Source organism: Strix uralensis, chromosome 12 (genome assembly GCF_047716275.1).
Source record: "Strix uralensis isolate ZFMK-TIS-50842 chromosome 12, bStrUra1, whole genome shotgun sequence".
NCBI lineage: Eukaryota > Metazoa > Chordata > Aves > Strigiformes > Strigidae > Strix > Strix uralensis.
Genome location: NC_133983.1, coordinates 9779978 through 9924156, shown reverse-complemented (window position 1 = coordinate 9924156; position 144179 = coordinate 9779978). Strand labels below are relative to the sequence as shown.

Sequence of the window (144179 nt, the reverse complement as noted above, 5' to 3'; positions counted from 1 at the left end):
ATATCTACAACTATCCCTCTAAGAATCAGAAATTAACTAGAATATTATTGATATATTTGTGTACATACCTCTGAGTCTTGCTCTAGCCTGGAACTCAATCACCAGTTACTGAAGGCTGAAGAGCCCATCGTCAGTGCACAAAAGGAGTACTGTGAAACACAAAGTGAAACCTGGAAATGGAACATAAGACCACATTGAGGAAGTAGAATTTAACACATGAAATTTATTTAATATGTTGGGTAGCTTCTCAGAAAAGACACTATTACTTAATCCTTACTCTTTTTTCATTCTTCATACTGTTCTTCATTCTTCGTATGTGCATAGATTCTGTTTACGAAAATGGTAATGGACAGGATAATTGTTTTCTACTTAGTGACATTAATATAAATTCTACCCAAATAAAATTTGAATAGAACATCAAAGCTTACTTCACATATAGGGGAATATCTAGCTTGACATTTATCAGAAGCATGCTAAAGGAGCAGATTCATATTAAACAAAATCATTCCGGTGTGTATACATCTCATGCAAGATCTGTGAGTGACTTCTCATTAAATTAATGACTGAGAGATGTTTTATGTGTTTATAAACAACTGGACACTGCATAAAGAATCTGAATCTTTTAAAAAGAACCAGCATTCAAACAGTCAGCAACACACACTGGAATGAATCTAACAAGGATTCTAAAAATTTGTAATACGCATGTAAAAATTTCAATGGGTCTCAGTCCTTTTTTAGAGAGTGATCAACAGAATAAATTGTATTGATAAAGGTATAAAACAACAAAAAAAAATCTAATAATTCTAGATTGCAATTTCCAGTAAAACTAATCCTTTGTTTAAATAGCCTGGAAATGCCCTGACCATATTTAAGTTCATCTGCTGATATCTTATGACAATGCACTTAACAAAGACCAAGATGTTCCAGATTTTAATAAATCTAAAATCCTAGTGAGATCCGAGTGTTAGCTGCTTTATCTTCACTCGGGCTATACACTGTTCCATTTTAAAAAACTTCTTTCAATGATTTTCTCTACTAAAATATTTTTTGAAGAGGAAAAGAAAGAAGCAATCTGCATTTTTAGCTTATAAATCTTTTGGAAGTTTATTAAGTTTTATTTTTTGAAAAATACATTCTTTAATGTAGCACATTTGTCACATTTCAGTAAAGTTAAAGCAGGGATATTTAGCTGAAACACAATAACTCAGTTTGATACTATTCACCTTAGCTTTGAATGAAAGGAGGAGAACCGTTTCGCCACTTCTTGAACAATTCACTTACAGGAGCTGCAATACAAATTTCTTTGTAGGACTAGATGTGGTCATTTTTGTGCTAGCATCAGCCAATATTAGGCATGTTTTAGCACAATAACCAGACAAAAGAACCTTTGTGTTAGTTATTTCATAGGAACATTTTGTCAAATATACTTATTCATATGCAGAATGCTTGCTTTTGCTAAATGCTGCTGTATGGCAAGTACTCCTTCCAGTTTTGTAGCAGTTATTGAATGACTAACAAACTGTGATAAATTATATGCACTTACTAAGAATGATGAGTAGCTTTTAGATCTTCGTACAAAACTGTATTGATACTCCATTTTTCCCTTCTCATCCTTGACAAAACAAAATGTCAATAAAAAGAAATGCAAACCCCAAATGTTGTTCCATGAAAAAGTAGTTATAAATCCATTCCCCTCCTCCCCCCCTTTTTTCCCCTGAATTGAACTAGGAGGGCAGAATTTTTATAGATTAAAAAGTCATTTGTCATCTGTGAAATGAACCTTCAAGCTATACAGAAAATGAGTATGGGATGATGTAATAGAGATCTGCAAATATGAGAGTGAAATTAAGAGGATAGGTAGGATTTAAGTGGTTGGTGTGTAATATGATAACTGGGATGCCCAAGATGAAGCAAACTGAGCCAAGGGTGATGGTTCTTCATACCATATGCAGTAAATCTGTAGAAATTACTCTGGATACTTTACATGCTTTCCAAGGTAGACTGGACAAGCTCACGAAGAGGAAATCTATTGAGGAGTACTAAATATTCAGAAACTACAATTAGTTTGGGAATCATGTAACATGGCATTTAAATAGTTAAATTCAATCCCACTAGACTGGACAAGCTCACGAAGAGGAAATCTACTGAGGAGTACTAAATATTCAGAAACTACAATTAGTTTGGGAATCATGTAACATGGCATTTAAATAGTTAAATTCAATCCCACTATCTGTGTCATTAACAGAAATGTTAAAATAATATTGGTCCCAGATAAAGACTTGTAAGTTTTTCTTGCCATGGGAGAAGTGAAGTAGATTAAGTAGAAGTATGGTTCTGCCTGTCCACTGAGGCTGCAGGAATTTCAGAGTCCAGGATTGTTTGGGGGTAAAGGAGGAGTCAGGTCAAGCTAGTATAAGAGTTCAAAAGAAAACAGCTGTCAGTGAAGACAACTAGCTTAAACCTTTGCTTAAGTTGTTCTGGAATGATCAGTGGGCAGAACCCACACAGGTGATGCAACTAGTAAATATTTGCTCTTATTTACAAAATAATTAGTTAGCTTGATTTAAATAAAAAGAACTTTTTTTTTTTATGATTTACCTTTCAAAACAGTTGGGCACTTAGACATTTATACATCAGCTGATCTTCAGACATATTGCTCATTTTCTATTTCTAAAAAGAATGTGGTGTCCCTCTGACACTTATTTGCATATATTGTTTGAAGAATTATTGCTATTTTATAAAGATACATATACACAATTTATACCCCAATATTCATAAGTGAAAGAAAAAACCTTCTATTTACCTCCTGTAGTTGATGCGTTACCAACAGTATTGTTTTTTTTGCCTTTAAGGTCCTCTTTTATGCATTGTTCAAAAATCTGCTTTGCAAATGTGCATTAACTGCTGCTAGGGAAAAGCATTTTTCAAAGTATTCTACAAAATGGCTATTGCTTACGCAAACTGCTACACATTCACTAAAATTCTGCATGTTGTTCTTGATCTGTTTCAGCTGAATCACATGAGTTTTCTTTTAGTTTTCAAAATGGGTAAGTCAAGGTAGACACCTCTATCATCTATCTAAGACAAAGAGGGAACTATCAGAGGACAGACACCTGAACAAAACAGGATTATAGAAGATAGTTCTGCATTCATAATTACAATTGATCCATGATTTACATTGATTATAAGGCTGTGTTCTTAATCAGATGAGGATTTATTTATGTAACATAGTTTTAGTCTTCAATGGAGCAAAACCATTAAATCATACACAAATTCTGTGAGGCTTGACTCTGTGACTTAGTCTCTTCTGCGTTGGTATTGCAGTTGCTGGCTTCCACACGTTCATAAAAGAGCACTGTCACCTGTTTCTTGATCTTTAATAATTTTGGTAAATTATGGTTAAAAAAAAAATATTTCCTCACAGAGATGGGCATAACCTGATAGATATGTCCCTGAACCTTAAGGGAATTTGTAGAAAATTTAGTCCTCAATTTCATGTCTTTGTTACTTCAGCTATCGCATCTTTTAAGTCCAGAAGTTACTGAAATGAAAATTTTTAACAGAACAAGACTTACCTCTTCACTGCAGTGAATTCTGAAAAAAGGGGCTGTCTAAAGTTACTAAAGGACTATTTTAACAGGAGTCAAAAAAAAAGATAGTGTGGAATCTTGTGTATAGTAGTAACATATTTAAAATTAGTTCAAAGCATTCTACAAGATGGCTATTGCTCAGGCAAACTGCTACATATTTACTAAAATTCTGCATGTTGTTTTTGACCTGTTTTAGCTGAATCACATGAGTTTTCTTTTTGTTTTCAAAATGGGTAAGTCAATCAGTACTTTTCAGAGATGTTCACCAGGTGGTAAAAGGGTCAGAAACAAATTGGGTAGAAAGGTTGTTTGTGATTTCAGGTGTCTCCGAAATTTAACATTTTTCTGGCTACAGTACAGCATTTGATCCCAAATCTTTCTGAAGAGTTTAATCCTGTCTTTCCCAAATCTGAAATAAGAATCACAGTTATCAACTGCTTAACCACAATGTACACCTGAAGAAATTAATGTATGATCTTCAGTGGGGAGGGGTATAAATTTGTAAAACTTCTGTTTAAATATATCCTTCTGACAGCTACGTCTCTAGCCAAGGAAGAGAAAAAGACCTTTCTCAGAACAGGTCAGGTCAGTGAATAACTGATCTATTATAAGCTGGCATAAAGATGTCTCCACTTCTGAAGTTTAGAAGTGGGTCATTCTCATTCCAAGACTTTTGAAAGAGGAGGATGAAATCTTAAGGGGAACAACGTGACCGTGTAACAGGGTACTCTGATTGCATCACTTTCGTGACTGATCACATTAGCATTTGCTCTGATTATTAGTAACATCTATATAATTTGAAATGCATGCCGCTGGAGTAGTTGAATTAGCTTAATCAGTTATAGTATCATTTTCTACGGTAAAATTTTTCATCTGCATTTTGAATCCCTAAATGCAGATCAGGAATCAGTCACTTTAAAAAAAATTATAACTAACTTCAAAACATTTGAGAATGTTTGTTCTTGCATTCCTGATCAGAAGAAAAAAAGGCAAAATTCAGTAGTTAACTCACCATTTGGAAATAACTGACTTAAACATTCAGTAACAGATGCTTAGCAGTTAGAGTATATAGCTTCACTCACTTCAGTTTACCCCTGCTGAGATACTGGCCCTTGTTAATGGACCACAAATGACTCACAGACAGTAACCACACTGAAATGGCAGAATACCTTCATTCTCCTGAACCTGCTAAGGAGAGTTTCTTGTTATAGAGACACTCAGTGAACCTCTCCATATTTCATTGTTTTACCGTCTTAATTTCTTAATCTGATAGGATGTGATGTAACTTTATTGACCAGAGTGTAAGAAAAATATTAAAAGATGGTAAAACTTCTAGCTCTTTGTATGCAGTATTACCTCCAAAAGGTAGATACTGAATAGTGTATTTGAGGCTCTGAGAGGCAAAGCCACCAATATAAGGAAAATATATCACAAAGATAACGTGTGCTTAGGAAAAAACACGCAAATACACAAAAGGCATGTTGAGTCCGAAGGCCTACTAACATGGCAAGATGCCTGACAAGCTAGAATCAGTTATATCTAAAACAGACTTTGGTACAATTGAACATGTGCTGCTGTGCAGAATTTTTGAGAAACTTAAGTGTATTAAAGAAATCCTGGGATGCAAAGTGAGTGACTATGTTTAAAGCCTTTTCTTCTGGGTAACAGTTTTTAGAGTTAATTGTATTAATAAACTTGCTGTAGTAAGATTGCTCCTACAATACAGTTTTTGGGTTTTCTTCACTTAAAAAATTATAAGCACTTTAAAATCTAGTCTTTCTCCTTTATTCTTTCTCCCTTTTTCTTAAATGGCAGTGTAATTGCTTACGTTTTAGTATGAATTGTAATACTTACTTCAGTCATCTCCATGAGGAAGAATTTCCATACCTGGCTCCAGGCTGCAATACATTGACTGCATAATTGTATCTGAAAGTAAGAGTTCAGCATTTCTTATTTTTCATTGTCTGAATAAAATCTCATGCATTCTATTAATTGTGGCATCTGTCCTCTGAAACAGTGCTTTGAACCATACAGATATACAACTAAAATTGAGTCCTTCATCTCTCTCTCATGTTTTCTCTCTGTAAAATTGCAGCTGTTTCATGCTGTGAGACCTGTGGTATTCTTTTTAGTTCTTATGATATTTTTTTATGAGAAGAAATAAATTGTTGCGCTTTCTAGCTTGCATTTTAGCCAAGAAGCACTGGATCTATTTGAAATTTTGAGCACTTACAAACCAACAGTTATAGACTTGACATAAGATTTTATTGAGTATGTACAATGCACAGGACTTTCTCCTGTAATAGGCCAGTTTGCCTTAAGAGCCAGGGTACAAATTTGCCAGGTTGATTATCTGCCTGTTCCATTGTACTTTCACAGACATGGTTAACTTTGCTAGTTATCTTAAGCCAATATGGGTATGGTAGCCCATTCTATAAATTCCCCTTTATTTTGTTGCATATGGCATGATAGAATTTTATTCCAAGGTTAATCCCTCTCTGCTACTTTCTATCATATTTTAACTTTCTAAGTACATATATTTGAATATTGTGTTCTCTCTGTATATACTAGCTCTGCTTTATGAATGAATAACTTAAACATGAGAAAATTGTTAATACCATCCTTTCCTGCATATTCCCCATTATATATTGTTCTTTATCATTCCACTGAGTATTCAGCACACCATCCCCTTTCAGTGTAAGTCTTCACATTCACAAGCAAATACAAATTAATACGGACTGATCTTGTGACCAAAATTTTGAGGCATTGTATTTACTCTTTAAGAACCATACATTCAATACTTGCTATCTTCCTATAATTTAAGAGAAGTCAATTCCAACAACACTGAGTTGCTCCTTAACATTTCAAGATTGATGCTTATTAGGGAAATTGGAGTGAGTTTAGAAAACTGCATGAAAAGTTATTTGGAGAGTAAGAGAATAATTTATGAGAAAAGATTAAGCAAGTTAAATATGCATGCCTTAGTTAAAGAAACACCTATGTCATTCATAAAGGTCTACAGATATTTAGCAGATATAAACAGCAAAGAGAGTGCGAGTGGAATTATTAAGGGACTGTTAGTCATCTGACTAGAATAAGGAAATGAAGTGTTTTTCTTCAAATGTTATCTGAAAATCAGAGGAAAATTAATGATATAAAAAATTAAATCTTTGGGCCAGCACATGTAACCTTTAGCATGCTCTGAAATCAGGGTCATGAAATGAAAATAAGTCTCTGAAGAATCATGGTGGTTTGAGACTCCTATCACATTTCATTATCATGGATTTTAAGACAGAGTTTTGATTTTTAAATGGTTGAAATTATGAGTATGATTAGTTTTAAGTGCTTGGAACATTTGAATTGGATGTGAGTCAAGTACTAGATAACATGTTAGGAAAAACACGCATTGGGAAAGCATTAGCATAAATGAGTTTGGTGGTTTGGGATTTTTTTGGTGTGGTGTGTTGTTTTTTTTTTTTTTTTTTTTTACTCTAGGAGTAAAATTGTAAAAAGCCCCCAGTGATTTAGAAAACTAAATTCAGAGAAATGAAGCTGTGAAGAGAAATCTGTAGTACCTGAATCTTCAGATCTCTTACTATTGGCTTTTCATATAGTAGGAGATTCTTTTTTACTGATGCAGAAGACTTCTGTTCCTCTGGTGTGGAGCACAAAAATCCTACTCTCTTGAGATAATTTCTGGTATTTTGTGCTCTTTGCCTCTTATTAGGAGAGAGAACTCAGAAGAGAAATTTATAAAGATCCTTCCAGATAAAATGTTTTAGAAACTACAATAATGCATATTGTTTCTGTGAAGTCCTGATATTGGAAAGAAAACCACAATTACAATTGTGTTTGCTACTTTGAAATCACAATTTTCTACACCTTAGGTAGTTGTTGCAAAAGCTATTTCCCAATAGTACGTTATAGTCAATTTAATGCATGTTAAAATCTCGTTCTTTATTTGCATACACTTATTAGTTACTGAAATTGCTGCTTGTTGAAATTCAGTTGTGAATTTAGCCATCTTCGTCTGTAATCAAGCTGTAAAAATCTTGTTAAAACATTTCCTTAATACTAAAGTATCTGACAAAAAATTAACATAAGTGGAGATAATTGAACATGAATGTTATAAAGTAGAAATGTTACAAACCATGGGCTACACTTTTTAAAGTGATATTTGTTAGCTCTTTTTATGTTTATTTTTTCAAGCATATATGCTTCCATGTTCCCTACTGAATATTTATTTATTCCCATGGCTTCTAATACATTTTATTTCTTATTACAGTATTCTGTTGTTCATTAAGAACATTAGTCAAGGTTCCCTTTTTATACTCATCACTGTATGCTAGTAAACAAACATGGAAAAAAGTTTTTTAAAAACTTGTTTAGTGAAAGAGCTCCATGTTAATAACTGCTTGATTAGTAGTATATATATGATATATTAGATAAGAAGATATATGATATATTAGATAGATTTATATACTCTGCAAACATACAGAAAAAGTAGAACTTCTGAAATATGAAGCGATTCTTTGCTCATGAAGTTCTTCATGTGTTCCAGAAATTTCTTAGGATTTAACCCTGCATCATATTTTTAACTGAAGGGACTGTCTAAATAATTGAAGTAACTGGCTACAATGGCTTTTCTGACCCAGATGACTTTGTTGTTCAGAACCTTATCGACATCATCTTTGTTGTCTTCCTAAGAATGGCTGACATAGGATTAATTGGTTTGACAGACATGTGGGCATTTAATAAATAGTCTGGCAAATAATCATGTTCAAATCATACGATACAGCCTGTCTTTTAATACTGTGCAAAGTTCTGAGGTATGGAATAGGATTCTTTTGGTTTAGCTGATGTGGTCATTGTGGAGCTTTAGAAATGCTGCAAAGTACATGTAAATGCTTAGGTGAGCAAAAGAATATTTGATTAACAAAACCTGTTAGTGCCTCCTTTTTTGATAAAAAGTGAAGGGGATATATTCCTATTAAATAACAGAGGATTTCTGTTCTGCTGCAAGAAGCTTTATAAATTATTAATAAATAAAATGTGTTCTTTAAATGAAAAAATGTAAGCATGAGAGTATAGCTTAATATCTTAAGAATTGTTTTTTTCTCCTACATAAAACTTTTGCAGTGATGTGAAGCTGAAGAATTATTTTCTTCTGACCACTGTACCTGAGATCTGGCCCACATCTTTTCTTCAAATTACCCACTTCAAAGTGGATGTGAAGAAGTGGATGTAAGTGGAAATCTGTTGGTTTACTCCTTACAGAATTGTCCCTAGTTGCAGTAGCTGAGTAGTAGCACTTTATTAAACGTTGTTCACTTTAGTATGAAAAGGCCATTTATTTCTTGGAAGGACATTTTTATTTAGATTCTTTGAGTTGTTGTAGGGAGGAATAGATCCATGAAATGATTGGGAAGGAGAGCAATCACTGAACCCTGGGAAATTCAGGTACTGAAATTTTGTTTCTGGCAGGTGAGGCATGCCATGGCTTTGCCTTTTCTTGCTTATTAATCAATGACACTGGCTGATGGTATCAAGCAACCAAGTCATGTTTGATACACAAGTTCTCTTTCCAAGGCAACACCAGGGAGTTATCTCTACAAATGATGCATATATTTTTGTGTGATGTTTTTATCTGGTTGTAAGCTGGTGGTAAGCACAATCATTCTTCTAAAACCTATAATGTCCAGTCATTAGGAGCAAATTTGCTATTCTTACTTGGCGAAATAGTTGTAGACAAAAGCATTAATTTTCAAGCAGAAATACTGGGGTAAAGTTTAGAGAAGAGTTCCTGTGGCACCATAAGCAACTAGTTGAATAGGAGTTATTCTTGATTTCATTATTACTATGCATACAGAATGTTTGAGAGTAACTTGAATAAAAATGTTAAATGTCTTTTATAAAAGAATCACATGAAAACATATATAAGTACAATAAACATTAAATGTTTTATTTTTAATAAATTCAGAAAAAAGTTTTTAGAAGTTATATGTAGTAGAATGTTTACTAATCTTCTATTTTCTAAATTTCTTGAGTTATATTTCCTTGAACTTGAGCACTTTTCAAATCAGTATTAACTCATCAAAAAAATGGAATGTAAACCCTCTACTTAGTTGCCTGTTGCTACAGATTTCTATAGCACATAATATTTGAGTGCCTTTTGAAGAGCCAGACATCAGATACTGTAGCAATATGAGGGAAAAGTACTACTAGAGTCCTTGTGAAAACTGTGCTTTAACATTAAAAATTACTTTTAATTTCCACAGAGATGACATAGAGACAGAGATACTCTCAGCACCTGCTTTCCACCATTTGATGTAGACTTAAGGAAACACTGAAATTAAGTGAGATTGACAGTAGGGCCTTTGGATCCATTTGAATACATTGCGGCTTTTTATATCTATTTAGTTATGGTGATATGATGTGATGTAAAGGAGGCAGGCTGAGAGATGCACCATTTCTTTGTGGAGGACAAGTATTTAGTGTTCATATAGTTGAGGAAATTGGAGTCTACACAATCTTCTGTAGTCTCTGTGTTGTGTTCTCTGTTCATGCATGAGAGGAAATGGACGTATGGATAAGAGAAAGTTCTGTGGAGCAAATAGGTTTCTATTTAGTGGTTTGAGGTTATGTTAATTGGTCAGATTCTAAGAGCATGAAAATACACAAAATTAACTCAATTTTCATGTGAGGCTCACAGTTTCCTATAACAGTTCTGCAAATACACCTGTAGAAAAATGAAGGCAAATGATTGAAAAATGAACAGACACTGGAGGACATGTTAGGACAACATTTCCCATTGTGCTGTTACATACTCATTGCAGGTGTGATATATTCATCTCACTGTTGCATAAACAAATCCTGAATTGTAGCTGAGGATAACATTCATCTACACACAAAAATGATTGATAGTATATTAATATTAATTCCTGGACCACATAGTTTACCTTTCCAAAAAGAAACTGTATTTTAAATGTTTAAAATATTTTCATTTTAAGTATTTATGTAGTAATAAAGTATAATAAGAATATTAGTAAAAGTATTCATAAATATGAAGTAGAACTTAGAAGTATTAAAGCAGCAAATATAATGCTAACTAAATGTGTTATGATAGCCACCAAAAGTCTCATCCTTTGGCATTTCCATACTACTTTGCCCAAGGAAGCCTTTTTCAGGCCCAACACTTTGCAAGCTGTACTTTCTAAAGGTGTTGAAATCTGTAGATAAATAAGTAAATGTCTCTGATTTAGAAAGTGAAATATTTGATGGAATTTTTTCCAATCCCCAAAATTTGTAAGACAGTTGTGTAGGAGACTGCTTAAGTAATAAAATTCATCTTCTTGCACTGTCAATTGGTCTATTTGAAGACATCTTTAGAAATAACATACAGAGCACATTTCCACAGGGCAACATCTCATGAAACAAATTTATTATGCAAAATGACTTCTCTAGGAAAATATTAAAATGAAGCATTAATTGAGAATTTGTTTCATGAGGACAGACAGTCTTAATTTTTGAGCTAAATGTAAACCACAGGGGAATAGGATGAAATCATTGTTTTTTTGAGCCCCTGGAGTGAAGTCACAGAGTGCTAATGTTAAGTTGAAATGAATGTCAGCTTCTAGCACTAGAAACTGAAGTTTCATGGGGTTGTTAATACCAAATGTAAAACTCACTCATTTTGTTTCACAGAGCTTTGGACTTGATACTGTAAAATTCTGAGCATTCTGACCCCACCCCATGGTGCTATGAACATGAATTTAAGGTTATAGATAAATTTTACAGCATTCTTAAGTATTCATGCCAATCATAAGCAGGACATTTGGATCAGATTCAATTTACACAAAAATCAGATTCTGCTGGCTTTTGGTTAGGACCATACCTTAATTTGACTGCCGAGACATGCAGATTGAAGAATTCTGAGAATAATTTTTCACAGCCTTTTTCATTTTATGGGTAGTGACTAGATCTTCTTGCATAACGTTTAAGGAGGGATGCAGCAAACCTTTTTTATTTTTACTTTTATGTTTGTTTTTCTGTATATTATACACAAATCCTACTTGTCCTTTTCTTCTATGTGTTAAATACGTTATGTTCCTCCCACCTTTTTTAATTTTATTTTTTTCTGAGAATCATGTACAAAGTCAAACAATGGGAACAGCACAAAACTCTCTGCAGCTAGGAGCTATGTCTATATCCTTTCATCATTAAGGGTGAAAGCCAAGAATATGTAGCAGATAAGAACAGCCTTGCCTCATCCATTGGATTAACAGCCAACCCAAGGGAAAACAGAACATATTATGTATTCACCAAGTTCATTTTATGGTTGTCCAACTGACCTTACAAATGTTAACTGTAGAAAATTGTGTGTTCTGAAGCATATAAAGATCTTTTGACATTTCTAGACAGAGATTACCATGCATTTTTTAGGAGCATGAAAGACAACCTAGGTACACCACGTACTAATTAATGATAAGGTAAGGTCACATTCATGGGCTAATAATGAAGCCCTCCTTTCCAGTGAATGCTGTCTGCACTGTTTCTGAGCCAAAGGAGAATCCGCTTCTTAAAGAAAACTGGCATTTGCTACACATAACCAGTATCCTCCTCATACTGCTACCAGCCATGCACAGAGTATTAGGGCATTTGTTCATGTTACCTTTCAGCAATGCTGAAATGTCATATTCTGTGAGTTTAACTCAGTTCAGGTTGGGGCTAAACATTATCTTGACAACATGTTGACCCAGTTAAAGAAACTAATTAAAGTAAGACACTATTTCATAATAATGTAGCTAGTGAAATTTCAACTGTCCTCTGTGTTTCTGCATTTCATTTTTCAGTTACAAACAGATGTGACTTCCTTTGCTTTGATGTGGATAGGAATAATTGTTTTTAAACTGGGTTCATATTTCTGAAGAACAGGACTTTTATTTATTTGTCCATCTGCATCACGTGGTTCTGAATTAGTCAGTATGCCAATATTCCATTTCCAGAGTTTCTTATCCCTGTTCAGATTTTTGTTTGGAGCAAAAATTTGAAAAGCTTATAATTAGCTTTAACAAGTTTTAAGTAACTATTTAAACCTCGTGGCAAACTCCCTGGGATTTTTCCAGTCATGACAGAATGCTATCATTGGAGATAAACATGGAAAGTGTTCCAACTGAATATATGTATGTGTGTGTATATATATCTGTGTATCTTTGCATGTATTGGGGAAGTAGAAATCACAGTGATGGGAACATTTTTAGAGGGCCAGTAAATAAGGCCAGCTTCAAAGCAGCATTGATATTGAGTAACAGTACACTTTGCCAGAGTGTAGTTCTTAATCACTGTCTATTATTATTAACACACGTTCAAAGTATTACTCCTTACTCTTGTAAACTAGCTGAGTGTAAAAAAACCCCGTGGACCTGATACTGTATGGTTAGCACTGATGGCTCTAGTCCTTGATGGTTTTAGTCACAGAAATCAAGGCGATCAGAGTTGAGAGCTCTTCAACATGGAAAGCTGGAACTGAAGGAGATTTTTTTTTTCCCCTGGAGTCTTTCCTCTGTCTTTAGTGTTTTATGCTTCTCACACCATCCTGTCGTAGTTATTTTTATTCTGGGGTCCTGGCATTCTGGCTTTTGCCAGGCATGTTTCTCGCTTATTCTGCAGGATTACTCTGGTTTTATAAGACACTTTCTGCTTTTTCTGCAGGATAGTTTTGCTTTTCCTTGGACATCTTTCCTGCCTGCTCTATGTGCTTTGCCTTTTGTTCAGATTTTACTGCTTGCAGATGTTTTTCTCTACCCCGTTTGTGCAGATGTACCACAAATCTCTGTATGCTCCTTTGCAATATATGTATACATACATATAAATATATATGTATATGCTTAGCTGTGTTACAGAAATGCTTTTTGCTTGGGTTTGTTATTTGTATTGTTGGAATGTTACAAAATCCTTATGTACTCTCAGTAGTTAGGCTGTTTTAGTGTTCTTAGGTCTAGGTTTAATACAAAAAACTATTAGTTGTATCTTAGTCTGTTCCTGCTCTGGGGACGCATCAGGCCTCTGCCTTGGCTACAAAAGTCTCTCCATTATCACTTTTGTTTTCTCCCTACTTAGAACATGCCATAATGACAGTATCACAATGATAAAAATTGGAAAAGCATATAAAGGAGTGTAAAGGATGTGCTTTCATTTTGCATTTTGATCTTCAGTAAAATTACTTTTTTTTTTAAACCATGCTATAATATACTTCTCATTACCATCACAATTTTTCTTGAAAACTTGCCACTTATGGTGTCCAACTGAGAATAGAGGAGTTTAAATTTAGGAATTTTTAATTTGAGATAATTTAATCTGTGTGATTAACACTTCCAGTGATGATGTTGACCTTAGACCAATGTCTCATTGGTCTGATAAAAATGAAACTTTTGAAAAGTCTGCCTTTCTTCTGTGTTTTGTTAATATTTATGCTTTGTTATTTGATATTTACTAGACATTAAAAAAATGCCTTTTGTTTCTTCTGTGTTTTGTTAGTCTTTATACTTTGTTGTTCGATATTTACTAGACCTAAAAAAAATGCTACACCCTTTTCTCACCTTACTGCTCAGTTAGAATGTTATTTCTTGTCTCTGTTGTCTTTCTGTGTGTTTCTACACCCACTTCAGTTCCAGAAACTTCACCTCAGTGTCTGAATTGTGTAGACTTTAGTTGGAATCAGTGGGGTTTTTTTCCCACTAGTTCTTCAGAATTAAGCCCTCAGTCTTTTTATTTTGGTTACATTATCTCATTTATTTATGTGGATTTCTTCGCATGATTTTTCTGCTCAAGAGTCTTCAAACTGTAACTAGAATCAGCTTGTGTCAAAGCTGTATTTTAACAGCTAAAGTATGTATGCCTATAGGTATATGAGTGTGTACATATCTGTATATATGTACACAGACAGTTCATATTTTTATAATATATATCTATATGTGCACACACATGTATATTTACAAAACCTGCAGAATTCCTGCTGTTTCCTACTTGGTTCCTAGTGTTTATCTGTCACTATAATTCTGTTGTATCAAGTGCCATATCTTTTTTCTCTACAGAGTTTTAGATCACCTGCATATTTGATGAAGGCACAATACAGCTCTTTCCAATCTTCATAAATATTAATTATGTTAATTAAATATTAAATAAAATAGTAAATCATAATTAAAATTAAAATATTAAATATTTATTGAAAGAGATCTAATGTTGGTGACTCTTGGAGCAGATATCCAGAAATTATCTCTTAGTTAATGTTGTGCCATTTATAATTGTTATGATAATGATCCAGCAGCCAACTATGTATTTCGGACTGCTATACTCATGTTCAAGACACATCATTCTTTCTCCTTAAAATAGATTTGTTAAGCTGTATTGAAACCACTGATAAAATTTTAGCAGTAAATTTCCCATTTGGGGACGATGATTATAGTACAAGACCTGAGAAGTATGCTGATCAAAGTTGACACTTGCTCCCCAATTCAAAAGCTGCTGGCCTTGTAACTTGATCTTTCAGTAAGTAGTTTAGAACATAGTGAAGGAATGTTATACTTTAAACCTAATCATCACTGGGAGGAGGAAAAAAAAAAAAAGTATTATGGCTCTACACTTTTTCCTGATGGTGCTTTCTACTCTTGAAATTCTCACCATGGGAAAGCCAGTTTGTGCTGGACATTTGTCCTTTGGTTTGACTAGTGGATATTACATCTTTAGCATATCTGAGCTTACAACTCTTACTCTAACCTGTGTTCAGTGTTGTAAAAAGGACTACTGGTCTTTCTCTGTTTTCTACTGAAAAAATCCTGAAGGCATACCACCTGGTCTTGTATGTTCAATTAAACTGCCAGTATCTTGACTGTTCTGTTATCTTACTAAATCATCATTAAAGCTAAACTTGTAGTGTGTATTATAACATACAATATATAACATGAATTTAAAATACAACTTCACAAGTTAAAAAAAAGTAGTGATATGCTACATCTAGGTTCCTTGCATTTTGCTGCATTTTTTCTGTAACAGTATTTTCTGTATCTTCTCTGTGAAAAGCTGATTACTGGGGGAATTTGATATGTAAACCAACTGGGGTGGAAGAAATTCCTGTTTCCAAGTTTCAGCCTCCCACCCTGTCATAACTGTCAATCTGTTTTTTCTGTCGAGATCTCTCATTCATCATTTCAGTAAGGAAAAATAGCTGTTAATTGGGAGGAGAGCATTCAATACTCCAAAGATTTTAATGTTCTTCACCTTGATTTCATATTGTAGTAAGATTGCATTAGGAGAACTAGGCTCCAACAGGAAGAGTTGCAATCAGATTGAGGGAGGTGATCCTTCCCCTCTACTCAGCACTGGTGAGTGCACATCTGGAGTTCTGTGTCCTAGTTCCAGGCTCACCAGTACAAGACAGACATGGACATACTGGATTGAGTCTAGCAAATGGACAAAAAGGTTATTAAGGGTTTGGAGCATCTGACCTATGAGGAAAGGTGCTGACATTTTTGAGCCTGGAGAAGGCTTGGGGGGGATGTTATCAGTATAAATATGTATAAATACTGTATAAATAGATACTGGATGTATAAATACTTCATGGGAGGATGGAAAGATGTAGTCAGAGTCCTCATGATGATATCATGTGAAAGGAGGAGAGACAGTGGGCAAAATTGAAATAACAGATTCTGTTTAAGCAGAAAGAAAAAAGAAAAAAAAATAAACTACTGTGAGGTTGATCAAACACTGGAACAGGTTGCATAGAGGGGTTGCAGAGTCTTCATCCTTGGAGATATTAAAAACCCAAATGGATATTGCAACTTCCATTAGGTGACCCTGGTTTGAGCTGGAGGTTTGGACTAGATGGTCTCCAGGAATCCCTCCCAACCTCAACTGTTCTGTGATTATATGCTTCATAACACATATGTGATAAGAGTTGGTATAATTAATGCAAAATTGACACTAATTTACTAGAACATGTAAATTATGATAGCATGGAAAAAGTCAGGTTATTAATGCCTATACAGTTTACTTTTTTCCTCTGCTTCTGCTGCTTAATTTCGTTTGAACTGTTTATAATTTTCACATATTTAACCAATTTTCAAATGTTCAAGAACCCTGTCTTAGATTATTTTCACTAAAACAGCATTCAGAAGAAAAGTATAAAGAACTCACATAGTTCCTAGAAACATTAGAAGCATAGTGTCTGATACTAAATTCTGCCTCTTATATTTTTCTTCCAAGTTTAAAGTGATAAAGTGTAACTGAAACCTAGAAATCCAGCGTGTCTGAAACCATTTATTTTTCATGGAACATACTAGATGTCACAGGCAAATGTGAACAAAGCACTTGATACAACAGGCTGAATACCAAATACGCAATAAATAAATGTGAATTCTTTTTTGGTGAACCAGGTCTGAGACTTTCAAATATCAGAAGATATTTGAATATCCTATCCTGAGTCCTCAATATCCTGACTAAAGTATATCTTCAAAGAAATAGGTAAAATCTGCTTTTTTTTTCCTGTGTTAACGTTCATAGGACCTGGTTTTATTAGATTTTATTTATGGCCACATTTTTGTTCCCATATGAAAATTCTATTCCACTTGAAATTGTGGAGGCTGAGAGAATAATTATTAGCCTAGCACAGCTACCTGTTTGAAATAGCTGATCTAACAAAAAAATTAGGCTAAAAAGAATCAGAATATGTAAATTTCTCTTAATTTTTAAATGGTGCTTTTGTAATTTATCTGCTGTAACCATGTTTTGTCAGTTAATTTCCTATAGCCTAATATTTCCTGAAAAGCTAGCTTGCTGTTTCTTTTCTTTTTTAATGTAGCAATTAAGAATTAAAAATAATTATCCCTTTAAATTATGTCAAGATATTTGCTTTTCAACAATTGTACTGTAAATGGTTTAAAAACTGCTATAGAATTAAATGACAAAGAAAAATGGTGAAATAACTCATACTGCAAATAATAACATGCGCCACCTACTGTTGGACATTTTGATTGATATTAAAACCATATTAAACTACATTGTATAGGCTTAACCTTTAGTAATCTAGTGTAGGTATTATTTATAAATATTTATGTTGAAACAGATGAGGCTAAAGGAGAATACTCCCTGCATTTGGAGTAAAGCAGTCAGGCTTTCCATCTGTTTCTATGTGGAAACTACTTTCAAAAAATAAAATATAAATGGCACACATTCTGTGAAAAAACAACAGTTAAGTATTAAAAAGAGATCTTAATTAGTGTCTAAATTAAAAGAAAGATAAACAGAAGTCTGTTATTACACTTTGTGTTTAGAAACTATTGTCAGTAGCCAAATAGTTTGCGCACAGCTGCAGACCAAGCAAAGTGCTCAGTGAGACTGTTCTCCTCACTGGGCTACCTCTTAGAGCTATGCTCACAGATTACTCCAGAACGTGCAAGTGCACAGCAATTTAATGTTCCCTAGATTTAATTAATGGATAAGGACAAAAGCATTGCTGTCATTAATACTTGCATGCCAGAATCGAACCTAATGGGCTTTCTCTAATGCAACTGACAAGAAAATGTGGTTGTCCCTTCCTAAATAGCATATAAATAAACATTGAAAAAAACAGCTTCTTTTTTCTCCCGTTCTACATTTCCGTAATTTAGGAGAAAATAGCTTAGGTGAAAAGGAATCTACATTACATGTTTTTACTATATCAACATTAATATTTTCCAGAGATAACTAGGTACATAATAGAGATTGTTTGCCTCTCTGGTAAAAGAGGGCATAAAAGCAAAGGAATGTGGGGAGAATGAAGTGGAGTAAAATGTCAAGATTTATGCAGAGAAGTGTGGGAAATCAAGCTTCCTTTTGCTTCTATTAATTTGTAGTCCATTTTGGCACTGGTTCAGGATTGTGTTTTTTCTTCCTAACCTGAAGAATTAATCCCAAAATGGGTGATTGAATTATAGATGGAAGTAATTTTGGTAACATGACTTGCCGTCTTGGATGTTATCAGAGAAGCTGCTAACTAAATAGAAGATTCTTGACTCAACACAGTTCTGGTAAGTGTACTGTACACTTCATGATTAATCATGAAGCTGAATAGTCCAATGTATGTCCAATTTAAGAAATGGATGCATATCACAATGACTTGGTTAATGTCATATTTGTAAATCACAGAAAAATCTCAGCTATTTAATGCATAACTTATAATGCCTAATGTCCTCTCTTTTCTACATGTCCTTATTTACAACAGTGTTTTGCAAGATTCCCAGGAATTTTTGAACACTGAGAAGTATTTTAAATTTTTGTAATAGATACTGAAAAAAGTATGTACACACAGCAGTTTTACAAAGAGGCAATAAGTAAAAATAAATGTACCTATATCTGCCATGTTTTGTATATTCTCTATGATAATATAGAGAATATACCAGAGGGCCATCTGGATAAAAAGTAGAATGTAGGTGCTGTTGTGCTTAGCTAATATAATAATTTCTATGAAAAACAAGGTGGTTTTAATTTATGTACACGAGAGAAATCGGCATGAAGTAGCAGTGCTGTTGCCATGTACACATGATATGTTTCTGCTATGGAGATTTCAGAATTTCAGACAACAAAGTCAGTGGCTACCTGACCTGAATTTAGACAACCGTATTAGAGAGGAAATTGGTTCTAGTATATAATTTCCTGAAACATCCTCAGGGAGTATACAGTTATGATTACTTAGTGGCTTTAAATCAATGCAGCTGGAACAATATTTGTAATACTTGGCAGCTTAAAAATATTTTTAAACATGAAATTATGGATAACATTTTGTCTAATGGCTCCATTCAGTTTGTATCATGATCAAAACCAGTAATGAAGAGTTGCATGTTTATGTAGCATAGATTCTGCCAAATGGCAGTGTGCAGATACAATAACAAAGAATGACCAGTGCGAAAGGATTATTTCACTAATTCAGAGATAGGTAACTGCTTCTGTTCAACTTTATTTTTGAAGGTTTTTGCCTCTGGAAAATTGAATAATGTAGATAAAATTTGGTTGAATAACTGAAAGCAGAGTAGGTCATGCTTCATGTAGGGAATCATTATCCTGCAGATTTGAAAAGGATCAGGTAGGGAAACATTCTTGAGTTGATTGACCTACAGTGTGCAGTTAATATGCTATCAAGCTGTTGAAAACAGAGAAGAGTGACTAAATCCAGACCAGGCAGTCTATTCGGAATTCTTGTCTGAACGGATATGATAGAAAGTACATTATGTTGCAAAATGAAGAGAAGTAAATACAGAGGAAGAAAGAGCAAAAATACAGTGTTAGTCAAAGAGAAAAGGGAAGTAAATGATCAAGGCAAAATACAAGGATGGGCTGAACAAGTCTTAAATAAGGATTGTTAAACTTCTTCCTTGAAAGTTGTAGGTGTTCAGCAGTACCTCTGCAACCAAATGACTAGGGTAAAAGAACCTCTAGACAATAAATGTGAGTGGAGCAGTATTTGAACAAAAATACTGTAAGAGAGGCTTAAGGAATAATAATTAAAGTTAGAGGAGATTTGATACTGAAATAAGGTTACAAATCAAGAAAATACTATACTAGTAATTTATCACAGTGAATTTTATGTAAACACCACATTAACATTGCTTTAGTATTGATGCAACCCCTGTGATACTGCACTGAATTAATTGAGTTAATGAAATGGACTATGTACAAATAATAGCAATCAAAAATGTTTTTGTTATGTGACTTGAATTTGAAAATGTGATTAGATTGTGAACTTCGAAGCATTACTAAAACAAGGACAGTCTACCAAAGCATGTAAAGTCAAGGCTGCCTTACTCTGTGATGCTACCATGAAGAGCCAAACCCAGTTGTCCATCAGTAGCATAGAGGTTGTACATTACTCCCCCGCTGCCTATGAAAAATGAACTGTCCCCTAACTCATAGATAATCCCTGACTGTTAGAACAGTGCTTTGTGATTATAACTATTAGATAATAATAGTGTTATGTGATCTTATTTTTTCTGATGTTCTTTAAAAGGAACATGATTCCAGGGCTTACAGGATCTCTAGGAGCCTACCCCACAGCCAGTGGGGCTTGCTTTACATTTATCATCAAATGAGACTAGAGAAATGGTGCATTAATGGTTTCTTTTGATTGAAGCTAGATGCTAGAATTACAGTCTTTTTACTCACTTTTTGGTATCATCAAAATTAAAAGTTGTACATCTCTTTTTCTGTATTAAAAAAATCAATTTAAATGTTTTTACATACAAAAATATATTATTCAGGCATCAGAATTGCTGAATACCCCCAGTCTGAAACAGTGGAATAAGCAGGTGCTCAGAAAACAGCAGCAAAATTTGATAGTCTGTAAGAGGTGCAGCACAAGGCGCTTCTGTTTCCTATCTCTTCTTTCTCCTTTAATATTGTCTTTTCATCCTTGACTGAATATTTACTCTGTCTCTCTGCTTATTTACCCTGATGATCATTTCCCTTATTGCCTGCCAGTTTCCGTTCTTTTTTTTTTTTTTTGGGTATGTGGACTATACTGTTCTCTTGCTCTTCAGCAGCCTTCTAGCCAACTACCACTTTCAGCTTGCAAGGAACTTGCAACAGTGTTCCCTTCTATCCTGTTAAAGAAGCACTACCCCAATTACTGGAAGCAAAAGCCAGAGAGAACTTGGTTTTTATGATGAAAAGGCAAATTAGCTACATGATACAGCCAAATACCCTCTTTTGTGGTAGGACACATCAAATTGGGAAGATACAGTTCCTCAATCTATGCTGAACTCCTCCAGAGACAACACATGCAAAAATACAGAAAGATAACTTTGTTAGTATCATCCTATATCAATAGCATGAGATTGATACCTTATATCTTATAAGACAAGGTAGCAAACATAGCCTGAGAGCCCGTCTTCTAGCTGCTGTTCTTGAGCCAGGGAGATGTTCAGGTCTTCTTCCACAGTAGAGTATTAAGTAGTTGCTAAGAAGCAAAGACAAAACTCATGTTTATTCCAAAATTTAACTAATTTTGTCTACGTAATAATTTTGAAAACAGGCCTGAGGACTCTGTCCCATAGACTGTGTGAACTTCCTTTAAGGTCAAACCCCAGAATTACTCCAGAACCTTAGTATATCATTTTTAGGTTGCAGTCAGAAATTTAATTTGAAATTGGAAAAGAAAATGCTCCCTCTGGTAAGAGGAACATAAAAGTGTGATTCTGCAGCTCCTTCAAATTGTTGCTTCATTAAAACATGGACTACAAATATGATTGAGTTTGACTTGGGAGAGTATTTACTTCAATAAGCTGTGGCAGTAACTCCATTACTTACCATGCGTTTCTCTTTGGTGGCTACGTTCTTGGTTGCAGGAGAAAATTTACTCCTCTTAGTTATAAACCCATTTTTTTCCCCTTTATGAAGTTAAAAAAAAGGGCAAAGCTTGCAAAACCATAGCAAAGACGTATGAGCCTCAAACCTGGTCCATTCAGTTCTTTCATTCAATTACTTTGTACTAAGGAAACATATTTTTATCTCTTACTAGCAGTTCCCATAAAAAGGCTGATTTGGCAGTATGCAGATTAAAGAAAAAAAAATTATATTCCAGGTAGTATGACACTGTGTGCAGCAAAACTAAGTTTGAGTGAAATTCTCTTTCAGTTCCTTACAGCTGTATCCTCATCTGAGAGCATTAATCAGCACAGCTCTACTGATGGCTTTTATTTAATTTCTCATGGATATTTCCTGTCCTTCAGACATTCCTCTGAATCCTTATTATTTTTGTGGTATGCATCTGGTGTGAAAATCCTGTCCGGCTAGGCAAGATAGGCAAGAACTCTCTCTGCCCCATGCTATTCTAGCTCAAGTTTCAAATTTGAACAGTAAGTTTGAATTTCTTTTTCCGTGTCCCTTTTTTTTTTTCTTTCCCCTTTCCTTGGAGGTCTCTTACACTTTTGAATAAAAGATTAGGTCTTTAAGTTCAGTTGTTCTTGTGAGACCTGTTAGCACTTACTCCTAAAATGCATTTTACAATTGCCATGAAAGAACCCTACACATAGCTTTAGAAATTTCTGAAGGGTTTTGCACTCTTTTAGTCAGTAATGTGCTGCCAGCAATTCTGGGCATGTGTTCCATGTACTGCACTTACATAACCAACTGGTAGCTTTTTAATTAAGCTGAATGTGAAAAAACAGATTCTTTTGTGTGAAGAAAGAATGATTGAGCATATGTAATACAAAGCCTACGTTAAAAATCAGATTTTAAAATTTTCACTGCAACCTTACAGTAAGTAGGAAAAGTAAACATTAAAATAAATGAACTTTAAAGTGCAGTTCAGTTATATTATGACATTCTTTGAATAGCTTTACATAAACTTTCTTTCTAGTTATAGTATCTTAGAGATTTTTGAGGTGTTCACGATGAATGCCAAGATAGTAGGAAGCAGCAGAGTACATTCAGCACGTGGGGAAGAGGAAATATTATTGAGGAAAATAATGTAATGAACAGACAATTTATGTAGTCTGTCTTGTGCACAGGGGGTTGACCATGCCTCCATGTAATATTTCACTTCAGAAGACTGCAAAATATGGGTGTTATCATCACATGTATTGCAAAATCCTGACAATAAATCCTTTATATTATCAGTCTTGCATATTCTTTATTTGATGTCTCATACTAACTGATGTACAGAAATATACCTTGAATCAATTCAAAGCATCTTTTCATAGCATCTTTAAGCGTAAATGCTTTGTTGGATTTGGAGCCAGATGATGTGTGTGTTAAGAAAGGCTCTTCTTAAATTTTCACACAGTAGAGAGGAAAATTTGAAAAGAAAATGGGCAAACTTGGTGTTCTCTTTCATTTACAGACAAGGCAGTTGAGACTGGAGAGAAATTGTTCCTAAAGAACACCATTACATCAAACAATCTGTAAGTATAAAATAGAATCAGTATGAGAAAGGGGAAGTCTGATGACAGATTGAGTGTCATGTCTTATAAAATAGCTGCAAAAGGTGAAGCGAGGGCTTGAGAACTCTAGGGAGTGCCAGTGAGGGGGCAGAAGAGAAGTGTATGCATATCTTTTTTAGGAGAAGAGAACTGAGTTTAGAGAGGCAGATGAAACATTAATAGGCTAGGAGTTTATATTGCATAGAAATTTAAGAGAATGTTCTTGGTTTAGAACAGTGTTTTTAATATTCAGAACGTCCCACTCTGTAGGCACTATGAAGCTGTACCATTTTGCAACTGTGTTGTGAACAAATTCAAAAGGGTGCTGGGATTAACCTCTATAGAACTTTTTACAGGTTTGAAACTTCTACCACAACTCCCTGAGGAAGAAATGTATCTTCAGTATATGTAGATTGGCAGTTGCAAATATGACTTAAATCTCTTTTACTAAGTTTAAAAAAGGCAGGATCACTTCAGTCTGCCCCCAGATCATGAGCCTCTGGGAAAGGCTAATTCCATGTAAATAATTCAATTTTTATGTAGCCAGAGTCAAAACATTTGTATTAGGGGAACTTTAAGATCATAAAACTATGATCTGGAGTAGAAAGACTAAAAAAAATTAGTAGTAATAAATAAATCTATCACACGGGGATTAATGAGAGCTAGTTAAGGATCTAGCAGCTCTAAAGCCTGTAGCGCATCAAAGATTCACAGTCTTAGTTAAACCAATCAAAATGCAAAATGATTTCAAATTCCTGTGCATCTGTAAGAATAATATTTGCTATAATTGTATTTTCTGTCTTTGTATTAAATTACTTCCACTTTAAAGTAATGATAATATTTCCAAACAATAACAGTGAGTGCAAAATAATAGGAATGTACTTCAAATGAAAATAGCTATGTGTACAGCAATATATGATCTGATTCAATTGAAAGTTTTTAGTACTTTACAATGCAAATTTCCAGAAGTATAAAGTAGATTAATAAGAAGAAAGAAGCTATCAGGTTTTTTAAAGGAAAACCTAGTTAGCATATATTAAGTTATCTGTCAAATCTTCCCAGTCCTCATGTCCTAATAAATTCTGAAGCTCTTCTACAACATTTAACAGTCTTTAAGATTTCAAAGGCATTACACTGATATGAATAAGGGCAGAAGCAGTGGCCAGACAGCAGAAGGAGATCCTATTGACTCTCCAATGGGGAAAAAGTAGGGAGAACTGAGCTCTTATCTGTTGTATTTGACATCAACCAGCTGCTGAATTAGCCTGCTTGGCACTCCAGCCAAGCTGCCCTTTCTTGTGCTGTTTATTGCTTGGCTGTCTGGTGTCAAACTACCTAGATAAGGACTGAGAGGAATCCCGGACTACTTGTTAGGAGGGCATAGGCTTCTATACCTGCCTATTAAAACTCAAAGAATGATTGATCCTGGAGAAAAGAAGCTGGATTTTGATACCATTGTTTCAAGTTTGAATTTTCATTTTGGATTTTCTGTAGAATATATTTATTTTAAAATATTCAATATTTCAATTTAAATATTTTCATTTATAGTACAAATCATGACTATATGATATAAAACTTAAAATACCATGTGAGTTTCAAGTCATTAACTTAAACTATTAAACATTTTTTCCATTGGCCATAAATCCTGAGGCAAATACTTTTATATACTGTTGTATTGTAATTTCTTTGTGTAATTATTTTAAAGGTTAGGTCAAGTTAGGTTAATTTAGACAACCGTTTCATGCAGTTCCCAGCTACTGCGTTAGTATGAACTAAAATGCCTTCGTTTATATGAAAGTCAGTCTAGTGTTTGTGAAAGTTAACAGCAAGAATTGTGAGAGGCTAAAATTTCTATTTATCTATCATCTTGTTCTTCAGTACAAAAATCACTATGGTGTGGATTCCGAAGGCCTACAATTGGGAACACTATTTAGAGTGAGGTGTATATAAGATGCAAGGGAAATTATTAGATGTATTTAAAGTAGAGATTACTGGATTAAGAATCCTGAGGTTTTTTTCATTATTTTTCTGATGCACTGTATGCTTGGGGTACAGTTCTTCAGCAAATATATAATCTCAAGTCTTCATTGTGAGGTACCTTGGTCTTGGAGGAGGTGATCCTTGGATATTAACCAGTGTTCTTGGGCCCCTCTTCCCTGCAGGGCTTTATCCCATGGTACTCTACCAAGCAGATCCCTGAAGAGGCCAAAGTCTGCTCTCCCAAAGTCCAGGGTAGTGAGCTTGCTGTGTGCCTTCCTTGCTGCCCTAAGGATCTTGAACTCCACCATTTCATGGTCACTGCAGCCAAGGCTGCCCTTGAGCTTCACACTCCCCGCCAGCCCTTCCTTGTTAGTGAGAACAAGGTCCAGTATAGCATCTCTCCTCGTTGGCTCATGTTATCATCAACGCATTCCAGGAACCTCCTGAATTGCTTATGCCGTGTTGCCCCTCCAACAGATACTGGAGTGGTTGAAGTCCCCCATGAGGACCAGGGCTTGTGACCATGGGGCTGCTCCTATCTGTCTATAGAGGGCCCCATGCACTGGGTCTTCCTGGTCGGGTGGCCTGTAGCAGACCCCCACTATAACGTCTCCTGTCCCTGCCTTCCCTCTAATCCTGACCCATAAGCTCTCAGTCAGACCCTCATTCATCTTCAGGCAGAGCTCCATGCACCCCAGCTGGTAATCTTGCAGAATATCTCTTGCAAAAGATGTCTTGCAGAAGATCATTATTGCAAAATGATCAGTATGATCTTGTCAACAAGCTCAGGAAGAGCACTGCTATCCTTTCGGGCTCCAATGGACATGAAATGAATGGGACTACGTATGTGCTTAATGTGAAGAAGCTGGTTTTGTACCTTGCTGAACTGGGATCTAAAGCTGTGGCCATCTGTTCTAGTCAATGAAAATTCTATGAGGTTCAGTTGTTGTGTCAGTCCAGCTTCAGAGAGTGGAAGCAGTGGACTCTGCAGGGCAGAGATCTATTACAGGAATCACAGGTGCACTATACCATCTGGTATAGTGTTCACTGTCTTGTACACACTGATACCCATCTCCATCAGTCAGGTTTGTGCTGTATTCATACCAAAGCATTAGTACTGAAGCTGTGTGAAGTGGCACTATGCCCAGGACTACAAACTCTAGGCTTGATTTCATAAGAAGGGGATATTAAATGGAAACACAAAGAGGATATTACCCCCTTTATATGTCATTTGCAAGATCAGTACTGGAATACTAGTTATAGGCTACCCACATTTTAAGGAGGATGATATTTTATTAAAAAAAAAAATGAGAAATGGCTAATAGAGAAGCTCAAAGTTAGGTTGTCACTTGGTCATGGTGTATTAGTTGTGTTCACAGGAATGATTTTTATCATAGAGGCAACTCTCTAATCTGTTAGATACAACAGAAACCAGTCTCTGGAAATTGAGATTACAAGCAAGGTGCACATTTTAACAATGTAATCAACTATTGAAAACCAGACCTATAAAGGCATTAGATTCTCTGTTACAGTCAGTCTTTAAATCAAGACTGAATGCCTTTAAGAGATACAGTGTAACTCAGATACTGTGGACTTGGTGCAGAAGTTGCTGATGAGAGTCAGAAGCGGACAGACCATGTGGCAGTTGTCCCTTCTGAGCGTAAACCCTCTGAGTTGGAAGCACAGAATTCTCTTAATACTTAATGCTAGACTGTTTTTCTGTGTATCAGGAAATGTTCAGCTAGTCCAGAAACAAGTTCTGAAAGGCTGTTGCTCAAATGTGATCTGTTGTATTTAAGCAAAAAAACAATTCGGGGGATCAAGTACTATCTAGACATCGTAATCAGGGTGTGGCCCTGTTGTATTGCATGCTTAGTACATGCAGTAAAATATAGCCCTGGGTATTAAGAGCTGTGCAGTAGAAATTGAAAGGAATTTTAAAGCAATCATTGAGATTTTTTTGGTACAGCTCCAGAATGAGTTAAGAAACTATTTTTAATGATCAAAGGGAGTAGTCATTGGTGAGGGAGGGAAAAAATGGTAGTCTGGAGAATAAACATGATGAAATTGCTAATTCTTTTTAATGAAAAGACACAGACTGAGAAAACTCATCAACAAATGTGACAAATGTTTAACCTTTAGGTTTGGTTTATGTTCACATGCCAAACCAATATAGTTAGAGAAGCTTAAACATTTGTGAGTGTCGAACATATGTTTACAGAGTAATTATATTTAACATCAGGAAGTTCACAAAACACTTCCCATACTCCTGTGCATGTGCCCTTTTGTATTAATGTTTTCTAAATGTCATGTTGAATAGTATATTCGATTCCTGCTTCTTTCTAAGGTACCTGAGGTGGCTGTTCTAAAAGATATTTTTCTCAGCTGTAATAACTTCTTGCATTTAAATATATTGTTAATATTTTCATATATCCTGTTACCTTGCATTCTCCAGCAGGCTAACAGATTAGGGTGTTAATAAACTGCATGATTAAGCAGGTTTTTTACTGTAGCTGTACTTGTGCGTTTGAAATTGTTGCCGCTGAGATTTCCCCTCTGTACAGGATTACCTTTGTTCAAAACGTATTGTGCAAGTCAGTGATTAACAAGGAATTGGCTAACGTAGACCATTACATTATGCAATTTTGATATTGCACCTCTTTTCACCAGTGGGAAACAAACAAACAAACAAACAAAAGATGAGGAAAGTTTCTAAAACCCGAACTATGGAGAGTTCACCTGAACTCCCCATAGGGCCTGAGTGCTCAGAGCCCTTTTGCCTGGGCAGGCTTTTGCAGGACTGGGCAAAGGAACGTTACTGATCATAGTGGGCTGTGACTTTGGCTGATGCCTCCAGGTCTGTTGAAAATAGCTATATTGCAGTAAAACTGCCACAGCATTGGCGAGGTTGCAGGGCATGTCTCCGCGGGCAGCCTGCCTGGCTTGGGCTGCGCAACGGTGAGCACCAGTGGGTGCTTTGCCCTTCACTGTGCCCCAGCCCTTGGGGAAGGCTCAGACTTTGGGCCCCCGTCCTGCGGAGGAGATGTTGTACCCCGCATTGCCTCCCTCCGGGTTAGGGCTGCCCGGAGCACTGTGAATAGCTCCTGCTCTGTGCTTGGAGAAACAGGGCCCTGAACCCTTTGGCCATGAGTGCCGATGCAGGAGAGCAGACTTTTTTAAAAGCAAACAAAAAATTAATTTCACCTACTAACCATCCCATTTAACAAATGAGAGGTTTGTTAACACCCTCCGCCGTCAGGCTCTGCGGCACTTTCTGCTTTCCACAGGTCGGGTTTAGGCGGGCCTGGGTTGCGGTGCCAGCCTGACACCTGGCGGCTGAGGCAGCCCCTCGGGGGGGCCGGGCCCTGCGCGCCTCGGGCCGCAACCCGCCGCGGGCTTTGCCGTGTACGGGAGAAAAACACCGAGGGAGAAAGATGAAAAGCAAAGGCGGCCGGTGCTTCGCTGCACGAGGCTCCCGAGCCGGAGCGGCCGGGCACGCGAGGGCCCCCCGCACGGCGGGGCGGAGGCGTGCCGCCCCCCAGGAAGAGCGGGCCCGGCCCGGCGGGAGGCAGCGCGGACTGTCCCTTCCGAGCGCCCGTAGCGGGGCGGGGCCGCGCGCCGAGGCCGCCCGGTCGCGCCGGTGTGTGAGCGGCGGGCGGGGGAGCGGAGCGGGAGCGGCGCGGCCATGGCGGCCGGCAGCGCCATCCAGATCCCCAGCCGCCTCCCGCTGCTGCTCACCCATGAGGGCGTCCTGCTGCCCGGCTCGACCATGCGGACGAGCGTGGACTCGCCGCGCAACATGCAGCTGGTGCGCAGCCGGCTCCTGAAGGGCACCTCGCTGAGGAGCACCATCATCGGCGTCATCCCCAACACCAGCGACCCCACCTCCGACTGCGACGACCTGCCCTCCCTGCACAGGTGCCGCCCGGCCCGGCTCTCCCCGCGCTCTCCCCCGGCCCTCCCCCGCGGCCTCGGGCACGCGCCGCGCCCCTGCGCGCTGCTCCGAGCTGCCGCCGCCGCGCAGCGCGCTGAGCCTGGCCCTGCCGTCGCGGCCGGGCCGAGACTGCCCCGGGCCGAGCCCGCCATGTTGTCAGCGGCGCGGGGCTCGCGGGGGCGGGGACGAGGCTTTTCGGCTCCGCCGCCCCGCGGGAAGCGCTTCTCCCTCCGGAGAAACTTGTCTCGCTGCACCGGGAGGGCGCATGGTGTGGGGGGGACTGTCCGACTGACGGCTGGAGGAAAAGTTTGAAAGAGGGAGGCCAAGGTGGGAGAAGAAAATACGATCAAAGAACGCGGGGCAGGAGCATTAAGGCTGTCGCAGTTGTTAACCATAACGTTTTTCACCTGATAAGCACATAGTGACCTAGCTCACATAAAATGAAAACGACTCGTGTTTCTGTGGGACAAAGCATGAGTAAAACTAACGTGCTGTAACCCGTACTCTCAAAACTCTTATCACATCAGTGGACTTAGTAACGTTTTGCAAGAAAATAACTTCTGTTTCAAATCTGCTTAAACAGATACGTGTGATCTAAGAGGTTTGTTTGGACTGAGGCCGACATTTTCACTGAAGAACTGTAAATGACAAACACTCAATTTTCCAATGTGTACAGTTTAAGCAGAAATGTCAGTGTTCCTGTCCACAGCAAGATCCATTCAATTATTTATGAAAAAATTACATATGTTTCTAAATGGAATGACTGTATTATATTATCTTAGTTTTCCAATTAGCTCATTCATTTTCAAGTTTTAGGGTTTGGGTTTGGAATCAGTGTTACAAGGGAAATTGTACAAATTTGGTTGCCTTTTATGATAAGTATCTATGACCCAGAAGGTTCTTGCAACCTGTAGCTCAATTGCTTCTTGACAAGGGGCACACAAAACGTTGTGTGGAAGGTGATAAATAATACAAAGTTTTGATCTTTTTTTAGGATTGGCACTGCTGCCTTGGCAGTTCAGGTGGTCGGTAGCAACTGGCCCAAGCCACATTACACGTTGCTGGTTACGGGCCTCTGCCGCTTCCAGATCCTGCAGTTGCTGAAAGAGAAACCGTATCCTGTTGCTGAAGTTGAACAGTTAGATCGTCTTGAGCAGTTTACTAATCAGCATAAATCTGAGGAGGAACTTGGAGAGTTGTCAGAACAATTCTACAAGTATGCAGTGCAGGTAAATTGTTTTAATTCTTTGTGTCACATATCGATGTATTTATGTGTATATTGGGGGATTTTTTTTGTTTCCTTCCTATCTGCCCTTCTCTTTCAATGGTTCTGATATTTTTCAGTGACTAGTAGAGTTTTAGTACTTCTGCTACAAAATAAGTATTTTTGTTATAGCTTAAGGTTTCTGTGTTGGGTTGCAGGGTGTTACACAGCTTATTGCAGGATATACAACTTACTGTGTATGTTAGTGCTATGATAAGTTGATATTATTTTGTATATAGCACTACTATAAATACACTTTTGATTTTTTTTTCCCAGAATTATATATTTATAAAACTATATACAATGGATTGCTTTTTTGTGAGGGTTTTTTTGCTTTTTAAAATTATTTAAGGGAAAAGCCCCTCTGGAGCCTTGATTATAAACAGATGTCCCCAGGTATAATGAACTTGAGTTTAAAGAATGTATAGAAAAAGAGTCATTGTAGGGTTAAGATAACTGGGAAAGTTTTTAATAAGGGTGTGTGGGGAAAATAAGAGATGTGGGCATTGTAAAAAGTGCTGCAAACAATGATGATATTTTTGAACTTCCCTGAAGAAGCCCAGAGTCTTGATTGTCCCATGCTGAGTTAGTGCCTCTTCTGTGAACTTTTTATTTATTTCAGTAGCTTTTTGGCAAAGTACCTAGACATGTTTCATACTGAAAGATGCAATCCTTTTTAGGTCAGATACTGAAATAATTTAAAAAGAAGCATAGCAACCATGAATATTGTTCATTGTGTGTTCCTTACAGTTGGTTGAGATGCTGGATATGTCTGTTCCTGCAGTCGCAAAGCTGAGACGCCTTTTGGACAGTCTGCCTAGAGAAGCTTTGCCAGATATACTGACTTCCATCATCCGTACATCCAACCAAGAGAAGCTTCAGGTATTACATTCTTAAACTTTTTTGAGGGGAATTAGGTGTTTGATGGGTTTTTTATGGTTAATGACTGTTAGATAATTTTGAAATTGCTTACGCATTGCTTACAGGAATAAAGTTGTGCCAGAAGGTATTTGTGTCGCAAGTGATCATGAATACTTGTAAAAAGTTTTTGTGCTGTTTAAAATGCTTATATATCTATATGTCAGAACTCACAACTGGTAAATTAATCTATTATGGTTTCCAATGCTAACTAAATACAATGTGGACTTCCCCTTCCCATGGTAAAGATGATAAATCTGTCTTAAAATTGTGTTGAAATCTTGCTTACTTATCACAGTTGACAGATCATTATACATTTCTTAACACCAACAACTTCAGAATCTTTTTTAAAATCTTTTTAAAAACATAGTGAAGTGTGGGGTTTTCTAAATACTGAGACACTGGTTAAATTTACATCATATGTCAAAATAACTTTATGTAGAAATGATGCTTATGGCTTGATGCCTACTAGTCTGATTTCTGTATTTGCTTGCTGTGTTTGGAAGTTTTGTTGTTCCTTTTCTTTTGTCACTGCCAGTGTTGCACCTTCAACCTTGAGTTGAAAGCGTGTTAGGTTCTTTCAAAGCACAGCAAACAGAAATTAGTGTAGTAATTTGAAGTGAAGGTGTGTACTGTAGCTGAATATCCTGCTGGAGTAAGGTACATTAGTCATTACATTTACCATGTCTTTTTTTTGTTACTGTTTTATTAGAAGTGCGAAAGAAAGGAGCAGCCAGTGGAAGCTGTGGAAATACAGAAGAGCCAAATTCTACCCATTTCCACATATCAATTCCATTTTCATGTTTAATGAAGTAGTGTATAAAATTTTAAAAAGGCAAACAAAATAAACAAAAAACCCCAAACCAAATCAAAAAAACCTTAAAGCATAAGGTGTGGGGTTTTTTTCTGAGTTAACCAAGGAGATCATGCTGTAACTTTCTTAGAGGGCTAGCTCTTTCCTGAGGCTCAGTAATTGAAAAATAGAATGCTGATACATGTTTGCCACAGAAAATGCACCTGAAATAATTAAGACTCTTTAAGAACAGACAGGATAAAAGACTTTTTTGCTATTTTGGAGTGCTTTGTAGTTTTGGCATCCAGACACTTGAGGCTAGATTTTGTGTGCTGTATTCTCGTTGGCTTTTCTTGCTACCTTTTTTACCAAAACCATGTATTCAATAACTCTGGTCAAAAAACAATAGCAGTATGTTGTTTCCCTCCCCCAAACTGATGATCCATCAGCATGAACTTGTTGGCTACTTGTAACTCCTTGCTCTTAGATTTTAGATGCTGTTAGGCTGGAAGAACGGTTCAAGATGACTATACCATTGCTTGTTAGACAGATTGAAGGCCTGAAGCTGCTTCAGAAAACAAGAAAGCCCAAACAGGATGATGATAAAAGGGTATGGACCTTTAAATGTGGGATACTTAAACATCCTAAATAAGTATAAAGATGCACTTTTAAACAGCCTAATGAATGTGCATGATTTTAATCTGTGCAGTTGTAATCTATAGCCATAATGTTTCATGGTCAGTGTGGAGCTGCAGAGAACTGGCAACTTTGACTGTTTAGATACCTAAATGTCCTTTTAAAACTGCCTAGGCTTTTTCTTTTTTTCCCTTTTTTAATCTGAGCACTTTCTGACATTGAATAAATGCTCAGGTTCCTTTAAAGAGTCATCTGATGCCCAGTTTACTTGCGTGGTATGCACATACTGAGTTTTGGCCTGTGCGGTGAAAGGTGTACCTTTTACTAATGGTATTGCAGATGAATGATACAGCTTTTGAAATATAGATAAAGAATGTGTGTTGTAAAACATAGCTTGCTAAACTAGAGCAGCTTAGAATTTTGCTGCATCTAACTATATTTACGCGATTTAGGAAATAGGAAGTAATTGAGAAATGAAAAAAGTTTTGTAAAGATTAGGCTTAATTCTGCTTAATGTGATGGGCTGCAATGCCCCAAAAATCACAAATAACTCTTTTCAGTTTTGTTCTTGTCTTCTGTTGTCTGCTAGTTTAGTATAGCTGATAAATGCACTTAAGAAATACATATAGTAAAATAAGAACTGTAACTTTTTAAAGTAGTACCAGTAACGCTTTGAAGTTATTTATTGGATTAAAATCTTCTGAATTTGTCTCCCGTGCATGTTTTTGTCATTGTTTCCATTCAAAGCCAAAGTACACACCTTATTTAAAAAACAAAACCTGATAGTATTCTCTGACTTTCATAGGTGGTAGCTATTCGTCCTAATAGAAGAATCAGTCACATTCCAAGCACTACAGAAGATGAAGAGGAAGAAGAAGATCATGATGATGTTGTCATGCTGGAAAAAAAGATTAGAACATCCAGTATGTCAGAACAAGCTCTTAAAGTTTGCCTTAAGGAAATAAAGAGGTAGGAGACTTTTAAATGGTGATTTCTTCTCTTATTTTATTTTTTAAAACAAATCTTGCATTAACCTTTTCTTATGTGATGATATGTTTGTGTTGTGTTTTAGAAATGATTTTTTAAAATATAGTAGAGTGCTGGTTTTTACTTACAAGTTTCATCAGTTCATCTTTTTGGAACATCAGTGGTGATGACAAAGAAATACAGTCTTCTAGATAAAGGTTTATACATTAATATGGCATTAAACTATAAGCGCTAAGCCTTAATTTTATGAAGATCTAAAAAAAAGAAAGTAAATAGCACCACAGTTGTTAATAATTAATGAATAAACTGGCCCAGTTATTCGGTCTTTTTTCCTCTGTTTTTCTTCGGAGACGATAACTGCTATCCATGGCGATATGATGGTTAACAACCTCTTTTCCAGTGAGGATGCATGTATAGTGGTGCATGCATTGTGTATGTAGAGGGAACTGACTCTTTTTTTCATTTCTGTTTGTATCCTATAAATAACCTATTATTATGCAAAGACAATCTCCTAATTGATGGAGTAGTGACTTGCTTTTTTAGTATTATGGTTGTCAGAAAGTAAGAGGGTATGCTGATGACCTCGAGTTTGCTAAATATCTGTTTTGTGGTGCAGGGGAGCTTTACTTCACAGTTACCCTTATGAATTCTATGCATATATATATATATTTTTAGATTAAAGAAGATGCCTCAGTCAATGCCAGAATATGCGTTGACAAGAAATTACTTGGAACTGATGGTAGAATTGCCATGGAACAAGAGTACAAAAGGTAAACACTTCTATTATTGTTGATTGTCTCTTGCACAGACATTTTAGGACAAGTGACCATCATGTAAACACCACATACTTAGTTCTGTCTTGCAAATGTTTGTCTCATTGTCTGACCGTAAAAATGTCATTAATGTGTTACTGAAATCTTATGGTCTGCCCAGCTTAAAGTAAGATGTATATACTGAATAGCCTGTGTAGCTCTGTTGTACATCTTAGAATGTGAATTTAAAAAGTATTAGGAATATCTATGCAGAAAAATTACTTACAGTCTGTGCTAGCATGAATAATGAAGAAAAGAACATCTAATTACTTTTTATGTGTCAGACAAAAAAGTGTTTGTGCATTTCTCTAGCATTAGTCTTCCTGAAGAAGGTTCTGGTATGTCTTAAGTTAATCAAGTTTGGTAAGAAACACAAGGATGAAAAAGCACAATTGTAATGAATTTTAATAATTACAACTTTAGGTACAATAGAAGAACTTGAGTATCATGTCAGCTTTGTACCCCAGTTTTCAAAAGTTGTGAGTAGAGTGATAATATGGAAACAGTATGCAAAAATGGAGAGCGAGGAAAGAGGAGAAAACCAAACATGACTTTTCCTACTGACTAACACAAGTAGATTAAGTGGGCAGAATGACTTTCCAGAAAGCGTACTGCTGGAGAAAAGGATTACAATTCCTTTTAGCAGCTACTGAAGAATGAGGCTTTTGAATGGCATTTACAACAATCTGATTTAAAAAAGAAATTTAACATACCACACCAGCAGAAACATCTGTCCATCTTTTGCCTTCTTGGTATGTGTGGTGATGAATTTTGGCTGTTTTAAACTAGAGCCTTGGCTATTTACAAATCTTCTTGTAACTGTTTTCTTTAATCATTAAATTGTAAAAAGATCTGCCTACAGGTAGGCTACAGGCAAAGATTATTCAAAGAATCCCAAAACGAGTATTTATTGACACTTAGGTCCATGCAGAATGTTTTTTTGGTGAAGATTGCTCTTTAATGTTGTAAAATTATGCCGTGTCACATGTAGTTTGAAGTTTTTTACTTAAGTTGCAAAGTTGGTATTCACATTCATGTGAGTGATGCTTTGGACTGCATAGCTACAGTGAATAAAAATATACCTGAATACAAATACAGAAAATCCAATAAAAAATTGTGATCATTAGTGAATTTTTTGTTCAGTGGTTCATTACAAAAATTTAAATGGTTGATGATGAGAATTTAATCACAATTGTAGGTATGTGAAATATGCACACGTACCAGTATGAGGGGTCTGCACCTGGAATGTATAGAATTTGAAGGGTGAGTGTGTGCAGGGTTGATAGACTTCTCTGCTTCCTGCCTATGCTCTTTATGTTGTACAGCAAAGGAGAAGACAGCTGCTTTGTGCCAGAAATTCCTGCTCTGTGTAAAGCATTAATTAATGTGCATCAGTGAGGCCTGACCATTTATCTCAAATTATGGCAATTGCAAAAAAATAATTTTTCCAGTCCTACTATCCCATGGATATGTTTTACAGTGCCAAATCACTTTAAGTGTTGCATAGCGAGTAAAGCCTGCCCTTCAAGATCTTGCTCTGTTTGTGACATAGTTGTAGACTCTTAAGTAGATGATGAAGACACAGGGATTAATTTGGCTTATAAGAAGACCTTACAGGATCATACTTATTTCTGTGAAAAAGCAAATGCTGAAAAATTTGGTTATCATTGAATCACTGTTCTAGAATAGACACTAAATTCATTTGAACCAGATTTCAGTATGTGACACAGTGAAAACATGGGGTTTTTAGATTTCATTATCGGTACTATGATCTGTCTAGCTTGTGTCTAATTTCCTTATTAAAGGAGAATTATAATACCTTTGTTTTAGGAAAACATTGTTGGAAATATGTGTGTGTGTCAGGGGGATTGTATTGTTGAATGTATTTGAGAATGTGTTTGTTTCTATTGTATTGTAGAATCAATTGTTTCCATTTTTAAAGGTAAATATGCTGATATCTTTTCTGTTGTCAATGATTGATAGATCGCCTTGAAATTCGTGCAGCTCGAATTCTGTTGGATAATGATCATTATGCTATGGAGAAGTTGAAGAAGAGAGTGTTGGAGTACTTAGCTGTCAGACAGCTTAAAAACAACCTCAAGGGACCCATTCTTTGTTTTGTGGGGCCCCCAGGAGTTGGTAAAACTAGCGTTGGAAGATCAATTGCAAAGACTTTGGGTCGAGAATTCCACAGAATTGCCTTAGGAGGAGTTTGTGATCAGTCTGATATTCGAGGCCACAGGTAACTACTACTTCCTTTCCTAATTGCAATTTTTTCTTTTGTTTACTACAGAATGTATTGATTATTTTCATTGTTTAGCTAATACAGAGAAATTTTGCTTATTTCAAACAATGAAATTTCAATCCATTGATTTTTCTTGGTATACAATGTTATTTATTCTGGAGAATTTTAGTGATGGGAATGGATGTTTAGTGTTGATACAGCCTTTATTTTTTTCTTCTGCTGCTGCCCTTTATTGTCATGGGGGAGAATGGAATTTAATCTTCAGTCATTTTGGCACTTTGAAGGAAAATTCAGTAGAAAGTCTAATGCAAACTTAAATGTTGGCTCTGATTTGTCTACTTTTTAAGAGGATTGTCAAGATTTAGTTATACAAAATAGCCTATGAATAGCAATGCATTACTTTATAACCATGTTTGTTGCTAAAACAGGAGGAGAAACTGAGAGTGATACTTAAAAGTTGCTGGAGATTAGCAACTGAGTTACTTAGTATCTCAAACTTGATAGTGTACTATTTTCCCATTTCAAAAGAAAGTGTATACAAGGACGCCTAAACTGGAAGGTTTCAGAGCGGGTTTTTTTGGGTGACATTCCTTAGGACTTTTTTTTTGCTCTTGCATCTCTTTATGTATCTATCTGTTAGGTTTTTAAACCATTTGTTTATATTCGTCCTTTCCCCATTCCTTGCAACTGGAAGCTGAATGAATGGGCAATGTAGATAAGTAACAACCGAACATCATTGCAGCATTTTTGGTTCCATTAAACATATTTTATGCTTATAGCATGCAGTGTAGGAAGTTTGGAATAATGAATTTGTTAGTGTTCTGAAAATCTGTAAAACCATCTGGGTTGTTTGTTTTTTGTTTTAAAGTCATGTCACAGAATAAAATTTCTCCTTACAACAGTAGGTAAATTATTGTGAATTAAAGCTATCAGTTATTTCTTTGATGCCAGGTAGGAGTTAATTTTGCCCAATGGCTATGCTGCTTTCCAATCATCAGAACACACCATGGTTTTTTGTTCCAACTCCAGGTTATTCTGTAATTTCTTTTCATTTTCAAGGCATAAAAAGGACCTTAGAATTCTTATCACTTCCCTATGTAATTTTAATGAAAACATAAAAGAAATGCCCTAAAAAAAGTTAATTTTGTGGTATCGGATTTCAGACTTCAGACTGTGTAAGCTGAGTTGCATGTGGGAATATATTAGAGTAGTGGAAGCTCACAGTCCCATGGAAGGAATGTGGGAGACTCACTGGGAAATCTTGTGCTGAACATACGCATAAACTTCTAGGAATCTGGAATATAATGTGTTTCTAGGAATTGAGAGTATAATGTACTACTGATCACTACTTAGACCAGAACATGAGATATGACAAAGCACCAAAATGGTGATTTTGTGCTTGAGGACAACTTGAAAATTCAGAGTTGTTTCATAAATCTTTAGTTCAGCACCCTTGATAAAATGAGCAACATGCGTTTATTACTGTGTGCATTCTTCTGTGGCAGATTTGCAGGAGTTTTGTTTTTCAGGGTGTTTGACATGTGTAGTTTGTGGCTTGAAAGAATCATTTGTAAGTTTTTCTTAGTGTAGGTTTGGTCAACATACCCAGCAGCCACTGGGGGCTTGTAGATAATTTGTTTTAATGCATTTCTTTTTACTGCATAGTAGCGCTCTGTCCATGTGTGTGTGATTTGTAAACCTTTGTAATAGCTGGCCTTTTTACCCGTTTACTTACACACTAATGAAAAAAGAAGCAAAACTCTGTCCTCCTCCTTCACTATGTATTATTCCTGTAGTTCGTAAACTGTGTTATTAATCGCTGTTTAATAAGTAGGAATTCTGATCTTTCAGATTACCTATGGTATGGATCCCCAAACCAATTTAAAATGTGATTCAACAACATGTTGCTATTCGAACTGAAACCACTAGAGGCTGTTGAATACTAAGCATTATCACAAGTAACTTTTCCAGGGCAGAGCAGGGCTGAAGCCTTTGTAACAGCGAAACCATGTCTGTGAAATTGATGTTCTGAATAGAAGTAAAACTGTCATCAACTCTTACTCAATTGCCAGTAATTCCTTGCTGGTTTTCTCTTCTTTGTTTTGGTTTTGGTTTGTTTGGCTTTCTATCTTGTGTTTAGACCTAATAAAGACAGCTAGAGTCATGTGATAATGAGGCTTTCAAAAACTTTAAATCAGGTGTTTATGGCTCTCAATGTAGTATTTTTGAGGGCATTATTAAATTATTAATGCATGTTAGAAGCTAACCATTGTAAATTTCATGTTAAAAATGTACTTGGAAGTTAGCTGATGGAAAATACTTGATAAGAGTTTATTTTTCATCAGTAAAGGAAAATACTATCTAGAATTAGCAAGTGTCATGTGGTTACTCTTCAACAAACAAGTGTATAGTTTAAAAAAAAGTTTTAGAGCAGTTAGTACCAGGAGTCCCTTGTAACTGACTCCTTTTGCAAGTTTTTTGTAGGTAAAATCAAAACCAACTGTTGCATACAGTTTTTTTAAATTCTGCTGCTTTTTTTTCCCTGCTTTTCTGCTTCTCAGAATAAGGCTTAATGAAATTAAAACTACTGCTTTTCTGTAGACCTCTCTCTAATGTCTTTTTTGCATTAATAAATCCTTCAAATTATTTCCAGTCTAGTGAATCAGTATTGTGCATGTGGTGGCAATCGTAGAGAGGAATTACAGAGGTGGTCTAAAAGTGGAGGAGACATAGGCTGCTGTTCTCTGAGTTTTACTGTTAAGTAGGCTGATTTTCTAATATTACATGTCAGGAGCCATTCTTTTTCTCTGGAAAGCTCCTTATTAGGCTCTAAGGCTTAAGTTAAGGATTCCATTAACATTGCAGAATAATGATACTCCATGTACCTACTAATGTACTTTAAAAAATGTACTAAATGTACTAGAACATTAAAAAAGAAACTGGTTCAGTTTCACTTGCAAGCAAATATTGCCTGAAATAGCATTCACTTTGGCCATTTGCACTGTTGTGACAGATGCAGTCTGATAGATTCAGCAAGCAAAATAAAATATATTAGATGGCAGCAGGGTGGGGAGTGGTGTTTCAGTAGGTGTGCTGTTCCATGCGACGTGTAACTAGGGCAATCAGAAACACCCTGTTTTTGCCATTTCGGTGTGGATCATGTGCCTGCAGCTGCGGTTTGTGAATTCTTTTTTGATTGGGCAAAGAGTAGCAACTACTGTTCTGCATTCCCAAAGTGAAATCATCGTCTTGGTACAAAAACAGAACTGCTTTATCAGACATTCTCCAGCTGCTGTTTGCATTTACCACTCATCTATACCATATGTTGAAGTTTGCTGGTTTACATTTATTGTTAACTTGTACTAAAAAAAATTTTTTTTAAAACCCAAACCACCCTGAAGGATGACTTAGAACTTTTTTCCAGGAAGCTCACTGCATTTAAGATCTCTTCAGTACTGGTATTTTGTTTTATACAGGAAATATATGATATTTTCTGTGACATGTATGTGTGGTTTTCTATTTTTAAAAATGAAAGATGTAATTGCGCCATTTATTTATAGTGGTGCTGGTGAGATCACTGTGAAGCTCTTTTTTCTCTCTCTCACCTCTGTGTGAAGCACTCTTTCTTATATTACCATTTCTTTTCAGTTTCTAGAAGTTTGGATAGTTTACTTCTGGCTTAGGCCTGTGCTGAAGACTTGTTTGGTGCATCTGTGTGAGAAAAGGTGTGATTCCTCACCAGTACAGCTATGCTAGCAGAAGTTTACAGCACAGGCCTTGCTGCACTAGAAAAAAACAAACTTCAAACAATTTCACCTGTGAAAGGAATAGCTTTGTTATACAGGTACAAAGCATAGAAGCATTTGCAAAGCACTTGAGTAGACACAACCTTTGTCCTTGCAAAAAAATATGATGTGACCTTGTGCAGCTAAGTTCAGAAATTGTTTGGTGGCATTAACTTTGTCTTTTCTTACCGCTGCAGTTTGAAAACCACTGTAGTTAAAAATAATTTAAACCATTTTATCTTTAGAACAGTGTTAAGACAGTGAGTCATGTTTTTACCAATAATACTAATACTGCTTTAAAGGTTCTGTTTCATACACATTCCCAGTTTACATTGGGAGGGCTGACAAGGTTAGATTTCCAAGCTGTCTGTCTTGCATTTTCTAGGATACATAGCTCCTAATGACATGTTGTACAACTCCAGTGGTTTTTTTTTAAAGGTACCTTTTCACTGATTTAAAAATAAATAAAAAGATTACTGAATTACAGACCTCCTATGATATGAGCTCTTAAGGCTTATTTTTTTAATTGTTTCTACACAAGTGAGAAAACCAGGAAACTTTACCTGTACTTCCTGTTTTGAATGGAAAGCAGCTGACTCTCTAGGTTTAATGCATGAAGAGAAATAGTGCATCAAAAAACGAGCAAAGCCACATTATATCATCAAAAATGCTGATGTAGAACGTTATTTTTCCTCCTTTGAACCCTAGCTAAAATAATGAAAATAAAGAATGACATCACATTCAGTGGCTACTGTTCATAAACAGCAGTATTGTTTCACAAGTTACAAGGCAAAGGTTAATGTCCAAACAGATAAATGGCCATATCTGCTGTAATTTCCGTATATTCTAGTGGGTTTGTATGTAAATGTCTGCAGGGTCTGTCTTACTGAGGACTCTTGTGTTGAGATGTGTTCCATAATAACCATTTAGAAATGAAAACAGGCTACCTATGTTTGTATTTTCAAGGTAAAATACTACATTACTGTTCTCTGTCATCCTACATGTAACATTTGCATTAGCATTCTTCAGTTGCCTTGGAGATCTTGAGTCTTTAATTAATAGTATAATAAAATAGGTATTGGTCCATGTCTAATGAATTAAGATGTATCACAGATTTAGACTGTTACACATGGGAAGAATGATTTGATACCTAGGTGTTTGTTGTCCTAAAATTTATAATCTGAGTTTGTCTTTCGTGATACCTGAGCACATGTAAATAAAATTAAGCATGCTTTTATTTGAGATTTAGTGCACCAATTAAACATTTATATCAGAGTTAGTTGTTTAGATTTACCATGTCTAGAGGTGATTGAAAATACAAATGAGAAGGCAGTATGAGAGAAGAAGAGCAAGAATAGTCAGCTGTCAGGTAGTGAAAGGAAGAGCAGAATGTTTCTAGCCACTGTGTGCTTTTCTCATCTGTTAACCCTAATTCTGTGGAGACAAAGTATTTTGCAGAACTGCTCCATATTTCTAACCAATAGTTCCTTTAATTTTGACCTTTGAGTTTCTTGAAGAACTCTTGGGTTGTATGGGAACCATTTCATCTTTTTTGTAACATTGGATCCATTTCAGTTGGTTTCTTAAATAGAATAGTTTTTTATGTGGTAGCTCATGACCCAAGGCTTACTTTGGACAGGGTGCATAAATAAAAAAAATTAAATTAATGATTTTCTGTCACTGTCAGAATGTTTTTGTTATTGCTTGCTTTAGAAGCCACTTAATTTTTATAGTCTTAAAATTGTATTTCTCCAAGGTATTGATCTCACTTGACTTGTCGTAAGTCGTCTTGAGTATATTTGCTTTTTTCTGCTTTTCCTTCACCACAGATCTTGATACGTTGTGCTTCAGCCTACCTAGTGTATGGTTTATTTTAAAATGTTAAGAAACTTGATTGTGTACAACAGGGAAGTCACTGAAGGGTGTTGTGTCTGTGAGAATCTTCCACAAATATGTCATTAAATAGCCAAATCTACTTGAATGTAAAATGACTGTGACTTGAAGTCTATTTTCAGGGTTGTTGGGGGGGGAGGGGAAGTATTTCAGTCTGTTAATAACAACAGCTTTTTTGTATGTTAAGAAGGAAAAATCAATTCCTCTTTTGTTTTTTGGTTTTTGTTTTTTTAAGTGCTTCTATTTGGAAAAACTCAAAAAAAAGTTTTTAAAGGTGGTATGTGTGTGTGCATGAATATAAACAGATTGATTATTCAGAAAACCTTTTGGTACCTAACATTTATTATCCTTTGACTTGTGTTGTTGCAATTGGATGGTGCAGGGAGAGAACGAGCGATTATTCACAGTGCTTTCCCTTGACTAGAGAAACCCAGTTTACCTTCATTTAGTTTATAAACCAAAGCTGTTTCTTAAAACTAGATGAAACATAGATATCTCAAAATTTTATAGAATTTAAAATAATCGGATAAAACTTTGTGTATATAAAAACACAAACGCACATTTGAAAAGTGTAATGTCTTTAAGCATGTAGTTAAGATTAATGTACCAAGCAAGAAACAAGAATGTTTAATGTTTACCTAATTATCCCATTACTGGTATAAAAAGAATATTAAAAACAGTTAGGCTGCATTGTCTCTGAAGCATATAAAATCATTTACTAGTGCAGTAAGCACCTTTTGTTAAAAAACAAAACAGCAACAAACCCACCACCACCAAATAACCAAATGAACAAACCCCAAAATCACAAAAATATAACAACAAAAAACCCCAAAGAAACCCCCAAACTGATACAATGATTAATTTGGTTGTGCTGGTGAATGATTCACTTCTGTGAACTTCAGTTCTGCTTCAGTCTTGTAATTTTCTGATTGCATTTTATAGAAGCCTGTCATTCTTTTGGCAAGGTTGACTGTGTGCAGATGGAGAATGAAGTGGCGTGCTAGTATAATAGCTCCCCCATGCAGATTCTTGATCTGTAATAAATGTTACAAAGTGAGATCCTCAGTGGAAAGGAATCCACTCACTTGCTGCAGAGTAAGACTCTACACAAAAGCAGTGAGGTGATAAACTATTGCATGCTGGCTGCTCCAGTCTTTGGCAGCTGCCTGTGAAGGTAGTAGAAGGCAAGTAGAAGGCAAACTGAAATTCTGTTGCATTTCTGGCAATTTTAGATGATCTTAAAAACTTTTATTTTTGCTCCGATCTAGAATTAAATACAGTAACTGCAATTTGTTCCCTTAGTGGTTAAATGTTACATGGAGCTAACACCATTGCTGTGTGGTTTGAGTTGGGGTTTTTTTGCATTTAAAGTCTTCTCTAGTATCTTTTGAAATTACTCCCATGGTATTTTTGGTTTCGTCTTTCTAAATGTCATCCTGTTTATTTTGGACTGTATTAAGGCAAAGCATACCCGTTCTTCGTATCTGCTTTGTGAGGGTCATGAGATAGATACTATAATTCAGCACTTTATGTATCTCTTCTTGAGTGACCAGCATTTCATATTCTTAATTATAGTATTTTGTTTAGTTATGGCACAAGCAGAAAAGGCCGTGATAAATGTTACAAACAAGGGATCTATATGCATGTAAAGTGTAGCTGCTCTGTGCATTGTGAAAAGAAGTTTTACAACCTTTGCTGAATAAATACACTTAATTATTTTTTTGTTCCATTGCACTCTTCTAGTTTTTTATTTCATGTTGAAATGACATAGTAAATGCCATTATTCTTTGTGAGTATTAACTAAAGCATTCTATATATACAGGGGACATCAACAGTTCAGCATATTTGGAATTTTGCCCTAATTTGTAACATGCTGTGTGAACTCTGTTGTGATGACAAAAACCCAGTATCATCATTATTAAAATGTTAGTATTAATGAGGTTCCCAAATCTGCTTCTGCTTGTTTGTACAGTACAAGGATTCTTGTACTGAATCATGTAAAATGTCTGCAAGCCATAAAGTTTGAATATACTTTAATATATACGTTCATCTTTCCAGACCAACTAGTGCACCATGGAACTGGAATTTTCATCTGCTGATATAATTGCTTATATTGGTTCAGATGCATATTCCATGTTTTAATCCACTAGTTCCAAAAAGTTTTGAAAAACAGCAAGAATTGTTACAATGCTGCTCACTCTTATGTTTTTCTTTGAGTTTATTTTTGATGTTTCTACCTGTTACATGGGTCTGGCCCCTCTTTCCGCATATACATTTATTTTTCACAGGCGCACCTATGTTGGCAGTATGCCTGGCAGAATTATCAATGGACTGAAGACTGTTGGGGTTAACAATCCAGTATTCCTGTTAGATGAGGTTGATAAACTGGGGAAGAGCTTGCAGGGGGATCCTGCAGCAGCCTTGCTTGAGGTAAGAGGTGTTAAGTTGTTTCATTTGTAATCAAAAAGAATTAAACTATTGGACTCAGAAAGGAAGATTCACTGGACAAAAGATAGATGACAGTGTCAGCATTTTTATTCAAATAGCAGCTACTGTGTTTTGACACTCCTTGGATTTCTGTCAATTACTTGTGCACAATGCAAATGCTGTTATATAGTATGCTAAGATATCTTTAATCTCAGTGGCCTGTACTTAAACGCAAGGATGTACTTTATGTGCAGTGTTTTGTATATTTAAGGACTGTTCAGGCCTTAAACACTACTTATTTGGAGGACTTGAAGACATTGATTTGTAATGACCAAATGCTGTTAGCTATAAGAATGAACTGTAGAGCAGCCAGACAGTAGCTGGACTTTTTCAAGTTTTCCCTTTCTTTCTTGGAACAATTTCAATATATTTTTGAAGCTTTTGATAGTACGAGTTTATATTGGAGCTAAGCATTTTACCTAGCATGTAATATGGACTACTTACATATTCTTTTAGCAGTGTTTCTTTGATTAGTGTTGTAATTAACTTTCTAAACTTAAGCTTTTCATTTAAGTCACAGACCCCCACTCCTTGACTGATAATGATACAGTGTTTGCTTTCCATGAGAGTCAGCTATTAAGTGTGTTTTTTCTGAAATTCTGGGACTCAGACCAAGATATAAATGAATCTAATTTTGAAGTACATGGTGTAGTTATTTTATCACAAAGAGTTTAGAGGTGTTAAAGTAGACTTGCTTAAAGACACAAGTAAAATCTAGGAGCTAAAAGTAAGGACTTTGAACGAGATACTGTAGGAATATTTTGTAAATCCATCAACTGTTGAGATGTTACTAAATAGATTAGTAGTTGGGATTTCAGGAGGCTAAAACTTCAGTGATTATGAAGAAGATGAATTGAGACCTAGTTCTTGCAGGCTTCACGTATCAGAGGAGTCTGTAGCAGAGATCAGTAATGAGTTGCTGGAACCTTCTTTCTGCTGTCTTTTTCCCTGGATATGATACACCAAGATATCCCAGTACAACACCTTCTTCCACTGACTTGCATATTCAATGGTTTTATGCTAGCAGTTTGCTGGAGAGAGGAAGGAGTATCTCCTCAGGTATGGAGAAGAGACATAGTGCATGTTAGTGCAGAAGGCTGTGTACATCTTCCTGTGCTAGCACAGATGATGAGGAAAGGAGGGAATGAGGAAGGTAATGGCACAGCAAGGCTGGGCTAGGCTTGAAGCGCTTGAGGCTGTCCAGAGCAGATGTAGCACTGCTGCACTTAATGGTTTTGGTATTGTGCACATTTAGAATTAACTTATACTGCTGTATTTTTACACTGTCTACCTCTCTGGCTGTAGGGGCTACCATCCTATCACTGTTTCAGCTGAACTGCTTCTGTGATTGTTCTTTACTTGTTTCAGTCAAAAGGAGTTGGGTTAGTAAAAGATATTTATCCAAATTTTTTGAGCTAGCATAGCTCACTTTCACTGAAATGATTTAGGGCATAATCCTAGAAGTGTCATGTGGTAGCTTATGTAGCTGGGCGGTTGTAGGTGGGAATGAAAGTGGTTCTGGTAATATTTGCCTACAGAGTCATTCCAATGACTCTTTTTGACTGACAGTGCTTAATACAGTGATTTGAATATGAAAAATGCGACTTAAATTAAGGTGTCATGAGCTCATCTGTATGCTGTATGACTTTCTGCAAATGAAATGTCAATTGACATTCTACAAATGTCATTATTTTCTTCCTGCTAGATAGTGTAAAATTACTGTTTTGACAAGGCCAACCAGTTCTTTGAAAATCAGCATATGAACAGGCTATGGTTTGAGAGCTCTGTTTTGATCTTTGCATGTTAACATGAACTAGTAATAATTGTGCTAGAAAATACCATGGCTTCACTTTTTTAAAAGCTGAAAATGACAGTTATGGTCCTTTACCTGTGTATTTCTCAAGTGTGTAGCACGCATTTCTAGGGTACATGAAAAGCCTCTAAGTGCAAGGAAACAAGCAGAGGAGTGTAACATACTCAAATGCATTTTCTTTGTACTTTTCACTTGTGGGATTTTATTTACTCTTTGCTGTTAAGGGTAATGGGCTCTGTTTCTGAGTCTGCTCATATTTCTTCTGTCATTTCTCCTTTAAATATTGAACTAAACTGGCTTAAATCTAGTCAATGTGTGGATAAAAAAATAACTGAAAATCAAATTTTGCTAGCTAGCTGACTGTTTGTAGGGCAGTCAAACTCAGTAATAATTTGGCATTTCTTGGAAAGACAGTAACTTTTTTTGGAAGTGTTCCAATCATTAATCCAGTTATGTACATTAATATTGTTAATTTTATTCAAGCTTTGCTGTTTCTTTTATTTTTCATTCCCTGTCTTGCAGTAAAGAATTAGCATTTCTATTCTTTTTCTATCTTGTCAAATGTGTGAGGGCAAATGAAATTAGTTTATTTTTTAATTATTTGTGTTTGAATTTTTGATATTTTGTTTCTGCTTTGGGATCTTTCTGTTTTCCCTATTTTAAAACCACATTCTCAGTGATAATCAGCTTGGCTTCTGCCATGGATTATTCCAGCTGAGGCTCCTCAGGTTAGCTTCCAACTGTCTGCTTGGGCTGCAGTCTTTATGTAAGTCATTGCTAATTGACCATTAGTTGCATCTGGAGAAGTAATTGCTCTATTAACCATGTCTGGGCTGCTCCCATGTGAGATCTGTATATCCCTCTACTGCTGTCTAAACATCCCGAAGCAGGTGCTTTACCTCTTCTAATGGAGAACTCATGCCTGGACAGAACAGCTTAATTTTCATCCGCTTTTTGTGGTTTACATTGTTGGAAAGTCCATCTGGAATGAGCTAAGGTGGCTATTATGTAGGAGAACAAACCACAGTAAGCGGTCACCTAACCGGCACATTTGTTTTTCAGACTGCTGCTTCTTGTTTGGTGAGTGCCATCATTATAAAAGGCACATGCTTTTTTCCTTAATGTGTAGGTGTTTTAAATTCTCACTGACTGTCTACAATGGGATATATTCAAGAAGAAAATTGCCATACCCTGTAAGCTTGGAAGCAAAGCTTGATGCTTTATAATTGCCGGATATGTGTTCAGTTCTAGGGCTTCTGCAGAGTTGTTGCTTAAGCAAAACAGAATGTCTTCTTATTTCCAGTTACTGTTCATTAACAAGGGAATGTTTTAGTCTAAATTTAGATGACCTCTGTTTAAAACAGAAGAAAACAGAAATGGATCCAAGTGCCTGATAGTTTGTATGCAGGGAAATTAGACCAGGAGCATAGCCAGGCAATTAAATGTTCATGGAACTTATTCTGGATTTTGTGGTCATAAAAAGCTGGTACAGAGAAACCTTTGTGTGCCAGTGAACTGTCGGCCATAAATTAACCAAGATGTTTTGTTCACTGAATGTTCTTTTTGTACTTAATATTTTTGTATTAGTTGAATATCTTCGGAAACTTTTGAACTTGAACTTTAGCATAGATACCTAGCTGAAGAACAGTTCTATTTGCTTTGGAAAATCTGTTTTAAATGCATAAGTGTGATATTGTTTCATGTCTTGTTCTAAGAAATAGTTACCATGACAAAGAATTATTAGTCCAGAGAAAATCTGAGATAATCCACATTTTTAGATTTCATCCAAATTGGTTTTGACTACGGTTTCCTTCACCTTTATTGGATAGTATTGTTTGTGCATGAGTACAATATGTTGTATATATTTGTAAATAATATAATCACCATCTTAGGAGAATTTATAAGGATTTCTAGTTGCAGACTAGAAGGAGAAAGAGAGACAACATAGATAAGTGTTATAAAAAACAAATTTGGTCTGTCAGAATACATTGTTTTTCAACATCTTTGCAAGTAGTTGCAAATGCTTCAGCTGGAATTTTTTGGAAATACTGTGTTATCAGTGTAAAAAAAAAAGGGGTAAGTTGAATTAGGATTTGCTGTTTAAATCAGTTTTGAAAAATTTGCAAGACTATACTTTGAATGCGAGACTAATATTTGGTATAGATCTACTTTCTTTGAAGACCGTTTGTAGATGCTGTGCTTGGATACACTGCCTATTGTTGTGTCCCTACATGTCAGGGCTAGATTGTAGGACTAGTTGAAGTAAGAGACATCTATAACTCTGACTGAATTATGCATCAGTGTACTTGGCTAGTCAGGATACCTCAAGGCCTTTGCCTTTATCAGTAAAGAAGGGAGTAAATGATAGCAGCTGCCTGCTGAAGAGGGTAAGAAAAGAAGCTTGTGAATAGCTTATAGCCAATGAACAATAGCATTCACTGAGTTCCAACCTTAGTTTTAGAATTTAGGCATATGTTTCAGTATGTTTTAAGGGGAACGTATAACTTGTATTTAATACAGCTGCAATACATTTGCAAATATCAGTCTTAAATCTGTGCAGTACTTCAAAATACAATCAGAAATTGTTCTGGTTTTAAAAAAGTTCTGCTGTGTTTCTGGCATTCTTTAAAAAAAAAGTATTTTACTAGTTTGTTGTGATCATAAAACATTTCTGTTATAAAGATTTTTAACTTTTCAAAGACTGAACAGAATTTAAGAGTAATGAAAATTCAGAATTGTTTCTTTCATAACCAGCTAAGAACTGCTCAAATTCAGTTTTTTTAGAATTACCAACACTGTTCTTGGCTATAATTCAAGTTGCTAAGACAAGAGGTGCATTCATTTGGGTATAGGCAGATAAATTATTTTGACAGCAGTGTGCTGTTTCTCAGGCGATGCATAGGTCCCATTATTTGTAACATGAGAATTATTCATGTCAGTGTAGCATTGATAATTCATCATTTGGGAAGGAAAAGTGTGGCAGTGCTTTAAGGGGAGGTGGAAGGAAGGTGGTTCATAGGTGTAATATGGAAGCCAAGTGTAGATTGCTATATATGATGAACTTCCAATTTTCATCACTGTTAAAAAAACTACAAGACAGCACCTTAGTACACTTGTGATCCACATATATAGAATATTTATCACCTAATGCAGAAAAACAGCTTATTCAAGTAATAGCTTAAATATATGCAGGTGTTGCATTAGCACACATAAATAATACTAAAAGCAATAGGAAGACAACCCTGTTATTTAAGCTGTAGCTGTACTTGTGCAATAAAATTTTGAGGTTGGTTAGGCTGTGTGGTGTTATTCTTCAGTGCTTCTTTTATTTTGTCTCTTTTTATCGCAAAATTTGGGAAAGAAAGAAAAATGCAAAGATTGTGTTAGGAAAGCCAGGGCTCACCTGGCGTTAAGGCTTGCATGGGATGTCATGGGCAAGGAGAAGAGCTTCTACTATCACATTAGTAGTAAAAGGCTGGACAAAGCTGAATGAGCGGGGCAGGTGATTTAGTGACAGTGGATAAGGCTGAGGTAATCTATTCTTCCCTTTGGTCCTCACAGTGAGATCTCTCAGGTTGGTGCGCTTAGAGTAAGAAGAGCTACCAGCAGCAGATGAGGATTGGATTTGGGGATTACTTGAGAGAATTCTACTCATACATCCATGGGACCACATGGGCTGCTTTTCCAAGGGTGCTGAGAGTCCTTGAAAGGCCACTCTCTACCATCTGTGTAAGGTCATCGAAATAGCTTACAGGAGGTACTTGATGACTGGAGAAATGCTGCAGTCATCTTTAGAAAAGGCTAAAAAGAACTAATGGGGAAACAACTTTTTTTTTGCATGTGGTGTGGAATGTAGTCACAGAGTAATTGGAGCGAGGCAGGGTATTGAGGGTCAGGCTTCAGTAATATTCATAACGTATTTTATGAATGTAAAGTCAGATTTGACAGATCAAAATAGAATATAATAAAAATGTGCATATTTTATTTACTTCTAATTGAGCAACTGCATCAATTTTGTGTTCATTCTTGTTAAGGTGTTGGATCCAGAACAAAATCACAGTTTCACTGATCACTACTTAAATGTAGCCTTTGATCTGTCCCAAGTCCTTTTTATAGCTACAGCCAACACTACAGCTACTATCCCACCTGCTCTGCTGGACAGAATGGAAATTATTCAAGTTCCAGGTAACACTACAGTGTTTTCATTAAAGTGGTTATTACAAGGTCTTAAACAATGTTGGGGTGTTTTTCCTGAAATGAAAAGCTGTTCCTTAAGGTAACCCCACCAGGAATCTAGACTGAATGGCCAAAATCATTAAAAGAGGCTAGTCAGGATGCCTCCATTTTGGCCTCTGTCATGAGAATGAAATGTAGCATAGCACTTAGGCAAATTCAGTTCCAGGTATATGGAGATACATTGATACATTCTGTAACAATTTTTTCACTGATTGATGTGCTTGTATTCTAACTGGCTGTTGTCTGATGCATCTGTTTAAGATTCCAGTGAAGAAACGGATCGTTGAAACACTAAAATTCTATTCTTATTGTTCAAGTGAAGTTATGAATAACCACAAAGTATCATAGCAGCCTTTTAAATTATAGTTGTGGGGTTTTTTTTTTGTTAAATTCAATCAGGTACAATTATAAATGATAAGAAAATTGATTATATTGTAGTGTATAAGCAAAAAGATTAGTAAACATATGCTTTTTTCTTTTGAAGGATACACACAAGAAGAAAAAATTGAAATTGCACATAGACACTTGATTCCTAAACAGCTTGAACAACATGGCCTGACTCCACAGCAAATACAGATTCCACAAGTAACCACTTTGGACATAATTACCAGGTAAATCTGTTATTCATTGCTTTAAGTTTAAATAACTTCTTTTTCTGGTAACTAGTAAATCATTTATAAAGTGATAACACAAAACATTTCTTAAGATCTATTGTCCTGAATAGCTTCAGAAGTCCAGCATGGACCTGCTCTTCCCGAAGCTTTGTCTGGCTGTGCTGTCTAAACGGAATCATCCTTCCTTCTCCAGTGAATTCCTTGCTCTGGTTCTTAGAGTGTGGCTCACAATCAGTTGTGTTGACACAACTGGCAATGCGCTATGAATAAACAGAAACACTTGAAGCTAGTATTGCTGCAGTGTTCAGTGTGTGAAGCCATGGTCTTGGCAGCAGGCAACCTTTATTTTAAAGAATGAAGTTTTATTTCTGTTGCTTTCATAGAAAAAATGGAAATTACCATTTTATTTCTTGTGACTTGATGGGCCACATTTGTCTGAAAATTGGAATTAGGTTAAACAAATTAAAATGTATTCTTTAAATAGCTTGTATTAATTAGAACTACTTTTTTGTTGGATATGAGAGCAAAGATATTGATCGGAACATCTTTTGGATTTGAAACTAGCCCACTTCCCGTGAAAAAAGTGTATCAGTATTCAATGAATGGAAGTATTTTATGACCAGGAACAGCATTTTGGCATTTAGTGAATGTTCTTTTTAATTCATAGACTAAAAGAAAATACTCTGTTACAGTCAGTTCCTCAACTTTCAGTGAACTATATTTTGAGTTTTAAAATAGCTCTTCCTTTTAATTTTTATGCATCTGAGAAGAGCTCAGTGCTATTGGAGCATTGTTTAGTATTTCATTAAGGTTTGACAGCAGGTGTTAGTCACATCTTCTCGCTCAGTAGTTTGCCTTTTTTTACAATTTTATCAGCAAACCACAATTATTTTGATAAAAGCCCTTGACATTTTTTCCTATTTATTAGAGTAGCCCAAGGTCTCACTGCCTTTCTTGTCTCCTTTTATTTGGATGTATTTTTTGAAAAGAAAGTGTGTTTTACATTCAAAAGAAATCTCTCTTACAAAGAATATCTACCAGTAAAACAATTGTCTCTACACTAGATACACTAGAGAGGCAGGAGTCCGCTCTCTGGATCGGAAGCTGGGAGCTATTTGCAGAGCAGTGGCAGTGAAAGTGGCAGAAGGACAGCACAAAGAAACAAAGCCAGATCGTGCTGAAGTGGGTGAAGAAGGTGTGTATCTTGTGCATATTTTATTAAAAAGGAAACTTTTAACATAGTCACTGGGAAGTTGATTTATCAACCTTTTCTCCTTTTTTTATGCTTCTTTAAGGGCTCTGTTTTTAAAAGCTTTGCAAATAGAGTGGCATACTTATTATGTATGGTTCAAGTAGTGCTGAATTATGGCTTGGGACATAAGTAGAGTAATTTCAGCCTGCCAGCTTGGTAATTGAGAAATAGAATGGATCTGTTTCATATCTCAGGTATGCAATTATGATTTGTGTATGTTTTTATGTCTTCCTAGGCTTTTTTACGCAAATCTTTCACTTTTTTTTCTTTAATAAAAGACTAAGCATGGCTTTAGTTAATGTATTTAAAGAGGTTCTTTAACTGCTATGCATGCTCTACCAGCTCAGAACTCAATCCAGTTATTTTGTTGTACTCAAAAATAAATGTCTGCTTGAAGAGCTTTGAAATTAGAAAGGTTTAGGGGCTCTTTTTATGTGCCTTTTAAGACTGCACTTACTCTAAATTTCTTGGAGCTTTGGTAACTTGTCAACTTCAGTAAGTCTGTTCTTGTTTCCCATGTATACAGACAATAGTGATTTATCAACACCAGTCATCCAACAGACTGAAAGAAGGCTAAACATAACAGCAAACAGCAAAGATACTTGGGTAACTACTTCATTAGTAAAGGTGGACCTCTTTCTAGTATTGAAATAGAAGGAGGGAAGGAGGAAGTCAGGCCCATAATCCAGCTCATGTGGAACATGTAACTGGTGACTGCTCCCTTCTTCATCCCCGAATTAATGTTCTCTTTAATAAAAATGAACATCCGTACTGTGTTTGGTGAAACGTACCACGCAGAGCATAGTTGCCTGTGCTTTTATTCCAGCCAGTTGCTGATGGAGGATCTCTCAGTACACAGCAGTTTTCTGTTGAAGAATTTGGAGTCCTCACTGCAGCACTAGCTGTGTCTGTAGGAGCCCTCAGCGCAAGGTAAATGAGAAATGTAAAAGGATGGAATCCGAACCTGAAGTAGAACTTCTAAAATGTGGATAGTTCTTAGTCTCAATAAAATCTAGCAAGCAGAGTGTTGGGTGTTTTGTTTGTTTGTTTTTTAAAGACTGCAGTAAGTCCAGTTGACACTTTCTGACAAGAAATACTGTCAGTGTGTCAGAGACCAGCTGTGTGCCAGAGGATGCCGGAAGGCAAAAACTGCGGAATGACTGCTTACTTTTGCTCCAAAATACTCACAAACTTAAAATACTAAACAGACCCCTGTTGGTTTGATGTTGTGAAAGATTCCACAGTTTAGCCGATGTGGAAAAAACCTTTAAGTTTTAACATTTGTACAGCTAGAATAGTTCTGGACTGGTTCAGAGGACAAATAAGAAGGCTCATTACCTGTTCCTTTAAAATAAGGCAGCTTACAAGTCTGAGTGGTGCCCCCTCACTTTCAGAGACTAAATCCTGGGGAGAGGAAATATAACCAATATTTGTGCAAACAGTGGTATTAATTAGAAGAGTATATGAAGAAGGGTTTTACCCATAGTAAAAACTTTTGGAATTTGTCTCTGGTAATCTGTTTATTGACAGTCTTTCGGCTTTACCTTGCCTTTTTTCCCTAACTCAGTATTTCCCTTCTGAAAACTAAATCTTCTTTTACTTTGGTGAGTTTTCGAAGATCATCATAATGTCTGTGGAAACTGTAATATCAGAAGACTGAATTTGGTCTACCAATCAGTGTTTGCTTAAGTGGATTCAGCCTAGTTTTCTCTGAATGTTTGGGCTTAAAGAAAGTGAACTCTCACAGTAGGAGTGGCTGTGCATGAGTGAATGACTGTGCAGTTTAAATTGTCCCATCTACATTAAAGCTAAGAGCTTTTAAGACATATATATTAATGCTTTACATTTACATTGTGTGTATCTTGTCTACCTTCTCTCCTCTGTGCTGGATTTTTCTGAAGTCAAACACTGATTTTGTCAATACTTCTGTGATACCTGAACTTGCTCTTGAACCAGAATGGTGAGCCTTTGGGTTGTGGTGGCCAGGCTTACTACCATCAAGCAATATCAGGCATCTTTGCTACTGTCATTTTTTTGATAGTAATTTTGACAAGTCATATTTTTAAAGTACTACTTTGCACTGAAGGGTAGCTGTGTCTAAAATGGGCTTAAAAGGTCTAATGTGATTGCTGAATAAAAAACCTGTCATTCTGCTCTTCAAGCCTTCTGATAAAATAAACAGAAATTAGGTTCCGAGCATAACTCCTGATACTATAAGAAAAAACATTTTACTATTAAAGCAAAGAACAAAAAGAAAACTGTATTAGACATCTCAATCTAGTGAGAGAGGTATTTACAATGTTAAAATTAGCACTGTACTTGCAACTTAGGTATTTACACTGTTAAAATTACACACTGTTAAAATTAGTACTGGACTTGCAACTTACCAAAGCTAAGTGAAAACGGCAAGCTAAGTGCTTCAAAAGAGGGCAAAATGCTAGCATTTTTGGTTGACACACAATTTGGAGTAAGCCCAGAAGAAAAGGGCTGTGAAGAGTTGCCTTTGTACTTTTGGAACTGAAACTGTTCACAAGAAAAGGCTGCATTAATAAAAGGGAGTCCAAGGGACAGGTGGGACAGGTGGCTCTATGGTTAAACTTCGGTATTACAAAGACATGTGTAGAATGGTGCAGTCTGCAAAATGTGTTTTATTTTGTACTAATAATGTGCTTAAACCCTGCTGTATTTTTAGCAGAATATGTCACTTGTTGGGAGTGTATGAGAGTAGGACTCTCTTAAAAAATATTTTTGTTTAGTTTTCATTCAGTCTGTTGGAAACAACCAAGTATTTAAAACAAAACTTGGAAATATCCCCAAATACTTGCAAGTTGATGCAAATAATGGGATTTGTAGCCCAAATTTATTTCTTTGGAATTTTTTTTCTGTTACTTAATGGACATTTATGCAGTTATGCATAGTGATGATGAATTTTTATTTCGTATAATGAATTACTCTGGAAGAATAGTTAATCAACTTGTCGATTAATAGTTTCATTTAGAATGATTTCTTGATTATTTTTTTTTCTTTGTATAAAAAGACCTATAATTCATGTTTGCTTTACACATTTGTCAGTTACCAGTGTGGGATTGAGACTCCACAGTTAGTGCATTCATATGTCATGAGCTGTGAATATGAGAGAGCAAGCTACAGACTTGCCTTGTAGATTCTAACTTGCTAAAGCATAATTTGTATATGATTTGTAGCATATCAGAATAGTAACATGGTGCCTATTGTGTTTATTCAGCTGAGTACCTTCTGGTTTATGGGTTTGTGATAAAAGCTGAAAGACATTAGGTGGTAGAACCACAAAATTTCCATCATTATATTGATTAAATCAGATTATTAACTCAAAGTGGAGCATCTGTTTTCAAGGCTTTGTAAACATCAGGCTTTTGACACTGTTTGATAGTAGGCTCTAAAAATGGAGGATACCTGCCATAGCAGAACTGATGCTAGGAGATATGCTGTCAAGCTGTGTTTAGCACTTTCCAGAAATGCATGACTGAAATACACTGGCAGCTTTGTATTGCCTTCCTCGCTCCTTTGACTCCTGAGCTTTATGATGAAGTTGGCAAGTGGAGGAGTGTTAGTTTGCGTCAGTCGTTGACTTTGCACAGTGAACTTCAGCAAAAGCAAATGGAGTCATTTTTCAGTCCTCTCCAGGGAGTCATCCTTGTGTACAGTAACACTGTGATATTTTACTGAAACACTATCTAAGATTTATGAGACACTCATCTAGTCTTTGACACTAGAAGAAATTCTAGGAGTCTCAAAAATATGTGAAACTCTCCTTCCTATTTTAGTGCAACTGCCTTGAGAATACAATGCACCAACTGTGCACTAAGGCATTATCATATCATGATACAACAGTTGAAACCCAGAGTGAAAAATGATTTGCCTAATTCAGAATTGAAAGGAGGTTTAGGACAGGTAATATTTAATAACTAAAAGTGATTAAAGGAGGATTCTATCTATGTTGAAACCAAGGCTTTGAAAATATTTAATATTTTCATAACCCAGTAATACAATACGCTTTGTTCTATTCCTTGTGGATGAAACAACACTTGGTTTTGAGTTTAAATGCAAATTTGACTGAAGTGGTCAATGTGAACTGAAACATGTAGTCTTTATTTTCCCTTCCTCAAATTGAGCATAATGCATTTTATTCACAAAATATTATTATGCATGACTGGGTGGGGGTGGGGGGGTGTGGTTCTTGGTTTTAGTATGTATATAAGGGCCTTAATCAACTGGGCTAACATCAGTGCTCTTGCAAAAAGTGACTTGTTCTATGTTCTAGCCAAAACTTAGCACTGCCAAGAGCACGGGATCTCCTATAGCACTGGGAAATGAGTTTATGAAATCTGATCAGCATAAATCCCACGGTGGTATGACTGTAGGCACTCAAGTTTGAGCTCAGCTGTGCCGGCCTTAGTATACTTGTCAGATCTGCAGACTGTAATATGTGGTTCTTTCTAAAAATTGCTTGCAGTGTCTTTTCTGTTTTAGGCCAAAGAGGCATAAATGTTATGAAAAGTTTGGTTTATATACAAACTATTTTTTTTACCACGTTAATTTATCTAAATATTCCTGCATGAAAACCTCAAATTCAAGTGCTTCAAGTACACATTTTTATTCTAGATCAGAATTGATGGAATGTAATTATTTTGGGAAAAGATAAATTTTCTGATCCTGTGGGGAAAAATGCACGTAGCATTAAATTTAAGTATACAAGTTAGTGTTAGTAGGATTGGGGTCCCAGGAAGGAGTTCCTTTCCGAAAGAAAATATTTTGGAAGTTACACTTCCCAAGTATGTAGTGTATCAGATTTAATAAGTTAGACAATGGAAAGTTGCTTTTAAGATGTAGTTTCATGTTATGCCTGGGTTTCAATGTGGGCTGTTGTCAACAAGGGCAATCCCATTCTTCTCTGCCTAAATGTAGTTTTGTGGAGTTTGTTAGTTTGGAGGGGCCAGAAGAATTCTGGGTCTGTCTGTCGTGTGCTGAAGCATCTCCTAGTAAATCAGCTGAGGAAAAAACCCATGCTGTTTTCCATTTAATTGCCCACAACCCTAAAACCTTTTCTTTCATGCTTATATTCTTTCTTATACCTCTTCATAGCAATTCAGCAAATCCAAAAATGTTATGTTAAAAGCTGTTTAAAAATTTTAGGTTTCTATTATATTCTTATGTCTTGGCCAGTAAATTTGGCTGGAAATTTTTGGGTTTAAGACTTAGGTATTACTAGTGCTTAACTTAAATACGTTTTATGAGGAGCTGAGAAATTGCTACATGTTGAGGAAGTTTTGGGCTCTTCTATTCACTCATTTCCATTCTATCTCTAGAAGAAAGTAGCAGCCTTAAATTCTTAAATCTTTGTCTTTTTGCCATGGAATTCCTTTTTAGATTAAATCCTGAATTATATGGAGTAGCTCATTGTCAGTATGTTTTCTTAGGAGTCCATTTTCTTACAAATCCAGTATTTACATGCAAGATTTTGTTTTGGGAACTTGCAAAGGCAGATTCCTGAGGAATATGTCATGATTTTTGCTGAGTAGCTGCAGATTCTGCTCTAAAAATTTTACAAACATTATCTTCTTTTTTTGGTTCGTCGGTTGTTTTTTAGATTTTGGGGGTGAGGAGGAGAGGTGTTTGTTGTTGACTAGTTGGGTTTTTTAGTTTTTCCAATTTTTAAATATTAAAACAACTCGGTACCATGCTTCTTTTGTTTAAGCAGTAATGTAATAGTAGATCAGCAGGGGGTTCCTCCAGTGCAGTGTGGAGCTCTGTTAAGGGCACTTGTTTGACTTTTTAGCTTATTTCTCCAAATTAACTCAAAATGTAAGATGCTTAAGCTGTTGTCCTAACCAAAATTTCTGTTGCTGGAAACTTGAATTTAGCTGTCGTTTCAGGTAAATGTGGCATTTAACTTGTATTACGGTTTATGGCTATTCATCTGGGATAAGTAGGGAACATGTATTTGTCATCATTAATGGAAATCTTAATTACTTGCATCTTTATAGATTGTTCATAGTCAGCACTTCTATAGAGGTGACAAAAGAAGATGTTTTTTCCTTTAAAGGAAAAGTTAGTGTTTGTAATTATATTTTGGAACATTGCTGGGAAAATTAGATAATGTCAGAATCTAGGTTAATATTTTTAGAAAAAGTCTGGAGTTTGTTATTGTTACAGATTATAAAATGGGGTCTACTAATTAGATTATATAAACTCAAAGAAAGAGTTTCTGATTCTTTTAATAGGGCATGTGGCCTCAAAAATTACCTACTACTTTGTTTATGAGAAGTCTGTCTCCTTCAGCTCTGTATGTAGAACTAGGTGAAATAAGAGCAAGCAGAAATGATAAAACTGTGTTTGTTAGGTGGCAAAATCTTGGTATAGAACAAAAGCAGTTGGTTTTAAACTCAGTTTTGTTTTAAAATATGGATTGTTGTATCAAATTACTCAGATTTTGAAGATCCATAGTGTTGAAATTATAGTCTGAGTTGCAAGAATAGCATGCAGTGTTATGTTTCCTAGACTTGCTAGTATTTGTGTATTTGAATTTCTTATGTACAGAAATAGTAGTTCAATATCTAGAGACAAATATAAAAATATAGAGACATGCTGGAACAACAGGAGGGCCATCTGACTAAGGTAGAGTCTCCAGTAAAGGAATGGGATTTATGCGTGGAACAATGAATTGTACAACAGAAAGATTAGTGACTGTTGAGTAATAACTGTTAGATTTGAGTCCTGAATGAAAGCTGAGTTGGTGTTATTATGGTAGTAGTGATGTAGAATGTTTTCCTTGATACTGTATGAAGGCATTAGTGAGCATTGTGCTGCAACAGAATTAACTGTTAAAAGGCCTTTATATATCAGGATTAATAAAAGGATAGTTTGTATCTTGTGAAAGGAGACTTTCTCTCTTCATCCATTCCAAGAATTACTTTTGGAGCACAGAACGCCTCTTATTATATTAAATAGATCAGTGATTTTGTTTAAATTCCTGGATCTTCAATTATTGTGCATGCATTGATATGCAAAGGAAGACAGTTTCTTGAAAGTAAAAAAGAATTCAAAGAAAGGAAGCAACAGCAGGTAATTTCCCAAAATATGGTGCAGAAGTCTTGAAGCTCAGTATACGTTCCTGTGTAATACAGGCTGTTGCTTTAAATGTATCTTAGGCTTGTGGTTTTGGGGTGGGAAGAAATATCTTCACTATATGTATGTGTACAGTGCTTTTTTTCTTAATGGCAGCCTAAGGGCAGGGAGGCACTGCTATAAGACTGCCACAGAACCTTAGAAACATCTGGATTGTTCAAGTATTTTTCATTTCTCTGATACATGTTTCACTAAAATATTGCTTAGGGCTCTCGAAAATGGTAATGAGCCTTTTGCATCTGGATCAAATTCTGTGGGGAAATGACTCCCTGCTTACATTCTCCTTCTGTGTACAGTCGCTTAAGTAACTGTGCAGTGTGGGCCTAGTACAAATGATGTTTAAGTTCCTGAGCTTATTCATGCAAATAACCAGCTGTGTAGTCTGGTTTAAAACAGTTTTTACTCTTTGATATTTATATGGTCCCCATTACAGTTCACTTTTGTACAGAAAACACATTTGTAGAGAAAACAGACATTTTAAGGAAATTCTGCTAAGGAAACAGTTGTATAGGTAAGAAATAAAATCATACTATAAATGGAGGAAGGAAAGAGCACACTTTTGAATCCATAACTACCACTTTAATTATGTAGTGCCTTCTTGATGATGCTTTAGTAAATTGCATTTAAAACTGTCGGGCTAATTGGGTTTTATAGCCCTTCCTGAAAAATACATCACAACTGTAGGTATTTCTGAAAATGCCTAATAGTTTGATCTTTCAGGAATTATTTGCTGCTAGTGGTTATTGGTCAAGACACCTTAGAAATATCCAACAAAGAAAGAGCAAAGCTCTGTGCAGGTATAGTGTTTCAAGACAAAAGCCATAGATGAAGTTGTTATACTGAAATTGTTTAAGGTTTTTCCACTGAGCAAGGACTGTATATGCTGTCTTCTGAACTGGCTGTTGAACAAACCAGGGATGACAATTTTGTGAATTAAGCAACCTGATGTAGTGAGATGTCCCTGCCTATGGCGGGGGGGGGGTTGGACTAGATGATCTAGGAAGACCCAGGGAACTACAGGCCAGTCAGCCTCACCTCTGTGCCTGGCAAGATCATGGAGTGGATCCTCCTGGAAACTGTGCTAAGGCATGTGGGAAATGAGGAGGTAATTGGTGACAGCCAACATGGCTTCACTAAGGGCAAATTGTGCCTAATTTGGTGGCCTTCTACAACGGGGCTACAGTGTTGGTGGACAAGAGAAGAGCAATGGACATCATCTACCTGCACTTGTGCAAAGCTTTTGACACTGTCCCACACAACATCCTTGCCTCTAAATTGAAGAGACGTGGATTTGATGGATGGAGCACTCGGTGCATAAGGAATTGGCTGGATGGTCACACTCAAGGAGTTGTGGTCAACAGCTCGATGTCCAAGTGGAGAGCAGTGACGAGTGTTGTTCCTCAGGGGTCAGTGCTGGGACCAGCGCTGTTTAACATCTTTGTTGAGGACATGGACAGTGGGATTGAGAGCACCTCAGCAAGTTTGCCGATGACACCAAGCTGTGTGGTGCAGTCGACAAGCTGGAGGAAAGGGATGTGCCATCCAGAGGGACCTGGACAGGCCTGAGAGGTGGGTCTGTGCAAACCTCATGGGGTTCAACAAGGCCAAGTGCAAGGTCCTGCACATGGGTCGGGGCAATCCCAAGCACAAATACAGGCTGGGCAAGGAGTGGATGGAGAGCAGCCCCAAGGAGAAGGACTTGGGGGTATGAGTGGATGGAAAACTGACTGTGAGCCAGCAATGTGCGCTCACAGCCCAGAAAGCCAACCGTGTCCTGGGCTGCATCAAGAGGAGCGTGACCAGCAGGTCGAGGGAGGGGATTCTCCCCCTCTACTCTGCTCTCATCAGACCCCCCCGGCAGTGCTGTGTCCATCTCTGGGGCCCCCAACATAAGAAGGATACAGACCTGTTGGAGTAGGTCCAGAGGAGGCCACGAAGATGATCAGGGGGCTGGAGCACCTCCCCTGTGAGGACAGGCTGAGAGAGTTGGGTGGGTTCAGCCTGGAGAAGAGAAGGCTCCAGGGAGACCTTAGAGTGGCCTCCCAGTACTTAAAGGGGCTACAGGAAAGGTGGGGAGGGACTCTTGATCAGGGAGTGCAGGGATAGGATGGGAGGCAATGGTTTTAAACTGAAAGAGGGCAGATTTAGATGTAAGGAAGAAATTCTTTCCTGTGAGGGTGGTGAGACACTGGCACAGGTTGCCCAGAGAAGCTGTGGCTGCCCCCTCCCTGGCAGGGTTGAAGGGCAGGTTGGACGGGGCTTTGAGCAACCTGGTCTAGTGGAAGGTGTCCCTGTCCATGGCAGGGGCATTGGAACTAAGAGGATCTTTAGGGTCCCTTCCAACCCAAACCATTCTGTGATTCTGTGGTTGAGTAAAGCCATAATAGTCATAAGAGACAAAAATCCACAAAGTGTGATGTCAGAATATGTGCTCCGTAGGCTGCACTAGAGGTGGGCTGTGCTGTGTTGGGGTAGTGGTTCCATCTGACAGCCTGGAAGGAGGTGGCACACCAGGGCTGGATGAGTTAGGCTTCCCGTGGAGCTGGTTTCTGTGTGATCTACATGTAGCCAGTTCTTCTGCACCTGGTCAGCTGGTGTTGAGGGTATGTGTGCGGGGACTGGGGTGTGAAGAGAGGAAGGCAGAGTTACAGAGCAGTAAGTTACACTGTCCTTGTTGGGTACTGTGAAATGAGGTCTTATTGAATGTAGCGCAGGCTAGCTATAAGCAATGCAACCATGTGGAAAGCAATGTATGTAATCTGGTCTACTGTATTTGACAGAACTTCATTATTAGAGTCAGAAGTTAAGCATTTATGTCCTTGTAGAAAGAGACCACAGAGATCACAGTTGTAAATGTACGTAAAAACAATAGTGGTTACTGAACTTTCAGTATTTCCACATTCAACTCTATATTCTATATTGCACTGCATTAAACATGATCATCTCCTACAAATACTGGTTTTATGCACAAATCTGATGAAAAGTGCAAATTTCTAAATGAATTTGTGGTTTGCTATTTGACCTAGTTTAAAATGCATTTAAGCAAGTGAGATGTATCTGTCAGAGCTCTAGATTTAATACTATTTTTGCTGAACAGTTAGAACATGTTTAGGCTTAATAATTAAATTTGATGCCATATTATCTTTAATTTGACAGGATTTTTGTGAAAGATGGTTTAAGCACACTTTCATGAACTTTCTGAGCATTTCTTTGGATATTTTATTTTTCTCTGTCACAATTTTTTTTAATTCCTGTGTAAAGAAAGACTGCCACAAATCTTAAATTAGATTTTCTTCTCTTAGATTGCAAGGAGCATGTCACAGAAGATACAAAAACAGAATCCATCAGTGACACAGCTGACCTGGCTCTGCCACCTGAAATGCCAATTTTAATTGATTTCCATGCTTTAAAAGATATCCTGGGGCCACCCATGTATGAAATGGAGGTAACATCCTCATTTGTTTCTGCTTGACTGCTGTTTCTGTCTGGTTTGACTAGTTGTCTATTTTATTGCTATTGACTGAGTTTATACAATATTATCTTTTTAAAAAATGTATTAGCAACAGAACTGTGTTTTTTGTGTTCCACCAAGTGTTTTTTCACCTAAAGAAGTTTTTGTTTTATTTTGTTTTAATTCAGGGTACATAAATAACATAATGGCATAACTTTCTCTTGGCAAAGATGCCTGCAGCAGTGCTTAAGAATGTGATGGTGTTTTTTCAGTTTATAACAACTTTGCTTTTGTTTGAGGGACGTTTGGTGGTCTTGGGAAAGAAGCCAAAAGTAGAACCCAGGAATCCTGTCTCTGAAGCAGCTGTGTTACGGACAGTCCCACATACCTTCTTAAAGCCAGTCAGCATTTTTGGGTATTAAAACCACTTCAGTTTGCACCAAAAGTTCTCAGACATTCTTTAGATTAATGTGACTCTTAGCTATTAAAAATGTTTTATGATCAGTCAGGCACCTCCAGCTTCCTAGTACCAACTGCAGGTATGCTTCCTCAGTAGAGATATTCCAGAATTTTTTCTTTCCCCGATCTGTATTTCGCTACATTCTATGAAAATGTCATCTATTAAAGTAGTTTGTTAATTTGGGATTTTCTTTTCACCATTTACATTGCAGTTATTCTCTGCTTTACTTCAGGTCCAGATGAACTGACTGAGTGTAAGTAGTATATGTAACACTATGACAGGAAACCAGTTGCTGATGGAACGATAAATTTTTCAGTCTTTATCCTGGAGAAAAGATCAGTAAACCAGTAAGTTACGGAGAAAATAGAAATGAAGGGAAAACTTCCAGAAGAGACAAAATTCAAACTTTTAAGAACTTTGCTGTGATAATTCTCTCCTAGAGAGCCAGACTCCAGTAGGATCTAGAGGAGAAAAAGGGGACAAGATATGCAGGAGAAAATGAGTGATTGATAAGAATTGAGTCAGTTTTAGACCTCAACTGAGGTTTTTAGACATGAAGATTTTGTTATGGAAGAGGTTCTTAATGAAGAGACAGAAATGAGGAAACAAGTTGAAAGAAGATAGCACTATTGATTGTGTTAGAGGATGATGATGGTAGCAGTGGAAGCTGGGAGGAATGAGAGTCAAGGAAGATCAAGTGATAATAAACCAGGACCTTATGACTCTTTTGGCTGAGTTTTTTCACAGTGGTCATTTGTATTCTGATTTATTTCTTTTTACTTTCAGAAATTAGAAGAGATTGCTCATTAGGCAGATGACTTTAGTGTAAGCAACTTCCTTTCTTTTCATCCCTCAGAAGCTGCTACACCCAATAATAAAATCACACAAGACAGTTCAAGGCCATTTTAATTAAGAAGGTAGTGTGGATGTACTTTAGCTTGATTTGGAATGGCTGTAGCCAACAGACCATTTGTAATATTCCCATGGAATTTTATACTAGTCTGTATCTTTTTCACACTACCTGACTTTTAGAAACAATTACTGAAAAGTAGTGTGTGGATTTTTTTCAGAGAAATAACGTTCTATCTGAATTTTCATTTTGAAGTATGTTATATACTTCAGACATCTGGTCTTTGGAGCTAAAGTGCTGCAGGATCGTTTGGCTTTTTAGTGCTTCAAGTGCAGATGCACATAAAGCCATTGTAGTAAATTGAACTTAATATTCAAGCGAGTACTCTGATTTGTACAACTGGTGTTTATTAGTTTCATAAAGGTGCTAAAGAAAAAAATTGAATTTTGTAAATTTATACAAAAGTTGTGGTCTGTACTCCTAGTTCCCAGTCAAGAGTAGAATTAATTCAAATAAGTATGAAATTATCACGCTTTTTAAAAATTAGATTGTAGGCCAAGAAATGTGCTAATACATGTCTTTCCTTAGATGTTCTGCCCAGTTCTGAACTTCTGGAGTTGCTTATTCATTTAAATTTGGTAGCGTGGTTGTGTTGGCAAATAATTTCTGCTATTTTGTCCTTTTTCTACAGGAGTTAGTAGTGCGAGTAAAATTTTTAAAGTGTGGTTCTTAATTCCAAATATACAAGTGCTGGGTTGAGATTTTTTTTTTGCAGGAACAGTTGCCATGAATATGCATATAAGCACGTCATGGATTTGCTGGCCTGTAGAAGCTGAAATAAAACTGACTGAAGCTTTTGACCTGTGTATCAAAGGGTTTTTAAAACGTTTCCGTATTTAGCTGGCAAATTAAGTAGTGCATAAATAGAACAGCATCAATTCCCTGAGCAGCTCAGGATTTATTTATTAATGAGTAAATACTTTTCAGTACACACTTTATGATTTTTTTCAATGTAAATTGCTCAGCCACGTAACTCCTGTTTAATGAATTTTCCCAACTAACCTATTACTCCACTGAATTTTCTCAAGTGCCCCCAAGATTCTTTCAAAGGAAGAGTATAGCTCCTGCCTCAATGACAGGTGTTTCAGGTTGTCTACTGGTGTTTTTTCTGATTTGTAGTCTGCAGTGTGTCTCTCCTTTCTAGATCTAGCCTTTAAAGCCTCACCTTTGACCTGCATTTTGCCATTTATAATTACTTGAAATAAAGATACAATGGAGGCAGCCACCATGTCAGTACTTGGATGAGACTGAGCAAATAGCACTGAAAACATGACATGACTTAATTGATCTGTTGTCCTTCAGGGAATATCTTAAAATAAGTGATTCATCTTTCACCTTTTCAGTGCATTGCTTGTTTATTTTCTGCAGAGGTCTCCCAGCAGAAAGGCATGACAGAATGCTCAGCTCATACTTGTACGATTAATTTATTTATCACAAACAAATAATCTTATGTGTCACCCTGCAGAACAAATGTTGGAATAAATCACATAGTAAGGCTTTGGAAGAATAATCTTGACAGCAGTTGTAAAAGATTTAATGAAATGTTTCAGCACAGCACACTTTTGGGAAAAAGGGTTTGTAACATATCCAGTGTTTATAATGAAGTATTTCTCTTTTGACTTGGATTTTAGCTTTTTTTTTTTTCTTTCTTTCTTTCAACTCTTAATTCTGCTCAGTTAACAAAACACTGTTGGCACCACAGGAAGGCCCGTCAGAATTAGTCTGTATCCTCATAATGTGAGTGAAGTTGAAGTGACAGAAGCTCTAGGTCAGTGAAATTACCTTTTCTAAGAAATGAAAGTGCAGATGCCATGAAAGAATAGCTCTGTTTCATGGGACACACACAATTCTAATTAAGGAACAAATTAGATTATCTTTTAGAAGCAAAACCTGTACAAAGCACAGGTTTAGATAGGTATGTTTATCTGGGAAAGATCAGTCTTGTGGTGATATTTCTGGGAAATCCTCCTCCCTTAAAGGGAAGCTGCTGTTACATACTTTGTCTGCAGTGCCTTGCTAGGGGATGAATCAGAAGAGTAGACTAGAAGAAAGGTTTGTACAGTCAGGTTGGGAGAACCTGAGGAAGGATAACGACGATGCTAAAGGCTACCAAGTAACTTTGGAGTGGTTCTCGTCTTCCCATTATGAATCAATGACTTAATAGCTTTTTGTCAATTCTGCTGACTTACAGAGTAACTCCAGAACTGCAGACTTGCGGATGATGTCTCTTTTTTTTTTTTTATCTTGGAATAACCTTAAGTATTTTAAAATGAATGACTGCACTAAATGTTAAGACTTTAATTCTGCAGTGCCCAGGGACCTAAAATGTATCTGACAATATATTCATCTACTCAGATTACAGGTAAATTGTGACTGAGTCAGTCTCATCTACAAAAATTCTCAAAAAACAAGACTGTTTATGTAGGTCAGTGACCTCTTCCATCATCTGACAGACATAACCAGTTGTCAGCTGATTCTAATGGTCATTTTTAATTGAAGTTGTTTAAAAAGTATAAGTAACAATTTTTAAAATTTAAATTACTTTGACTTTTTGTGAGAAGTTGTTACTCAGAGCTGCCAGGAGTGATTGAGTCTTGTGGAACTCACTGTAAGACTTCATAGGTATGTTTAATATAATATAATGTACTTTCCTCTAAGTATTGTATGGTTGTACAGGGTTTTGTGTGTGTCTGTGCTTTTAGGGATTTTCAAGGGTATTTTCTGAAGACAGTTACCAAAGCTGCCAGAGCGTTTTCTATACATATGCCTGTCAACATGCAGCAGTTCATGTTCAGGTGAGGAGGTTGCAGCAGAGGCAGTACAGTCCCTACTAGTACAGCAAGAGAAGTCACTGGCCTCTGAGTCTACAGTTAGTGAGACGAATAATGATTGAAAGGTGATTAACACTTACTACACACGTAGTTTCTCTTACCAGATCTCAACTTACTTGTGAAAGTAGGAGGAGGTACCTATCTGAGGATAGAGGAAGGAGTTTGTACTGAGGTGAGACAAATGATGAGTCTTTAGAACCATTTGGTTTTTGATCTTGAGTCGTGTTCACTATTTTCTGCCCCTGAGCTTTCAAACAGTGGAATTAGTCTGAAAACTCTCTTGAATTGATATACAGTTAGAGCCAGTCCAAAAAAAGGAAAACAAAAAACCCCAAACCAATAAACCTTTTTGATGGCCACTTTTGTTCATTACACCTGAAATGTTTGAAGCCATGACAGGTTGACAACTTATGTGATTGTCTCAAGTGTAAAGGAGAATGCTTCAGTGTTGTTGGATTTCAGTGTAAGCAGGATGAAATGATTTTGTTAACCTGAGTTAATAAGAAATTACTAAGCTAAATCAGTGACTGTAAATAATAAAATACAGGGAATGGATATAGCAACGTTAACAAAAATTGAAATGTTTGATCAGGTGAGGTATTTTGATACCATAAAAGTAAAACACTCTATTATGTACAATTTTCTTAAGTGGTAGAAAAAGACAGCCATTCTAGCTAAATCATGCTAAGAAAAGTAAATGGTGTGATATATGGAGGTAACTGAGAGCCCTGGGAGAACCAAGGAGAGGGGCCGTGTGGCTTCCTTTGCCGTAGTGTGAGATAAGTATAGTTACCAACTTACCTGGTTGTCAGCTAGATCCAGGAGCGTAACACCCGTCCCGCTGGCCTCTGTTGCTTGTCTCTCCTGACAGCTGGAGTCATGTTTGTGCCAGTCCTGTGTCAGCACAGCACTGCTGTAGTCAGGGTTGGCGCTGCTTGCACTGTGCCTCCGTGGTGTGCTAATTTCCCTCAAACCAAGAAACAGTGATCCTGACCAAGGGTCACATTTCAAATCTTAGTCATCAAACTTAGAAGACAGTGTTTGATAGTTCAGTATAGCATTTGGCAAAGCATATAATACAAAATCAGAAATCGTAACAAGAAGCATGTTATGTATGTTATTTCATTTTGTAAGACTTTAAATGCTTTATTTCTTTGCTTCACCAATTCTCTTGCATGAGCAAAGTTGTTCCTCTCATATATCTGAGTTGTCTACGGCTGCAAGTAGCACAACTTGTGTTTGTAAATGAGCTTTTTTTTTTTTTTTAAATGTGCATCTCTTTGGCCAGTAACCAGAGGTACCAGCTGTAGAGTGAATAGTTCTTCACTTCTATTGCATAAAGGAAGCTGTTTTCTATTTGTGAAACAAAGAGAAAACTTAGCATAAGTTTTATGGTCTTGATTTTTATTCTATGTTCATAATGGGGATGGATTTCAGCCTAATACTCAAATGTTCACCTTTGGCTCCTATTTAGAAAGAGTTCTTGTTCTTACAATCTCATGGTAGGCCATATTGTTCTGCTTAGGTAAACCACTGCTGCTCTTTGATTTACAAAACTTCAGGCCTGTGTACCACTTGGGGACTTGCAGCAGCATTTCTAGTGGGCTTAGGCATTTTAGTAAGGGAATAGAATACTTAATAACTTACTATCTTTGGAGCTCACAAATCAAAGTAGTGCTAATACAGCCAGCTCACAGCAGGGCCATACAAGTATTTCTGCCTCCCGACCGAAGGTACACGGCTGTACGGGCTTCTGTGCAGATTTCTCTGATCTTGCAGCTGGGCTGATGGTTAAAAGCGAATCAACTTTGTGCATACAGAGCTTTGCCTTTTCAGTGTCTGCAAAGTCTGATTAGTTTACTTCTCTGCTAACTCTTGTAAGATTATGGTAAGTTGTGCAGTGCAGAAGGAGTTGATGCTAGAGAAAAAAGCCTGGTCTATTCCTCTGGATTTGCAAGTAGTATAAAATGGAATGTTAAACATGCTTAGAAGGGACAAAAATGTTTCAGAAATTTTAATGTAACTAGAAATGCAGATTTCAGATTTGGAATTATTTTATTGTTTTGTGAGGCTCCTTTGACTTCTATCCAAGAAATGAAACTTCTTTAAATTCTGTAAACAGTTTAATGAAGAATTCGTCCCTTTCAGGAATGAATCAAATTAACTTTCACTTCTGCATTTCAGTAAGAGACAAAATTATTTTAAAATGGACCTATCATTTTATTTTACAAAGGAGTATTTGTCTTTTGCTCTAGTCTCTGCCTGACACAGTAAAAATTCATCCAGTTTCTTTTCTGCCGTGTAATAAATACATAACTTGGTAGTTCAGAACATGCTGAGTAGCTGTACTTGTGATCACTAATGGGAGTCAGTCAGATTTCCCATCCTCTTTCATATCTAGCCTGCTTGCAGACTTGTGTTTTCGTTATTCAAATTTATAAATGTTTGCAATGAACAAAATCAGTGTGTTGTCTGACAGTAGTTTGGGCAATGCAACTACCTTTAAAAAGGCTTTTAGGTAACATTCGGGAACAAAACTGGCTTTTTCATATAAGTAACAAACAGAGTCAGAGCAAATATACCTCTAGCAGATGGATTAAGTCATAGAACCATAGAATACCAGGTTGGAAGGGACCTCATCTGGTCCACCCTTTCTTGGCAAAAGCACGGTCTAGACAAGATGGCCCAGCACCCTGTCCAGTTGAATCTTAAAAGTGTCCAATGTTGAGGAATCCACCACTTCCCTGGGAAGATTATTACAGTGGCTCTCACTGTGAAAAATTTTCCTTGTGTCCAGTCAGAATTTCCCCAGGAGTAACTTATACCCATCTTTTCTATGTGACTCCTTGTAAAAAGGGAGTCTCTGTCTTCTTTGTAGCCACCATTTAAATACTGGAACATGATGAGAAGGTGTGCCCTCAGCCTTCTCTTCTCAAGGCTGAACAAACCCAGTTCTCCCAGCCCTTCCTCACACGACAGGCTTCCCAGTCCCTTCATCATCTTTGTGGCCCTTCTCTGGACCCTCTCCAGCCTGTCCACAGCTTTTCTGTATAGCGTTGTAGCATATAAGCATTCAGGCAGGATTGACTAAATACTTGAAGTCCTTTGAAGAGAAAGATTCTCATAGAACTTTTGGGGTTAGGGAAGGTTTCAAGAGTGATATACCCAGATGTTTGCCATTGCCTTAAGCTAAGCAGCCACATACAGCTCCTATTCTGTAATTACATTTACGCATAAGGCAGAATTACTGCTGCATTTTAAAAAAAAAAAAAAAAAAAAAGAGATCAGACACTTGGGCTTAACTTCTGTGTTTTAATGGGTACAGTTGTTTTGAAGGCAACTATCAAGTTGTTTTTGTAATAATTTTGTTACAACTGTTTTCTGAACTGTTTCCTGTGTTATTTTCCTTCAGGTGTCTGAACGGTTAAGCCAGCCTGGAGTAGCCATAGGCTTGGCTTGGACTCCCTTAGGGGGAGAGATTATGTTTGTAGAAGCGAGTCGCATGGATGGAGAGGGTCAGCTTACTCTGACTGGTCAACTCGGCGATGTTATGAAGGAGTCAGCACATCTTGCAATTAGCTGGCTGCGCAGCAATGCGAAGAGATACCAGCTAACCAACGGTAGGTTGGGAAAAAATGCGAGATTGTCTGAATCCACTGGCCTCACTGCAGGGATGCACGTAAAGGAAGCATTAGTATTGTGTGGAAATTAAATACCCTAAAACTCGATATTTTTCAGTAATTCAGCGTTGTAACATTGCTGAGTAACAGTGGAAGTTACTCATACTCATTGTGGAAATGTGTTAAGTGTCGCCTTAACAGAAAAAGGGTTTTCCAGCAACCACTGCTACACTGAAGATGAAATCAGCTCTAGAGTTCCTTTTTGTAGTTCTTTTTCCAATTCCTGCCAAGCTGAGGCGTTAGTGGCCTGGCCAGCAGGTCAGCCTAGGCAGAACAGGAGTTGTCACTGTGGATCCTCCCACCCTGGCCAGTCCCTCCCTGCAGCAGCCTGGAAGGCTGTGGACAGCCTCTGGGCCAAGGTGCTGCTGCTCAGCTGGGGCAGACGCTGCCTCTTACTCATTTTTACACTCAAGCTGTCCAGCAGTACTTCTGTGATGTAGATATAGATACATAAGTCTGTACTTTTCCTCTAAAATTAAGACACTGTTTCTGTTAAAAGTGTTTTCATAGTCCAAGTTTTAGTATTTTGAGAATTAGCTGGGTTTGTATGGCAGCTGTTGGAACGGCAGTGCAATAGGCCTTCAGCCAAGAAACTTTCAACTCTCTTGGTTTTTTTTGAATCTCCCAAGAGTTCTGGAAATGTGCTTTCTAGTTTAATCAGCTGCTGAATAGTCAAATACTTGTCCAGTATCTGTCATTAGTTATGGAAATTTAGATATGTTAAATTGAATTAATGTATGAAATGCTGCTGGCATCAACCACATACACATTTACCTCTCTAATTTACAGTTATGTCCTACAGGTTAAATAAGGTGAAAAGATGTAAATGAGATTTTACTCTATAATATTGGTTAATGCTGGGTTTCTGTGGAGTGCAGATTTTGTGGTATGTTCTCTGGAAATTGACACTTATGGTTTGGGGCATAAAAAACCCTAAAAATTCTGTGTAGGAATTCCTTGGTTTCTACATTAATTCCTGCTCTGAATTTCCCAACACATGCAAATACTGAGCTTCTTGCTTGTTATGGTTTTGTCTAGGAATCTGGATGTAGGAAACCTTGTTGGGTTTTCTTTTTGTTTGTTTTTCTAGGGCCTCTGCAATATAGTGGGTTTTTTTCAGTCTACTGTTAATAAATAGTGCTAAGAAGTTTAGTTCTCTGGTGGGCTTTAGAATAAAGACCAGGAACAAAATGGGTTTAGATTTTTCACATGCAAACCATTCTTTTTTTCCTTAAGCTTCTGGAAGTTTTGATCTCCTTGACAACACTGACATCCATCTGCACTTCCCAGCTGGAGCTGTCACAAAAGATGGACCATCTGCTGGTGTTACCATAGTAACCTGTCTTGCTTCACTCTTCAGTGGGCGGCTGGTGTGTTCAGATGTAGCCATGACAGGAGAAATTACACTAAGAGGCCTTGTTCTTCCAGTAAGCATCACTGGCGAAAAGAGCTAAGTTGTATTAATTCTCCCTATTCTGGATATACAATCTGTTTATAGCCATTTACAAAGCAAAGTCTTGCTGGCTCGTTCCTTCACCGCAATCCAGTCTCTGCTGGTGCCGCTGCAAGAGGCTGATGGAAGCCAGCCTGCTGTGGCACTGCACCACTCCTGCCTGCTTTGCAGTTCATGGTAAAGCCAGCCTTGATGCTCTTTTCAGGGAAAGCACATTAAAATGTCTAGTTAGAAAGGAAACCTAGAAATGTTGAAAGTCCAAAATATGTATTATTGCAATTTCTAAACATGCTTCCTCAAACTTACTACTATGGAACAATCTCCAATTGAAAAGTTGTTTCTTAAAACTCTTTCAGTAAGGTTACTCTTGAAACCGCATCTATACATGTGTTTTTAGATTATTCTTAAATTTTGTTCCTTGCATACAGTCCAGCTGAATGGTGTTCCTGTAAAGCTTTTTCAAAGCATGGGGGCAAAGGAAAGTTTTCAAACAAATACAGTTCTAGTTTTAAGTATCAAATGGGGCGTGGCCTAAATGATTAAGCAGATAGAGGAGTCATCATCTCATAGCAAATGAGAGACAAAGGAAGGATGAAGTTGGCAAACCAGAGATAACATGGTAAGGCAGCAGACTAGAAGGATCTCTGAAACAGCACTCTGGTGGCAGTTAAGACTGAAAGGTAGCCTGTTGTTCAAGGGTCTAGTGAAAAATAAACATGGCACTAACTCTGATCTGGAGCAGGTTTGCTTAGCTTTCAAAATAAATTGCCTTTACAGCACCAGTGACCAGATTTTGCCTACTGTTTAAGATGGATGCAAGAATTAGGTCTCTAAATACTAAACCAGGTTTACCTTCTTTCTGAATGTTGTCTAGAGTCCTACTATTATTAGTAACTTAATTCACAGGAGCATGCCCTTAACTGCGTCTGCTGCCTGAAAGCGAGCGGTGCGTAAGTAGGTAGCGTTGTCCAGACGAGAGTGATCAGCATGAGGACTTACGCTTCACTACTACCTTGTTTTAGAGCAGCCTCAATTTTGCCCTTTGTACTAGCATACAAGGCTCTCTTTTCCTCTAAAGCATCGTAAAATTACAAGTTTCTTCTCTAAGATGGTTTTTAAATAGGATTAGAAAAGAGTTCAAGGGGAAGAAGCTACAGCTGTGACTAAAAGAAAAACTAATTTAAGCCCCCTCTTTACATCTCATTACAAAAAACACCCAGGTGGCTTATTGAAGCGATGCCTGTTTTTCTAGCACAAAGCCCTCTGCAGTTTTGGAGCACAGGTTTGCTTTTCCATGCGTTTTCTGTTGTACATCTCAAGTTAGTTATTGTGTGGCATTGCATCCTTAAGACTATTTTCCCCCTAAACCTAATACTGTGTTTATCTTGAAATACCTTGTGTTCTAAGGTAGATGCAGGATTTCAGCATTGCTGTATGAAAAAAGTAAGTTCAGGCCATCTTTCTTAAGAAGAACAATTTCTGAAAAGTAATGACTCTTCCACTATTGTACCTGCATTGCTAGATTTATATTTTTTTTCCTCTTAACAGTTACAGAAAGGGTGCTGTAGCATTTCAACATACTTCCCTCATTAGGCATATAATGAGCTAAAACTACTGCTGCATTTTTAATTGCTTTCCTAAATGACTGGGGGAGGGAGAACCTTTCATTAAAATTTAACTCCTGATGTGATTTGTTACAATAATTACTTTATTAGATTAGCATCATGGATTTTTTTTATATGCATTTCTTCTCCTTATTAGGTTGGGGGAATTAAAGACAAAGTCCTGGCAGCACACCGAGCTGGACTGAAGAGAATTATCATTCCTCGAAGAAATGAAAAAGATCTCGAAGAAATTGCAGTGAATGTACGGCAAGACTTGACTTTTGTTATGGCAAGCTGTCTAGATGAAGTTCTTAATGCAGCTTTTGATGGAGGATTTGCAGTTAAGCCCAGAGTTGAGCGTCTGAATAGTAAACTTTAAGCAGACAGGCTGACATTACTTTTAAGAGAGATCAGTAAGTATCAGCTATGTATGTATCAAGTATAATTATCAGCTAAACTTGATTGTTTAAATGTGGGTGTAAATGCAATCAATCCTTCAGCAGTTAACAACCCCAAACCACATTTTATGGGCATTTGCTGGTTTTTACTATCATCAACAAAGAATCTTGAAAAAAATGCTCATTTCCTGATAGATTCAAGCATGAGAAAGCTGAAGCTGTTGAGAAAGAATTCCTTAAGCTTATCTGGCATGGATGTATATAAATGTCAGCAGCTGATTACATCTTTAAAGAGGACACACCCACAAAGAGGGAATAATAGCAATTCTGTGAGCTATATTTAGAGAACACAAATTGCAGCAAATGCAGCACAGCAGAAGAGTCTTAACAGATGGGGTTGTTACCGAAAAGCAAACTGATTTAGTGCAAGAGTTTACTTACTTAGGAAATACCATTCAATACGCTAAGGAGCAGCAGCATCACAGGAAAAATAAGGTTTTTGCAATCTAAAAAATATGCTTAAGGGATTTGAACAGCAGCAATATGGTCTAAATTAAGTTAGTAAGTCCTTTCAGCACTCAGCTCTAGTTTGTAGCAAGGTCAATGCAGACATCATTTTTCAAACCTAAATACAGGAAGCAACTCCAGAAGAACCGAAATGTGCTAGTTCTTGGGTAGGAAGGGAGATCGTGCACTGAACTTCACGTATGCACAGTTGTACTTACAGCACCAGAAGCAGGTGGAACATACTTGAAGCCTTTATGAAAAAGCCTGGTAACATTTTGGAGGGTCAGCGTGCATGTCCTTCATTCTTACCTGATACAAATCAACTTGATTCGGGGATGCCTACGTGTGGAGTTTAGCCTATAAAAATTAAATTGATTTAAACAATGCCAAGAAAATACTGGATTATTAAACTGCATTAGGTACTGCATACTGTGAGTAACTTAAGGTTTAAGCAAGTCTGTCAGTGTCCCATCTCAGTTGACAGCTTTGTCTCTTGTCATCCCTTAAATGTTAGTGAAGAGAGAAATTTGAACTTAGGTGATGTAAGATCCTTGAGTTTTTAAATGTTTTATACTAGGGTCAACCACAAGAGAAAACCCAGTATGTTACATTTGCTTCTTGCTCTTTAATTCTGAAACAAACTCAGGTGTGCTTGTGACATGCAAATTGTATCAGTGACAAAAGCCTATTATAGAAGCAGCCTATAAATTAAATGTAATAGTTTGTTTTGCTCTAATTTCCATAGATAGGAAGCTGATTTACCTGGAACATAACAGCACTGATAATAATAAACTCAATGGGTATTTCTGCACCTGATTTACAAAAGATTTTACAACTTTCATGGAAGACTTCATCTAATAAAATGATAAAAATAAAAATTCCTTTTGTTTTGCTATTTGAAGAATTCTACTTAGTCATTCACCAGCCAAGGTCCAAGGGCAAGAGGCAACACACACAGAGTCTCAGAATACTTCCTGCCTTACAGAATACTTGAACACAGAAAGTGCAAAGAAACTACACAATCAGTAAAACACCAGAAAGGTATGATAACTAATGTGCTGCTTTGCCTTTAATCAAAACCAGTAGGGGAAAAAAATTCTTTACCAAACTTAATGCAGATCAAATAACAATCCTGCACTACTTTGCACTAGTGAGAAAACAAACATGCATGGAATTCCAGTGCAGTCTGTTTATACATGGAGAAAAAAATGCACTTCTTTGAAAGATAGTACTGTAAAAAAAAGTTTCCACAGCAATTTCACTACTACAGAACAGGGAGTTGTTCCCAGGAAAAGTTAAGCAACAACTTTGTGTGCCACACCTCTCCAATTTGTAAGTCTTGTCCACATGGACTTTAGCTGAAAGGTGAGGGTTTTAATGCCACACTGAAGGTATTAATAGGCATTTACTTACAGCTTTTCATGTTCCTGCTTGCAGAGCTGACTTGGTTATGTTACTTTGTTGAGATTTTTTAAATAAAACTTAGGCATTATCCATTATGTTAGATAATGTAGACATAATTTAGTGCCTTTTCTTTTGCTTGCACTGAACATTGTCAAGAAGAATAACAATCTGTGCAGCAGCAAGCCAGAACAGTAAAGAACTTTTAAAAAGTAATTTCAATACACTAGGGATTATTCAGCTTTGCAGCTGACAGTTAAATGGACCTGATATTAAACATGTGTCCCTCAGAATATACCATAAGATAGCTAAAGCTTAGCAAAGGTAAAAAGAAAGCGGTGGTAGCTCCTTTCCTCTATCCCCACTGTAAATTGCTACAGATAATAAACTATCCCACTAGTGCAATTCATGCTTTAATCACAGTAGCTTCAAAAAGATACTGGATAATACAAGAGCATAGGCAGCAATACAAACCAGTTGACCTGCTTTAATTTTAAAGAACTACTGCAAACAAGAACTAGCAGGAAGTGTCAAAACAGAACCCAAATATTAACATCTATGTTTGTCAAACATTTTCCTTTTAAGGCTCTTTTTTTTGAAGGGCAATGAAAAACAATGGAGGTAGTGCTAGGAAACAAATGCAAGATCTACTGCATTTCATTTCATCTATTAAAGACAATGCCAGGCTTTAATACACCATTTATTTTAGATAAGGTAGTAAACTGTACACATTTCTAGTACGTTTTCTTTTTTCATATAGAACAGAGTGCAGTTGACTTACCAGATCCTCAAACTCTTTAGAGGAGATCTGGGCCTAAGTATAATTTGTTTAAATCATTCCATCTGATGATGGACATCAAATGTTTTATACAGATTATTTTTTTTAAACACCAAACGGAGTAATACCAGTTTACACGACAGTTAAGTCAGCATAGTTATGCTATAGCATTTGTCATCTGTAAAACATGAAAAACAACTGCCTGACCATACCAATTAGCTTCTAAAGGTCATTACAAATGCAATTTTTGAAGTCCCCTTCAGAAGTATAGTCCTGATCTTCAGCCCATTCCAGCCCAAATAACATCACTGCAGATCAGTGCAACAAGGTTTTACGGTTCACAGTTCTTTTGGGGACACAAGTTGAACCATTCCAAGTACAAGCAGCAGCAGAGAACAGTCTCATACAACTCGTGTGCTTAGGCAGCCCTGTTACTCTCTAATCATAAGTATCGGACCGCAGAGGGTTCTTACAGGTTCTGAGCTAGATTTTCTTGACAAAACTGCAGAGCTGAAAATCAGATAACCTTGGCAGGCAAACTTCAGTCCAAGCCAGCCAGTCACGAGTGAGCAAGTGAGATGGTGAGTCAGTGTATTCCTCTAACAATATTTGAAGTATTTAGCCAAGTTTCTGTCAAAGACCAGAAGACAAACCTGAGGTAAATGTAGACAAGCTTAATTAGGTGAGAATAATTACTGAATTTAGAAGACTGCAAACAATTAATTGTATATTCATACGGAAAAAAAATGCTAGATCACAAAATTTTCTGAAGCATTTATCTACTGTCACAAGGTACCTGTACATCTCAAAATCTGTGCACAGTTTGAGCAGCCTAAATATCACATTTTAAGAAGTGAAACTTTTACTACATGAAGCCAACTATTTCTGTAGTACTTTATTAATCCAACCTGATGGATTTTTATGTTCCTTACCTGTAGAACTACTTACCTCATCATGCATCAAAATAAGAACAAAAGTTGTCTTAATAGATCAACTTCTCGTAAGAAAGTTAAGACAGTGCACAGTAAATGAACTGTATTTTAATGTGTTACAGAAGTAGTTAATAGCCCAACTACCTCCCCAAACAGATGGCCACTACTACTAGGTTTGACAAAGATTTCTTTCAAATAGCTTGAGATGAAACAGCTTTTCACCTTACTCTTTTTTTCTGTCTCTACGTCGATGTTTTCTAACACAAATACCATATATATTCATGGCTAAATTTTTCACATATGCATAAAGCCCAATTTTTCACATATGCATGAAGCCCAATATTCTTCAAAAGCCTTTATGGCTGGTGAATCACACCTGTAAGAGATTATTTGCATTGTAATGTGTATCATGTCACTAAAATGATATACAAAAATCAGCTCAAGACAGTTACTTTAGCAACAACCAAAACATGTGAAGACAAGAAACTGAGCAAGAGTATCAATGTGTCAAACTTTGAGCTAAAGCAAAAAGCAAAAGTTGGGGTTTTTTTAATTTGCCAGGTATTCTTTTAATGACAAATATAAAAAGACTGAAAACATCTCATTCTGACTGCCTTTTTTTTCTTTTTTTAAAACAAATGGTGTTTTTGTAATTACAAATACTGTGTAAGACAATACCTTCTTTGTACTGCAAAACCAACAAATACAAGGATGCAATCAAGTTTCTAAGCATCTCTAAATTTGAAACGTGAATGATTTTTTTTTAATTCAGAAAATTCTTAATAATTGTTCATTTTTGTTAGAAGATAACTCAAAGTACAACAACATCTAGATCTGTTTTTAAAGGAGCTTTCTTTCCTGATACATCGTTGAACATAAGTACTCCTTTCTTTCGAGTTCAGTACATTCACAAAATAGCTCAATTAAGAACAGTATCACCAATGATTTGACTACTGGAAAGAGACAAAATTTACCAAACATACAGAAATATAAGTTTTACCATAGCAATTATGCATATCAAAAGATGACACCTGTAATTAATTTTAAAAAGATACAAAAAAGAGAAAAACCTGAATTACAGAAAAGAAAGTCATATTTATTTAATGAAAAACTAGAAGTTAATAAAAATTAGCAAATACACAAAAAATATACACAAACAGCAGCAATACTATTTAGTGACTTACAAAGGGGAGGGGGTGGGGGGGAGGAGGGGAAGCAGCGGCCAGAGACCAGACCGCTCAACATGGCTTGTCAGTCAAAGGGGGGAGGAAAAAAACACAAACAAAAACACGAAACAGTATCCTTTTCAACAGTACAATCAATCTACAAACAAGTTTTTAGAATTATTTTACAACATATCCTGTAGAATCAATTCTTAATACAAAAGATGCCCATCTTGGGGGTATATATATTTTCAGTGGTTTACTGTTGACTTCTTTTAAATATATTAGTATTACTACATGCAACTGCTTCCTGTAATTTAACAGCCTTTCCTTTTATTTACCTTCATATATGTCTACCCTCCATCTACCACATAATTTGTCTGACAGTCAAAGATGGTTACCCTAGTTTCTGCTAAATTAAACGCAACGGTTTTAAACACTGGCCTGAAGAGGTTTGATTGCCATTTCAACACATGGATATAGTTACATTGATGCCTAAATTGCCATTTTCTGCAAAGAGCTGTGCAATGCTGGTGTCAAAGACTAGACAGTCACTATTCATAATGGCTGTTGCAATTCCCTCATGAATAGATCGAGGAGTTGCTTCCCAAGTCAATCGCCGCCTATGACCATTTAACTCAAGTCGATAAGCAAAGTTTTCTGCTTGCTTGCGTGTTCCTATCAGCTGTACAATTGCAAAGAACTGCTGGTGACCATCATATTTTTCCTGTTTCTCCAATACTAACATGAAATGAAAGCCAAAACAAGACTGCATCATAACCCAGTCAACAGCACCAGGAAGATTAATGTCTGTAGCAAGGAACACTATATCTTCTCCCTGAAGTGTTGTAATTGACTTATGTTGATGCATCAGATGTGGCATTACAGCATCCAGAGAACCTTGCCATTTACATGAAGCACCGGGACATGGACAGGAGTAAGGCCTAAACTCACACAGCTCCTCATGGTCTGCTTTTTCTGTGTGTGGCAAAGTTATCTCACATCCGGAAGAGGCATATTTACAGGGGAATAGTACAGAATTGGCAACTTTCTCCATAGCCAGGTTACGAATGGAGCCCAGCGGGCCTCGGCAAGTTGGACAGCACGTAAGTTTGGGGCGACAGTTGCTACAAACAAGATGGCCACTCTGACACTGAAGAATTGGTGGCAGCACATAGTCAAAACACACAGGACACTCAAAGAGACTAGCCAAGTCATTATTGGAAGCTGTAGTGCCAGTCAGTGCAGGCACCCTCTGTGATGGCGTACACTTTGAAGTACCTGTAGGTAGTGCTGTAGCAGTCTGACGGCTCATTTCTGTAACAGAAGAGAGAAAAAAGAATGAGTATCTAACCACATTTTATTTTCCTCTGCCTGCACTAATTTTTGATTTACAAAGAAGCTTTTAAAGAAAATAGACACAAACGAAAGCAAAATAAAACCATGTAATGCAAACTGTGGATACATTACTTAAGAGATTATCAGTTGTGCTGCATACAGTACAGACACTCGTATGACATCCAAATTTAACAAGTGAAGAAGTTCTGCTAATTATTCTGAAGTGGAATTTACCTATTGGAAGCTGCAAGGGAGATGAGTAAAGATATGCCAAAAAGGTAACCAGAATCCCCAAAGGCATTTGTTGGTTTTCTGGTTGTTTTTTGTTTTAATATTGTATCTATGAAATATTCCACCCTGATCACTTATGTGTAACAACTAGGAGCACTAGATGAGAAACTAGCCATTTTTAATGAAAAAATGTACTTCCTGATATGACCTTTTCAGTAATCTTGTTTACTGTATAATTTTTTTTAAAAAATTGAAACACAGTATCAAGGAAAAACATAGCTAAGAAGATTACTACACCGCTTTTTTCCCAGGACTCTTCATTTTCATTACTCTGTTACTAAGGCCCATAGCTTGTAAAGCACATCTATTGCCTCAGCAAACAGAACTAAACCATTTGTGAAGATACCAGAAAAACAATTATTTTATTGAATTTCCCAAATAAGAAATTCAGAAAGTTAAGTTTGAGAATTAATTTTAACATATAAGTACTCAGACATTTCCCATAACGTGAAAAGGCACTGTTGATGAAGTCTTAGGTTCAGTGGAGCTTACACTGAGGTTCTATTCTTTCATATGTCCCCAGATAAAAGTTAACATCTGTCTGACCAAGCAGCTCGCTCAAGCGTTCAACAGATGTGGTAAAAGTACCATATTTCTTAACATTTTATGGATGCTGCACTTTCTCCCGCACCCCCTAACTCTCCTCCTTCTTGTGCAAAAGGATCATTACTGCTACCAGAAAAAAAATAAACACTCCATTTTGAAAAAAATAAACCTTACCTTTGTAGCTTAAGTAAAATGCTATCCAAAATTGGCTTCCATTACACAGTAAAATTCTCAACCACCTTAAGTGCTTCTCTGCAAGTACACCAGCTCTGTATCTGTCACGTATGTACAAAGCTCTCAAAATAAACCTCCTTGCTGGGAATCTTAGGCAATAGGCAAGCTTCCCGTATTTAGCATCATTTCACCCACCAACTTACTCATACTTGGACTAGATACCTCAAAGCAGCACACTGTGCATGCTTTTTGCAAGACATGCACTGTTCAGGGCACAAAGCAAAGCAACTAAGAGATTCCAACGTGCAAAAGAACTTATGCCTTGACATTCAAAAAGTAATTACAGACAGGCAATCTCAAGTTCTTCTACAGAAGCACCTCTTCAGTCCAGAGCTAGAAAAATATGAATGTCTAAGATTCAGTATTCAGTCACTGATTTTATGAGTCTCACATGCCCAATAACAGCATCATCTCACCCCTCCAAAGTCTCTTCCTTCATCTCAGGCTTGTTGGACTAGAAACATCCAGTTCCCATCTTCAGAAAAAAACCCATACAGCGGTTTTCAATGCTGGGCCTTAACTGATACTGTAGAGATGACAGGGATGTTTGTATCTTTTGGCCTTATTTTCCTACTGTAAAGTATTCCAGCTTAGATGAAAAGTTTAAGGTCCAGTGACAAATCAAATATGCGTTCTGGGGCAGCGATGCCACACCAGCTTGTTGCGAGGGGATTCAAATGATAAGGCCTCTGTGACAACTGAGCGCTGCTGCTATTCTTCCCCAACACCCGCAGGTGGGAGGCTCATGACAGCACACTGCAGTTCTACGCTCTAGAACAAATTATACGTGGAGGATAATTGTACAGAGGAGAACAAATTCTGATCACGCTGTTCACTTGAAAAGAGCTTAGAAGTCACATGCATATTCATGTGTAAAATTCTAAAAGTGTTTCCCTTCAAATACTGTAAACACACACATTTTGGAACCGTCTGTGTGTGCTTCATCTTACCTGAACCTATACGTCCTGATCCAGGGATCCCCAGTAACCCACAGATAACACTGGTGAAAACCACTGCGTTAAACCAGTTCCTTAGGCAGCCTGACTAGCTGGGTGAGCTCTGGTTTCTTTAATTACACCTCTCAGAGCCCATTCAACAGGTAAATTAAGCAACCTACAAACTTTGCGAAAGACCTTATGCACAGATGTACTTCCCACTTAAGCTTTCTAAGCTACGAGAACCATACAGCCCTGCTCTATCACCGTTTCTGTACGTGACCAGCCTTCACACACACCTTCCACAACTGAGGACCATCCAAATGAGCAGGGAATGAAAACGAGCAGGAATCTGTGAACCAGGCCATGGAGATTAGCACGCAAGGAAGAAACTGGATAAAGCTGTAAACTGTAATTTACCAAGCCTAAACCTGCCCAAAGCCTACGTTTTCATCACCCTTGTTAACACAAAGATGAATAACGCATCACGATGGGAAAGTCAGAGCAATTAATTTTCTATAGCTATCTTAAAAACTACAGGTTAATTGTAAGTAAAAGCGTTAACAGCATAATACATTTAACCCACCAAACTATCAAAAACGTATAATTACAGACCAAGTAAACACAAGTACAGAACCGGAAATAAAGTTTAAAGGTATTTTTAGTTACAAAAACTTTATTACAGGTAAAACCCCCCATATGCAGTATTTGTTATTATGTTATCTTTGTTCGCACGCACTGGGAATAAGCCCCTAAGCAACAGTGACAAAGTAAGGTACGCTAGGTGTCATTTTCGAAAGTATTAGCTCCTACAACACGAATTATGCAAAAGATTGCACAAACTTGAAAAAGTTTAACCCACAGAAAAGAGTGAAAAGGGAAAAACGTATTTTGAGGTTTTCTAGTTCTGCATCAAGAAAAACGCCGTCCTCGAGGTCATCAGAACGCACCGACCTGTTGACGCAGCTATTCTCAAGCCCGTTCTGGGGAAGGGTGAAACACAGACGCTATCGAGATCTCCCGAGGACGCGATCTCCCAGCTCCTACAAAAGCCGCTGAGAAGCTGCGCGCAAGGCGATCGCGGAGCCGCTACCTTTCCCCCGGCTGCTCCCGCCGCCCGGCAGGCAGGCCCGCAGGACTCCCTTCCACGCCCGCGGGAACCCGGGGGCAGGTCTCCCCGTCATAGGCCGCCCCGGCGCTCACGGCGTTTCCGCGCGGGCCAGGCGGGCTGGCGGCGCCTCCTGCGGGGCGCGGGCCGGGCGCTGCCCCCGGAGAACGCCCCCGCCATCCCCGGCGGGGCCCCGCGCCGCCCGCCGCTGTTACCGCTGCGGGCCCGGGCCCGGGCCCGGGCCCCGCCATTTACGGCCGCGCACACGCCGCCATCCACCGGCTACCTCCGCGCTCCGGCCCGGCGCCCCAAAATGGTTCCCCAAACTCGCCGGGCCGGGCCGGCTCCTCCCTGCCGGCGCTGCCCCGCGCCCGGCTGCCGGCCAGCGGCTGAGGCGGCCCGGCCCGGCCCGCCCGAGCCATTGGCTGCCCCGGGCTGGGCCCCGCCCCGCCGCGGCCCGGGGGCGCGCAGGGGAGGGCGCGGCGGCCCCGCTCGGGCGCGGCGCGGGCGGCCCCCGGCGGCCATCCGCACCCAGGGGAGGGGCGGGGAGGGGAGGGGCGGGGAGGGGAGGGCCCGGCCCGGCCCGGCCGCAGGACGGGGACCCCGCCCCGGCCGCGCAGCCGCCAGCGCCTGAGCCGGGGCCTCAACCGGGAGAGCCGACCCCCTGCCCCGCCCGACGGCGGCTCTGCCCCCCCGGCAGCCCCCGAAGGGCGCGCTCCCGCCTCCGAACAGCACAGCGCCCCGCTTCCCGCACGCTGGCTCGGACGCTCGCGCACGGGTCCCTTCGCATGTCACCCCACGTCACCGGGAACCCCAGTCCGTGCCTTACACGTGTCACGCCTAACTCTTCTTCAGATACTTACAGACTGACGGTTCTGAGCACCTTCCCTAAATAACTGCTTTAAAAGCTATGGATTCCATTGCCAACTCTTCTAACACACGAACTTCACTTCCTGTTCCTGCTATTTCAAGGACACTGCCCAGATTAGCATTTTCCACTGTGGTTCTATAAAGTACCCATTCAAGTGGAGTTTTCTCTCCATTTGTATAAAGATTATTCAATTAAGCAAAAGCACTATAACCTCAAGGAAAAGACAAGACCAACAGATTTGGAACAATGTGGCATATTTGAACATCCATGTGGACTGTTAAAAAAATTAGAACACTTTAAGGATAAAGGAGTTGGAAACCAAGTCAACATGCTTGCATGATGCACACACTGGCTCAGAAAAGCTTAGGCGTTATGGAATACAGATGTAATGATGGTAAGATCATGGAAGTACAAGTTTCAGGGGAGGCAACAAAAGAACACACTGCAATAAATTGGTTTGGTCACATAAAAGGCACAGCTACAGTATCTGAGTAAAGAAAATTATATTTAAAAATGCTTTCCTACTATTTGAAACTCAAGTCTGTTCAAGGAAGACTGCGGAGGCTTCTATCAGCACCAACATGTGCAGATAACAGCCAATTACTATTAACTAAAACTACTAACTCGATACAAGGGGTGTTTCAGCTTCATCCCCAAATGCGCAATACAAAACATCCCCACCAGCCAGGAGTTAAGAAAGTTTCCAAGCAAAACATAAAAGCTGAAGAAAACCAGCACAGAAATGGCTTTCGAGAAACTAAGAGCGTGTTCTGAAGTGTCTGAAACATCCTCTAGGCTTTCTCTCCTGAAGCAAAGCAGCTGTCCCCAACACAAAACCCCGAGCCCTTCGACAGGTCAGCTAATGCTGTAATGCTCTTTGCTGGGCTGCAATATAATGGACAGTGCCCGAAGACAGAAAGCCTTTGAAGCCCCAGATGGGCAAAAAAAAAAAAAAATTACAGTGCGAATGGGAAGGCGCAATCAGTTCACTGTTTAAAAAGCTCAGCTGAAGTGCAGACATAAGGAAAGTGGTTGCTAGAGAAGCTCAGAAAGCTGATGTACCTCACATGCCACGGAATTAACAACAGTATATAGACTAGATTGATACCCTCTTCAGCTTCTCATCTTTCAAAGGTGTTAGCTTCAGACACCATTCTAGAAATCGCATCTCCTGCAATTCACTGAAATATGGGGCACCTTTGACAAATTCAAGTTAACACCATCCACTTCTTCAAAATCCTTGCTCATATCAAATAGATTAGACTTGAGTTTAACATTTAATTTGCTTTTGAGAGAGTAACTGAAAATTAGTTTTGAAAAAAAAACCCACAAAACTTCTGTATAGTCAATTAATGGCTAGAAGGGGAAAAAGATCTCTAATGACACTGAAGAGTGATGCAAGGACAGAAAAAAATGCCTTATCACAAATGTCTATATGTGATGCAATAAAATTTTTTTTCTATCACATTTCAGAACTAATTGAATTCAGAGGCTTCCATTCAAAATGCATTCTTAATGCATTACAGCCATTAAAGTAATACAAAGTCTTTCAAGTTTTTCAACTGTACAATCATATTTGAAAAAAAGACTTTTTTAAAAACAATACCCTGTTACAGAGCACTAGAAGTTAGAAAAATTAGAACATTTCAAGATGCATATAAGCCAAAGAATATCAAACACCAAAAGCTAAATGAACTGCTGAAAATACTCATTAAACAGGTGTAAATAAGAAATTACAAGATACAGAAAGAATAGCCAATACAATTAGATATTTGTAGAATTTAATATTGATAACTTCTATAAAATATTATAAATAATATTTTGTAAAATATTATAAACAATAAATTGAAAAGAGTCAGCAATGTTTCTTTGCCAGCAGAAGGAAGGTTTCATGAATGCAACAGAAAAAAAAAGTGTGCATATATTTAGAAACAAGAATGGGGTGTGGGTGTGTGTACACATATACAAGTGTACACAAAGTACATAATATCATGCCCAAGAAACTGCAGTATTACTGATAGAGAAGTCCCAAGTGGATATTATCTTGAGAATGAAGGTAATTAAAAAGCACACTTTGTTCCAATTAAAAAGGGGTCCCAGTGTATTTTAAGTAGGGAACTTTCTTGCAATTTTTAAAGTAGAATTAGGTTAATTTTATAATAAAAATTCATGGGATGCCATGTTTTTGTACCACAGCTGCTCAATTACAAAAAGCCTTAAACTGCTGAGGACAACATCTATAACACTATGGAAAAGCCAGCTTTTCCACTACATGTACTTACTATTTCTGAAAATAATTTTTCCAAGGAATCTAACCTTTCTGTTGTCCCCTCTTGCACTCTTGCATCATCAATGTACAGCAAAACAGAAGGGAAAAAGGTTTTACCAGGTTTTAGTGAAAATATTATATATTGCCCTCACCACTACCAAAATCACACTTCAGCAAACACATGTAACATTAAGTGTATTATACACAAGCGTCTCAGAGAATAGCTTGTGAATATTTTTTAAAAATTAATATTTTAATTTCTATTTACATTTTAAAAGGACATTTTGGGGGCCAGGGTTTTTCCATTTTGAAGTCTATCAATTTATCTCTCACAGCTCTTTGGTGATGTTAGATCACAAAGGCCTGGCACAGTTAGTATCAAATGCATGTCTGCTCCTGCAAATCTGACAACATCAGACACAGAAAAGTACATCCCTGCTTATACACAGCCCCTGTATCTACTGGCCTACTTCAAAACTTTTAGAAGAAAGTTCTGACATAAATTATCGATCAACCACATAACACAATTTAGTGTCTATACACTGTGGTTTTGATTCATGAATTTTTTTTTTTCAACCCTTCCCGACACTGTTTTCTTTGGTGCCCTTAACTATGTACTATTTGTTATTTCATGCATGTCAGGGCTTCTCTTTTCCTGCGTAATAACCAAAAGCCAGAGCAATCCAATGTAACAGAATATTATAAAACAAGACAAAAATTTTTACAAAAACGAGGCAAGTCTCATGATGATTTCCTTTTCCAAAATGTCATGTGTCCAGTTCATCTCCTTTTCATACAAAATTACAATTTCCATCACCTTGTAGTCACCCAGCCTGCCTGAAATTGCAGGTAGTTTTGTTCTTGCACCTCAAGACACTCCCTACCAACCCCTCTTCCCAGTCATCAGGAAAGGAAATCCCAGTGGATTTATATAATCATGGAATCAGTCATTCTCTTCATGGCTACCTCTGCAGTGAACCACCAGACCTTAACACGCAATGTTTCTGATGCTATCATACATGTTCTCTTGTACACAACATAATCACCAATTGAGTCACTGCTAGTGGGCAATCCAGACCTCCTCCAAATCCAACACATACTATGTGGCAGATGCAGATACAAACAGCACTATGGAAACACAAACAGTATCATTACACCCATCAAGTTATAGTGACCTGTTTCTACTCCAATACAAAAACTTCAGCCTTGGCTAGCACTGTTTGACTTCTGCTTTATCACTATCATTAACTATTCCTCCTGCCTATCTATGCTGGAATATTAAACATCAACCCAGGAGATGTATCTTTCTAGCTATCAAAGATTTTCTTTCCAACAACTTTATAATGTAAAATTAAGAAGAAACAGTGTCCTACAGAAGATATACAACAACCACATAAAAATCATATTAGCAAGCAACTGCTGCCATGACTGCAGCATTCATTTTTAAGTCCAGCAAAGAACTTCCATCAATTTAAAACAGTAACCTGTACTCTAGCCAACCAGGATTTTCCACATTCTAGAGAATCAAGATCCAAGTTATCATTGAATATTGAAGCCTATACTGCTATGATACTCCAGTCTTGCAAAGAAAGGCAAGCCGAGGAACAAAGTTTAGAGAGAAAATGACTAACTGATAGAACCCCAAATTTCGTTCTAGAATGAAAACTAAAAAAACCTGAGTTTGGACCACTCTGTGCTATATAAACAGAGAACATCCCATCTTTCATGTCTTATATTACATGTAGCATTAAATGAGGAAACAGATTTCTTTGTAAATTCAGACCATCAACAAATTATAAAGCAAAATAGAATGTTTATCTCCCCCATCTTTTGAGCTCGGAAGGCGAGGAAGCAGGACAGAAAACAAAAGCTGGGGAACTATAAAGCAAATTTCTGAAAATTCAAGCTATACTAAAAAGAACTTATCAAATACCAGTACTAGAAAAAGAAAATGCAGCAATACATTAAGTAAACTGGTATAAGCAAAACCAGCAAAAATTATTGATATTTGGTAATCTAATGAAAGAAAGTTAAGCTGCAAACTAGCTAGCAAAACCACCTTTTCCATTATATAAATGAAAATACAGACGAAAAGAATCATTCTTTAAATACAAATCAAAACCCTTGCATTAAAAAGATCATGGACCACTTCCAAATTGGACTTTACCATATCTTTCCTTTTTAAAAACAAGCAAGTAACTTATCTCACTGACACTGCCAAATGCCACCTACAACAGAGGCATGAAGATGGCGATACAGAAACACTGCTCAAAGCTGTGTAGTGCACGCTCTTGCACTGTACCTGAAGTGGTGCTCTGTGACAGAAACCTTTTCTTTTCTCCGTTCACTAGCTCTGTATCCTCAGTCCCAGTATCAGTAGTCAGTCAATGGCCAGAGCCTTCCTTGACATAGGACACCCGAACCCCTAGCATGCCCACACACAGAACCTATAGCATGATAAACTATGGTATGAGCTCAAAACAGCAGCTGTCCCACACTAGCCTTCTCAGATACCAAACTGAACATGCCTTTCTGCAGCCTGCCATACTTGGAGCACAGTAAAGCTAACTGAGATAAAGCAGAAGTACAGGTTTCAAAATAAAGATGGCAGAAACCACAGAATCTAACAAAATAAAAACTTCATATGAAAATACAGACAACTCTATGCAAACAATAAATAACAGAGAAAACAGGTTTTATTTTTTAGTAATATCTTATTTCCTTTCACTGTGCACAGAGCACACTGAACTGAGCTGCACCAGGATCATCTTCCAACAAAAATTCAGCCCAGTAATTTCTATAAACACAGGTAGACAGATACCCCTTAAAAAGTTCCAGACATAGCATGTTGCAGGCATACAGGAGGATCAGCTACAAAATTAATTAGGAACAACACCAGAGGGGGGGAAAGAAAAAAAAAAAAAGTTATTTTTCATGCTGTAACATATACTACCATTCAGAAGTAGCTAAAGCAGGAAGCACTTAATTCTGTTCTACAAGATGTCATAGACAGGCTCTGTATACGATTACACTCTATTAGTTTAAAAAGAGAGGAAAAAAACCCCTCTGTAAACGTTAACAGCAAATCCTACCAACTGTGACAATTTGGGGACTGTGTTTCTTTCCTCAGTCTGATTTTGCAAAAACTATATTCTTCACAGCATACTGTAACTGCCCTGCAATATTGCATCACCATCCCTGTGTCTGTGGCAGACACAGGGAAGAGGGTGTGGCATGTAAGTGCCTACCTTAATTCAATAAGGCTAAACTAAAAGAAGTACCTGTACTTTGATGTGTCTCCACATACAAAGTCTTTCTGCGATAACTATTCCAATTCAAATTCAAGACCTATCTTATGCTCAATATTTTTCCTGCATAACTAAACAGTACTAGGGAGCAGACGATCAAAATAACCCAACCTGATCAAGGAGGGCCTGGCCTATAGAAGAGACTGATCATGACACAGAAAGCCACTCTGCAGGAGGAGTCGGGACAGGATTACGTACATTGACTATTTTTATAAAGATCTCTTCATCTTGTGCATTGCTTAGGTTCATATATGTTTCCCTCTTTAATAATAATTTATTCTTGCAATCCTTGATTTGTCCTGTATTCCTGCCCGCAGCCTTGATGACAGCGGAGCCCTGTGAAGCATGGCAATCTGACCTGCGGAGGGCAAACACATAGAGCACTTGGAGAACTCAGACACTGATTTCAGAGTACAGATCTTGGTGCCCCAAGGTATGTCAAACATGAAATCGACACATAAGTACATCCAACATCACAGAGCACTGAGTAGTGACACTGGAAGCCTAACTTTGAACTCATCAGAAACTACTAATTTTTCAGAACTTCTCGTACTTACACAGAATCTCTAAGTCATTTTGAGGGAGAGTTTTTACAAGTTTGTTGGGTTTTTTTTAAATCCAGATATTTAATCTTCAGGAGCAAGAGCATTTAGAAGAATGTCAGATAATGTCTTTATTTTATCATACACACCACAAAGACAATAAAATACACAACATTTTAAACGTAAAGGATGAAGCCCATATTTTCAAAATGGACATTTCTACATTTTGGAAGTAAGATTTTCCTATCCTATCCTGTGGATACCTAATTCAAATGGAAAGTTATGGAAATCTAAGACAAGACACAGGTTTTTGTACTTTGTTGATATACTGAGGGTAGAAAATAAAGAGCACTGAAATTATTTACATTGTAACAAATAGGAGACCTTAGTAAAAGTGCAAAACCACAGTGGCATTTTCATATTTCTGATGGTTCCAAACTTTTCAGTACTTCATTTCTTTAAACATTTATCTTCTACATGTCTTGAGTTTCTAGCATCCATTCTTTGAAGTACATGTGCCTCCACATTAAAACCAATACACTTAAGTGACTTAAGTTTTCCCCACTAATCAGTTCTGAATCAGCTGTTTCTGTAGTATTGCTGCACAAGGATTCAACTGCCACCATTTTTTTAAAATCGTTATTACAATGTTGCTCAAATTCTCAAACTTGGCTACTGACAAGTCTACCTGCACAGAACAACAGCTCTACTGCTTTTTATGAAAACATCAGTTTTAGAATGTGCCTTTATCTCACAAATAAGAGCACTCGTCCAGCAAGTATTATCAACCTGAGGCACAGCAAACAGAAACGGTTTGAACTGCTGACTCCACAGACCACCATGCTACATTAAAAGATTGAGCAATACCTGAAACCTGGGGAGGAAAAAAAAAAAAAAAAGGTTAGTGGTTCTAGAGCAGTAGTCTGTGGATTGGGAGACCTGGGTCTAATTCCTGCTCTGTCACAAGTTTCTGAGTCACCACAGGCAAGCACTTCCCTTCCTTTTACAGGTTTTAAAATACCATAAGTAGCTGCAAATCTCAGACATTAATGCAAAAGGGAATGAATTAACCTGATAAGGATACTAAATTAACTCTGTAGACCCTATTCAAATTTACTTTAGGTTACTAATAACTAAATATCATTATACACTAAAGGACAATATGTTAAATTATTCAGTATCTCTGTTTTTACAGTCAGCAATAGCCAAACTTCAATCACTGTTTACTTTCCAACTCCTGCTCACATATGGGTAACTGGCCTCTATTCATTCTAATATTTTGTACATCAAAGAGTCAAATTAGGGAGACATTAGCAACACTCTTCTCACTAATTCTATTGTATCTAATCTGAAGGCCTCCTTCTGAGACCTCAACTCCATATTGACATTTCACAGAAAGCAAACTAAGTAACCTTTCTTAACACTGTATTACCAAAAAAATTCCCTCAGCTTTCTTTGTGAAGATCCAACTACCCAGCTTTTGAAGCAAGTGATTCAAATTTAGCAGAAAAAGAGCTCTCAGGTAAAAGAATTATAGTTTCTTTTATTGCCATTAAATTCAGATCAGGTACATCTTAAATGCTAAGTAAAATGCACTCACTATTTCACTTACATGTATTGCTTGGGAAATGCTTCATGGCATACAAAATTAAAATTCAACCATAATCACTCTGAAGTCAGGCCTGAGTCTGCATCAGAAAATAAAACCCTGGATAATATAAATGGTTTGGAAATTGCAGAAGCAGATGTATGTTTCTGCCACTTCATCCTCTCTTTATCAGCACTTTCTAAATTCAACACCTATCACTACATCCTTCTCCACAAAATATTGTCATCCCTTCTGTTACGTAGTAGTTAAATCAAAACTTGAGTTTATGTTGCAGTGCCAAATCTCGAACATCAAATCCTAACAATGACTCCCTATCTAGAGCATAACTATAAGCTTCAGAACTTTTTAGCGTTTTTCTTTATATAGGAGTGTTACAAAAATGTATTAAGTTAGAAGATCAAGCATTCAAAAATTAGGGAATAAAAAATTTAGTTTCACAGGCAACCCCAAGTCTACTTCCTCATATGCATATTAAGGAACAGCCTTCATGAAATAATAGTTTTCCCCACACTCAACTCCTTTAGTAGATGAACACCTGTACATCCATTGAAGAATTATGATTGTACAAGGAACAACAACTCTTCCTTAAAAGGAACACCTGATTTTAAAATAAAGTTGTTTAGGGCACCAGCTGGTTTTAATACACATAGAAGTGCTCTTAAAATTACTGCTTTACAGATGCTATTTTAGAAGAACGTCCATCTCAACTTCTATTATGGAATGCATACTTTTCATTTGTAAAATTTCCTTTCTAATGATTATACTTGACCTAGTACAAAGCCAGACTAAAATTTTACAGTACACCATCAACATCTGCCAGCCAAATTATTCCCTAGTCACACCTGTGCAACCAGTCTTCAAATTACATCCTTAATGTACTTGTGTAATCACACAGATATTGGCCATGTGGAGATGAACCCTACACAAATTAACTCTCAACTGCTTTAACACCTTCATGCACAAAAAGGGGGGAAAAGTCCTGTGAATGAAAGTAACTGTGTGACCCTAATGATTTGGTGTGTGTACGTATTACACACATATGTGTATGTATATTTCAAAATAAATAGCCATTCAGAAATCAAAATATTGAGCAGAGCATTTTCACAGCTTTTACAAGAAGTGTTGTGCACATGCACATAAGGAGGAAAGGAACAAGACTCAAGGCTTATATATAGACAAGTGAACAAGTTTACATGAATTTCAAAACTAGCTTTAATTAAACATAAGAAGTTTATCTTGTACACCTTAAAGTGGGGTTATATATGTGTCAACACAAATGCATATCGAAGCATGTTTCAAACATGGCTTCCAAACCAACATTAAGTAATTTAAGATTAAAATATCTGATCATAAGACTGTAGCAAATTCTGAGTCCTATGTCTGGTCAAAAAATTAACTGGAGGTAGTGAGGTTTCAAAAAAAATAATTTTAAAAATCATCAGAGATCTGAGGACAGGATTAAGGCCTTGGTTCTACGCTGATACACAGAGTTATAGACATTATGTTTCAGAGAGAAAGTAGCAACATTACATGCTTTAAAGGTTCTTAAAATATTTTAATAGCACTTTTGAGAACTGCTCAGTTACACTATTTCTCAAGAGCTTTCAGATACCATTACAAACAACTGAAGAAAATGGTTCCTCTACAGCACAAAGAACAATCCACCAGATACAAGCTCCACAACTCCAGGCACGCACACACAGTAGGTCACAGTGCAATTCCACCATCTCTACAACAAACAAAAGCAAGCTGCCACCAAAATGAATGGTTGTGCTGCCTGCCTTTTACCCATTAGTTTTCTTTCTCTTTAAGGTAACGTATTCAGCAAGATCAGTCTTGCGCAACTACGTGAGTGCTTACACTGGCACACCAGGAAGACACCAAAAACACGTTGGCAACGGAGGACGAGACCATTCTTTCTTAGCTGTAAGCCTGCACTTATACTGATCCCGAGCGCACCCACGATGACAGAGGATGACATCTCTTGCAGCAGCACTGGCTCTTATGCTACCACACGGCAAGCTGCTCTGGGAAGCAAACCAGGTAATAGTTACCCGTTCCTCACAGGCAATTAGTTTTCAACTAAACATGGACAATTTCACATTCACACTGGTGACAACAACACTGCAAGTTATCACTGGCAGACTGAACAGAAACTGTCTTTACCTACTGCAGAATTGTACCCTGGATGTGCTACAGCTTGTGCAGTGCTACGTCTTCTATTATTTCTTCTTTCCTAACACTGATGTGTTAACAGCAACTAACCACATACTTTAGAAATAATGCTAACTGACTTTTAGAAAAATCACAGGAAAAGCTAACTTTTAAAACCCACTTCAAACTAGTACCTACATCACATTTCAGCATAAAGCACCACGTACTAAGATTTACAAAACAGAACTTAGAAACCTCATACTTCAGTTGTCATCCCCTTGCAAAATACAGAAGACATAGAACCTTCCCTCATGGAAGATCTGGAATACAGAGTAAACAGAAACAACAAAGATAAGCCTTTTAATAGACCTACGTTTCTAAGCTAGACACCAGCTCTAGCAATTTTTACATAAAGGAATCTATTTTCAAGCTTTTCTTCCTCTAATTTAACACTAAATTGTTTTCAAATACACCTACTCCGGTTAAAACCTTTGAACCTTTTGACAATCTGTACATTAGCAAAATTTAACACAGAATTTGCCTTCATACATAGTTTTCCTTTGACATATTTCATTTGAACACGTATTTGAAAATAATTGTTAAAAAGTGTGGCATTCTAAATGCTCCTCCTTGACAGCGTTCAAAAAACAAACACCGAAAAGCCACTGTGGTCTTTCATCAAAGACTAAATGAATTTTTACTCCATTTAGTACTATATGCAAGAACTGTAGGAAAGAACTTTAAAATCTTAACTTAAAGACTTCATGCCACACAAACCAAAGTTCAAAGAACTGCTATTTCTTTAAAGGAGCTGATGACTAATTCTTTAAACAGCAGAAGTTATCACCACACTCTCCTTGGTTTTCTTCATGTCTCAGCAAGGTCATCAATTGTTTCAAGAAAAGATACAAACCTATTTCTAGATAAGACAAACAAAAAAGGAAATGGTCAACAACAACTGCCTGTAGATGAATTTGCTGCTTCTTTTACATGAATTTCCCTATAGGAATATATCTACAGTATTTTTTTGAAATGTATTTCCAGATGTAAAAGGACAAATACTGTCTTCACCATTCAAGTACTATTTTATTTCCCCACTTGAAAACACAGCCAACCTCAGCTTCCGTATTTAGCTTCTACAAAGAGAAACAAGTCAAAATCAGAAGTGCACCATTTGGTTAACTGTAATTATCTAGCACTTTATCTGATTAAAGTACTGTGGAATTAGTAACCAAATCTCTCATTATTCCTGTGATAACACGAAGAATCACCATTTTATAGATTAAGTCAAACAGGCATATATTTAAAATAGTTGTCCTGGACATTACAGAAACATAGTATGCAGTCTGGATCAGAACTAGAAAACATACATACATATATATATATGAAGTGGGGCATTAATGCTAGGTTTTGTCTTCTTTCTTTACCTAGCATAGTTTAACAGCTAAACACGCTATACATGGTATAAAACAACCCCAAGTCAATGACTTGGGAAGATTTTTGTTACATGCAATTAAGTGCTAATAGGAAAAACTCAGGTAAACCTGCAGTAAGATCTCATGGTAACAACACAGTATTTACACATATCTCTTCATTTCTAGTCCACAATGTGATACTGTACACGGAAGACCTACACCAAAATTACATTTTTATCATGACAGTGTATATTTAAGACATGAACAGTACACATACACTTTGAAAAAAAGAGTAAATTGCTCACAACAGATTTTCTTATTAATGAAACAAAGCATTTTATTAAGATAACAATATGTCTCCACCTGTCATGCATTTCTGTTAGTCAAAAGAGATATCTTACTATTCTTTTTAAATCACAACTAGTTTTCACTTCTCTTAATGCTGATTTTCCTTCAAAACCCAAAGCAACAAAAGAGAAAAAAATCCACTAAAAACTATCTCCTGCATCCAGGATGTTCATGCTGTTTAAGACTGTAAACTTCAGAGAGGAGATCCTAAGCTTTAGGCCCTAAGTGATGGTTGAGATGAACTGGAGCTTGCCAGCATCCTTACTTGACTGGTACTGTTCTCTGCAGCAGGTAGCACTTAGCTGCACCAACCAGGGATTCGGGTAACTACAGTCAGCAGCTGGGAACACAATTCAGATACCATTGATTTACCTTGACTGTTCTGGTTCAGCTTAGCTCCTGAAAATGAGACAACCATTAAAGCAAAACATGCACTAATAATCTATTTGGCAAAACTTAGTCCAACTTTTAAAGCTGACAGTTACAAGACTGCAAATACTATTACAAGCAGACAAATAAAGCAAAGCAATTCTAAGAACATCATGTTTCTCATAGGAATTGCATGTATAGTCTTCCAGAACGTTTCATGTGAAGCCCAGATTTCATAAAACTGTCCTACTTGATTTCTTTGAGTTTTCAGACCAAAAAGAGTTGTTTCTTCTGTGAACACACTCATGCTCCCCCCTCTTCTGCACTAAAGGCAGGTGTCTTTGATGTCTGGGCAGTACCTCTTTCTCAAATCACACTAAGCAGGCAGCAGCAACTATACTCACACCTAAGTATGGCAGGTACTTGTGTTATTTAAAATATTTACTTTCCTTAGTTCACACCTACTTAGCTGGAGCCACTGAATGAAGGAGCTAACTCCTCCAGTACAGTCTAATTAAGACTACAGCATTAAAACCTTACCAACAGAAATGATAGATTAACGGACAAGATACTTTGTCATGACATGCACTTTCAGGAACAAAATACTCATCATTTCACCAGTTTCAGAATTCTTGGGTCACAACAGATTCCCGAAACTATACCACTGATGGATAACTCTTACCCTTGTGCTTTCCTGTATAATTTTTCACTGCGGTGGAGAAGTGCTAAAGCTATTTAAGAACATTAGTTTTCATTGAAGTTTACAAAATTATCATTTCTAGCGCTCCATTACTACATCAATGTTACAGTGCAGAACAAACGATACAAGTAGAACTAATTGATTTAATCTTTAGGTATACTCCCAAAAGTTATTCTCAGCAACAGATGACTAGTCCAGAGATCCAAGTTTTATCCTAACAGCCTCTGTAGTAGTCTACCTGTATTCCAGGACCTCAAATCTTCGTGAAGACCAGCCCGAATACCTCAGGGTTGAGAAGCGTCCCTTCCATTTTTCCTCCCCCTCTGGAATGCACTGTGCTAAGCCTCAGAGTTTAGAAGGGAGATAAACAGACAACTGAAACTATGTCCCCTGCGTGGCACCTCTCATGTCCTTCATGACCTAGTCCAAACAGCTATGAGCTTCCTAACATCCACTCATCTGCCACGTTAAACAAATTAAGTCACTTTATCTATTTATTTAGCATACGAGTAAACTGCTTACTACAGAGAAAAGGTAGTATTCACCCACACCGGTTGAAACAGAGACTGAATAGAGAACATTGGAGAAATACTGTATGTTTACAGTTACAAATGAAACGTGAGCTTACAATGAAAATGCCACCAGTTCACCACCGGAAAAGAAACTTGGTTCTTCTCCTGAAGAAATACTCAGGATGCTTTGCCTTTGGCTACAAACGCTATTGTTTGCTACCCTTTTAAAGCCGCGGAGAAGAGAAATGAGCGAAGGTCTCCAGCCTTCTAATTTCGCAGGGGAAGCCGTGGGATGCGCAAGAATCTCCCCCACTCTTCGCTCTCACCGGACTAGAGGAGCGGGAGACGGCAGCCTTCCCCGGAAATGTCACGGAGGGGCAGCCAGCGGCCCATTTACTCCGGCAACCTGTTTCGCGCTGCGGCTGGGCCCGCCGGGAGGCAGGCAGAGGGGCGCCACCGGGGCCCGGAGCGGCAGGCCGCCCCCGCCTCCCCCCGCCGCCGCCGCGGCCCAGCTGACCTTCGCGGCGCCGGCAGCCGGCGCCGGGCCCCGCGCCGCTCCCGCCAGCACAAAGCGCACGGCGCGGCGAGGCCGCGGCCGGGCCCACAAAGGGGCAGCCCCGCGGCCGAGGCGGCGCAGGCCCGCGCGCGGTGGGCCCTCCGCAGCCGCCGGGCCGGGCCGCCGCCTCCGCCTGGCGCACAATAGCCCGGCAGAAGGGCTCGGAGCCGCCCGCCGCCGCCGCCCCCCTCCTCGCCCCCCCGGGGGCCCGCAGGCCCGGCCGCGGAGGCGAAGGGCCCCACCGCCGCGCCTCGCTCCCTCCCCTCGGGCCGGGCTGCCTTAGCCGCCCCCCCCCCCCCCCCCAACCCCCCACCCCGTCGTGGGCGGCGGCGGCACGGGGCCCGGCCGCCAGCAGGAAACCGGACGCCCGGGCTCGGCGCTCAGGCCGCGGCGGGGCCTTGTCCCGGACTCTCCTCTGCGGCCGCCGCGCCGGGCCCCGCGGCCGCGCCGGGGCCTTCCGCGTGCGGCGGGCAGCAGCCCCCGCGCTGGCGGCCGGGCGGGGAGAGGGGCCCCCCACCGGGCGAGCCGCTCTCGCCCCTCCGAGGCCGCGAGCCGGCCTCCCCCCGCGGCGCGCTCACCTGTGGGCGCTGGGCTGGGCAAGGACCCCGCTGAGGCGGCCTGGCTCCCCCGATCGTGCGGGCTGCGGGGCGACTGGCTGCGCCGCTCTAGCCGAGACGCTCGGTGCCCGGCCCGACCGCCCGAACCGACCGCGCGCTCCCTCCCTCTCGCCGCCGGCCGAGGAGACACCGCCACGGGGGCGCGCCAGCTGCGGCGGAGCTCTCCTGCCTGCCAGGCGCGCTCCCGAGGCGGGCGGGCGGCAGCGCGCGGCCGGCAGCGCCCCCGCGCACGCGCACCCGGCAGCGGCGCGCGGGCCGGGCGGCCCCGCTCCCGGCGCTGCGCTGCCCGGCAGCGCCGGGGAACAAAGGCCGCTCCGCTCTGCTCCGCTCCGCGGGGAGCCTGCGCGGCTGGTGCCCGGCTGCCTGCGGCCCTCAGGCCCCTCCGGGCTTTCGCCCGCTCCGCGGGGCCGGGGAGAGGCCGCCTCTTACCTGTGCCGCCGCCGCGCCCCGCCGGGGCCGCCCGGCTCCCCCGCGGCCCCGAGAGCGAGCGAGCCCGGCGCGGCGCCGCGTCCCGGGGCAGAGAAGAGGCCGCAGGCCCGGCTCTCGCCCTCCCGCGCCCGGTGGGTCGCGGCGGCGGCCCCTGCCTGGTCAGCGGGAGCACTCCTGCGCGGAAAGCCCGGGTTTTGGCAGGCCGACATTTGCGGGCTCCAGGCCTCAAAGGCCCAGCTGGGACCTGGCACAAGGGCGATTGATTCTGTCTTAAAAAAATTAAAGAGCCCTGCGAAGGGGCCTTTTTTACAGAGGCCGGTAACGTCCAGCACAGGAGCGTTCTGGTGATTTTAAGGGACTAACAACAAACCCCTCCTCCAGTCTCTTCCCTTTAAAGACTTGCATAATTCAGGTTAGGCCCCAGTCCAGCAATGTCCTAAATACATACGTAACTTTCAGCACAAACTGGATGAAATTAATGTCATTACTAGTGTGCTTACATATGCTTTGTTGGATTAAGACCCTGTTCATCTACTGAAGCTATTCAGAGGTTTGCCAGAGGAAAGCCACTGTTTATTTTCAGTAAAATACTTAAAAATATGTATTTGCTATCTTATTTCAATTTTTGAATGACTGAAGCATTTTATTAGATAGTTTAATTGGTTATCCAGATGGTTCCCAATATCCTCCCTCATTCCTTTTGATGACCAGAAAAGACTTTTTTGTATAACATTATGTCAAATCTTCCAAGTCTGCTCTTATTCAGAGATTTTGGGAATTAGTTTTAAGGCTTCTCAAAAATACATCACTGCAGTGATACAGTACAATATGTACCAAACCCACTAAGAATCCTCTCAAGTACAGATAATATCAATTATTTACTGTCAAAGGATGGCAACTACAGCAGCATAACTTCTTTGCACATAATTTTTCCCTGCACACCTTGTAGCCGTGTGGTGGTTATTGAGTCTTTTCCTCCTCTACGTATTCATGAAGAGTGATACACACGGCAATGACTGCCAACCCAGAGTTGGGCTGACTTATTGAATGCTTAAGGATATACATTATGATTAAGCAAAGTATTATTTTTGTCCTGGATAGGAAGGACTCAATCCTGAAGCAACATGTTACCAATATGAGGGGTTTTTTTCCACCTTTGATTTTAGTACAGAGAAGGGCCAATCATTTGATGTATTTTTAAACATATGGAACACATTCCATTCAGTAGTGGAAACTTCAAAAAAGGTAGTCTCCTACAGACAACAAGGAAAAAAGCTTCTATAATAGTAGCAGTTAGTATTTTTAGATATGAGAACCAGAATGCTTATCAGTTCCAGTAGCCTGTGTGGTTTCTTATGAAGTATTTCTGTGGTTAAGGCTTTGATCCTGCAAACATACCTGTTTTTAGCAAAAAGTTAGTGTAATTTAGCAGTGTCTCACAGTCCTATAGCAGATCAATGCATTGCTAGTTGGTCAGTATTACTAAGCACTTGCCTTTCACTGAATAGAAACTAGTTCCTTGAGCAGTGAAAGGTCTAGTTTCTAATGGATTTTTCTCCTCATCACAGGAACCTCCCACTTCACTCCCAAATTCCTGCTAATGTCACCTCTGAAATGCCTCCAGGTTGCCCACATGCCTTAACCCTTTGTAGCACCCCGGCACGCTCAACCCAGTAACCAACAGCTGTCTCAGAGGGAGCACCCAGCGCAGCTGCTTCCCAGCTGTGTGCATACACCCACTGTTCCGGCACCCAGTTCACATCTTCGAGCTCTCCAGCTGGCAGACCATGGAGTTCAGTTTCCCTCCTTCCCTCAATAGGACCACTTATCTCTGTTTTCCTCCACTATCCTTCATTACGCTTTTCAATAAAGTTGTAGGAACTTAAGTGTCTTTGAGACTAATTCCTCTCTCAAATGGGTGAAATTAAACCACAGGTTCAAAAATTAGTAGAGAGGGCCTGACTGGAATAGACCCCATAGCAAGATTGCACAAGCTTCATTACTGTAGGAAATGAGGGTTAAAAGGTCTCAAAGACACATTAAGAGTTCATCTAATCCATCTTCCTGCTCCAAGGTAGAATCAGCTATACCTGCCTTATTCCTGACAGATGTTTGTCTAAACAGCTCATGAAAATCCTCCTGCAGTAGAAAATTTTAAACCATCCTCTGACACCTATTCTCATGTTTGTCTGTCCTTACCATTACATTGTTTCTCCCCATGACATATAACCTAAATCCCCCATTAAAATTTTAGCCCAATCTTGAAACACTTCAGTGAACACAGAAACATTTTTTTCCCCTTCTCTGTTTTTGAAGACTTTAATGTGCAGTAAATTACATCAGTTCCTTTCTGTCTATAGGTCACCACAGCAAGGCCTCTGATCATTCTTGTCTTTTCTCTCTGCATACTCTGTAACTGTTCCCTTTTATTCTTTTTTGACTATAGTTCTGGGAACTGGACACAGCACTCCAACTGAGGCCCTTTTAAGTGCTGAGCAATAAAGGCTGACTCTGTGGGGATGCCATTAAAGTGGCAGTATCTAATAATTGCAAACTGAATTTAGTGTTTTTAACATCAAGTTTTACTAATTATTAATGTACTGACATTACCTTTGTATGCATTGTTTAGTAGGAAATGTACCTACTGTCACTATGTAAATGTATAGTGCCACTGTGGTTGATAAAGGCCTATAGACCTATAGTTTAATGGGATTACTGTTTCCTTACTAGACAATAATGTCTGCAAATCTTCAGTTTTGTATTAAGACATAATAAAATACTTTTTTCTCCTCTAAACTTCAGACAGTATTCTCATTCTTAAAAATACTAGTTCACACTATTTATGTGAGTTGCTGTAATATTTTACAAAGGTCATATATATTATTATAGTATACACAAGATTTTAAGTGAAAAGTCATTAGTGATATTTTATGTTTCTGTAAAACACATTCTTTGTTTCAAGAATGAAGAGAGTATTAGCAACACATGGCAGCGCTCTCTTGACATGTAGAAATATGATTAGCAATGGATAAACTGGATACTCAAATTTTGTGGCTGGATCTGGTTTCTTGGGCAGAAACACTGCTTCTGATCAAAGTAACACTGGATCCTGTTAGCTAAGTGCCTGTCCTAAGCAAAGCACCCAAACAAACTCATTTCTAAGCTTGTCTGTAACAACACTGAAGCTAGCAAAAATACACATGCTTAAGTGAACTTTCTATTTACAGCATTTTAAAGTCTCTGAAAGTAATGAAGAATTCATTCTTACCCAGTTTTGAGTATCCTATTCTAACTACTTTTTTGTATTGATATGAGAACCTTAAGCCCTTAAAAAAACTGAATACATAGTATTCAACAAAACACACTTGACACTTGGGTAAACGAAGTACCTGAAGGTAATATAGTACACTAATTACAAATTGGTGATTACATGGATTACAAAAGGACATCTAAGATAATTGTTCCTCAAAGTACTAAATACAGTGTGACTTCACAAGAAAAAGGCTATTCTTCATATGCAAAAATATACATTCTATTTACAAAAATGCAAATAAAAATATTTTTAACCTTATTTTTTCTAGCCAGTTAATATCTTCCCCATACATATTAGCACTTTGGATACATGACTAATAATTTTTGCTGTCCACAATTTCCCAGTATCACAGCAAGGAATATGACAAACTTTCAAAGTTTGTCTCAAACATCCAGGAGGGCTTTCAAAGACAACAATGTTGATTAAGATGGAAGATCAGTTGCTGATCTCTACTGATCTCTTCATCCCGCAGTAGGATGAGTTTGTATTTTTAAATTTTTATTCTTCACTGCCTAGGTTGCTAAACATCTCTATTCCCAATCAGTTTATTTTGGGACTTTCTGACAGCAAGAAAGCAAAAGAATAGCACAACTACTTAAAGCAGTTCATTGAAAAATAATCCTAGTTTATCAGGTAAACACAAGACCACCACAAGAAAGCAATTTTGGGATACATTGAAGACCTTCTTATATAAACTGTTTAACTAAACCTAGTTTGTAAGAAAGTAATGAGAGTCTCTGAAATATGTGCGATATCACATTCTTAACCTGCAGAGCTTCGTACATAAACAGGATTGCTGACTCCAGTAATTTTATTGATAAACACTTTACATGACAAAAGGCTTGGAGATTTTTTCCTACAATGCTACCTCTAATATCTGCAGCATTCAAGTGATTCCCTCAAATTTGGTCTCCACTAAAAAAAGTGAACAAACAAAACCTTCAAAAGTAAAAGCTAAAAGTTTCAGAACACAAATAAATAGAATCCAAAACATCATATTTAAAATAATCAGTATTTCATTTTGAAGCTGATGTTATGTTAGACTGGTTGGATTTCATGGTCCTGATGTACCAGTAGACTTCACAGGATATAGTCATAGAAACTATATGTTATAGTCTATTATTAATATTAGTGCAACTATGGACTATTCTAAGTCTTCAAACACTTAAAAGACAACCTAAAAAAACTGATATGCTGTATTTCATAATTATCATAATTGACTGATTTAACCTATCTCAGTTATTTTATAAAGAAACATTTTGCATTTTTGTTTTTGTTTGAATTTCATGCATTTGATTTATTTACCACTTAAGTCCTTTTTTCAGGATTTATAAGCTGAAATTGAAAGAAGAGGTGGAAGACAGGTTTCACAGAAATATTAGGAAGACAGAAGGATTTTTAGTTTAGCAATGGTCAGAGTATTGGCGACACAAGAAAAAAGAATCTGAAGAAGATACTAAATTATTTTTAAAAAGTTATTCTGGGTGGGAAAAGGGTGCCTTGTTACCCTTTAAATGACATAAATATATTCAAGTATATTACAGAAGCATTTTCAGAACTGGAGATTTTAGGCAATACCAAAGCTATTATATTTACTTTTATAGTACCTCTGAAGAGTTAAGACTTGCCTTCTTCCCCAGCTTCATCCGTTCTGATAACAGCTAGCATCCTGACATTTTGTAGATATGCTTGCATCCAGGAATCATAGGATTAGGTTGCGCATATTTTTAATTTATATAGCAATTATTTAGAAAATATGTTTTAATAATCTATCAACCAATTGTAGGCTATCTAGCAAATTTGATAGATCATGGAGCTCCACAGAAATATTTATGATCAGCATATTTCTAGTCAATTATTACCTTGCAGTTTTAGGAGGGAAGCAAGTGGCTGTCTGCCAATATGGGTGAAGTAATTAATCTAAATTCTGTTTTAGAACAAGCCCTGATTTTCAAGACAGAAGTAGTACACTGTTAGCAACAGAAAGAGCCAGCACAATCACTGTCTTCCTGAGGATCAGTATGAATCCAAGGAGAGGCTTAAGACCATCGAGTTATTTTTCAAGAATCCATAGCTAGTCATTAGACAAAATACAATTCCAGTCAGCTCTGACCTTTTAGGTTCCGACTAACTAAATTTAAAAACCTTTAAAACCAATTAAAATCTCCTGATTCATCCAGTCCTTACTATGTAAATATACAGTCTTCATTTAACTCCTTCTGAGTAAAAGATTAGATGTGTAATTATATAGCATTTAAAATGGTATAGCATTGAAAAAAAATTGTGGACATGTAGCACATGATACTATACAGAAATAAATTCATAACTACTTGGCAATTCAGTAAGTCAATTACAAGATGAAAAACTGATTTTAAAGTAGTATGAAACATACATAATAGCTTTTCCAGTTTGAAATTTGCATGTCTGTAAGGTTGAACAAGATAAGAAGGCATTTTTGAGGATTTTCTTTTGGCAAGGTTTTGCCTGGGTGGAAGAAATTAGTCTCATACCATGCCAACATAACTGGACAGTGATAGGTAATTAGAAACAATATAAAGTAATAAGTCATCCATTAAAAGGGGTTTTTTGTTTGTTTGATTTGGTTTTGTGTTTTTTTTAAGTTGGAGACTATTACCAGATCTGAATTAGTTCACAGAGAATCTGTATACACAAATAATCAGGTGCCAGCTAAAGTCTAAACATTATATAACAAGCTCTAAACCAAATTCAAGACATCTTTAGTTTCATACAGAAACAAACAGCAAACAATGTATGTAAACACCTGTAGCTGGCACAAATAAGTTAGTTTTCCAGGAGGTATACAAACATAGTCCCATACCAAGTGCATTGTTGGCAGATCCTATCTAAATTCTTACAGTTTGATTCATTATATCGTTACTCGTGGTTCAGGCAAACAGCCAACATTTTGAGCCTTCCTAAAATGTTTCAATCGGGAGAAGACCTGTATAGGATTTAGCTATGTCTTTGGCATAAGCCTATTTATTTATGAAATAGTTGCCCTGAGCGTACTGGAGGGAAAAGGAGAGTGGCATCACCTTCCTTGCTGACAAATCCCTTTTTTTTTTTTGCTTTTGTGAAATACCTCTGACAGAGGCTCATGGCTGCTCTTCAAGTTTTCTGATGAGCAAACACACACTAATCCCCATTTCTATACTTGCAACCAATATCCTGAGGCACATGATTAACACCTTGCTCAGATCCTGCCATGTCTACCAGTTCCTACTGTTCTAGCTCTCTCAGTATACATGAATGTTTCATTGTTCCCCTGTTCAGCCTTTACTTGTTGACTGTACTCAGGCCCATGACTGAGCGCAGTCACAACCATTTGCCAGAAAAAGAGCATTTTGACAACATCCCCAAAGAAAATGGTCATGCTTCTACCCTTTTTTTCCTCTCTTCTTCCTCTGTCCATACAAACAGGGACAAAAAGTCTCCTGGTTTTCATTTTCTGCATGAATCAGTAAGAATGAGAGCACTAGCATGGGGAAGCTTGGACAAAGAAGCAAGGCTTGCATTCAGCTTTAAATGTAGGGTGACAGGGGAGTTTTGATTTTTCCACTCGTTAGTAATTTTTCAGCACAGTTCTGGTGGTCACCGAGACATAAATGCAGCAAGATCATACAGTACACTTTAAATGAATTTCAAATATAAATAGGAATGTGAATAAAAATCATTATCATTGTCAACAAAGTCTTGTCACCAGAAATACATCAGTAAATCACATACTGACTAAATATAACACCTTACATTAGGTGTTCTGGAAACAGTACAAAGTAAGGATATTTATTATCAGGTATCCTTTATCATGCAACATGCCTGTTAATTTTACTGGGAGTTAGTCAGAGCAGACACCACAGTGTAATGAGGACTATAAAAATCAGAGGGGACACCTCACTGAAGAAGCTGTCGGCCACAAAGAAATCTGATTACATGCATTATCCCTGACACTTCTGATTTACCAGAGAAGAGGGAAAATTACAAAAGACAACATTCCATTTTTCACACCTGAGTACAGAGAAAGCTCAAGGCATTATAATGTTCTTTGATACGAATGCCTATTTCATACTGCACGCGTCTTTTTTCCTTCCTACGGTAATATCATTTACCATTGTAGCACTTCTTGTTTCCAGCCCTCCCCCTAGATTCCCAGTGCTGCACAGGAAAGCTTTTGAGTCACAGGCTTCCTTTTATTCAGTGAGGTCATTATAACAGTGTTATCCCTGGTCTCAAGAGAAAAAAAAAAATTTAAAACACAGCCTGGTTTGCAACAGGATAATTCAAAGAATGTAATATGACAAGAATAGGTTCGCCATCCCAATTTGCATGGTGACACTGACCATCAATAATGTCACCATAATCTTCCCTACTAAAGATGTTGTCTTTTTAATTCCTGTTATTGTTTGTTGGTCTGCTTTTTGGGGTTGTTTTGGTTTGGGTTTTTTTCATTTCTCTCAGTTGTGTGGAGAGGACAGCTCCCTGGCTAAGGTGAAAGACTCTCTTTTTTAAAATTATTAGACTTGATTCATTAAAGATGAAGCATATACACCAAAGTAAGCCCAAAATTAAATGTAAAATCTCTTAGGTAGTTATAAATAAATCCATACTTGTTTTGCTTATTTTGGGCATTTTCTTAAAATGAAAAGCTCTTGGGAAGATCACGCATTTACAGAGCTGCCCGAGAGAAAATTTATAGCTTGTCAGCTGCATAAAGATATCATCTTCCAAAGTATTTTTGGGTGACATGGTAACAACATTCAATAAGATGTTAAACAGAAATCCTTTGCAAACTGTGCCTCTGTTCACTGTGGTACTGCTAAAAAGTTTATTTCTCTCTCAATGAAAGAAAGCAAGCACATCATTTGAACATCTGCACAGTGAAATACACATCCTTTTTCATAATTATGGAGCAAATCCTGTCCTGGCTGGCCCACTGGGGAGAAGGAGAAGCATTGCTTAGTGCATCCATTACCACAGGGATCCTGCAGAAAGAATTGGATTTCAACAGGCACACCCCAGGGAGGCACTTCAAGACATGATAAAATACTATAACCCTGTCTGCCTGCATGGCCTTATAGACAATATTAGGGAAATCTGCAATATCACAATCTTCTTATTGTAAATAATATGCATTTGAAGGTATATCATATCAAGCAGAGGCCTGCCAGTCTCAATCTTGCTATTTCTTAATATATTATTGTAACACATGCTTCCTTAAAAATTTATGAAAAGAAGGAAAATGGAAAAAAAAACCCTAGCTCGTTCAGAAGAACATAAGCTCTAGAACATGGGAATTTCTTGCTGCAGAACTATTCTTCCTGTTGGGAATCCTACACATTTAGGAAGTTTAGACAGGTGGTAGGGAAAGTCACTGCCATACAATGAGATCAATCATCTCTGTATGTATCCTGAACTACACTGTTTGGGGACCAATTTCAAATAAACTGACTCCAATAGTTTCAAACATGCCCATCCCTTTAGTCATCACATTACAGACAACAATCTTCACAATCAATAAAATTTCATCCATGAGTTTCCAGTAAGTGGTCCTTAGACGTGTATTACAAATGGGAAGCAGCCCTGGAATGTGACCTATCCTGGTAACTAACCAAAGCAGAATCTTCCCCAGCTGCACATCAAAGCAGCTGTAAAATTGCTTTTAGCAAGGAATTAGAGTTCATTCAAAAAATCCAACTAAGTTACCCTATCAAAATTCTCATCATCACTGACTGTAGAGTTCCTATACTGCTGTGTCTAAAGTTGGGGTTTTGTTGTGGAGGGTTTTTTTTTTGAGGCAGAGATAAATTTCAGTGTATTCCTGGAAAACAGGAAATAACTTCTTGATTCCAGCTACTAAATCTGCCACCCCTCCTCATTTCCAATTTCATTTTGACAGTTTAGCTTCCTCTTACAATGACTGTTCTCTTGAAAAGTTTTATTCCACTATTCAGATTTCACTTTTTGAATTGTGCATTGTGTTTTTCAGGGTTGCATACCTTCCTTTTTCTCCTTAGTTAGGAAGTCCATTAAGAAACTACTTTAAGCCATGGCCACTTGAACTTTTTCCTCCTTTTTTAGCTGGTGTTTACCATAAGCTCCCAATTTTATTGTCACCTTCCTGATTGCTGTCTTAACAATTGGACATTGAAAAGCAAAAGGGTATCTGGAGTTTCTATCAAAGAGAAAGTACCCCCCTTGGGAATGAAAAACAACCCATGGCTGCTGCATCTGCTGAATCCTAATGGAAATTAATTTAATCTAGTTAGAGGACAGACACTGGGGCTTATTAGTGCCAGAGGCCTTCTGAAGTGTGTACATGTTTATCATAAATCCTCACAAACTATTTTAAAATTCATTCATTTTTGTAGCTTTCTAGTTTTGTAACTTTGTTATAACATGGCACTTAATGAAACCATAAGAAAATCCTTTTACTATGCAAAACTTTTTTCAACATGATTACATGATATGCGGTACAAACTGACAACCAACACAAATAAGAGCTGGGTGACAGGGAGATACCTGTTCACGTCAGTACTGCTAAATACATGGTCTCAGCAGCGTAAGCTTGCATGTGTCAAACCTGCAACTGTATTTAAAATACCATCCCCAAAACCTGCTTAGCCCAAAGAGGATGGTGAAAAGACAATATCCTAGAAAGGAGATAAATCTCTACAGATTATCAATACCAATTAAGCAGGGAGGTTATAAATTGCAATCTCTTGTGCTGATGGAGGAAAAAAGCAAGCAAAAAGTTAATCTTGCCCCTAAAATTCTTTGTCCAATAAGGCATTTTTCTAAGCCATTCCCAGTTTATCATGTTTTTACCTTGAGTTTTGAACTGTAGTTGCAATAACACCAAGATGTAAATAGTGTGATCTGATTTAAGAATGTTAAAATGCTATACAACTAACTAATTTCAGCCAGCAGGCTAAGAAATGCTCATTTCTCTGCCTTTCAGATCAGTTGCTTTATGCTTTTTTTCTTTTGGTGCACCAGCAGAGATTACCTTAGACCAAGTGCTATAACTACATACTGTTACTCATACAGACAAGTTACAAGGCTAATGGAAAAATACCATTTACGTGTTTTGGAGATCTGACAGATGTTATTTCCTACATCAGAAGGATTATATTATCTACAACATAAACTATGAGCAATGTATGCATTATACTGTGTTAATAATCCAAAACAATTCTTCTAGACAAGCATAATCTGGGAATACCCTTTCAAATACACCTCTTTATGTATATGTTTGTACTATATTTAGTACAAACAGTAGCAATCTTCCATAATCTAGGATACCCTGAATTCAGACAATTAACAAGAGCAGAAAAATAGGACCTGAAATCCTGTGTCTCTATTCCTAAGAGCAGATTCTGTGTGTCCTGGGGGAAGATGGAATAGTCACTGCACTTCCGCAATTGTGATTCTTCCTTGTCTTCACGTGTGCATAAAAGGACAACTGATACGTTTGATTCACTATCCTCACAGTACCTACAAGAGGACTAGGAAAAATCCAGCTCTTCATGGTGGTAATTCATGGAGCAACCCTCCTGAACAACCAGGACATTAGAATGCTGATGGACAACTTCTCATGCTTTTAATGTCACAAAGGTTATCTACAAGCAAGTCCCCTGGCTAAGGCATACATACACAGTCCACGTGCAGTTGGCTGGTTTTGTGATGGAAGACTGAATTTAGTTTTTTCTTCTATACAAACTGCAACTGACCATCTCTTCAAATTACATGACATCGAAGTGTATTAGGTAAAAATATGTCAATTGGATTTTCAGAGATCTTTGATTGTAGAGCCCTTTACATAGTCTTAATAGTACCAAGTCCAGTTTTGTACCAGGCTAAGTTATACAGGTAATGCTTCTTTTATTAAATGCACACATCCCTATAAATGCTAATCATATACCAGAGCTTCAGTATGCCAGTTGTTCAGTGAACATAAAGTTAGAAGGACACTTCCTGCCCCACAGAGACCATTGTGTAAGTTGGGAGAGAGAAAAGAGAATATGGAGAAAAGAAAGTGGCAAGACAATAAAAGCTAGCAATATAGGAAGTAGTTACAGTATGTTGACATCCTGATATTTATCCTCTGTTTTGTAGGCATGACCAAAAAAAACCAAAAAGGGGGCAAAACGGTTGCTGAGATTTGAAGGAAAATAACAGTTTTGCAGGTGTGCAAAACCCTCTTCTGAAGCACGAGGTGTGGCGTAAAAAATATGAATATTTGAATTGAGTAATTAACTAAAAAGGCACAGATCCTACTGTATTGAGTTTATCGGAGGAAGGATTTAACTATTCAGTACCATTCAGAGGTGACAGACAGTAACAGAGAGTCTGTGAATGGATCTAAGGAAGATGGTTTGTTTGCTTGATGCAGCACATAAGCCAGAAGCATATGACCCCAGAAAGGGATCATATTCTCATAGTCTCTGTCCAGAAAAAAATCCCAACATTTTATCATGATAGACATCAGCAGAGAGAAGTACCAGTATACATGCATTTTCTATGAAGCACAGATACAGAATCTTAGAAATACAGTTGGTTTTCTTTTTTCCTGGCTGACACACTGTATTTGTTGAGTAGTGGTGAATTATGGTACTGAGAATCAATCCTCACAATGTGGTTTTGGAAAGCATTTCACATTCGCCAGCTACACGTTTAAACAGAAGAATCCCCTGGCATCACCACTGGCTTACACACAGATTCACTTATACACACTCCATTTTTCATGAGGTACCCACATCAGCTATATAACATTACTTACAGAGAAGCCTTACTGATTTTTCTCCACTGTTTTTTAGTAAGACAAGGCTTCTGTTTCCTCTGGGTCCTACCATTTCCTCTTTGTTACTTTATGTCCCGAGGCACAGAAGAGCATCTGCTGCCTTTCATTGTATTCCTCTGCTGGCTGTAAGGAGTAATTTTCATGCTTGGTGTGTGTAAGACCTTCATTAGGAGAGACCCATTTTAGCCAGAAGACCTCTCTCTGGTTTGGGAAAAGATTAGGTTATTTCTTCTCTTATACCTCTGGCTTTATGAAGAAACTGTGTTAAGGCTTTCCCGATTTGCTGAGAGTCTAGCCTGTGTTTCATCTTCCAGAGAAGCAGATCTTCATGTGCTTATGTTTCTGTATAAACAGAGTTACACGTATGAACTCACACAGGACTGATTCCAGCTTATAAGAGGCCTTGGAATTCCCATGATATTAGAATTGTGTGAATGGCAGGAAACATTTGCACCCCATTCATGCTGTGGGAGCACAGCCATTTACTGTCTATGCAGCAGACACGCAGAAAGATTTGGGGGCCAAGCATGAATAGCCGAGCTATAGCCAAATGGATCTTCCAGGCTAATTCATACATTGCATTTAAAATTAATATTTATGTCCCTCTGATGATGGTGCAGTGGTGAAGAAAAAGCTGTACGGACACTCTGCACCCTGCTTCTACTTTCATGGAGAGAATGGAAACTGCTGTCCTAAATCTTCTGTACATATCTGCCAACATTCTGAGCTGTAATTCATGGAAAATCTCCCATGCGTTTCAATAGTCAGTAGAGAAGGGCTGAAAGTGTTAAGCCATTTTACAATTTTCATCAGTAGTTTTGGATATTAACCCTGTTTGATCTCCATCAACACAGATGCAATTTGTGAGGCATCAGATCTTCAGGGAGTTCCCCTGATACTTGTTGATAGTCCTCAGGAAAAGATCTATTTTATTGTATTCCTTTACTGAAACATGAGCAAGAGAACCGCTTTAAACCTTTTCCATTTTCAGGAGAATTTCTAACAAAGCCTGTCTCCATGGCTTTAGCGATTTGAGCCTAACAGGCAGACTAATTGCTCAAGTCTTTGAATCTCTCAACTGGAAAGAGATTGCTACCTGTAATTTAATTTATTAACTGTGCACATACCCTTAATTCTCTACAGGAATGAAGTAAAGGATAAGAAGGGGAATAATACATCTTAAAGCCATACATTTAAGTGGCTATGAATTAACTCCCTCAGTTACTGCATAATCCATCATATTTTGCTTCTCTTTTCCTCTACATATTACTGAAAAGCCTGACTAGATAAAAGGGAAACAAGGAGAACTTGTGAAGAAATAGAAAGGACCACTGACACATATATCTGGATATGCACAGCAGGGAATTAAAATCATTGTCAACATCCAGCTTTTCGCTTTACCCTACTAACCTTTATATGGGGATTTTGCAGCCAAGTTCCAATTTGGAGAACAGCATATAAGAGTCTACACAGTGAGAAGGGACTTTCTAAGCTAGAGCAAGACATTGTACAGGAGAGACCATATATATGCTCTCTCTATATTCTAAGACCTCTGTTCAAGATGGTGCAAATCTGCATTAGGTTGATCACTTGAGAAATAGAGAACAGTGGTAGCATTTGCACCTTTTGCCTAGAGGATAATTTAAATAGAAAAGTAATACTCTTTTTTAAAAACACAGTTGAAGAACTTACAAATTATTAAATAATAAGGTTTTGGACTTCATAAAACCTGAATGTGGTCTCCTTTCCAGTGACCACAATCTAATTTCATCCACTGTAAGATCTGAAATAATATCATAACTAGAGATGAAATATACTGCACATCTCTAAATTAATCATGAGGGATGGAGGCAATGTTTTCATAAAGCTCACACAGAAAGATGAGATAATGATAAACGTAATCACTTCCCACTCTATTGAATAGTGTTCTCCAGTTTAACAGATCCAGAGTTTTCTGACTATATTGCACTTACATCCATTACAAATGGAACAGCTCACAATACAAATTAGTAACTTCTTGGGTAGCAACTCAGTGACGTTTCAAAGAGCATGTTTGTAATATTAACAAATTCCTCCCACACATGATGGTCATAACACATATCTTCAGATGTAAGTCAGAGTTTGAACGTACAGGAACAAAAGACATACCCTCTTAAGCTTTCAAGGGAATGTGGAGGCAGTATCCATCAAGACAAAGACTTTGTGAGCATTATATTACTTGCTATCAACTTATTTTAACTCTCTGTATTGATTTGTTATAATCATCATCCTTCTCTCCCTGTGTCATCGGTCAAGTTACGAGTTAACACGTTCACATCCTGTAATTAAAATATTGCTCTGTAGTGGAAATGTATAAGATTGCCAGTGTTTGTATTACAATTTCTAGCACAAGAAAATGCCTACAAGCGAACATTATCTGCCCATCTGTCATCAAAATTTCTGAATCACACCTCATAATTCTGATTTTCCCCCAAAATACAACTTGTATTTCTTCTGTATTTTTCCACTATTCTTTTTGCAATGGGGAGGGGGCATCAAGGGTTCAAAATGTAAGCCAGGATAGATTCAAGTATGCCATGCAAGAACACCTAATCTTGCAGCATCGTACAAAACAGAAATATTCAGCTGTGTTATGATACAGATAACCTTTCTCATTATTTCCCACAGAAAGTATGGTTATATTTAGTTTAAACAAACACTCATATCATATGCATATTTCTTCATTTTATATGTCAGACTGAAGAATATCTAAAGCATTTTTTATTGTTATTATTAAGATAAAAGGTATTTTCCTTTTAATGTGTATTTCATGTACTTTGACATGATCTGGGAAACTAACCAGAATAAGAGAACTAAATAGATTTATTTACACAGCGATATGCTGCCAACAAGTGTTGGATATGAAGGCCAGAAGTCAAGTTCCAATCTTCTGAGTCAAATCCGCAATAGAAAACAATGTCACCACTTCACATTTTCTGGACATATTGTCTGTCTTTTTTGCTACCCATTTGTCAGCACTCCATCAAACTTCTGCCACACCATAATGAACTGTTAGCTACCTCAGATTATTCACTATTATTAATATAAGATCTTGCACTATTTGGCATGATATTTTTGAAGCCTCATTAGCAAAGTTTACGTCATTAGTGAAGATTAGTCCTGGCAAGGCATGGTCTGTTTGAAAGAAAAGCTGAGCTGCTGCACAGTATAATAATTTTGCAAGTTACATTAGCTATACTTCCACACTTAGTATAACTGTGTTTATATTAGGTATTTTGTTGGTACGAGAAGAAAACATAATTACTAACAAGCATTCACTCTGCGAACAGTGAAACCAATCAAGTCCAGCCTCTGGACTTGTCTGGAATTTGAGCACTTGTAGCATCTGATCACTTACTGCCACAAATACAGTAAGAAAAAAACCTACCTTCATCACTTTGATAGAAACTGGACAGTGGTGTGAAAGCTGACAACTTGAAAAGCAGCTGAAAGAGGGCAGAATCTCATAAAACTCATTTAACTAGAAAGCCAAGCAGAGTAAATATGAGGTCCTAATCTAGATTATTACACCATCAAGATATCATAGTGTGAATCAGGATTTAAGAAGAGCAATGATATTTAAAAACCTGCATATTAAATTAGCATTAAATGCTTTCTAACAAGTATGAAAACAATGTAAATTAAAAGCTAGTGATGAGATAGAATATGTTAACATAAAATGCTTCTTAAGAAAATATATTCAGTATATTCTGCTCATATCACCAACTGCAGACAGCTGTATAACGTGATACACACAGGATAAAAATAAGAGAGAACTATGAAAATGCCTGCTATCTTTAACACACTACACTTCTAGAGCGCGCTGCAGAGAAAGCTTAAAGTTTACTTTGATTTATTTTTCAGAGATTCTAGGAGCTCCTAAGAGGACCTCCAGATGCTGTCAGAACACCTTTAATTTAATTTGAAATGCATAAGACAACTGTGCTTTAACTGCTGCTAAATGTTTTCCACCCTTCTTCCCCTGCTGGCATTATGCTCTTTTCACAGAACCTGAGCTTAGCATGCTGCAGCCATTAAACTTATCTTGACCCATGCAAGGGGCCAGAAGAACTGAATACACAGGCTATTTTAATTTCTTTATAGTCAGCTTGTGATAAAGGTCAGTATGCAGAGCATGGGATATGCAGAGCATGGGTGGGTCAAAGCCCATTGACACAGGCAGCGACGTTACGGAGGTGAACGGGGATGGAAGTTTGTACAGGAAGTTGCAATTCCAGTTTATGTATCAGAGGAAGGTCACCCACAGCAGAAGTTCCTGCCATTGGTTTGGCTGATCCTAAGAAATAAACTGATTAAGGGATGGTGGAACCGTATCTACTTACTTCCTCCACTTTGCTTTCAAGATCAACACAGTGTAGTAACAGAGATAATCTGGGAATCACTCTTACATGAGCATGGCCACATACCCCAAGCTGCATCCTGCTTTAAGTTAAATTCTATCCCAAGTCACAGCTAAAGCTCTGTCCATCCCATTTACCATCTTGTCTGAGTAGATCCTACTCTATACATTTTACCTTCAAAACGTTAAAATTTTTACTTCAGCCACATCCTTTCTCCTCAGCAGATGTTCCAAGGAATATCAATAAAGTTTGCTTAAAAGAAGGGTTATTTATATGATGCCTAGTAAATGGTATATAACACTGCATAGAGTTATAGACTGTGATTAGCCTCTGTAGTAGCATATGCTTTCTAAAGCACGTATATGTAATTTTGACAAGGTGTCTAGAATTAATCTTTGTATCCTAGTATGTGCAGAAGTAAAAACGTCTCCCAAAACATGCTTTTTCAGCAATTAATAGATCTCCCTTTATTTCTTATTTTGCAGAACAGCAGCGTATGCTCTGCCCTCTCTAGTATATGCATTTATTAGTATTTCCTCTTGAACTCCCATACTCAGGAGGGAGTTTCCCAAAGGAAGGCCTTCCAAATAGTGTTCTGTGTCAACTCGTGACCCTGATGCAAACCAGCTGACATGCCAGAATCTCCCAAGGGTGACATATCTATTCCCCTGATATATGAGCACCTTGAACTCAATGTTATGTAGTCCAAATTGTACAGATGACTAGATCATGATGCAATTCTGCTGATTTAGTAGGATTGCATAGAGGTGTATTTGGTTTATGGAACTCAGTGATGTTTTCATCTCTATTTTGAAAGTGTACTGGAGAAAGACACACCACCCCCCCCCCCCAGACTGCCTGATTAGTACCATGTCTTTTTTCCCCACTGCTAGTACTCTGACAGATGTTAGTTTTAAGAAATGAAAAACTGCAGCAGGCCACATAGATACCACTCTTTTGGAGGCAGGCATTCTTCTCTGTTTCTTGCACGCACTGATTTTTATACTATTGCCATCTTCTAAATACCTGCTATACTCTGAAATAATGACCCTTTCCTCCTCCTTCTGTTTCTAACCCCCATGCTGACTTCCTAACTTACATAAGGACAGAGTATAATCACAGTACAGACATTAGAATCTAACCTTTTATATATACAGCACTTATAGATAACATCAATATAGCAATAATCTCCTGAGCAATTCAGTAGCACTCTTGCAGTCCCACAAAGGTCAGAGAACATGTAGGAAAACAGCACTTGTCCCATAATAAAAGTGTCCCCACTTATGCATGAATAAACTTTCTTCCAAGAATCACTCAGTTTTCTTCAAATAAACTTTTTTTTTTTTAAAAAAAAAAAGTTAAATTTAGGCTGCCAATTACTTAGTTCCTATTTCCAGATTCAATATCCTGTGTTAGTGAAGCAGTTTTGAAAATGTTATCCCAATCGAATAACAAAATAAATAAAATTGACTTGAAAATTCCCCTCTTCAAATATAGCACCGATACTTATTACAACAATACTTTCCCCCCCCCCCCCATTTTTAGGTACATGGCAATTATGTGTATGTTTTTATGGGTGATCCTTAGAAGTTTATTGAACATTCTATACTTTCAGTTTCCAGTAAAAATATTTTTGTAGGATTTGCTGATTCTCCAGAAGGCTTGCTGATACTGTCCAAAACTTTCCCTACCACTGAGTGGCAGAAAAGGTGAAGAAAATTATTATACTGGAAATAAGCTAAAAGGAGTGATTTATAGGAAGAAAGTAAGAGCCATTAATCTTTCATTTCAGAAAGCAACAGCTATAATGGTATAGACTTTTGCAAAACTTTTTCCCTCTACCGCGAGTTACAAACATACTAAGAACTGTAGTCAGTGGGGAAGGACTACCATTATCCCAGCTTTGCTTGTCACAGCAGCAGTGGGGGTAACTGGTTTTGACTGGGAAGTGAATAAAACTAGGAGCACAGGGATCAGAATATAGAGTTTTATTTCCTTTGTATTCACTTTCATTTTTTGAATTAAGTCTCTGCTGCAGCAGCAACAGCTAAAAACGTTGGTGAAGATTAAATTTGGGAAAAAAGTGCATATGTGCATATTTGTATTTGTGAGAGATTTTCACTGGGTAATATGAAACAGCTGAAAGTAGGAATTTATGTGAGGCACACATTCCTATCATCAGTGGTTAAAAAACTCAAATCTCATCGGGGCTTTCCTCTGCTGAATTCAAAACACTGCCATTGATGACCCCACTGTTCCTCACCATGGACCAAAAGTCACACACAAATAGGGTTTTAACATGCTCTGCTGGCCAGGTCAAACCCTTTGCAAAAGCATTATGGTATTAGCCTGTCATTTGTTCCTGCATTATTTGTCCAATTTCTATTAATGCTGCATGAATACAGAGAAGAAGGGAGAGGACAAAGACACGTCATCCATAGTTGGTACATCTGGAGTACCCCATTTTCAGAGAAACTATAAAACTAATTAAGCTTTTTATACAGAAGATGTACTGCCCTATTCCTGTGGCAAAACCAGCATCAAATGTAGTAGCTTTGCTCAGTCAAAGAAACACAGAACAGCTTAGGTCCAATCCCCTGCTCAGAGCAGGTGCAAGGAGATCTGGTGGAACAGGGCTTTGACCTGGCCAGTTCTTGAAGGACAAAGATCCCATGACTTGTCTGCTCATCTGTTCCAGTGTTTGATCACCCTCACAGTGAAAACATTTCTCTTCATATGTAATTGTAATTTCCTGTGTTCCAGTTTGCCTCCATTGTCTCTCATTCTATAGCTGTACACCCCCTGGGAAGAGTCACCCTCTGTCTCTTCTATACCTTCCCATTAAATAGGTGTAGAGAGCAATAAGGTATCCCCTTTCACCTTCTCTTCTTCAGGTTCAAATAACCCAGTATTCTCAGCATCTCCTTATGTACTGTGTACTTCAACACTCTGATTATCTTAGTGGCCTTTTGCTGATTTAACTCCAATATGTCAGCGTCTTTAATACTGGAGAGCCGTTAAGAAGTTTCTAGCGCTCATGTACCAGACAGATGCATCTCAGTTAAATGACTGTGAAAGGTTTGAAATTCTTTCAAAAGTAGCAGTAGAATATTTTACAAGTGGATCATAAACTGTCATACTTTCGCATTTTATCTCATCCATCTTGTACAAAGCTTTTACACACTACAATATACATGATTTAATATGTATCAATACAAGAAGCTGTCAAACTTCTGTTTTCTAAAGTTTTTCTGCTGGAATTAGGAACTGGAAACTAGGACACTTCCAGCGTAAGCTTTACCTTCACTCACAGTAAAAAGAAATATTAACAAGGACATCAGGACTCTGAAAAGTGTCATAGCTTTGCTGTCCTAGATTTAAAAAGGAAATAGCAATGCAGTGTCTGCTACATTGAGACTGACTCCTGGGAGCCAGAGGGAAAGCAGATGAAAAGCAACTTTTTTTTTTAAAATGACAGCACAGGTTTCTAATTTTAAACCTCCAAATAGAGAATTCTTGCAAAGATCTTAAAGTGATACCTTATCCCACTTTTAGAAACAATGATTTTTTTTTAAAAGTGCTATTCATATACAGAAAAATAACAGCACAGGGATTACATCACCTCAAAAATACATAAGAGTATAATCAAGGATTCTGTGCTTCAAAAAGAAAGGTGGTGCAAGCATCAGCTTCCTCTTGGTTAATATTGACAAAAGCCAAAGGAAACAAACTTTCTCTTGCTCACAGTATGCCTTGCTAAGCATGGTTCCAATAGGGCATGTGCAAAGGGGGAGCAGAGGCAATGGCCTCACATAGGCTGGTGTGCTGGAGCAAACACTGCTTCTTTCTAAGAAAACACTGTGTACATCCCTGCATAATACTGCAACTGCATCTAATACTAGCAAAATGCTTTACATTTTCTCCAGTTGGTTTCCTGAAGCACTCAGAGGATCTCCATAGCAGCAGCAGCCAGGTCACATACAATAAATAAATGAGGAGCCTCCTAAAATGTGCACTCAGCCAATAACATAGCTTTCAAACAGTTTTGGGGTTTTGTAAACTGGTGGACACCTGAAGGTAAAATGGGGATTGAAGACTCCTAAATCCCATATTAAATTGCTGACTACGCTACTCAGATACATTAGCCTGCATTGTAGGCACAAAATCTTGACCTCATTTAAGCTACTGCAAAAACAGACACAAAGATGGCAGTGAAAAACATATTTAAAATTAGACACTGAGATATTCAGACATCATGTGCTAAATGATGTTTTATTCACTGTCAGGGAGGGAATGCTGGAACCAGGAAGTTCCATAAAAACTCAAAACGACAGTGGCTTGTGTAGTGAGAAGGAAGTGAGAACTAATCCAGCTAGCTCCTCAGTCTGTCTATAGGCAACAAAATTCTTTGTTTGTTTTGTATGATTCTCTGAAAAGTTTAACCCCAAATGGCTGAGATTTTTCAGCCCCTGGGAGATAGCTAAGGTTACTAGTTAACAGTGACAAGAGTTAGAGACCTCCTGCAAACTCCTTGCGTAAAAAACTACAGCTTGCGTGGAAGCATCTGACCTTTGTTGAAAGTCATACCGGTGTAAACAGAAGTGTTCTCTTTCCATAACAAGTACTTGCATAACTAGGGCAATCCCCTGAACAGATGAATTCAAGCACCTTTGCAAAATTCAGGGAAGCAAGACTATAGCTGGAAATGACCTGACTTGCAAAGAATCTATCCATTTATTCTGCCTTCATTTATACTTAAGGAAATAATCAGAAAGGTTGTCACATCTATTGTTATGTGTAGTGACTCAAGATCATCAACCAATTCTCCTGATTTTCTCTCTCACCAAAAGAGAATTTTTTTTTTTTTTTTTTACTGTGGTATTGCCAGTCAGCCTGTCACATTCAAATCTCACTTATTGTAGCAGTTGGTGTTGTTTTCTTCAGCTCATATTTGGTGCTTGTTTGCATTCTCATTTTCTACCCTTGACTTTTGGGAAATAAGATGTTAGTGGCATATCTGGTATTTCAGAATTTTTGCTATGGGTGCTGATCAATACAATTGGTGGAGCTCTTCTATAATATAATCATGGGAAAACTACTGAACAAAGGGCTTTCATCTGAAACACTTCAAGGTACCTTGGAGTAAAAAATACATTCTGCAATTCAATAAGAAAAAAAAAATTACAATATATACATAAAACTTGAAAAGAAATTACTTTTATCTCTGAAATACTGACAGTGCCAATATTATTAAGTTTCCTGAAGGACAGTGTAAAACCTGAAACTCCATAACGACCTAACTAGTAAAAGCAACAAAAATGAGAGCACAGAAAGGAGTGTTTTCTGGTTGTTTGTTTTGTTTTTGAACTGTCCTGTTCTTATTTTTTAACTAAATATCTGAGGCTTGCACAGGTATCTGCCTTCTTGAGACAATGCTGTTAAAATGGACCTCTCTGGTCTTGCCTAGCTCACGACACTACTTTGGAACCTTAGTCCATCATACCTCTGAATAACCTGAAAAAGTCTTGGAAATAAAAATACTGAAATGAATTCAAAAGAGTCATAGGAGGAAATGGGCAGGGAAGAATCTGTTCCTTTTCAATACAACATTTCGGAAGAGACAAAGTAAATACAGCACAATCTCAATCATTTAGATGCCAAGAAAAATGATCAACTATGTTTGAAACAAGTGATTTATTATGGTTTGTACAGTCCATGTCTGCACCCACATCCCCCTACAGGGATCTGGATACCAATGTCACATGGACCTTCACCTACTACAAACTGGGAAGGAGGCCAAGAACAATCTTTCCACTGGCTTTTGATAGCTATGTTTTCTATCAAGCCAAGGAAATTTGCAGAGGGACACTCAAAAAGTGAATGTATTTCTATACTTCAAAAATCTGGACTGATTGCTTTTGTAAACAAAATCTCAAAGAAAAACCCTCATAAGATCCATGACAAGTGATATTCACAGTTGATGCACACAGAATGGATCCTGTATCCATGTTCTGCACAGCCATATTTCTACACCATACAATTTTTAAAGCCATTGTGAAAAATCTAATATGGAGCCCTTTGCATTAATATTTACTGTTTTGTTTCTGAACATTATTATTTTTATATTTTCTCTTTCTTGCCAGTTAGTAAATATTCTCCAGTTTTCCCTAACATTGGAACTTTTAATTCAAAGTGAGACAGCACATCTGAGCAAACATGTCAGAAGTTGGCCTTATTCACCAGCTGGTTCTGAAGAATCCCTCTGGCCTTCTGGGATAGAGCGTAAGGTTTTAGGATCACATCTGTAGCATTTAATATTTAGAATGATTGTGAACCATATACTGCTTCAAATTATTTTAAAAATTCATTTAGATATAACAGAACATAAAGGATATCTGTTCCCTTATGAATGGGCAGCCATACTAGAAGTGAAATATCTCATATCATCACAATGGCAATGGACATTTACCTTTTGGCAACTGATTCATGCCCCAAAAATAAAGTCCCCAAAATCAGGGGAAGTAGGATAGAGCAGAGCATGCAGGATTTGTGCCCAGTCTGCTGTGTGTAAGTGTAAGCATACCTTGGGAAGATGTAACGGTGCTTAATTAAACCTTAGATAACACTTTCCACAATCAGAAAACTGTACAAAATTGATCTTTATAACCTGTAAGATATTGGCATATCATAATTTTACAAATTGAAATTCAATTATTTGATTTCCTTGACACAAAGGACTATAAAATTGCAAGAAATCAGGATAGAAAATTGACTACAGTGGTTTATGCTCAAAGAGAAGAGAAGTTTAATACGGGCTGGAGTACATGCGTTCAGTTAGACCTCTCCCCATCTCCTTAACCCCCAAAAGGCTTTTATTATATATGGGAACAGATTCCCATGTTTATAAAATGCAAAATGAACATGACTTGACCATGCAACTTAAATTCAGTCAAGAAGGCCCCTCACTTTGGAGTTAGAGCTACATTTAAGGAATTAAATCTGTTCACTAACTAATCAACAATATCTATGTCCTTCATGGTTAGTAATGCTCATAGACAAACACATAAATATTATGATCATCAATGGATATTTTCCTTCATGGATTCATGACAGTGAGGTTGTTTCATGTAGTATTCTGTACCTCAAAGGGAGATGCTTGGTACTTCTATGATTTGGTCATAAAGGTCCAAATTCAGTTACGCTTGGAGGAAATAAATTGGAAATTTGCCAAAGGCTAGCAAAGCAGCTTATCATATTTCTGTTCTGACATCAAATGGCAAAAACCAAAAATCAATTCAGAGTGAAAACTTCCACTACTTGGGATTAGAAATTATTTTGTTGCTATATCTTTGCAGAGTGATTCCTGAAATGTTTTTGTACACCTCTATTAAAATTCTATGATTATTACACTGCAGCAGCATTCTACACGTGAACTTGAATTTAATTTTCTATTTTTTCTTAAGATACTTCATATTAAAGGGCACTTACTGGGCCTCAATTAGTTGGATTGATGGTAAATTTTATCTCAGAAGAGTAATGCGAACGAAGTATTCAAACCTCCAGACACCTATTGCAGTGCATTGGAGAGAGGCCAGTTTTTACTCACAATGTTCTTTGACTAAATTGAATCCAGATGTTTACATGGAATAAAATATTAACAAATGTGTCCCAAGGGCAGCCAATCATTATTGAGTGCTTTAATAATCTAACCCAAAAATTCTTTAAGGTGACAACTAGCCTTTAGCCAGAAAGATACTTTTGTTTATTTTACTTTATTTTTTTAATAATGCAGGGTGTATTATCCTAATTTAATTCCAGCTTGTCATCAACAAAATACTTATCTGGGATAATTCTGAAAAAGCTGTACAACAAACCATTTGTGAAAGCAGTAATAACTTACTTCTAAACATATGGTTCCAATTTTATTTTTTCTTATTTTTTCCCTCTATAAACATAAGTTACTTATTGCAGTTTTATTTTTGTAACACAAATCAGATATCTTTGATAGAAAGATCTAGACATAAAAGAAAAGCTGTATTTACATTTTAAAACTGCTTCAATAGCCCACCATTTTGTTCCTATAACAATATAGTACTATTCAGTAGTATTCCAGTTCTTGAAGATTAAATTCACAGAAAAGCTAATATTTAACAAGAATTTCCTGTAAAGACATTTCAACTTCACATTTCTTGGGAAAATTACTTGACACTGTCTAAACTGTGTCTGCAGCTTGCACACATTCAAATCTAAATTCTAGATTCCACAGAAGTCAGTGTGAAGTTGACCTGAAGGTCTCAATAGCATGTCAAGAAACTAATATTAATTTTCAATATGTTCAAGCATACAGCAAGGTAGCGTGAGATTCTCATTTACATTTCACCTTCCTTCTTGAGTAGTTTGGCCTAATTTGCTTTATTAGGAACTTGCAATATGCAAGAAGTTATGGTCCTTTTTTGATACTAAAAAGTATTTTGATAATTGGAAATTTATCCTAAATTTTCTTATGTTTTTAAAATTTATTTTTCTTTCACTTTCTTAAATGCACTGACCAACTTGTATCCTCCCTGGTTCAAATACAAGTCAGGTTCATGTCCTTGAAGGTTAAGGATGCCCATTCCTCTCATATGCAGAATCTTATCCTGAAGTGTCACTAAGTGTTTAGTCAGGAAAACTTCATTACTAAGACTCTCCAGGCACAAATTTCTTTCTTCCTCAAAACTACTCTGACAAAGCTTGTCCCCCTTCCCTGTCTTAGCTGTTGCAACCATTTTGCATGCAAGGAATCTCTAGCCTCCTGATTCACCAGACATATTTACCACATCAGACTGGTAAATTGGGACTGGGGATCATGAGTAGAAACATGTCCCAGAGACTTCAAGAGAACGTATTTTTGTGACCAGGAAAACTGTTTACATTACATGTCTGTTAAAATGCAATATATGGATGGAAAAGCTGAAATTCTATATAAGGCATAGACATTTCTAGAGCATCTTTATACATAAATGCTGTGAGTAATTACTGCTAAGTTCAAAGAATGCTCAACAACATCAGATACACTGAAGAGTTTAACCATCCTATTTTATACTTTCCTAAAACAAGAGATGGAAATATCTGGGACATGTTAAAAGCTTTCAGTGCATTTGTCACGTGAAGAGACAATGGAAGATGCAAAAATGCATCAGCTAAGACTCTTAAGTACTATTCACAGAGAAATACTTGTGGGACTTACCCATGAGACATGCAAAGACCAAGCCAACACAAACACAGATGGTGAAGCCCTTTTCAGACCCTATCTGGTGTCAAAGGCAGGGGAAGGTATCAAGTGAATTTTGCAACCTAAAAGTACGTGAGGAATCCAAATTCCTCGATCTCCTTTGCAACAACAGTTAAGCACACTAAAACAGACAACGATGCACAAAGTAGACTTTCTGGTCTTGGTTTTTGGTTTACTACTGAGGACTTCCTTCAGAATCGTACCAGGATAACAGGCTGACATGCCTGCTTGCCCATAGATATATGCATGGATACCACCTTCTATTTTACTTTACTTGAATTTCATATCAGTTACTGAAATGAGATACCAAGCATGTCAATAAAAAAAAAAAAATGTCCAGTGTTATACTCACATATGGAAGAGATGTCACAGAGTGGATTCTTCCTTCCTCAACACAGTCTGGGTGGTGTCACTGAAAATACTCCATATTTATACCATTTGGAGAACAAGATTTAGGCCTATATTTTATTTTGAAGACAGACTCTTGATACTTACTAGCTGACAAAAAAGCAGTAGCTTCCAGGAATGTACTCAGACATTACAGAGGTAACTGTAGTACACAATTCTGAGTTCAGTCCTTCCAGGCTCCTCTCCTCCCTTGGGAATCCTAGCCTATTAGTTTAAGGGGGTTATGCACTCAGGTTCCTAGTGTATTTCCATGCAAGCTTCTAGTTCTTTTAGGCCTGTTGCAAAACTGTAGCCAGGGACAGACAGTACCATTGCTTTTAAACTGCAGCTATTTCCCACTTCCCAATTATCAAATCTTGTTTCAAATGCCATATCTTTTAAATAAAGTAACAGGATCTGTCCTATCATTTTTTTCTTGATAGTTTCACATTGTAATGCCATCAAAAGAAGGGTGCTTAGAGACCGAGGTGTCCATGGCAAGCCTTGGTGTTTAATTAATCTTCATTCATATTTAGTTCCAGAAAATTATTTATAGCATCTTTGAAATGTTTCGCTTTGGAACTTAGATAATGGGCTGAGAGTTGCAAAGGAGTAGGATACCAACTATATTTATGGTCTGCAAGTGCTACAGAGTAAAAGTAACAGGATTGTAGCGTAAACATACCCGCACTTTCACATATGAAAACTTTCTACAGCTACTCAGAACTGAACTGGAAGTATATGATAAATAATAAGGAGGAGAAAGCAGGTAATTTCAGACTTTGCTAGTAATGGCACTCATCTATAAGACAAAAAGTAGCTGAAATTAAAATATTCACTGATGATCTGACATCCGTGCTTTTGCAGAGTTACATCATATAACATTTATACCTACTGTTGATTCTGGATTTGTCTATAATTATGCAGGTGCTTTGGTAGGAAAAAGAGCTTAATCTTTTTAGGCCAAAATATCTTATCCTGACCATTAATTCATGGTACCTTTAATCTATAGGAAGCCAAGTAAAGAGAGCTCATGATTTAGCTTTTCAGTATATGCAAGCACTTGTAGTCCTTCAACAAAACAAGCACCACAAACGATCAAGTAATTTTAAATTAATCTATAAGGAACAGACAGTAAACAAAATTCCTAACAACTTCAGAGGTTCTTGGTCCCTCTAAATAAAAAAAATTGAAAGTTTTTCTTTGTTCATACCTTTCTCTCTCAAGCTATTTTACTTCTCTTTTAGGACCTTCATAATCCTTTCCTACCCTCTTGGCCTCCTTGGCTACATATATACAGTAAATAAGATTAGCCAGACTCTAGTCCCTGACCCTGAGGACAAGTGATACACAGCCCAGCCTACATCTGGGAGAGCTGAGCTCCCATCTTGTGCATGCATGTCCCCCGCAGTCCAGTCCAGCCCAGCGCTACCCCCAGCCAGGCCTTTCACTGCTGGGGGCAGCGCTGGCCGGCAGGCCAGAACTGCTCAGCAAGCATGCCAACAGTGAAACAACATGGATGACTAAGGGCGCGCACGTGAATCTCTGCCCATCCGGCTTACTTCACTAGTACACACTAGAAAATAATGTTTTTTCTTTTCCCCTGTAGCCTATCTTTTCCTTTCCACATTTTAGGAAATTTGCAGTCAGACCAGACATCCCCTTCCTGCGATGGAATTTTACTTCTGTGAAATGCCTGGGAAAAGTTGTAGCACCACTCAAAAAGCATCAGCTGGTAGCCTCCTACTTAGATTGTATTTGAAAACATGCTTGTAGCTGTAAACTTTTACATTCCTTTTAGCTGGAGCTCTTTTGAGGTTATTGTTCTGCCTAGTACTTCTTGGAGAGCATATTTTCCAGCTGTCACACTAAGGAAAAGTATCTGGAGGTTAGACCATCTAACATTGTTTTCATTACTACAGAGAAACCAGGAAAAGAAAGCAAAGAAGTTATCAAAGAGATGGCAGATTTGAGCATACGCTTGCATACAAATTAAATACAAAATGTTGATACCACCAGAAAAATCAGCATTACCACTCAGAAGAACCCTTAGCCTTAGATGAAAATTAAGAATATCAGATTGATTTGGTTCTAAAACTCAGAAGTTCTAATTTCCACAATAGTTTGCAATCTTTGCTGGGCCAGCTCCTGAAACAACTGATCTGCTACGATTTGCTTAAGACCTATCAGCATATCTGCTTATGCTTTCACCTACCATTATGGTGTCTGAATACTTTCTATATACAAATTAGTGAAGTGTATTGCATAAAATCTTTGTCATGTCTCTTTCTTGTAAGATCAAATGTTTGAGACACCTTTACTTAAAAAATAGAAAATGGTTGTGGTTTTTTGTCAAAATAATTATTTGGTGCTGCCTGGATTTTCTTGGGCTGAAGCTGGTATCCAGATTATATATGTAGTTCCAACAGTAAGAAGACTTTTTCCCTGAAGAATATTTTGCAGAAATTCCCAAAGATGTTCATTGCCTGGGTTTCATTTGCCCTGGAAGCATGTTTCTAAGCCAGAACCACTTAAATGAAAAAACTTTATCCAGAACTTTGTGATCTACATTGTCCCACAGGATCGCAGCTGTTGTCTTAGCATTTCAGAGACTGAAAAATCCATCTTCAGTGTAGCTGCAGTTTGATCTATTAACTACTGTGTCTTGTCACTAAATTAATGAAAAAACCTTGGAAGACAATATGTTATGTAAATTTAATCCATGTAACAGCAGCATTATTTAGCCAAGCATTACCACTGGAGAAATCCATATTTCACTAAGTGTGACTGGCACAATATATGACATCCTGAACTTTGTTTAGAAACAATCTGAACAGCCCCATCAGTTATATAAGACAAGAGTTAGAGACAGGATAATGAACAATTCAAGCACAGGACTGATGACAGGAGACACATCTAGAGAACATGTTTAGTGTGCATAGTCCTCTTGAGAAGGAAATTATGCTGGTAAATAGGAACCACACAAGAGACAAACTTCCCGTTTGTAATAGTATAGCTGTCACAAGGGAGGAATCAATGTCACAAGCAGTTTGAACTTAAAATAATAAAGAATATTAAACCAAAGAGGAAAGAACAAGTTCAGATGCACACTTCTCTACGCAGTGCTTTACAGCCTAAACAAAGAATGTTGCCTTAAGGTCGATACAAGTCTGTAAGCAAATCATTGGAACTTATCTGCAAAGTTATCCCAGATGGTCCTTCTTGGCTTGACACCACAGTAGCTGCCTCAATGACAGGAGCGATAAAACTCAGTCATTGTGTTAAGATAACTAGGCAGCTAGGGAGTGTATCACCATTTGGAAATGCCCTGGAGAATTTCAATGAGCCAGTTAAATGTCAGATATTATCAATGTCTAAAAAAGATCAGCACACCCTCTTGCAGATGTGCTGGGATGAGTACAGGGGCTTCCTGGGAGACAGAGGAAATGGAACTCCTCCCAGAACCCCAAATAATTGAGTAAGAGGTGGTTACAGAAAAAGCTTTATTTTCCTGAGTATGCATCTTTATTAGTGGTCCTTTATAAAAAAAGCCTCATAACTAGAAACAAAGACTCATTTAGTATGTGAATAGCTTAAGAAACGTACTCTAGAACTACTACATTCAGAGAGGAAGCAAAAATCCTCCTAAGCTTTGACTAATAAATAACACCCTATTTATCTAAAGAAAGGACTTGAAATGGGTATAAAAAAGTTCCTTCGTATTAATTTCTGTGACCTCTGACTTTCCTCAGATCCTCCTCTTCTTCTGCCTATTACCATTTCTTATTTCATTAATTTCATGTTAACTCATAAGTTCCTCTAAGTCATGTTCTGTTCCTGTCACACACTATTTAGTTTCCAGTAGGATGCTATGGATAAGTTCTGACGTACTCTAGAAACATACCAGAATCTCACCACACAGTGATCACATGAGTATTCTCTAGTCCTGAAGAAACTGGTAATAAATATCAACTTTATTCAACCATCTGGTAAGAATTTTAGAGCCAAATTCAAATGAATATTGGCCTTTACAAAATTTCATAGGGACAGAATTATGCAATTCTTATGTATCATTCAAATGAGCTAGTGATTAGTCAAATGAGTACTGCTTAAAGAAAACAGTGTAAATACATACTGAAGTACAACTAATATCTAATATTGAGAGTATGTGGTAGAAGGAAAAACTCCAAAACTTTCACCTTCCAAAATCAAAATGTTTAGAAATAGCAGAATTATCATCTTGTATTTGCTACTACTTCATCATTTAATATGTTGTGTTTTGAAATTCAAAACTTAAAAAACTAAACTGAAGCTCCTTCATCATTAAAGCCAAAACTGAATTTGCTCAAATGGAAGTTTTAAAATTTCACCCATAAAGAACTGTCTTTATGTATGAAAAATGTTCTTCTGTGAAGAACAACTTACTTGGTAGCATAAGGGAAAAAAATTTCCCAGTAAATTAGATACATCTTGGGAAAATTCTTTTAAAGCCTCCCTAACTGAACTTGTTTAGGCTCACAAGTATTTTTTTAAATAGTATGTAAACATTTGAAAGCTAATAGGAACAAGGTGTCTCTGGAAATTTTACTTCTTGAGAATTAGCAACAAATACCTTTGAAAAGACAGTTTGTTTCTGATTTAGAAGTAGGGTTTTTTTTAAAATGGTACTCTTACAAAAGCAAACCAAAACAAAACTTGGTTTCTTGTTCAATCAGTTTCAGAAAATCTGCAGAGCCAACATAGAAAAGGTTCTAAATATTAGAGAAGGTGGTTTTAATCCCTTTAATGAGGTAGCAGTAATTGCCTTCAGGGTTCTCTTCAAATCAACAATGTGCTAACACGTTTGCTGCTCTGCCAGGTGGCTGTGAAGTGTAGTACCCTTCCTTCTCCCAGGGCCTTAATTATTGCTTCCTCCAGTGGCCACAACAATCCATTCTGATTTTCATTAGAGACTGTTGCCGAATGGGATTCTCTTCTACAGACAGTGCCATATGGAAGTAAAATGCTAACACTAAGTTAAGCAAGTTCTTTGGAGCCTTCAGTGGGCACTTTAAAATGTCCAAGATAGTAACTTCTACCACCCACAAAAGCTTAATCACCTTTAAATTCAGTAACATTTTCGTATACACAAAACTAAACAATTAATAACTATTCAGAAAACACAAATACAATCAGAGCCTGTAAATCTGTGCTAGAAGCTTAAATTCCCTGATGAATTCTATGCCCTGGCTCCCCAAGCACAGAATTAGAAAGACAAGAGGTCAATCTTGGGTGACTCAACTCTTGCTGCAGATTTCTCTCACTCAAAACTAGGCCATCTACTTGCTCTGGATAAGAATATTTTAAATAAGCCCATTCCTGGGAAATTTATCCTAGATACTTCTGGTAAATCCTAAACATTTCTGAACAGTAAGAAGTACATAACAAGTCCTATTTCAAAATAAAGCACAAGATCTGAACTTTCCTTGAACAGAGAGATCTTTGAAATCAGTTTTGGCATTTTCTCAGAAATGAGAATATTTGCATGAACAATAGTTTTGGAGCTGCCACTGCAATGTATTAACTGAAGAAACTACTCTTACCATGTCCAGCTCTGCAACCCTACACACTGACCTTTCCAGTAAAGAAAGAATACAGAAAGTAAAAAAACATACTGAACTAGCCAAGAATTGCACAGAAGCGTATTCAGAAACTCACAATTTTTGTCATCTCTGACGACTAGGTACTGTGCAAGTTATTTGACCAGATTCAAAACCTGATATACTTATGCAGTCTAGCCCTGCCATGCAGTTTTCTCCTTCCTCATGATAGGAACGTGACTGTAAACAAAATTACATAGCTGAGCTATGCTCCCACACCATCATTTAAAAATAAACTTGTAATTGACTTTTTGTAAATTCATTTTCAAAACTTTTCTGTTGATTTGTACGTATTCTTAATCCCTCCAATAAGTACAATGCTCAGATTATAACCATTTACATAATTATTCATAATTAGCAGGGCTATCTGTGTACTATTTGTTATCTAGGACTTTCTGTTGATTACATGTATGCTACAAAGAGGATCTCAAAAATAGAAGCTTCCATTTAATCTCCTCTGCATTACACAGAAATATTTGGCACTTGTTCATAATACATTAGCTTGTAAGTAACATAATAATAGAGCTAGCTGTCTGACTCAGGGCTATTTCTGAAGCTGCTAATCTGATTTTTTTCCAATAAACAGAAAACTTTCCTCATTATATATAGCATTATGTGGCTTTTCTGCTTGCAATGAATTATCCCAGATTGCTACATAACTAGATAATCTGATAAAATAAATTTTGTTTGTTTCAAATAACCTTCATTCAAAGCATCCACTACATACAATGATGAATGTAAAGTGAGGATATAATGATTTTTTTAATAAACATACCTCATACTTTTGACTGATTTATATGACAGTAATATATCTTAGGTATCAATAGAGGAGGTATATACGCTCGGAGGCTACACTAACACAAATCTATAGCACAGACATGGCACACTGGTAGCTGGGCAGCTGAATGCTGAGGGACACACTGGTGCAAGCTCATTGTGTGGGTGTAGTTGCTCTAGATTAACATTACTCTTATAGATATATTTCCCTGGTCTACCTGAAGACCATATTACAGTGTCCATAAGAAAATTGCATGCTAGCACAGCATATAAATATTCTTATATCAATAATGTGCTTCTAGTTTAAGTCACAACTTTAAGATAATCCTAGAGCTGTACACATTCTGTCCCATGCTGGACTTGCTTCTGAGCTCAATGGAACAGTTTCAAAGAGAGATGGGGGAAATATTTTCATTTTACGCTTAAAGAGCCAGTCAGACAAAGCTGAGGGCTTTTAAAGGAATAGAAGTGAGCGTTCTCTTGTCCAGTGAGTACATGGAAACTTATTTGGCAATTCAAAATTTCAGGTTTAGGTTTTGGTTTCATTATTAGTCATTGAAGACTCTTTCAGAACATGTAAGACAATTTAAAATTGAGTTCGCATAACTTTGCTTACAGTTGTTTTTACTGTAACAACTGGACTAGAAATCATACACAATTCAGTGTATGTGTTGCTATACAACAGACTTGACCCTAACTTTAGAGTTTTTAACTGAAAGAAGTGTAATGTGGATTTTGCTAGTGAGTATACAACTTTACCTCCCATCCCTGCCCCCTAACTGTCAAAGATCAAATAACCCTAGAGTTAGTAGTTCATTAAATAACATAGATTGCATAAACAGAATGTTTGACCGGGTTCCAATTTCTCATAGATTAAACGCTATGGCTGCTTAGTGGAGATTAGCCAGATTGTATGCAATGATACGTGTTTTGCCTTTCAGGTAGCCACATATCAAAGATGGGCAGTTTCTCATAAAAGATTTAACTGTTGTTAATAACCTCTAAACATAGCTTGTGATTTATACTCAGATGTTATTAAGAATGCATTTGCATTTCAATAATAAAATCCAAAATAATCTGAGAATTTACTTCAATTTCCTGATCCCACATCTCTGATTTTGTTTGCTACAACCAAACTATTGACTTTTCAAAATATGAATCTGAACAATTCCTGCCAGAGGAGAGGTTTAGTGTTATTTTTGACAACCCCTTAGGGAGTTGAAAGAAGTTGATTCAGAAAGACAGTAATTTTCTGGTCATTCAAATCCAAACCGAACATCATCACTTAGTGAATCTGAGAGACATAAATTAAATTATTATGATACTGTGCTTAATCCGATAATCATCTCCTTGGATGTCAGAGAATCCACTAGATAAAAACAACAGTCCCTCTGATTACCACCTCAAGATCTGGGCACAATCCAGATAACAGGAAAGGAGCCAAAAAAGTGATTCATAGTTTGTGTAACAAAACAGCAGAAATGATGGTGACAATGATAGTGGCAGCAGAGAAACAACATAGAGTAAGACTGGAGAAAGAATTTTCCTATAGTGAGCACTTTCCGGTAGAAACCTTTCCTTGTTAATATTGCTGGCACAGAGTCCAAGTCCTGAAGGCACTGGGTTAACAATACATAAATATATGACAACTCATATTTGTGCAACAGTTATGAAGTTTCAGTACTGCTGTCCATATTGCTCCTTTTGCGAATGAGAAGAGGACTTTGGCAATCACATTTAGATTCCTTAGTCATTTTCTCCAACAATTGAAAGTAGTAATATTTAAATACATTTCTTTGTTTCACCTTTCATATCTGCTTTCATGAAAGGAAGGCAAGTAATGACTGCTACAGACATCATAATAGCAGATTTCATGTGATCTCACATAAGTCATTCTGATTGCTGCCTTCTGAAATAGTAGAGTGTCACCTCTTCACCACCAAAGTTATTTTCAGAAAGACCAATCATCTGCAATTACAGCTGACAATGATAGAAGATGCATATGTAACTTTAGCTCTTTCCAAGTCACCAGCTCCTAACTGATGAGTACTCAGAGAGACCCCAAATATGTAACAAACTGGGAATGTTCTTCTTGCTAGGTGTAAAGATTCAGTAGGGCAATTCAGGGACAGGAGGGGAAAGAATATTAAATTGCCTACTTTCAGTCCAGAGACTTCATCTACACATTTTTCCTACAGTTCTGGTTTTTTGTTCTATCAAGTGGAAGATAAAATAGTAATATAAACTTTTATGCCACCTTACACTGCATGAGTCCTTGTATTGACCCCAAGGACCTTAAATATACATTTGCCCAGACAGGCCACAAGGCAGTGTAGGACCTAGGTTGCAACACACAAATACCACCCATTGGCTGCTCTAGCATTTTTGACCAAGCTAACAGGGAAATGCATACATTTCTGTAGGGACAGAAACATGCAGAGAGTAATCAAGCATCTGGAGATGGGTAGCGTATGTTATGAAGGGAGTTGAAGAATAATAGATGGAAGTTTCTTGTTAAAGCAAGAAGAATGCATGCCCCTAGGCTGCAATAAAGAACAAGGCATCCCAGTTCCCATTGTCCTTAAGTAACCACTGCAGCCATCTCCACAGACAACATCTTTGTGGCATTAATATCATGCTATTATTCAGGCCTTCCTCTCCCAAGTACACAGACTAAACCTTCTAGTTGCAGGTTTGGTCACCTGTGCTTTCATATATAGGTCATATAAGAAAGATGAAACTCTCAGAAATCAGCTTATTTGTGTTAAGGCCTCCAAGAAACGCTTAGTTGGCATAATTCAGTTTCTTCAGTGCTGTATCAACAAGAATTCTGCTAATAAAAGACAAAGTTGCCTTCATGGTATGAAAAAAAAAAATCTTATAAATGAGTCATTATTTGGAAAAAAAAAAGGTGCCCTATGTACAGAAAGATCAGGTCAAGAATCTCTCGTACAAGATATTTTTTTTTGTTAAGAGTTAGGCTACCATTATTTCAGTAATTGTGTAGAAATCTGGAAGCAGTTTTTGTTATAGAAAAATGCCTTATGAAAAAGGTCCTTTCAGGCTGGGAAGGGAGTGCTGGATTATAAACCACGTTACGCAAGCCTGCTGCTCCAGAAGCCAAAACCCTGCCCCATCAATTGCATAACCAGCTCCTAGGGAGATCTGAGCCCTGCTTCTTTATGAAGGAGCCTCGATGGAAATTCAGCAAGTTACCAGTCTTCCCCAGGCAATAAACAAGGCATTTACTGTCACTTGGTATTTACTGGAGCCAATTGTGCACAATTTGATTTTTTCCCCTTTCTCATTTCACAGTGTAAACAAAGAAACAGCTTACAAAAAAATGACACTAGGCAGACTGTCTCCTGTTGACACCATTCTGATCTGGGAATCATATTGCCCCTTTGAAATGCTGAACAAGCCTGTAGGCTGCTGGTACAGTTCTGAAAGGAAGTGGGAGAGGCAAAAGCAAAACAAGATGCTCTGCAATGGAATGCACTAAAGAAAACCAAATATTTCAACCAATATTTAAATTCCTCAAGTGTGGGACAAGACCTACTGATCTCATCCTTAACAACTGAAACCACTACAAAAAACATAGAGCTGATTTATATAGACATTAAAGAAAAGTCATGCTTTACTGCGGATCAAGAAACATCTTAACCACTCAGCTACCGTGGTTTTGCTGTACTATACTTTCTAGATTGTAGCTCTCAGTCCTGTTACGGGGCACACCAAACTGTTTTGTCAGGTTTGTACAGGTAAAAAGGTTACAGAGAAGTATAGCTGAAAACCACAGCACAACCTTCATTTTCCATGTACACCTTCACTGAGTCTTGATCAGTATTAATATTATTCTTCCTCTATTGTTAGTACTGCATTACTAAAGCCTTCTGCATGCATATTGTTCTCATCTTTACTGATCTATGAACTGATTTAACATGCAGGATGTCGCTGTTCCTTTTCCATTACAGTAAAAGGCAAAAGGAGAAAAGAAAGATACAAAGTCTGTCTGAGTCTTGATAGCCCATTGGGCAAGTCTGGTCAAGGGATGACATTTTCCATAGCCAAAACCACACAAAGAACTCATATGAATATTGTAGTTTATAAGCACTTCCCCTCTCCTTATTTCTCCTTCCAATCTCATTCAGCTTGTAAAGGATGACTAGATGTTTCACTCAGACACCAGGCTGGAATTAAGAATGGCAAATATTGGAACAGGCAGGTAAAGTTTGTTTAGACTTCATGTAATTTTGTTTTACCCTTGATTTTAAAAACAGAATTCTTATGGCCAGCGTTACATTTTTCTAAATACCACATTTGTTGATTGCTGGTTAGGGTGAAGAATTTTTGTAGAACAGCATGTAAATTTACATCTATTTCCCTACAGTGGCAGTTTTAAAAATGATATCTCCTGGAAAAAAATTCTTGTTATTCATAAAATATATTCTTTTGTCAATCATTTTCCTGCAAAGCATTCAGCAGAACTGAAAGACCTGAGTTACATTTCCTTCATAAATTTACAAAGGGACTGAAGTATAGCAAAAATAATACCCATGTTTGAAGAAAGCAGCTGCACAGTCACCCAAAAGAAAAATTTACTCATTCTTCTTACACCATTATGTGTCACATTTGACTTGAAAAAATTAGCCAGCAAGCTAAGAATCTAGCCCAATCTTTTTAAGTGTCTACAAGCAATTAACTGTAAAAAGCAAAGCAATGTTGCAGTTTGTAATATAGAACCCAGCAATTAAAGATCTGTGCACTAACAGGAAGCACTCAAAGAAAGGCCTTTTGAGTTTTCAGTTTCTAGGATTCCTTAGATATGATTCATAAGATCAAAACTGATGAAGTCCACAGTCAGCTCAAATGCCCCTCTCCCCCTTAAATAAATTGCACAACACAAGTGATTGAGCAACATATCCTAGCTACCTTTAAGACACATTCAATTATCCTGGCCATGCCTCAGTGTGGACTTTATTATAAACAACTAGATAACCCAACGCAAAGATAAAAATTATAATATGAGATACATTAGCAGGAGCATTATTCCACATGATACACAAGGCACAAGCTAGCTACAAGAACTATCAAATATCATTACTGAGCATCTACATGCAAACCAGCCAAGTAGGTAACTTTTTCCCCTTCACAGTTAATTTTCCTATGAAATTAATAATCATTAATCAGAGCCTGATGATTTTATGATGGACATACAGAGGATTCCCTTTGCTTTGCTGCTTTATTAAGATGACTACATTACTCTCATTTCTTCCTGATTCCTCAGAAATCCAGCTCCTTAGCTTTGAGATGTTAAAATTCCCCTGAAAGACCATTTTGGCCATATATGTTCCTGTAGCATCCTAAAAGTCATTTTAAACACTGTCAAAATAGAAGCAATGCATGATTGATTGAAGAGAGCTTAGCGAATGAAGGCATTTTCAGCCATCACCTTAGCCCTCACATTGTTTTCTACTTAGTTATTGTGTTTGAATCTATGCCAAAAAACACACCCTTAGCTAAGCATCCTTAAAACTTTAGTCAGTAAATCAGTCAAGTTGTGCAACCCCTTTTAACTCTGTCAAGCCAAATAAATATTGCCTTGACATTATGGAGACACTTTGAGTAACCAAAGTAAAATGTGTTCATAATATATAAACCTGAATTGTTTTCAGTTAAAGAAAACCCCCAAGTTTTGGCAGAAGGGTAGTGTTCCAAAAGCACTTATTTTCCCTTGAAATCAATGGGAAGGGCTCAATCAGGCAGTTCCAAAAATTCCATTAGGTATATACCTTAATATTCAGTTACCAAAAATATCATCACAGCCAGAATTTTTATGAACCATAGTGGTCTGGATAAATTGCTTATTTACAATCCATTGTGGTAGCTAATGACATGGATTATACTTTAAGAAGTGACATGCATCTTCTGACACAAAGGATATCCCAGTGTATTCTTTGTATAATTTAAAGAAGTCAATGCAGATGATATCATACTGTAACATATAAATTACTTGTGGGTTTTATACAAAGTATTCTATTCCCAGAAAAAAAAAAAAAAGACATCAGGGCAGATATCTACAGATATAGTAGTCAGGTGTGCTGGTTTTGGCAGTTACACCACGATATCAGGCTACATCATAAATAAGCAACCTCTGGACCTTACTTTTAATCTGCAATATAATTCTCCACCTAATTGTCTCCACAAAGTCAATTACATAGGCAGAGTTTAGTTTCCATCTAGGCACTTTCAGTGAAACAAAAGAAGTTACAGCTGCATCTACTTACAGACAGGATTTGCTTAACTGTTATAGCCCAGGTCAACTTTCCAATATTTAGTTATCTTATTATTAAATATATATTATTAAATGAGTGCAAATGTAATTTTTTAAGGTTAACTATGTTCGTAATAAAGTGTTCTCTGGCAGTGCTTAGAAGCTGTTTGATTTAGGACTTTATAACTACGATTAATCTATAACCTAAGAGCAGATAAGAGGAAGAACTTGTGAGGAAGGGCATTCTGTGTGCTTCTCACCAACTACTACTTATTTGTTGCAAGGGTTGGTAGTCTTCACAAAACCCTGACAAAGCATCAGTTAGCCATCCAGTTGCATACAGAGTAGACCTTGACAAATAAGTCTGTGTAATTTATAGGGGAAAAGATCAGCAGGTAAGGCAATTGTATTTTACCCTGCACGTACCAGAGCATTTCATTTATTATCATATACAAATATATATGTGTATGATATAAAAGAGATAAGTATATATACAATATTCTATTTGGAACAGGGACACTACTAAAAGCACTAAAAGCAGGCTGACAGTAGATCTTTAAACATATTTGCAGATTACCAGATGATCCGTTCTTGGATCATGCCATTTATACTTATATGGGCAACCTAGACAGTTATGCAAAATCTTTACTGCCAAAATCTTTACAGGATGGCAAGTTACATTAATGATGTTAAACACATGGTTCAATGGTCATATTGAATATTAATATAATTGAGTGTATCACAATGTATCTTGGAAGGAAGAAAGGACACAAAAATGTATGTTTGAGGTGGAAGCCATCCTAAAAAGCATCAATCCACAGGAAGACCTGAGGATCACTGTAACTAACACAGTTCAGCTCTTTGTGCAGCCTTGTAATAAAAAGGGTCAGCAATACCTATTTTAATAATCTCATTACTTCAGTAGTTCTTTACAATAGATTTTTGCATATTTGTAAACAAGAATATCAAGCAGAAATGTCATACTTCATATCTGTGCACATCTTTAGAAACCCAGCTTCTCTTCAATTCTGATAACCATACTTCAAGAATGAAAATATTCTGGAAAGCTTAAAGCACAGAAACCTTAACAGTGACACAGGGGACAGGAGGTTAACAAAGCTCAACTTGGTCAAGGAAAATTTTGATTGGTGACAGTCACTAAGCATAGGTATTTGCACAATAAAAAAAAAGCTTTTCAGTTTTGCTCATACACAGAAATAGATGCAAGACAAAGTCAGTGTTAATATTTCCTACCAGTGAGGTTACACTGTTTTTGATAAACATTTTTATCAGGGTAGGTGGCAGACGAATCTCTCACCTAGCCATTTACTTATCAATGGATGGGTCTTAATGGTGTGCTCTCTTCTAATTCTCTGCTTGCAGCATTTAATCTCCCGGAATGCAAAAAGCTGGACTCTAGGACAACTATCCAGATTATTAGGTGAACTACAATTGCCTGTCATCTCCATGTCAGGCTATATAATCTACTGGATGTTTGGCTACGAACTTTATGAAAGTACACTATAACTATCTTTACTAGCTACATAACAGCATGCAGACTAATGAACACAGCAGAATGCTAGTGGCTTCTGGAGAACCAGACACAACAATTCCTTGAATAGCAAACATTAAGTATTTAAAAAGATATTACTTAATTACAATTAACTGCACATAATGAAGAAGCCAGAGTTAAAATAAGTCAGAAATTTGCTACATATTCAGTAAGAATAGATAAGTTGTTATATTAAGGTATCATTTTGCCTCAGGATGTATGTCAAATGGTAGTACATATTCATACACACAACAGCAATATATACCCTAAACCAATTTACAACATATGGATCCAATGAACATTAATATGACATCCTTTTCTTCCCCATATTCATTAAGAATGTAACAGTATGCCCATGACTCTGCCAGGCAAATCTTCTGCATTTAGTGGTAAAGAATATGCATATTTAATAAGACGTAATAAATAGAACACCAGTGTCTCCATTATCACGTTCAAACAGAATTCACCAAGAAGTTGTGAAGTTAGTTATTATCAGTTTTCCCTTTCACTTGCAGTTTCAAAGCTGCAAAATTCAAGCCCTTTCATGTTTTCAGTGGATTTCTTTACATTTCATAACATGATCTCCAGAACAAGACTAGTGTGATTAAGACTATTCTGTTAAATGTAATATTTGCATAGTGAAACATGTGGCATACCATTTCCTACAAACCTCAGATGTGGAGGACTATAGCTATAATAGGTTAAGATTTAGTGACATCACCAGCAAAATAAGGATATTTCCAAGATAGATTTGCCTTAAATTCTCTTTGTTATGATGAACAGTAGAACTTTCAGGCACAATTTTTTAATAAAGCAACTCATTATATTATTGAACTGCCAGACCAGACTTTCTGCAGATGGAGTTAATTAACAAATGTAGCACACCAGGCAGGCAAAGAACGTCTCAAAAAGTCAGAGTTAAAAGCAAAATGGTAATACATGGAGCATTGATCAATTCCATGCCATTTGCTAATTGTGTTACCATTAAGCAGATCTTGTCTTCCCCAGATTTACCTTGATGACTAAACAAGCATATAATCTGTGAAATTTATACTCACTGTGCTAAAAAATCCCAATGGCTTTCTGTTGGAAACTTTTTCATGGGCTATTTCCTGTTGATTTGTTCTACTTAGGTATCTAGCTAGTTTTCATTGGCAGGATTTTCTGTTGCCAAAGGACTGGAATGTTGAGGCTTTTGCATTGACACGCAGGTTTTCTGTGCGTGTGATCTCCCTGTTTTACGTGTCCTGGCCATTCTGAAAATGCCAAATCAAACTGAAATGCTGCAGACGAAGATTATTTCTTTTCCATAAAATACACAATAGATTTGTTGTGTCTACCAACTAACATACATACATAAAAGCAACATGCAAAGATGATCCTACCAATAAAAAAGCTGTTTTAATTGTTTCTGTATAGAAACATGTAATGCTTCTCAACCTAAGTTTTGCTCCGCAAGAAACTTCCTTGAAGAGTTTCAGAAAACATTTCCACAATCACATCCAAACATGCAGTTCCACAGACTATAACCATAATAAAAAACCTCTTGATTATTTACAACTTTATTGTAAGCTTAAAAAAATTTAACTTGAACCCCCACCAAATTTGCAGCTTGGTTGGTGTCTCTAAATTGGGGGAAACCAGTCAACAGGTTTGAGGGCAAGATTCTGATCCAGAAGGACTTAAGACAGGCTGGAGGCTTGGGTCAGCAGGAACCTTATGAAATTCAACAAAGACAAGTACAGGGTCCTACAACTGGGATGCAACAACCCTGTGCAAGAATACAAGCTGAGGACTGTCTGGCTGTGAGCAGCTGTGCTGAAAGGGAGCTGGGGATCCTGCTTAACAGCAAGCTGAATGTATGCCCACAGTGTGCTCTAGCAGCCAAGATGGCCAATAGCATCCTGAGCTGTATTAACAGGAACAGGCCCGTAGATTGAAGGGGTTGTCCCTGCTATACTTACTACTCATTAGGCTGCATCCAAAATACTGTGACCATTTTGGGTTCTCCAATCAAGCAAGACATAGATAAACTGGAGAGTTCTGTGAAGGACCACCAAAACAGCCAGGGCCTGGAGGACCCATCCTGTGAGGAGTAGCAGAGGAAAGAGTGCTGATACAGCCTGGAGAAGGGAAGGCTTTAGGGGGACCCAATAGCAGTCCCTCCCATACCAGTACCTACAAGGAGGTTATCAAAGAGACAGAAGCAGGCTCCTCACAGTAATGTGTGGTGGAAGGATGAGAGATAAAAGACAAATTGAATCAAGAGAGGGTTAGATGGATGCAGGGAAAAAAAAAAAAAAAAAAAAAAGTCTTTTGAGCATGAAGACAGCCAAGCAGTGGAACAAGTTGTCTCTAACAGTTCTTGAAGGTTTTCAAGGCCCAACAGGATAAGGCCCTGAGCAGTCTGATCTTGTGGCTGACCCTGCTTTCAGTAAGAGGTTGGACTAGGTGGTGTCTGAGGTCCTTTCCAAGCTGAATTAATCTATGATTATACTGGCTTAGTAATCAAAATTGGGCCCTATCTAGCACTAATTGTTAACCAAACTCAACAGCAGGGAGAATATAGTCAAGATCTTTCACCAAACACGCTTAGATTTCACAAAAGCATACACTACAGAAAACATAAGGAACATGAGTACTGATAAAGCCAAAGTAAATGAAAAAAAGGCATTAATCTTTTTTTTTTTTAATAAAAGGAGGAATAAACATTAGCTGTTGACTTTGCTACTCTGAAAAGAGGAACTGTATAGATATGATATTGTGATATTAATGGAAACAAGAATTTCTGTATCAAAATTCTTGTATTTATACATGAGGAATTCTCTTTCTCCTATCCCCCTCATCAGAGAGAGGTTCTGGAAGAATCATCTTGAGGTCTGAGACACAAGCTTGGAGCCTTATTTTTGCTTCAGTAAGAGTAAGATTTTGCAGTTACTGTGTTTATGGGGAATCGTGAATCTTAATTTGCATATATACAGGTATAAAATCTACCAATACAGAAGGATTCCTAAAGCTACACTGTTTTATTTACTTAGATATATGAATATTCAAGGACTCTACACAGGTATTTGAAGTTAAGCAGAAGTAAGTTACCTTAGGCCGCAAAAAACAAATTATCTAAGAGTAATCTCTTTTTTTTATGCTTAGAACTTTGTAAGCAGTGAACAACCATGGATCTTTAGATGGATGCCTTGATTCTATAAATTTTTTTTTTTTTTTGGTGTTCTTATTCAAGACCTTATGTTTACCATTGAGTAGACAAACAGTGGGCCAAATAGAACTAACGTACAGAATCATCACAAACATCATCAGCCTCTCCAATAATACATTTACTGGAAAAAGTTCAGCCATCAAGAAAATTTTTCCAAACTTAAAAAAGATCCAAACAAGCATGTAGTCTTATTAAGGTCAGCTGAATAAGAGCAGCAGGACTGGGCAGCGGATCTATGATATTAAAGTAAAATTTCAGAGTATTTAATAGACATTTTTAATGAAATTCACAAGGCTATAAGCTTCCCAAATAGCAATTTCACTGTCATGTGGATTACTTCAAAAGACTGCCTTTGTAGCCAAGGTTTTCTTTAACTTTTGACCTATTTTTTTTGAGAGAAAACAGTTCTACTAAATAGATTACAACAGGAGCTGAGCATCCTGGCTCAAATAATGAAACCTTA

At 37.6% G+C, this 144179-nt stretch overlaps 2 protein-coding genes and 1 long non-coding RNA gene across 9 annotated transcripts; 1 reads left to right on the top strand and 2 right to left on the bottom strand.

Moving 5' to 3' along the window:
• The first annotated feature begins 29135 nt into the window (after nt 1–29135).
• On the top strand, nt 29136–76521 carry LONP2 (lon peptidase 2, peroxisomal). The gene is made up of 15 exons (XM_074881852.1): nt 29136–29434; nt 30445–30679; nt 31465–31596; nt 32913–33035; nt 33867–34030; nt 34724–34818; nt 36844–37102; nt 45072–45213; nt 51118–51268; nt 51804–51930; nt 52998–53128; nt 63652–63794; nt 71414–71621; nt 72918–73108; nt 74896–76521. The coding sequence occupies exons 1-15, from the start codon at nt 29202–29204 to the stop codon at nt 75115–75117; spliced, it is 2556 nt and encodes an 851-aa protein (XP_074737953.1). The 5' UTR covers nt 29136–29201; the 3' UTR covers nt 75118–76521.
• Nucleotides 76522–76687: 166 nt separating this feature from the next.
• Nucleotides 76688–99823, bottom strand: SIAH1 (siah E3 ubiquitin protein ligase 1). 6 transcript variants are annotated; one of them, XM_074881854.1, is made up of 2 exons: nt 99601–99823; nt 76688–81234 (listed from the first exon to the last, which is right to left on the bottom strand). In XM_074881854.1, exon 2 carries the CDS (start codon nt 81230–81232, stop codon nt 80384–80386), a length of 849 nt encoding a protein of 282 aa, XP_074737955.1. In that variant the 5' UTR covers nt 81233–81234; nt 99601–99823; the 3' UTR covers nt 76688–80383. The 6 variants fall into 6 exon arrangements, with proteins under 6 accessions (XP_074737955.1, XP_074737954.1, XP_074737959.1 ...); XM_074881853.1 differs by lacking the exon at nt 99601–99823 and adding an exon at nt 84355–84590; XM_074881858.1 differs by lacking the exon at nt 99601–99823 and adding an exon at nt 84216–84344.
• On the bottom strand, nt 89442–92619 carry LOC141948918 (uncharacterized). Of its 2 annotated transcripts, XR_012630593.1 has the most exons (3): nt 92149–92619; nt 91016–91175; nt 89442–90380 (listed from the first exon to the last, which is right to left on the bottom strand). It is a non-coding gene; the product is annotated as an uncharacterized LOC141948918 (long non-coding RNA). The 2 variants fall into 2 exon arrangements; XR_012630592.1 differs by having other exon boundaries at nt 89442–91175.
• Nucleotides 99824–144179: the final 44356 nt, after the last annotated feature.

What these genes read in the sequence shown, in the direction of transcription:
- LONP2 (XM_074881852.1), top strand. Translation starts at nt 29,202, where the DNA reads ATGGCGGCCGGCAGCGCCATCCAGATCCCCAGCCGCCTCCCGCTGCTG. An exon ending in CCAACCAAGAGAAGCTTCAG is followed by an intron (nt 31,597 to 32,912) that starts GTATTACATTCT and finishes CCTTGCTCTTAG; the next exon opens with ATTTTAGATGCTGTTAGGCT. An exon ending in GGAAATTATTCAAGTTCCAG is followed by an intron (nt 51,269 to 51,803) that starts GTAACACTACAG and finishes TTTCTTTTGAAG; the next exon opens with GATACACACAAGAAGAAAAA.
- SIAH1 (XM_074881853.1), bottom strand. Translation starts at nt 84,445, where the DNA reads ATGACGGGGAGACCTGCCCCCGGGTTCCCGCGGGCGTGGAAGGGAGTC. An exon ending in CGGGAGCAGCCGGGGGAAAG is followed by an intron (nt 81,235 to 84,354) that starts GTAGCGGCTCCG and finishes CTTCTGTTACAG; the next exon opens with AAATGAGCCGTCAGACTGCT.